We start from the raw sequence: 144,179 nt of genomic DNA on the forward strand, positions 1-144,179 counted from the left end.
GATCATCATTCGAAGAACAACCGCAGCGGTAACAACAAGTGCTCCAGTGATCTCTCATTACACACGCCCAAGTGCACATACCATCATCAAACATGGCATTCAAGAATATCTGTCTACAAGCAACATGCTTGCTCGTCCTGTTGGCAGTACAGGACATTTCATCAGCAGCAACAAACGAGCCGTCTTATCAGAATGACCTGGAAGCTCCTCCTTCATACGCCCCTAAGGAAAACCCTGAAGCGTTCACCAAGAGATCCCTGGCTAGAGATTGCGAAGGCGCATACAGTCCCACCTGTTTGAAACTGGATATCGTCTCCTTCATCGAAAAGATGTCTGATACTAAGGACTTTTCAATCTTACCTGGATTATCCGTCGTTAAAGAGGCTGACTCCAACAAGACTAAGACCGCTGAAGTCGTCGCTGAACTGGCCAGGAGCTTCCCTAACGATCCTGAAAAGAGGCTCGACTCCTTCCTGATGTTCAAGTTGAACACATATCTCGACAGCCACGCTTTAAGGTTGAAGCTCATCGATGATAGTGCTCCAGAAAAGCTCGGAGAAGCCCGTAAAGGAGGCGGTTTTGGAGGCGGTGGTGGTGGTGGCGGTGGAAAGAAAGGAGGAATGGGAGGACTTTTGGCTGCTGCTATGATGATGAAAGGTATAATTTTAACTGAATATACTTAAAATTATATACACATGCACCAGTGGTGACTTTCTTGCTTATTATTCAACGATAACATCTTTATGGTGTGTGGAGAATGATGACAATAATTTAACGCTGCTTTGTTACAATCCCGTTGTCACAGCAGTCTTAATTGCAGTATTTTTCTTTTTAAATCTCGATATCAAAATTAAATTGTAAGTTATATCGGTAAATTGTAAATGGGTTTAGTTTTTAATACACCTTCTGAAACGTGTCGTATAATATTGGGTTAGCATCTAGATGAAATTGAAAGTACAATGATCGACAAAACTCATTGAAAATACGCTGACTTTCAATTGAACTTTCAGATATTGAACGGATGTTTAAAAAAAATGAAAGTTTGGACCATGCTGATTATATTCGAGATAGAATTTATTACTATTATTATTTTCGTCAAATTTTTATTATTTGATGTATCTATTAAGTTTACGGAACGTACGAAAATGAGCATGGCAAATATCGAATTTCTTTACTCCAAATAAGATGCTTAAATCGGTGCCTTATTTACATATAACATTTTAATTATTTTATACAAATTTAAATATCTTAGTATAAATTAAGAAGTTGCACTTGAAATTTTAAATTTTTTAAATTTTTTTATTGAAAAAATCAATGCCTAATTATAGTTTATAATATAGTTTATACATAATAAATGACTAATACTTCTTTAACAATATAATAGACTTGTAAGGCATTGAACGAACATGAATCAAATGAATATTTTTTCATTGATATACACACAATTGAACATGCTAAAAAGAAAGTAAATTTATTTAACGCGTTCACGCCCACTAACCTTAATGGTTTTCATGCAAAAAAAAGCGAAAAAATGTGACTTCGCCAAAACCACAACAAATGCGTTCTACCACAACTGGAGTGGAACAGTCAGTACCGTTTAAATTGCCATTGATTTATGATATATCAAAACAGAAGCCCTTTCACTACTTCACTTAACCCAGATCATTTCAATTCATAATCGTAATTCTATTTTCAGGAACACTCGGTGCTTTGGGTATGGGAGCTTTAGCCATGTTGGCCGGAAAAGCTCTGATGACCGCTCTCATGTCTCTGATGCTGTCTGCCATCATCGGTCTCAAGTCATTGACTTCCGGAGGACACAAATCCACCACATATGAGATCGTCTCCAAGCCTGTGTACTCTCAATCTCACTCTCACTCCTCGAGCCACGAGGATGTCCATGGTGGAGGAGGCGGAGGATACGGCCACTCTGGATATGGCAGATCACTCAACTTGGAGTTGCCTAAGCATATGCGAAACTAAGAAATGACATCTTTCATACAAAGGCTGTAGTATTTATTAACGCGACTAGAATTCGACATTATTTATATTTAATTTATTACCGATGAAGTATTTCAATGAGAGTTTTGTTCTACTTTCTTACAAAATGTTTTTATGTAGTCATTTTTTTTTCTGTAAATAATATTTTTAGTTTGCTTTTTGTGTTTAGTTCCTTTTTATTACGTTTAGTTAGACTTTTTTTGTTTTTGTTTTCTTTTTTTATATTTTTTTTTGTGATTAATTTTATTATTATTTGCAATTATTTTTCTGTGATTTCGTTTATAATTTTGTTTTTTTATTATTTATTATTTGGTTTATTATTTTGTTTTATACTTGCCTTTACTCTATTGCCAAATATTAAATGTAAGTATATTTATTGTCTTTTTAATAAATTATATTTGAAATTTGAAATGTTTATTTATGTATTTTTGAACATCCTTCAAAGCTATCAACAAACAACTTACAAATTCAAACCAAAAGCTACAATTTACATAAATCAGAGAATCGAGAAACTGGCTGTGATTTTTATGCAACCTTTAATAATAACCAATTATAATTTTATACATACATTCATGATTACAATCTCAGTCTTTGAAAGATTGAAATTTCATATACATATGTACATATTATATATTTACATGTAGTACATATCCATATAAGTACGTACATTCAAAATCTACACAGTATAATTTTTAAAATACGCTTTTATAAGATGAGAGCTCTGTACATGGAACATAAAAAAACATTGATGAGACCCAATAAAATACAATTCAATTTATATTACTTATCAATTGAAGACCTGATGGAAAAAGTTACTGAATTTCTAAAATTTTACTCGTGTACAGACCGACCGATGTTTGTACTTTGAAATGAACACTGACATAAATCATTCGTTTGAGATGTATCCACTGATTCCATGACAATTTACTTGTTTTGCTGAATGAATGGTTTTTAAATATTTTTATTAGATATTTTCCAGCAATAAAATTAATTTTATTACCCATAAACTTTATTCCTCTATTCCTCGTCATTCAATGGTGGAATCATATTGATCAACTTTTAATTTATTGATACACATACCAGGCATCGTAATATTGACTAAAAATTTAAATAATTCTCATTTAAAAGTATCTTTAACAATATCGAACTAACCATTAGACAATTCATACAATTATTGCTAGTATTATTCAACATTAAAATAATATTTTCCGTATAGCACTCGATTGTATACTTATTAAACCAAAAATTGTCATCAAAATGTAATGGACATTGTGTCTGTCAACTTTGATATGAAACTTTTTTAAAAGTTTCTTTTTCGCATTTTTTATTGTTTTTCTCTATCTATATGTATGCAAATATGATAACAGCTGATTTTTGTTAAAATTCAAATAAATTCCTCGGTAAACTAATGCATAATATATGCAATAAGGTCAATTCAGTATAATATCACATTTGACAAACTTTCTAACAATTTCATATTTTTCCAACATTGGACGATTATGATATTTTCTCACTTTTAAAATATTTCCGTTATTTTTCATATATGTATAAAATTTAGTATTGATAATCGAAATACACCGCAAAATAATCTAAGAATCATGTCCTCAATTTTGATTCACCTACAAAAGATGCTTCCAAATATGTACATATGTATATTGTAGTTAAAAAAATTTAGTAAGAATGATTCCAAACAACCATAATTATACTTCATTTTACATCAATACAATTATATTTATTTACACAGTCAGTGTAGAACTTTTATAAAGTAATGTAATAGAAAAATACTTTTTAAATCAAAAATAATATATATTTAAAAATAGTTTAATACAGAAAAACTCACTGAAATTCTTGGGAATTCCATCAGTTTCACTGGTATGGTTTTTTTAAGCTAAACACGATTAGTCAGAAGTAAGAGTGTTTCCGATAAAAAAACTCGTTCACAAGTTGATACATTAATGTTGTTTAGATTTATTCAAGGACTATCGATTTTTAATTAATACTATTATTGACGGATTCTTCATCGAGCAATCATTGTTTTGTACGTAAAATATAACATTATACATTACACTCATTGCTTGAAGTGGAAAGTCAACAGAAGCCGGAGCGCATTCGCTGAGGATTTTCTACCGAGCAATTAAAACGCTCAAGTATCAAAATGTACGAAAATTTCTAATGTCGAATTAGATATAATTGTACACAGTTGGCCTATTCGATTTGACATAAAAATATTCTTAATAATACGTGTCCAATTCCTAGCGGTAAATGTCATAAGCGGCATCGTACCTATAAAAATCCTGCTAGCCTCATATATGCATGATTATTATTCAGCATCCTACATTCAAATTTATTATCAGCTATTTAGTATAAAAGTGTAAGCGTTTTTTCCAACACGCATCATTGACAGTTGAGCAGCATAACGCACAAGTGTCACCTCTCAAACGTGCATGGTAGCTGCTGTGTAACACCAAAAATGTACTACATCAATACAAAAAGGGCTTTGGCCATCTGCCTTTTGCTAGTACAAATCAATGGACTACTGGGTGTATCACTGAGTAAAAACAGCGAAGATGTCACAACAGTCAACGACATCTTCAAGGAATCACCACTCGGAAGATCCCTCATGGAGAAATGCGAAGGAATCTTCAACCCCACCTGCATCAAATTGAAGTTTGTGTCTCTATTGGAAAAGTATTCCAAGGGTAGTGACTATGAGTTCTATCCCGGTGTGAAACTCGTCAAGGAGAACGAAGAGAATGAAGCTGAAACTACTGAAACACTACAGGAGATCTCCCGCAATTTCCCCGATGATGTGAACAAACGTGTCGACTCTTACCTCTTGTACAAAGTGGCTACTTTTTTGGATACTCATTCCTTGAACGTGAAAATCAGCGGTGACAACTCTGCTAGGAGCTTGATTGAATCCGAAACCGAAGAAGACGATGACGAATTCGAAGATGAAAACACCAATGATGTCGGAGAAGGACGCAGGCGCAGAAGGAGGAAGAAGAAGGTCAAGAAGATCTTCGGAATCATCGCCGCAGTACTCCTCGTCAAAAGTAACAGTTTTCACAATATTCTACCGTAAGTCCATTGTGTGTCCTTTAACTAATATATTTGTATTATTTGCAGAGGTCCTCAAGGCTTTGGCTATTGGACTGTTGTTCTTAATAGCCGGCAAGGCTTTGGTGACTTCATTAGTCGCTTTGGTCCTTTCTGGTGTCGTAGGGTTCAAGGCTCTGCTGGCTAAGAAGGAGATTCCGATCATCGGACTCGGACACACCCACGAACAGTTCGATCATGGACATGTTGCAGCTCATGGTCATGAAGCATGGGGTGGATACGCTCGTGCCATGGATATTGAGCTTCCCGAACACTTGAAACAAGAATAATCGAATTCGTCCTAGGCAATTTTAATTTTAGGTTCGTTTGAAACTGCAAACCAAAACTAAAATTATTTTAAATGTATATGTCGCAAATGAATGAATGGTAGTCTAATTGCTGTGCAAAATCAATTCCATTTTTTTATTTATTTTATTTTAATTACTTTTTGTTTTCATTATTGTTTTTATATTTTGATTTTGTTATTCTCTACGATTATTTTTTTGTTATTTTTTTTCTTTATACGTCTGCTTTTTATTTTTAATTCATTTTATTTTATGATTTTTTCTCAATTCTTCGATTATCCTATAATTTATTTAGGTTTTTTTTATTATTTGTGATACTTTTTATATTTTTAGTTTTAATTTTATTTTCTTAAAAGACTGGAATATATGATTTGTTAATAATATCTTAAAAATTTGCCTCTCAAATGTTGCGGCAATCTAGTTTTAGAATATTTATATTAATTTAAATTATTTATTGAATTGTAAAAAGATTTTTATTTGTTTAGTAAAAATGCATTACCAAATTAATTTTTCATATTTTATTTCCAATTCCTACTTACATACATACATAAACACATCTGAACATATGTACACCTACATATTTATCAAGTCTATATACAAATATCGCAGTTGATTCTGCATCTTCAAATAGCATTCAATTAAAATTTTCGTGCTCAATTCTAGCAAATTTTCAAGAAGTATCAGTGCTAATGTTCACAGTTGAAAAATCACTGTGGTTATTAGGATAGTCGTGATCTTAGTTAAATTGTCATACAACCGCTAGACCTTTTTACAAAAAGCACTATATAAAGAAGACGACTTCTAAGAATAATTTCAGTAACATCTTAAACTTACATAGCTCATAATAGTATATGTATAAAAATTAAGACGTTTATATTAGGCCTTCGAAATAAAAATGTTGTCAAAATATAATCAAAACATTTTCATCTTATTTTTATTGATCAGTGTCAGTGTTGTGCATTGTTATAGTCAAGTGAGAAAACAATCCGAAGCAGTTACAATTCAAAACGAAGTTGTATCGACAACTAAAAACAATCAATCGAAAGCAGAAGATGCATTTCTCGGAGTGTATTCAGATTGCATATGGAATTTATCATACACCTGTATACAAAAGAAAACACTTATGTACTTGAATAAGCTCAATAATCAACGAGAATTTCCAATCTTGGGAAATTTCCTATCATTTGGTAAACTATCTTAATTTTTTTGTTTTACACATTCACATACAATTTTCCCTGTAGTTTTCATGCGTATATGTTTCTTTAGTGAAAATGGAAAACACATCTTCTGATTATTCCCACGCTGTTGACCTAGAATCAGTGGGCGATCATATATTACCATCGACAAGACTCTCCCAAGAAATCGATAATGAAATAGAAAACTTTTTCAATGACCGCATACTCAGAGTGCAATATGGAAACGACTCGACTGAAGATATCGAAGTCAATAAAATGCTACAAATCGTAGAAGGAAGAAAAAGAAAAGGAGACGGTGGAGGTGGTGGTGGTGGAGGAGGCGATAGTGGAAAGAAAAAAATGATGATGATGGCAATGATGTGTATGAAAATGAAAATGATGATGGTACTACACAAAAAGTAAAATTAATTTTATTTAAATTGCAAAAAGTTACAACTTCGTGTAATTTTAGATGATACCAGCAATGATGGGTATGATGGGAATAATGTCTCTCAAAGGAATTCTACTCGGATCTATCTCCTTATTGATATCAAAAGTAATATATACATAAATTTAATCGGTAGTAAAAACTACGTGCTAAATATTAATTTGTGAAAACAATTTCAGATATTATTAATAATGAAATTAATGAGTGGCTCTGGAGGCGGAAAAGGTGGCCAGGGAGGTGGTCACGGTGGTGGAGGTCATGGAGGTTCAATGGGTGATTCGGTGAGTTAAACTTCGTCTGTTTTAACGACTAGATTTAATAGTCTATATATTATAATACGCTCGACATAACGATGAGAGATAGAACATGGAATACATGGGTGAAATATATGATAAGGGTAGTCGATATAATGAGTGAATAGATTGAAATGGCAATGGGCGTGTCATGTAGCCAGAAGAATAAACGAAAGGTGGGCAAAAAAGTGCTAGAATGGTACCCAAGAGGTGAATGGAATATGGGTGGATGAAATATTAAAAAAAATGTGTGGGGGAAGATGAGACGAATTGATGCGTACTGGAGAGATTTTCATCCAGCAGTGGACAGTAATTGGCCGTCATTGATGAAGATGATGATGTTGATATTGTAATATAATATGTTTATCTTATAGATGTGGATGCCGGCTGGAGGTGGTGGTGGTTGGAATGCAGGTAAAGAGAGCAAAAATGTAATTTAATTGTTTATTATTATGTTTTTGCATCTAATATCAGTTTCTATGTGAATTTATTATTTAGGAGGTCCTCAAGATTCCTATGGACCGCCAGGAGGAGGTGGAGGTGGTGGAGGTGGTGGTGGGTACAACTCTAATGGTGAATGGCAAAGCCGGTCAGGAAGAGAAATAGTAAGGATGTCCCCATTAACTTCATCTCGTGATGTGAAATCCATGTCGAATAGACGAAAAAGGGAAATATCACCGGTTGAAAAATTTGATTATTTTTTAAATTTCACTCAGCACAATTTATTAGACATGCTTCCTAAATTTAAAAGTAGTAATCATCAAATTAAAAATTCAAATGTAGAAAGTGTTGAATTCCCAATTCTGAAACGCCCGAAAAGATGGTTGTTTGACAGTGGTGACGATGATGAAACCGAAATGAAGAAACCCCATCGGAAACCTTCAATTTTGAAAAGAAAGAAAAAGAAGGCACATAAAAAACATAAGAAAACTGAAACTATGAGTTCGTATATGAAAGGAATGAAGGATGCTGTTGAGGATAATTTATGGGAATGACTATTCGTTGTGTATGGATTAGATAAAATGTCATCTTTGGTTGAAAACATTGTTCCTATATCTAATTTGTATTCCTTTTAATTTCGACTTTTTGATACATAAAATTTTTATAACCAATAAAAACAGTTATTTTTATTAAAATTTACAAATGTTTACAAATAAGATTAAATTAAATTTAAAAATCAAAGGTAATCTAGCATAATAAAGTAGAAGCTTTTTCTTACCGTGAATCAAACTTTTATATTGTAATACATTTTTATAAAGTCTCACAGATGGCGAATTAAACATATTTAATATATTTATTTTATAAACTTTTTTCCGTAAATTTAATTTGTTTTAAATTTTAAATCATTATTAAATTAATAATTATAATAAATAAGAAATATACGAACGAAACTAGCGATAAAATAATTTCCAATTTAATAAATAGACTTTAATGTTACATTCATACATATTGTAATATGAAAACACAATTATGTATATTTAAATTATTATTGTTAAAATGAATATAATTTTATTTATTGAAATATATTAATATATCTGTACAAAATAGGTATAAATTATATTAGCTAATTTCTACTCATCTATGAAAAGAAAACATTGTACTTATATATGAACATAATTTAAGAAATATTTTTAAGTACGCATATACAATATTATGTTAAGGTACTTTACGTTCAGTTTTTACAGAATTTTTCCTTGTAATGCACGTTTTCACTCAATTAAAAATCCTATCGGTAATCCGCTATTTTATTTTTGTAACACAGTAACACACTTCCTCTATGTTAATTTGACACATTTTCATTTCAATCCTATTTACTGGCATGTGCTGTCTTTACGGTGAATTATCGAAATAAATAGAAATAAGCACGATAATTCGTCGTTTATATGCGTTGAACGATCGCATTATATGTATATTTTATATTTTATCGCAATATAAATATCCGTAACCACATAAAATTGTTTTCCATTTTAAGAAATTTACAAAAAATATTAACTATTCCCACACATGACTCGTGATGACTTTATATATACATATAAATACGTAGATAACTTTTTATAGAAAATTAAAAAAATCAGCGAAACAAATCATTTTTAATCAAATTCAATATTGTCATCATGACTCTGATTAAATATGTATATATCAGAAGATAGGAATTATATCAAATATGAATATTTTAAATGAAATTAAATAAAAATTCTCTTATACAAACAAATGAAGTTTAATTCCAAATATTTTTGAATAGTTTTATATGTTCAAATGTTTTTATTTTGTTATTAAAATATACACATGGCCAATTTCATATAAATTTATATTTTATAATCACTGATTACATTAAATTACTATATTCTATTTATTTGTTATTTTCCTGTCAAGTCTTCAATGATATTTATTTTATTGCGGATAACATATTTATATATTATTGAACATTTTAGGATTTACTTGTAACGGTAAGTGTAACTGAAAATTTCATATAATTAACATACTCAATGTGGGCTAACGTGCTAATTATTTCACGCATATTTTTCATATGTTCGAAAACCTGTAATTACATCTTGTTTTTTTTTTTTTAAGTATAACTACCGTTTTCAATTATTATAATACAGAAGATTTTTAATTTAATATTAAATTAATTTTATTTCAGTATTTTAAAATCTTTTTGATACATTTTCCATAATATAGATAATCTATTTAGTTAAATTCACAGGCTAACAATATTTTTAGTTTATCTATGTACGTAGTAAAAATAGATGAAATTTTGTGATCATGCGAAAATTCGAACTGGAGATTTTGACTGATTCGAACTCAGAATCGATGACATTTTCATTTTTAGGTAGCGACCCATCTTCATACAAGTCGAGTGACCTCTGTAATCCCAATTCATTTGAGTAAGTCTTTTTTGATGTACTTGGATCACTTATTTTAAATAAAAATAATAAAAAAAATTCGGATGTGACCAACCCATGACTTTATCTATTTATTTGAGGAATATAAGAAAGTCACAAAACAAAATTCTATATTGAACCGTACAGACACATTCACACATACTGGCAGCATTATGAAATACTAATAGAAGATCACACATGTTTAAGGGGTGGAAAAAAATTGTGGAAGAAAAATCGAACAAGAGTAAACTGCCACTTCCGGTTGACGGAGTCTTACCAAATTTTATACATAACTTGGTATTAAGCTTAAACTTGTAGATATGAAATTTCAGTTCAATAAACCAAAACGTTTCTGAGAAAAACATAAAAAAACCTCGATTCTCTAGAGTAAAAGTACTACTTCCGGTTCAGATAAAAATATTTAAAAAACATCAGGTTATAAAGATTATTATTTCTATCACATGTAAAAAAAATTCAGTCCGATTTAGTTAGCGGTTTGGGAGATAATTGAATTCAAAAACTTAAAAAAAAAAAGAGGACACCTGTAAGGGGAGGTACCATTTCCGGTCAACTTAAAAATTTGAAAAAAATTTACGTTATATCGATAATAATTTCAGTTACCAATACTAAGTTTCAGTTCGATAGGACTAACGGTGTTCTTAAAATCCCCAAAATACACACACACACACACACACAGACACACATTTTTATAGATCATGAAAACGTGATCAGTGATCGATTCTGAGTTCGAATCAGTCAAAATCTCGAGTTCAAATTTCCGCATTATCACAAAACTTCATCTATTGATACTACGTACATAGATAAAGTAAATATATAAAATACTTTTCAAACGTTTATACGTGGATTCAAAATTTTTTCTTTTTCTTTCCTTATATTAATTTTTATGTACTATTTTTATTTTGTTTGTTTTCTTATGTAGGTCATTATGGGGCATAAGGTTCTTCCTGTAATGCCACAATGTTCCAAAAACAATAAATAAATAAATAAAATGAAAATTATATTACAATCAATATTTTTCTTTCATTCATTGATTCAGCTGATGACGCTGCTGAAACCCCTTAACTACCCATAGTTTGGGAGCCCGTGTCTTAAAAGCTATTTCTTTATGATAAATTCACAATCGTGACATTTTATACGGATCCAATACAAACGGATTTAAATTTTCCCAAAAAAATAGGGTTATTGGGCGATCAAAGACTAAAATTTTTCAACAAAAAAAATTTTCTTACGATTCCATGTACCATTCAATTCCGTTTTATTATGTTTTTTAAGCGGAATTCATACGCAGGCTATTTTAATATGTGTGTGAAAATATTCAGTGGCGTCGCGTTGTGTGAAACGAGTTTGTCACATATGCATGTTCCCGTATAACGGTACTAAATCGAACTTTGCTTTTACTCTCGAAATTTTCGGGGTCACGCCCATTTAAGATATCCTAGTTTAATTTTTTTTATTTGTATATTCATGTTGTTTTAATGCAGTTGACAAATAACTTTTATCAAACAATTGACTTAATCAATATATTCATAGTCGGAATGCGATTTTTTTTGTATGAAACCTGATAGCATAATATAATTTATTCAATCGTGAATAACAAAAAGGTTCCGAAATATTTTTTATTTATTTTCTTGAAACTTGTGAAGCTGAAAAGTGATCATAATACAAATTTAGGAATGCATAATATATAATTATAAGATGAACCTATGTATGGTTAAATCGTTGATTTTTATTTCCCACCGATCTTTAGACCTATAATTTTGAATACGGAACTAACTGTACAGAGTGCGCATTTCGTATTCAATAACTAGACAATTTTCCGATAATGAAATATGTATGCACATATCTTACAAGTTTTACAGCTATGTTTATTTTCACTTTCATAATCGTATTGATTTGATTTTCACGTGAGTAATTTAATTTTTCACGCTCGGGCTATCAATACAGATGTTAATCTATACATCTAAGCACACCATGTTGATATTATTCACAAAAAGCATTGAAAGTAATAAAAGTAATTATGTGTATTAAACTATATTGAATTAATCGTTTTCAGATAAGTCCATTCAGTTACTGTTCGAATGGAAGATATCAAAATAAGTTCAATCTGTATCTGCAAATAGTAAATCTGGACATTAGACTAAAATTTATTTACAGTTTTCGTATGTAGGTTTGAATAAACAATACTTTTCATTTAAAATTACCTTTATAAATTATGTACATATTATATTTAACCTTTTGAGGACGGAGCGTCGAGATCAAACGAGTGTCCCGAACCGAGGTCTAGTGAGAACCCAGTATTTTTTAATCAAAATACAGCTTTTCTCATTACAAATGGGTTCAATATATATCTTATTAATCATTTTATACATCAACATAAAAAATGTTTAGTCCTGTAGCATGTTTTTGACTATTTCATCGACATGCAAAAGCACATAGGTAAGCCCAACAGGCGACTGCATGACTCAATAGCACGCGCCAAAAGCGACGAAAACAATATTTTACGAAAATATAGCTGTATCTTTCTCTCGCATTGATTCATCGATCAACAAGAAAATGCAAGTGAACAGTTAAACACATGACTTATCGCTACCGCCTTTAAATCATACTTTGGAACGTAGAAATATATAAATGTATTTTTTTACGATGTACCCCTTTTCTAAATCATGCAAAATCTATTAAAATAAATTTCTTGTAGTTCATGCTAGGAATATAAGAAATATAGGGTGTATTGCTTTGAAAACCACATAGTTATTACGAAAAACGTAAAGATTGGGTCACTTGCATACCCCACTTCGGTGAGGAAGAGTTAAAAACAATATACGTATGTATATTAAAATATTTTTTATTATTTTTCCTTCTCTGACAATTAAGAATCAATATTTTATTTAGTTGCCATTGGTTTGCAATGATTTTCAGAAAACTTCGATCCATTTATCATCTTAAACAAAAGGAAAAGCTTGAAGTTTTAGTTTATGTATTATATTATATGTAGTGATGTCAAGTCATTGCCGAAGAAAGAAGTTTGTTCTAAATTCTTCTTTTTTGTATCATTTTTATTCATAATAAGCTATTATCATACACGGGTACTATGCGTTGCCCTTTATTTCAAAGTTTCTCCGTATTTATAAATTATCTTTTTGACATACAAAGTCAATGAAATACATTTTTCACTAGAAAAAAACAAAATGAGCAAAATCTAATAAGAAAGTAAAAACTTTTGTTTTTTAAATAAATTTAAATAATATTTAAAAAATTGCGAAAATTATACGCAAATGTCCTCTAAACTGTGCGTATCATAATGTAGCTAAAACGTTGTGAATTATTCATAATTTCCTTTTTTAAGAAATCGCAAAATTTTCCGTTTATTAATAATTTTAGTAGGACACATAACTTTTGCTCAATCTTTGATGTTAGTTGAGAAAATATGTATGTGCTAAATACTTTATTTTATTTATACGCTTGATTTTTTTCAGCTACGAAAACGCTTTCGTCTACATCTAAAATAATTTAATCATCAATTATTGTGCAAACGATGTGCATTTCGTCTGTTGACGTTAAATATATATGTATGCAGGTATGCCAAATGTGTTCTTAAATGATTCATTTACATATACATGTAGGTAATGATATAAATTTGTTGCTTTTTATTATAATATTATGTCGATCGAACGTACATAAATCAACTGCATTTAAATCGTATGCATGAAATTGTAATGATGATGCGCCGATTAAAAATCACAAAATTATGTTACGTTTAAGTTTATTGATTACCAAAAGTGCTTGTTATTATTCTTAGCGTAATGATGAGTGGGACAGATTATGACCCACTAAGATCGCTACGTGAACTGTTCGGGCACCCGTAGTCAGGGCTTTTAAACATATTGTATGTTTCCGACAATATTTGAGGTTATTATATTATTTAGCCGTCAAAATTTGACCAAAAATAGCCTCTTCTCCTTTTATTCTGCTACTCTTGCTATTTTACTTGAGAAGTGCTTAACACACATTCATGAAAGCTTGCATTTTGGAACGTATTTTTTCAGGTATTATTGTATATACATATACATATGCATGTGTGTATATTACTTTGCATATATTTATTGAGTTTGTTTCATTATATTATTAATATGTTGTTTGGTTGCTTATAAAAACTTTCTTGAAACTAATACAACTAATATATAATGCTAAATCCGTTATGCGCTTATTTATCGAATAAGCCATTTTTTTTTACAAAAAAACAATCTCATAAATTTGTACTGTGATTAAATATAAAATTAAAGCCATTTTAATTATTATTTAATTAATTTTTATCATAATGCCAGGTTGTTCCAAGTTGATATTCATGGCCAAATTTTACGTATTGTATGTGTGTATGAACTATATTATTATATAAATTTGGAGTTGTATTCAAACATACAGTGGAAACCAGAGGGCAGGTAGCAAATTTGTAAGGAACAGATTCAACAATTAAATCATCTGAATTTATATGAAACTGTGATATGAATCACAAATCTGACGGAATTGATGTAAGTCCAATTTTCAGTTCCTAAAACACTATTTCAATTTGACTTAATTTACAAATTGTTTTTACTAATTTTAATTCAACATGTCCCGAATCTTAGAAAAAGAGAATAAACTTATTACAAGCCACCAGTATTTTTAAATATTGTAAAACGCAAAATATTATTTTTAATATTTTGCAAGATGTTTCTCTAAATGAAGAAAAGTGAACATATGCCACTTACAAATATAACGGCTCATGTGTAATTCAATATAGTAATAGAATAAAATAGTATTATATCAAGTCATAATTCCACTCTTCCCTTTTAAAAGTAGCTACAAAGTTTTGAAAGCCTTCAAACGAAATATTAAAAAAATAATTTGTAATTTATAATGATGCCCAAATAATTGCCTAAAATACCAACTCAGTCAAGAGATATACATATTTTTATTTTATATACCAATTGTTTTTACGAACACGACATCTATTGTCAATATTGTACGTAATTATTATTCATCGCCAATTAAAAACATTGATCATCATAGGGAAAACTACGCACAAAATTTTTGCGGCATTTTTAAATATCAATAAATTAAGAAATGCTCTAAACTCAAATTTTGCAAGAAGTAAAACAAGATTTCCCATTTGTTGTAACTGTATTTCCAATGAAATCAGATAAATTGGCAAACTCTGAAAGGAAACGATCGACCCTGAAGTCACATATCCAAGGTCTGGCCAGCAACAAAGCCAGTGATAGATCTAGTGAGGACACAATCAAAAGCATTAAACGCTAACCACTGATCTACATATGTTACTGGTTAAAGAGATGATGAAAGTGTAAAGAATTATATACGTAATACAACTCAAAGAAAAAGGCAATTTACCAAGTAGCAGGTACATCTATGGATATTTATTATGGATACGAATCTATGGATATTTATTATCGTAATCTATTTTATACCTTTTTAATTCACTTATTTTATTTCATTTCTTTTATTTATTTATATTATGAAAGGTGAGATGTGCTGGAGACGTACATATTTTAGGAGTATCAAGGACAGCCAGGATAACTAACGAATTACTCCTGCAGGAAGCTAAGATCACCAATAGACTACCATCAAATAATCTTCGTTAGTTAGAAGAGAGCTTGATATCTTGGAAAGACTACTTGTGACTGGATATATTGAGGGTCAATGAGAAGGTTTCTTACTCGATAGACCAGACGGATTGAAGCCACTACTGGATCTTCTATGGCTGAAGCCATTAAGCTGACAGAAGAGACTACCAATGAGATGGCTGATAGACTTCAGAGAACAAGACCCTCGGCACAGAGAATGACGACTTGTGAAGAATATAATAGGTACCAATAGGTACGTATTTTAACTTTTTCCACTCTGGCTTTTTTTCCCAAAACCAACCAATCACTCTGGTTAAAATTTGTGTCGTATTATACGAAATAAAAAAAAAGTTTTGTTTCGTTCGCTCTGGGACAGTGTACCTTGATCATTCGTGTGACAAAAATCGATGGAATTTATTTTGGTACACTTCGCTCAAAAATATTTGCTATATTGCACTTACATAAATAAATAAATAGGAATACGTATGCTCTGAATGTGTTTTATATTCATCGGTTATGTCTATTTTATAAGAACAATTGTATGTAGATAAAAGAAACAATAAATTAAATATAAATCCTTTGAACAGTTCCTTTCGAATTATCTTGTACGTATCGCAAATATTTAAATATCCCGGTTAGTGAGTTTTCTTAAAGTAGAGTAGGTATATATCTTAAGAGGGCTGTACACCTGAAACCTTAATTTTGTTGCCGTTCCTTTCTTCGATATATATATTGAGTGAATGCGACAATATATATATATATATATATATATATATATATATATATATATATATATATATATATATATATATATATATATATATATATATATATATATATATATATATATCAATATATATATTGAGTGAATGCGACAGTTGCGCTTCGACCAGATAATACGTATTTTAAATCGACAAAATCGAGGTTTCGTATTCTCCTATGTTCTCCTCCAAAACTGGACTAATTTTTAAAAAAAATTCATCATCGGTATGAGAAAGATATTTTCTGTGCAACTATCCGCGTATTTTTTTTTAAATCGGCCGTTAAATAAGCACGCTGGACTCTTTTCGTTGGTGCAAAAAAGTGGCGATTTTATAGATGTTTGGCGGCTCCTAGCTCATATAAAAAATAACTAATCAAAAAAAATAAAACGATAGATGCATCCCAATTGTGGATATCCATAGCATATTAAAAAATAATTTCTCTAGTGCCATAATTGAGGAAGGGAGAAGTGTAATACGTTTGTATGGACAAGGCGCTGGTGTCCAGCTCTCTTAATATATAATTTCGAAAGAGACTTTTTTTTTCGATTCAAATAAATTTAATAAAAAAACAAATGAATATTTACTATTAGATTCGCCATGTTTACGCTGTTTATATTACGAATACTGAGCGAAGCCGGGTTAAACTAGTATGTTATAAATATAATTTCGAAAGAGACTTTGTATGTAAGTATCATTGGTTGGGAACTTCATAAACAATACAAAGTTTCTATGACGACAATTAAATAGGTTGAATATTATATTTTTTTCGATTCAAATAAATTTAATAAAAAAACAAATGAATATTTACTATTAGATTCGCCATGTTTACGCTGTTTATATTACAAATACTGAGCGAAGCCGGGTAAAACAACTAGGACTTCATATAATACAATTACTTAGTAGTAGTACATATATTTTTCAAATATAAAAAAAACAAATGAATCAAGAAAATAATTTTCATTCATGCTATAAATATTTTCAATGTGGAGTCATTACAAGTAAAAGTATGCGCATGATCACATTTATAATTGCTTAGATATGTTTATTGAAGTTCAATATTTAAATTAAGTAAATTACATAGAAACCGAATCCAATTGACAGATACCTACAATTTTTTTATTCTATTTATAGTAAATTTCCTCGATTGGTAACCTCTACCATTGGAGACGTCAGCAACTTAAAAAGCGATTCTCTCGGTCCGTTGCTCTCATTCGTAGTGAGTTAAGTGCCGGGTGAGCACGTGCGGTGTTTTTCGCTATACAGTGTCGATCACACGATTCACGAGTCACGTGGTGATTACGCTGATTACACCTGTGAGAAAACAACACACCTTATCAAACCAACCCCCTTCCCCCACCCGGCCGTTCATCCCCCGACCCTTCTTCGGCCAACCCTCGCACTGAATATAGGATTTAAAGTGGTGGTTCACAGATTCAGTGAAAAGTTCTCAGTGCTCAAAGTTGTGATTGTTTTTATTTTCATTTACCGCTATCGATTTATATTAGTCGGCGGACGAATCTATTGCGGTTAATTGCATGTAAACCACCGAATTCAGTGCGAAATATTTCAATTTCCATTTATTTACATTCAATTACATACAATACGTGCATATATTTTTCAAACGTCAAATTTTATCAACTGTCGGCAATCATTCTTAATACATTTATTTATATAAAGAACGATCTATTTGATCATTTCAAATTCACCCCCGCATGTAAATGTAACTTTGAATAATTTATTTTAATTAGATCACAAATCTATACTCATATTGTTATATGATTCAGTATGTATTTATGCACATTACATATTTATTATTTGATTAATTAGCCAAGAAATTAGTTATAATTGCATTCAAATATTGAAGATAAATTCATTATCAAAACAATTACCAGTTTTCTATTTTTTAATTACAACTTTCTTTTGAGCATATTATTCTTTTTATGTGACATACTTGATTCCTTCGTTTTTTATACGACAAGTTTTTGTTATCTATCAAAAGAAAATGTCTGGATAGGTTTCAGTTGTTTGCTCTTTGTTGCCTTTTGAAAGCAAAAATAAATTTGTTCGTTGTAAGAATACATTATTTCTATGCTATTAAAAGTCATAGTATCATCACCAAGTCAGATAAAATCTGTAAATTACAACCTTAACCAGTTGCTCTAGATTTCAATGTCATCCAAATATTGCCGGAAGCCATGTCTGAATGTACATATAGCTTATACTTAATCTTCTATACGTACTTAGAATGTTTTTCAACCGTACTAGAATTCCAATAAAAAAGCCCTTAGCTGATTGTAATGACCTATAGATATTGTAATTGCATTTGAAACGAGTCTATTTTTTTAATTGTAAAACCCACGTACCGTAAAGTCTTGATTTTCATTCGGCTTCAGCATATTATTAACCTAAAATTTTTATAATTTATTGCCTTCATTTTGTGTAGTAAATTATACGTATGTATACATATTTGTGGTGCATTTTCCGATGAAAGGTTGACCCGGATGCGGTCAAAGCTTGTCGAAGATATGTAAAATGAGTTTTATTTGCTCAAATGAAAGTTTATTATGATTTACCATAGAAACACATACTGATATATTGACGTCCATCGTTTTTGACATTCAATTAGCATAGCATTAACAAAACTGTTTACCGTATTGAGCTCTAGTGAATAGATATTCTAAGCCGCCTAATTTTGTACTAGAAATATTATCCGAGTTTTGTTCTTATTTTACCATCAACCGTTCTTTGAAAATGCAGTTCGAGCGATCTTAATTAAAAATTAATACATTTTCGGTTCGACCTGAACTTCCTTTCGCTGCTCGTTGAGATTATTCCGCTTTCATTTGTATTTTTCGATCGTCGAGATATTTTTTTCCCCCATTTTACTTCTCGTGATCCACTTTTAAGAAACGAGCTACAAGTAAGTCGCTTTCCGACATATTATGCTCAAATTTACCACCTGTCATAAATTGTATAATTGTGTTTGGAAATTGGGAGTTTCCCATTACAAAAATTAGTTCATCCATTAAATAATGATCTTCGGATCTAAATCGAAAAAGCAAGAATAAAATTTTAAAGTTTGAACAAAATATGAAGAACATGTTAGCATGTAGAACAAAACCGATTATCTATATTATATGACATGATGGCCGAGTAATATCTGTCGTAAGCTAATGATTCAATAAAATTTCATCAGATTATAATTGTGTATTTTCTATTTTATTTATTCAGACCTTCATTACATGCGAACATACACTCAGAGCTACGTATTTCTAATATTTGTTTTTCGAATGTTTGAGAAAGTCTGGTGTAGAATATAAGCTTAATGGGCCACTGTTCGAAGAAGAGTATCTTACGAAAAGTTTTCATATGTACTATATATTATATGTATGTATTCATAATAGATTGAGATCTTTGTATGTGATGAGTCAGGGTTTCTCAAATTAATCATTACTAATTTATTTGATACGTTATTTGTTAAATTCAAGTTTTCTCATCAGAGGACATGCAAGACTGAACGATTTTTAAATATTCGATTTTTCACGTACGGAAATATTGGATTTTTCACTAGAGGGAGCGCTAAGTTTCTGGATTTCACGAAAGGGAACGGCGTTCCTATGCGCTTCCGTCCATTTCAAGCCCCGGTTCACAAACTAAACTCAAATTTAGTATATATGTATATTGCATAAGTAAAAAAAGTTGGTTTCAAACATCACTCTTCCTTTTTGAATTGAAATAAATTGATCTTACGTGAAATTGTTTCATGCAAGTACTATCCAAAATGCCTTTACTAGTTTTAAAAGAAAATCAACGGTAACTTAAGTTTAATAGTGATTGTTTAAATGCAGATCATATTCAAGTTTTGGAACTTCAAAAATACTATCAACAAACAAATCTTCTAAAACTTCTTTGTACCCTTGTAAATCATTGTATAGAAAATTGGTAAATTTTTGCATTTTCTTGAACGCTAACTGTATTTAAAAATCGAATTAAATTCTTGTAACGTTGATAACATTTCGTTGTGGTTTTCGTTTTTTGCCGTGACAGATTCCTAGAAATAGCTTTCAAATATGAATGAATTTGTGAAATTCATTTTCCACGAATTGAAAGCGAAGCCTTTATTTGTATCGCTTATTTTCTCGCTGAATTCGTCGCAAAAAAAAAAAATAAAATCGCAAGTGCCACAAATAGCGTGTATGTATATATTTGAACGCATACCCACTCAGTCCACAATGCTCGGATTCTGCACCGATCCGATCAACTAAACCCAACGAAAGCGTGAAATTGTTCTAGCACAGCCAAATTGTTAATAATATATGAAGTTAAAATATATGTCGATTAGCTGAAATTGTCCAAATCCGCTCGAATTCGGCGGATATTCATATTGATCGTAAATATTTATCATTTATTTCAAATTGAGCGTGAAAAAAATCGTTGAACTTGTTTCGCATTTCATTAACCACCGGTCGTAATAAATAACGAAACATATTCACCCGGTTTTGGATTAAATATATAGGTACATACTTGTATGAGATGCGCTCGGAGTGCAAATGCATCGACTGCACCGTACGGGCCGCGGTGCATAACCTAAAAACACAAATAAGTCGAAGCTGTTATGTGCAAGTCCGAGTCGCAACACCTGTTTGATCACTTGGATGTTGAATAAACTTATGCATATATCCACGTCGCATTTGCATATTATACTTGGCCGAATATACTATGTAGCCGGAAAATTGACTCCGGACTATGGACCGTTTGGTCTAATATCGATTTTCATTCGTGTCATGCAAGTATCTCGCGCAGTTTCGCATTTTTGGTCGTAGAAATCAAATATTATGTGAATATAAAATCAATGTTGTTGTGTATTTATTTATACACTTTCCAATTTAACTGTTGTAGTGAAAAAATTTGGAAATCTTCGAGATGTATAGGTAGGTATATTTGTATGAACATAACTTGTCTTCAACGGTCGGTCACGCTGTTTATTAAATTTATGTTTTTATAAAGTTATAATATAAAAGCAATCTAACTATAAATCTACTAAATGTATTAATGTATTATATTTTAAACATATGTACATACATGAAAACTTACACGACAATTTTAGTACAAATTAATTAAAAGTGCATATTTTTTATTTTTGATCGAGACATTTTTTTAAACCAAGAAATTTTTTGCGTGGTATATATATATTTTTTGCGGAATAGAATTTCTATTTTTATTATATGCTTTAATATTAATTATGAATAAAAAACTTTTACACTTTATTATAAAATTCGTATCCCTAGTTCAGGTTATTTGAATTTTGAATTGATGTCTTCGAGGATTTAATTTCTAATTTCTGATGTTTCCAACTTGAACGATTTTAACAAGATCGACTTTTTCCAACGTATATAATTATTAATAATAAAAGTATATATATGAGAGATAATAAGAACCTATAATGCAAATTTTATAAGTTATAGTGTGAAAACGAAAAAGTTATAGGCGTTTAAGCAATTAAAGTCTGACAAAACGAGAGAGTGGTGGAAAGGCAAATACTATATAAGGCTATTTACCATAAGACGTCAAGATGGTCAAAATTGTAGCATTTTCAAACGTGTATATTACGATTATTTTCACCATCGTACTGGCGGAATTGATTTGAATATCAATTGTTGACCAAACTGCGCAAAATGGCAAAGTTTTAAAACGATCGGAAGAATGTTGGATATATGTAATATAATATGTTGTCAGACCAATGAGCGAAGTGAAATATAGAAGAGCTTTGTAATTGTAAAATTAATAGTGGTTTTCAAAATATGAAAAAATGAAGGAATTAAAAAAGTCCATTAATAATTGACGTATAACCCAATTTATTGAATTATTGTTAATGAAATAAGTATAAAAAAAGTAAGTACATTAATATTGTATGTGTATGAATTTAATATGCAAATAAATCAATGCGATGCGAAATAAGAGTAAAATGAGAATAAAAAAGTATGAGACAGAAGAAACAATCGGCTTTGGCCACAAAACATCAAAATACCTGCAATTTAACGATTATATTTATAATGTAATGTAAAATCATGATTTTTATAAAGATAATATTAAATTTAAATTTACTAGTGGATTTACTTCAGTAAAATTGGAGACTCAAGTTAACACATACGGTAATACTATCAATTAAAGAAAATAATAAAAAGGAGTCGGAGTTGGTTGATTTCGACTCCACAGCCCTGGTTATGAACTAAAATTTGAGTAAATATTATATTTATGAGAATCTATTCGTTAAATATATTTTTCGCTGTATCAAAATGTATTTTATACAACTTACATATATAACAAAATAGTAGTTAATAAAGTATAATAAAGTACGGTGAGATAGTATATCATATTTAGCAGTCTTTTGTTGAAAACTGTAGAATTGCACAGTAAACAAACTTGTTATGATATGTATATATGTATATTTAAAAGTATAGAACAGGGAACTGTGAATGGTTTGAATGTTATGTTAGTCTATCGTCGGAAATTTAACTCTTTTGTATGTTTGCAGTTGGTGAAATTCGACCGAAACATCAGCATGTCATCGGAGATTTTTTGCATCCGCAAAAATTCGATCGCAATAAAAGAAGCGTAAGGCGCAAGACCACAAGAAGAATTGGCGGAAATGGTGACGAATAATGTGCAAAACATAATAAAAATGGCCGTCAACCATAAAAAACTTAATCGGTTATCGTTCACGAGTGATCCGAACAAGAGTTCGGGCTTGAGCGACAGTAGTAAAATCAGTGATAACAGTGCACCATGCTCAAGTCGAACGACGAAAAAGAACAGAAGCATTCTCAGCAATATAAATTCAAACATGTTTGCAATGTTGTTGCAAAGGACTACATTCACTCTATTGCTAATCGTGTTGTGGAACTGTTCGGTCAGCGCCGCGGAACTAATGAACTCATCTTCCGATCCGACATTAGTCGAAACTGTGTCGAACAAAGTGTTTTCAGTGAATGCTGAGGATGTCACAGTTCGCTCTAGTCCAATTTACATACCGTTGACGGAGTCAGGACCGACCGAGAGGTCATTCGTCAACAACATAGTCAAAGAAATAAACTCGAAGCACTCCAACCGAACGTATAACACTGGCAATACGTTATGGGATGGTTTCCTGAACGAGTGTGGGCCAAATCCGTCTCTGAGCTGTATCCAGAAGAACGTATACACGTATCTAGATGAAAGCTTGAGATTTGACGGAGATGTCAATGTTACAGAAGGACTCCGATTTAAAAAGAACAAGGTAGCCCATTGGAAGTATACGGAAAAGGCAAATGAAAAGTCGAATGTTATGGATAACGAAGTAGATAGTGATGAAAAGGAGCAAGCTAGATTCTCAGGTATGTCTTGTACTACATAAGTATAGTAATTTAATAGTGGAATAAAAGGCACTTGAACACCTTAAGTACTATTGATATTTTAATTACATGCATACGTAAAATTGAATATATGTATATACAAAGTTATGAGATCATCAAATCAATATATGTAATAAAATGTAATAGATTTTTTTAACTGGTAAAGAATGTTATATATTTAAAATAATCATATATTTGAGATACTAATTTAAGATCAAACAATATTCAAATTTTTTGTGTTCAAATATATGTACGTGATTGATGCATTGAAACTTTTTTTTTTTTTTCGTATACAATTTTGTTAGGAAGAAATCATCGTGGTTATTTTTTATGGTGATTAACGGAAGTACAGGAACATCAATAACAATCATCATACGTTGGTTTTCAATAACGATCAATTGTTTTCAGGTCAGGGTCATTTTATCGAGCGTTGATCTTTCCGAGTCGTAAAAACGAACGAAATTGTTTAAGTAAACTTTTGTCGATAAATACCACTGTTTCGACTTTCACCAAACAATCTATGCACATTGAACTTATGCTGTTCAAATTTTTACCGTTACATTTATCACACCTCTCACATATCTACGATGATGATTTTTCCCATTCATGTCGTTTTCAATTTGAACACGTGAAATTATGATTTTTTTAATGTCAGTTTATGTTCTTATGCACATACGTATGTAATGAGGAAAAAGGATATTATTATACTCTAATGCAAACTGCGTATTTGTGTCAGTTAACGTTACACAGCCAAATAATTTAGCACTTTAAAAACCTCTCCTAAGCTTAACCTACGCCGAAACAAGGCTAACGATGCACGTACTAAAATATCTGTTTCTGAAATCGAATATCATTAGCACATTTTCCGTGGAAATCGACGATTTGAACCTACTTGTGACATGTCAAAGTATTTGTACCATAAAAATTTCTGCAGTTTCATTTATATTTTAATGATATTCTGTGAATGAAGAAATTCTTTCTAAGTAAACCACGGTGAGTGTTTAATCAAAGAAACTGGAATCTTTCTAATGAATTTATTACGGTTCACAGGCGACCGCACAATTAACTTGCCTTTCCAGGACTAGTGTTTTAATATTTTCATGATTACATACTTTTTACATCGCTCACGTACCAGAGTGTGTTACTAGGTTGTATATATCATAACTAATGAAATTTATCTCATCATTAAATCCAATGATGCAGAGCACGCGATTCGTATTAGTGTAAAGCTTTGATTAATGCGCAAACGGAAAAAAAAACAATTGATTTAATTTTTAACATACGTATGTATGTCTGTAAGTTGCAGAATTAAAAAGAAAAAATGATACAAAATCTAATTTATTTAAGCATCACTCATTTTTTCATCGTACATTGAAATGCCATCAAAATTTTTGAGCGCATGTATTTTTTCCTGTACCGCATTTGAATTCGCAAACAGGTATTTACACTTCTTTTTTTCAACACAGAATCCCCAATCGAAGAAGTCACGGACGCTCTGTACGACAAAGGTGTCGGTTTTATGATGACCCATGATGTAGAGCTGAAGTTACCCGATATGCTATTCGACGGAGCCGTTTTGAAGATATCTCCGAGATCTCTCGAGGGCAGTGGTGCACTGGTGCATTTGGATCTGCAACCTAGAACAGAAGTCAATGAAAACGGCCAGGGAAGAATATTTTTCAAAAAAATCAGTAAGTGCAACACATATGTACATTCATTCATACATACATATATCACACTACATACATATATCACAAGATAACTCATCAGCGCGGCGGCGTACAATTGAAAATAATGACAATGGTGTCTTACCTAATAAACTTTTTTCCATTTGTTGTTAGCAGTGTTTGCATTTCATCTGACGTAATTCACATTTCCCATAGGTGTACTTCCGAGATTCTCATTTTACGTGCATAAATTATATCACATCGTAAAACACTACATTCTCACAGCTTACTATTGCAAAACAATGCCTGAAATAGCACGCTAGATGTCGACTCTCATAGCTAGAGAAAATGGATCATCTTTCAATGAATAATTTTTTTATCGTTTATTTAAAATCTTAACCTGACGTAAAAAGATTTTCTGCGTGTAACATATAAGCTTGAATATAATATGTAAAATACACAAGGGAAAATAATAGTGTGCCATGGATTGCAAGTGCAATTTAACACGGTTCCGATGCATACCAGTGTAAATATCTGTTGAACCGATCTTATTTAGAAACATTGTAAATTAAATTTTAAAGAAAACTTTGGTCAGTTATTAATTATGGTTAGTTAGAAATTTTCAAATTAAATGATCAGTTACTATACGTATACGAATTTGGTGAGTTAATTTATCAGTGTGTTAAGTATTTAATTTACAGACTGATAAATTTGATTCATCAAAATGTCCGTTTTATAAAATTAGTAAATCAATTACGTGTTTTTGTCTTTAAAAGTTCATTGAATTTTGCGTAATTGTAAAAAAGAAATTTCATTATTCGAATCACTAATCAAGTTTCAAAATAAACTGAACATTTAATTAAATTGCTAACCGTTAAATATAAAATACTGAACGATCGATATATGTATGCAATTGAGTATTGTAACTATTTGATCCAATATGATCCAAATGTTCTGATTGTTTATTTTTTTTACTGACCATTTATTACAATAGCTAGCCAGTAAAATTTATTGTGACTAAATAAATAGAGAGCAAATTAAATAGCTTATAAAACAAACGATTGATTTTCCACAAGTTTTCATAAGTATAATTAAATGTTGACACACACTTGTCAGTTTATTAAGCATCTTACGATATTCACATCCTAGTATGCATCACGCTAACCTAAAAAAGATAAAGTAGTTCTAATCTTTTTATGTTGCACGTTGAAAAACAAAAAAATATGTATCTTTATAATCATCTCTGACCCCAAAATTTCACATTGAAATTCAAAGAATTACTTTGGGTCAACGTATCTCCATGTCTGACGTCCGAGTGCCAATCCATGATCTTTTTTTGCGATGATCATTATGCAGTTGACAATAGATCAATGGGTGTTTTTTTTTTCAACTTCGTTATCCTAGAGACCTAGAGAGTTGTTATGATATCGACGTTTAAAAACGAAGATCGACCAGTCTTCGTCGGGACTTCTTTTCGACTCGACTGCATCCGGCCGATTTACCCACTTACTGGCCGAATACTAATTGCCGTTAATAATTCAAGCAATGGCCCTTTTCAGCGACAGGACCAAGAACATGTCCTGTCGCTGTTTACCCACTACTGGTTGGGTGACCTTCCACAACAGGTTTGCTCACGTACGCCCACGCGATGATTCAGAAGAAGAAAGTCTAACGTTACCTTTACGTCTACAACATTGACTCTAACAAATTCATTACGTCAAAACCATGTCGTTGAACTCACGCCGGACACTTAGGTGGTTTGTTAGCTTAATGTCGAATTTGAAAAGTAAAATAATATGCTTCCTATCAATTCAACGTTCGTAATAACAGCTGATTGACTCATTGAGTAATTGTGTAGGTATCCAAATACAGATAAATTATGTGTCTCAGTTTACAAGTTTACAAATACTATAAAGTGATATGTGGGTAAGTACATATGTAACACATCGTATTTATTCAGACTTGACCCGATTATGTATGTACCAATGGATTAAGGTTTTCGTATTAAAAACAAGTTTAAATGAATACTTTCATCACATTTATAAAGTTTCACACTTTCACTGTCGTGAAAATTTATATGATACGCTCTTCAATGTATTATACGGTCCTGGAAATTATATTCGGCTAGTGTTTTTCTGTTATAAAAAAAGGACGGATTTCTTTTTAAGATGAATACAAAGTCGTATACATTTACAATTTGTGTGGAATCATTTCAACTGTTAAGTCAGACAAACTTGTATTATTATACATACATACATATGTATATAATATAATATTATACAATGCTTATCCAAAATTTATGATCCTATAAATGTAAAGTAATATAAAAAAACTTGTTTTATAATTAGTTAAAGTTTATACGTATTCATTATAGTTGTAATAGACGACTTTTCTTTTTCAAGATAAAGAATACCTACTATTTAAAGATAAAATATAGATATCAAAAATTTTAAAGCTGTTTTTTTTTAGTTAATTTGGGATGTATGTATGTACATATATTATGTATCTGTCGTTCGTTTTTCTTTTCAGTTCAGTCAATTCCAATAGTCAATTGATCTGTAATTTTGCATACTTATACATTTTTTCTTAAGAATTCGCTTGACATTGATACAATTAGATATTAAAAACGGTTCCAAACCGATCAAAATAAAAATTATAACACGCTATATTAATACTAAATTATGATCAGTTATGAATTTAAAGTTTTACCTGACAGATGTAATATATTTCTTCGACACGGATTAAAATATTTACCTGCGACATTTAGATGACTGTCTCTTTCCATAACATAAATTATTTTATTTAATATATTTGGCACGTCTTGAATAAAGGTCGTTTTTACGGTTAAGATGAGTTGATTACCCAGTCCGTATACCCATAAATTCCACCTTAAAACCAGTTTGACCTCGTTTTTGGCGAAATCGGGAACTTTGGACTATAATAGAAACTGAGACATTGTCGCCTACTAGTTTAAATTTTATAACTGGCCATTAACTATGTAAATTGAATTACGCATTGATACGTTGAAACAATGATAATTCACTTTCTAACCGATCCTACTTTCTTTAATTGCAGAAAAATACATAAAGAACAAACTTTTACTCGGACTACTGGCGATCGTCCTGGTGATCAAGTTGATAAAGCTCAAGTTGTTCTTCTTCCTTCCGCTAATTTTGGGGGTGCACAATGCGAAGAAACTGTTTTTGAAACTCGTACTGTTCGTATTTCCGGCTCTGAGTCACATATTCAAGCTGTGCTCGTGGTATCATGACAATTACCATCAGACTAAATACCACCACCATCATCATCAGATATCTCATTTACATCATTCGGTGAGTTTAATTCGTTTGAAATTGCATATGAACTCATTATATTTACAGTACGTATTCTGGATTATCCGATGTTTATATTTACCTCGATGAAGATGTAACATTTTAATCTATAATTCAGCCCAATTACGTGAGACACAATATATTAAATTAAATACAACAATGTATTTCTCTGTTTCTAGGCGCCCCCACATGCTGGCTATCCGCCAGCGCATAGTGTTGAGTTCCATGGCGGATATCCTCCATCATCAAACTCGTTCCAACATGAACAGCCTGCGTGGGAATTATCCGGACCTGGATTGGGTCCTGAGTAAGTTTATAAATATTTTTTTCTATTTTACTTTTGAATACAACTGGAAAAAGCTCAATTTTTCAATATTTGAATAATGTGATGAAAAACGTTGGGAAACTTCAACGAGTGGGTAATATCGCAACCCAAACTTATTGCTGTGAATGAGTAGCTGTAAACTAAAATTTGAAAACAACATTTGATATGTAACAATACGGTCTGCTTCATCTTGTATTTTAGTTCTTATAATTATAGCGTTTTATCACGAGATAACTTATTTTTAAGAGAGAGCACGAGCCACAACAAGGGACGCGTGTCTTCCTAAAGACATTTACGCTCGGTTGAATATCGTCGCATTTAAGTCACGTGAAAAGATTTAGTAGTTAAGTATACGGTGAAAGGCATTCCAAGAAGTGAAAAACGGTTTTTTAAGGCATTATACACATGTTAAAAATAAAAAATAATTAATTAAAGGCCAGTAGTAGTGGATCGAAGTTGATAAGACGAGACTGAAAACATATGGCGTTCATAAGCATTTATAAAACACGTTGAACATCATGATATGCCGTTAATAGCCTAGATTGTTTCTGTGACAGGATGACTCTATCGACGATAGTTCACAATCCAATGTATCAACGATCATAATTAAATCAACTGTCATTGTAAATCTTCCGCGCTGAAACCGACTGATCAGAATGCACATAAATTTGAAATATAATTACAGATTCCTCGGCGGAGACATTCACAGGAACGCCGTTGAATTTAGCCCGAAGCCCGAAGACGCAAATATGATAAATGCTTGGGGTCTAGGACCACCTGGACCCGGAACGGTTCAAGCGAATCAAGCTTTTACGAAACCGTACAGCGGCTATTACGATGACCAGAGACACGTTAGAGCGGCTGCTACTTCAGAAGCTCCAATAAGGTAAAACTTTACTGTAATTACTATTAATCATGTTGAATTTTAGTTAAATATGTATATTTTAATTTCAGAACTAAACCTATAACACCGCAAGGACCTCCGTTTGGTGGATTAATGACGCAAAAGCAAGTCAACGCTCAAATAGAAAAAGAAGTTTTGGTAATTTTTTTTAATAATCCAACGTAACCTAAATCCTTCATATCATTATGGACTTATATACAATACGTGTAGAAATTTTCTATGCTATTTTTTTCATATTTGTGAAGGTTTTGAAGATGTGTCGCTTAGTCTTGGCGGCGACATCATAATAAAATGCAACAAATTAAGTCTTATAATAGCACACGTCACGTATGCTGATATTTGAATGAACGTCACAAATGTCATTCTGAATATAAATGTCACCGTTTTATTGTAGTAAATATGCTCTATTTATCCCGAAATAACGAGAGTGTGCACATTGTTTCGGAGACGTGGTAAGACGTCTTGAAATGTGCTCGTGATTCGCTTCCACCTACATAATTCTACATGTATGTATGTACATATATACAGGTGTATAGAACGGAAGTAATTTTCGGAGATTGACAAAAATTTGTGCCAGCATTTCATGATCATGGCATACCTAATTTATCACAGCATAAATTTTCTCGTTTTGGTTATTTAATTTCTTGCGCAAGTAGAAGTATCAAACCGGATTCAAGATCGAGGCCTTTGCTGACTGACATGTTTGACTACTTGCACTTCACGACACGGAGCTTTGAAACCCGGAAATTCCACGCCACCTATATAGAATACTTCCTTTTATAGATTTTGACAAATTTACTCATTTTTCATTTTGCTGCGTGCTGAACTGGTTATTTTTCCGTGGAACGTATCCTCATTTTTCGTGCCCATATGCTGAAATATCGTTTGACCTAGTCGCGTGACTTGACATCACGAAACTGACAACAAGCGCATCAAACAATGCCGATGATAAAAAGCAGAAAATTCATAGTGATTTGAATTATTGCGAGAATCAGAAACTGCGTTGGCTTGTTCAACAGGTTTGATGACCGGGTCATCCGACTCAAGAATGCTTACACAATGCGGCTTATCCGTTCGTATTATTTTATCTAAATCAAATCAAACAATAATTTCGTATATGTACACACGTATGTATGTGTGTAAGTCTGTATTTGAAAACCTCTGCAGTTGAAAATTCGAATGACTTTTCAAATTGTTGTAAACTTTCTATGTATAATTACATATAATTTTAATTGCTCACACATGATAAACAGTAAAAGTGTATCTATGAAAATAATAATAAAAGTAAAATTATCGTGTGTATCAGTTAACAGAAATCGGCATAAAATTACCATTTCAACACTAACTGAGAGTTTGCTGGCGTATTTTCTGCGCTCTGGTTCCGTTGAAGAGATTCACTCATTTTTGATGCTATTAGTAAGTAGCATTATTTGTATATTTATATAGACACCGGTTTTCGAGATGCTGCGACACCCAAATACAATTCTATTTGAACGGCGAAAACCACCGTATAAGTGTGACACACTGTCTACATTTTTATTTATATTTTAGAAGCGATAGTAATTTTTATGCTAATCTTTTTCAGCTGAGAGCAGCTCAGAGACAAGAACAGCTGAGACAGGTACAAATTCAACAACAGCAGGCACAGGAAATCCTGAGACAACAAGCAGAACAAAAAATAGCACTTCAGCAACAATTAGTTCAGTCACAGGTACATGTAATGTCATTCTGTTACAATACAATACAGTGAATTTACATATATGCTACATATTCTACTTCTGCCTACTTTCTAAATGCAACTCTTCTTACAATCTAAAGTTTTCAAACGATATTTTTAAATCTAAGTGAATAGGATCGTTATTTGCAAATTTTAAAACTGAAATTAATCGCGCTAAAGCAAGTGATGCATTTAAAAAATGTTGCAGAATATTATTACATATAAGAGAAATTTCATATCGAGCTCGTTCAAGTAAAACTTGCATACATTAAACTTGTATTGTAATTACGTCCAACATCTCACGTTCGTCATTTCACGCTTATTAACACACATTTTTCCAATTTTTTTTTTACTTTTACCATTGGAAAAGATTTAAAAAAGTCACAATGTGGTTTCGCAGTATGCCAGATTTTATAATTTAATAAGTACCGTATGTAAATAATTGTCACATACGATTGAGACATACAGAGCATAAAATTACTTTTACAAAGTATGCATTATGTAAAGAGTAATCGTGATCAACGTTATTTAACTGCTCACAAATTAAAGTCGCTCACTTTTAAACGGTTTTTAACAGTTAAATTGTAATTAGTTTAACTTGAGTGCTCAACATAGGATTAATGTATGTGTCTTATGCTTTTTGTTGTTGACTAACGTGGGGCTACTTAAGAAGGTAAATACGTGTGAGAATTTTAGCTTTTTTCTTTTATGTTTTGACTTATTTTTAACAAAGATGAACAGAGGAAGTGTGCAGTACACATATATGTATGTACAAAACTATTAACAGTATTTGGTAAGTCGACCGTTACAGTCAACGATGATTGCTATCGCTTTAACGTTATGTTTCGCACAAATCAACTTTTTCTCCTCTTTTTTTTTCAGATACATAAGAATGAAATAATAACGCCTGTGTTCGATCCATTTTATACGCCAATACTTGGGAAAGTCGATCAAGTCTTTGCCGGATTGTCATTCAACGATGAACCATGTCGGGAGAGATTAATTTGTTCAATGTACAAAAATCCATTGAAGTTTTCGCCGCACAGCAATCTGATTTCAAACGAACTGAGCAGGTGTGTGTATTGTATTTATCAATAAGACCAAAGATTTCCATTTGTATATATTTTTTTCGATCAATGTGGCTTACGTGAATGTTAAATGAAAAACGCAAACATGACTAGAGAAATGAATATCTTGATTATGGAAATATTAATCACTTTCGTGTGCTCGGTAAACCGATACCAACGGAAATCGAATATCTCCGACACGTCACATTTGAAAATTCATTAGCGCGACGTTCATGAATGTGAAAATATCGGTCAGTAGAGTGGATTCCAAATCGGTGTGCATTTCACTTAGTCAGACTGTACTACCGAAATTCTAGGTTAAGTTTTGATGAAGAGTAGTAAAGGTTAAGACATTTGTAGTCCTTGAAACAGTGGAATTTCGTAGGTGTGAAAAAATGAAGCTCTCTTTGTCTGGTTAAGATATTGTAGATAACAATGAAAGATATTACATATACAATTAGTTTGTAATCTCAAACTTGTATTCAATTCAACACAATGCCCGTGATGCAATTGTTAAAATACTCTTTAGCAATACAACTCCTCCCATACATGTGAAAGACACGAGTTCAAACTACTATGTATGTACATACATATAATACATATAGCATTACTATTATAATGTATGTATTTTAAACAATAATATGCTTATTAAGTGATTAAAGTCAAGTGCCAGGTGTATGTACATATGTATGTATAATCAAGTGCAGATTACCTAAACACAATCTGCTGTAGATCGTCGACTTTAGAGAGTCTTTAATTAATATTATGTATTAGATATATAATGAGCATTTATAAGAATTGTAAATAGGTTTTTGAGCTCTTTTACCTATTATGCTGTAAATTAAAATTAGAATACTATTATATAATACTACGATTACTAAAAAAATTAAATTAAAATTATAAAATAGAAAATGATCAGTAGATCAGTAGCTATTAAAATAGACATAAGATGTATTGTGAACATAATTTAGTAATAAAACGCATTTAAAAATTAAAATCAAATAATCAAGTGAAAAGGTGATCGTTAGAGACGCGTATTTTGGGCATTTATTTTTGTCAATTTTAGCATTTTCATTTTTCATTTTAGCGTTTTACGGCATTAAAAATGTTCAATTTTAGCATCTATTTTTATGAAGAATTTAATTTTAAATAATAAAAAATTTCAATGAATTTTAATAAAATTTATATACAATTTAAAGACAAACACAACAATTAAAAAAATAATAGAAAAATTCAAAAATGTTTTGGAATTAAAATTTCAATGAAAAAAACATGAATATAAAAATATAATACCAATTAAAATGTATTAAAACTCAACATGGAGCATATTTTTACAGATTATTTTTTGAGATTTATGCGACGATCGGTAACAATTACATATATTGTATTTACTAAAATGCCTTTCAGCATCCACACTTTTGTCTACTATTTACAGTAGTAGACAAAAGCAGTTGCTTGGTTTCGACAGGAAAAACACCGTCTATGGTAAACTGCAAGCTCTGTTTTATCACCTAAATTTATTTACATAATAAATAGGCAAAGGGATAGGAAGACCCTTCTAAATTGTCTATTAATTTTATAAATTTTATGCAAATTTCACGCTTGTTTGTTATTTTAGCATCTATTCGCATATTTTACGAATTTCAAATTTCGTCTTTTGACCGATTCAAAACGACGTCAGTTAATCTTGTCAAGCTACATATTATTATGAAAATTTAGCATTTTGGTTCTCGAAACATTTTAGTTTATTTTCTAAATTATTTATTATGTTATCTATAATATATAGAGAGTAAAGATACACCGATGGTTAGTTCAAAATAAAATTCTTTGCTTGGAAAAAATATAATAGGAATTTCGTAATCGAGTTTGTTAGTATCAAAATTGGTTTTATATTTTCGTTTAATTTAATATTTATTTCTGTAATTTTCCAATGTCTTATATAATTAACACGAATCTTATAATGCTTATTTCAGAGATGCGAGTGAATTACAAAAACCAACGCCGGGAAGTCCGGCAGCCATAAGATTTTACAGATATGTTCAGGCCGCCAGAGACGGTCAAGATAAAAAAGACTGCTTAGCACTTTATTCTCAATGTTCAATCAATACAGAACTGAGAAAGAAGTAATTTAAATTACTGATTGTCATTAAACTGGACGATGACCATGCTGATTAAGCTGTAACTTCTCAACGCGTACTATTTATGTGTTAATTGTACTCAGATTTTGAATGTTGTCATTCGAGGATAAGCATACTCGTGTGTAATAATAATCCAATTTATTTATTTGAAAATATGGTGAAACAATATTATTACTTTGAAGTGTTGTTTAAAAATTAAATAGGGTTCTATTGTTTATTTATATTATTTCTTGTCATAAGTGCCAAGCACACAATAATAATATTAAACGTATGTTAGTTAACCTCAATTGCATTTACTAACTAAAATAATTATTTATTCCTCATTAATATATCTTTATGTTATTTATTTTTATTGTAAATAATTTTTCGTGTTTGATATGAGCAATTAAATAGTCAAGTATAATAACACAAAGCGCTTAATTTAAAAGACACATGTATGTATGTACTAACATATTTATTTTGAGCAATTATTATTAAATACTGTAGGGGGGTATTAGTTTATAAATGATTTATTTATTTTGTAAATGTTTATTTTTTTGTTTGTTTATGAAAACGTATATTAGCCCCAAGAATTATTTTATGTATGTGTGTATGACAATGACTGAATACGTTTTCTATATTTATTAAGTGGATTGTTTTCAGTACATTCTTATCAATTTTGGTGGATTTGGTATTTTGGGAAAATCTTTTGTAAATATTTTTATCTATTTTTGTTTCAAACTATGTATATGTACTTCAAACTTAAATTGTGTATATCACCGGTTAACGCGAAATCAATGTATAGTTGTAATGTAATATATAATATAATTATTTATTAATAATTTATGAAACTGTAATTTTGTTTAGCAGTAAAAAATACCAATGGTTTTTTGAGAAATTCCCATACTCTTATTTGATGATATTTTTTTTAATAATTCTTTATTTTATGTGTCAAATTTTGTTCTAAAAAATGTGATGTTGATTTTTTAGACAATAATTATTTATTTATTTATTATTTATGTGAATATTATTTGATAGTGATTCTAATAAAATAAAATTTATACAAAAACTAGAAAATTGTTGCTGTATTTTCTTCAGTATTCCGAATCCTAGTTTCCCCTGTTTTATTTAAAGAAAAATCTTCTTTGATTTTATAAATTTAATACTTAATTAAATGTTATATTTAAAAAAATCCGAAGATGTCGTTGTTACCATTCAAATAGTTTTCATTTTGAAGAAAACTATTTGAAAGGGATAAATTAATAATTAATCACACGAATACATTTTATTCCCAAATACTATTTGATAATTAATATTCTAATAATTAAATCTATAATTTAATAATCGAACGATAATTTCATTGATCACATTTAAAAATGAAAACCCACCAAGAAAGTTTTCCAAATAAATTTAAAAAATCATTTATTTTCTTATTTAACCTGACTTTAGAGTATGATAGTAGTCAGATTAATAAACTAAATTTGTCTCTATAGAATTTGTTTTCGGTTGACATTCGTAGCACATAGCTTCTCATTGTAATTCGCAATGAGAAGTAGAAAGTGAATCCGGTATGAAGAATGTTACCACCATGTGATAAACGTATTTTGAAAAATAAGTAGGTGTAAACTTTACAATTTAAAATGAATAGTATAAAAATGTAATTTTAAACAAACATTACAAAATTCTTAATTAATCAATGAGAAACCAGAATCACATTTTACAAACTATTGATAAAGCTTAAAAGCTTTTATATTATATCAAAATACTAGAACTTTCGGATATCGAAAACATGAATAAAATACTATTCAATTATGAATAATATCATATGTATATTTAATTGTAATTGATTAAATATACACATGTATATGCGTAAGGATCGCAAATTTTAGTTGGAAATTTTTCCATATTACAGATTCCTAAGTATGATTAGATGTCTATTATATATCTATAAAGTCCTAGTAAAAGTCCAAATGTGAATTGTATAATTAAATATTATATTTGATGAATACTTGATCATTGAATTGGTGATAAATATAATAAATATATAAATATATGATATATAATATTTATCATATTTTATATACATATATTTTTTTATTATCCGCTACTATTTTAATGCTTTATTGTGTTAAATGTATTTTTCTTTGTATATGTACATATATGTTTTGTTTTTGTCATCTCTTATTTCTATAGTTATTATTTTGTTTCTTCTCTGTTATATGTTTGACCATTTTGGCGCATTAGGAATTCATGTAATGCTTCAATGGTCCAAACTTTAAATAAAGAAAATAAATATATGTATATAAATATTATGAATATGATATGTAATATTTAAATTGAGTAATAATTTTTAATATCATTATCATAAGCTCGAAGTTTTTTTATCGAAATCATTTGATTGAAAATATCCTGTCAATGATTTGAATAGATATGTATGTATGCGACATATGTAAATCGGAATACATATCAAAATTTGATTTTATCAAAGGAGTTAGTACTATAATTCTGGGCACGTTTCTGAACCTAATTTCCCCTCTAGCCAGACCATCCGAGGAGCATGGTGGAAGTGTTATCGTCGACTTGGTGACGTGTTTTAAACGGTCATATAAAAACCAAGCCCTGACCTTAACTCAGACACATTCGTTTGACGGTCATTCGCCAGGACAGACACGTCCTCCTCGTTATCAATAGCACAGACTAACCTACCACTTGAATTAACATGGCCAAACTATTGGTCCTCCTCGTCGTAGCAGCCGTAGCTGTCAACGCATATGAAGACTCGGCATCCCAGCTCGCCTACGATGTGTACAAGGGTTGCTTAAGTCAATATTCAGTATCTTGCGTGAAGCCTAAGGCTCTCTCTTGGCTGAGCAGAGTTGCTGACAAAGATGAAATTAAACTGACAGAAGACTTAACTATTGTAAGGACCAGCTACGCCGAGGAAAGTATCTCTAGGGACATCAAGGATGACAAATACCAAATGTTCGAAAATATCGATGATTTCTTGGCGACGCATACGCTGAAAATCAAAGTACCTGAAGAACTTTCCTCGGGACCTGCTGGCGAATATGTACCAAGGTCTCTCCTCCAAGGACTTCCCAAAGAACTCGATGTACCCTTGTCCGAAGGAAATGTTGCTGAAGGTATTCAAAATCAACAATTCAATAACATAAAATGAATATCACTTTAAAACAACTTTTTTTTCCATTATTAGGTCGTGGATTTGTCAAGAAGGTGATGATACCCTTCCTCCTTGGTCTTAAGTTCAAAGCTTCAGTTTTGGTACCTATTGCCTTGGCTTTGATCGCTTTGAAGACATGGAAAGCTCTCACTCTCGGTTTGATCTCCCTCGTGCTCTCTGGTAATTTTTGCACTTGATGTTGTTTGTTTTATTTCTCAATGCAATGGAATTTATAACCATGTGCTTCGTTTTAATTTCTAGGTGCTATGGTTATCTTCAAATTCACCAAACCCAAGGTGGTCAACTATGAAGTCCTCCACTACCCGCACCACGATCATCACTTGGAGCATGTTGCAGCCCCAGGATGGGATCATCATCACGGACCTTATCAAAGATCCTTCGATGATGCCCAAAACATGGCCTATAACGCTTACTTGTAAATAGATTACGAATATTGTGCTATTATTTATTGACTCGTCTGTATTACTGTTAATATTTATTGAAATTATTTAAGAGGAAAAATAAAACATGATGGAAAAAATATATATTTTTTATTACTTTGTATTAAACCAAAACTGCATTAGCATAAAAGAAAATCAATATATGATAAATACACGTAAGAAGACTATCTTACACATTACTTACATACTTCTTATACATCTTACATACAATTTGGAATGATGAAGCTTTATATTATATAACAAATAGCACTGAATAAAATAATCATAAATACGTAATCCATTTACGTACATATTATATTATGCCCAGATAGTTATTGAAGTAATCCATTTACGTATATATTATGCCCATATATGTTAATTTAATTATATTACAGACATGTTAAATAATATTAATTGATTAAAATTACTATTAGAGCTTTGAAATTTAAATAAAATGCACTTTCATTCTTATTGACAAATATTGCACAATTCTTTAAAATAACGATAAGCTTTATAGCATTACCTCTCAATCTATGTAACTTTACATTTTCATTCATGATTTTTAGCACAATGAGAATTACACTAAACGTACAAATTATTATATCTTTAACTATTATTTTAGTATGTGATAATTTTACCGATCATGTTAATTTTCGATTTTAATAAATTTGCATTGTAATTTGATATGCTGGGTTTGTTTCATTTTTCTCTTTGCACGCGTCTTATTTACGAATTCTTAAACTTTCTATCCGTCATACCCTTTTTGAATTAATCAACGTTGTCATTAGCTTTTCTTGCAACGCACATTTAGAGATATCGGATTATAACCTGGCGAAAATGTTGTCACTCACGTACTAGTGAGAGCTTCCGATGCTATCAAATGATTAACTTTCCTTTGTATTTATTTATTCGCCCGTAATTAAATTAGTGTTGTTTGTTGACTGCTGATCATCAAGGATTGTTACTTTTGTTAACAAATAAATTACATTTAAAAAACAAGTGAAATTTTCACTTTAATTATATTAGTTTCTTGATCAATGCATATCGCTATTAAATATATTTTATACATATCAATGGGTGGGTCACACAACTAGAAGAACGGACGATAGATGGACGAAAGAAGTGCCCGAATGGTATCCGAGAGAATGTTAAAGTATCCGAGGAAGGCTACAGGGACGATGGGTGGATGAAATCAGAAAAATGTGTGGAATGAGATGGATGAGTGTCCCAAAACAGGGACGGTTGGAAGTACTTTAGAGAGGCCTTCATCTAGCAGTGGATAGCTAATAGCTGTGAATGATGATGATGATAAAAGCAACTAAACTTCAACTAAATAGTGAAGTTGTGACGTGATTTTGGCGATCTGCTGCAAATGATGATGATGAAAACATACTACATAAAACATACATACGTATAGCCAGAAAGGAAATTTTTCATAAAATGAATAATGCCGTGTGTGGACATTTCATTGCATGACCATTTCATCGCGGGGACAAATTATTCACAAATTTCATGCAAATGCTCTTTATCCAAAATATTAATCTTTCATTTTTATGCTGATCGTACTTTTTCAAATGTATATTGAAACCGTTATTAAAACATTTGGGCAATGATTTTTTGAATCATATGTACCTATGTTCATACATATGTAGTTACTCTTTTTGAATAAAATTAATTGAAAGCTTTCTAGTTCTCTTTTATCAACAAAACAATTATTTTTATATTTTGTTCGAAAATTTTATTGCCGTACAGTATAATTAAAAAATAGTTGCATGAAATCTGTCGGCAAATTGTTCCCGCGATGAAATGGTCGTGCGATGAAATGTCCTTAAATTAACCCGATCATCACTCCATGCTAAAGATCCAATGATCGTTAGAAAGATTCTGACACATTAGACATCAAGTAGTGAGCACAAAGCCTAGATGAATAAAAAAAATAGAATTATATTCAATTTTACTATCAATTACACTGAGCAACAAAAAAAATTACCAGAGCGGAAACTAATCAATCTTTACTAAGTTTGATTCACTAAATTCGAATATGATAATGATTTTTGTTGGGTCGCTCTCGTTTATGAGATATATGTGATTTAAAAAATGTAAAAAATCCATGTTAGAGAGAAGACCGATCCTTATAAACGTGGTGAAATAAAAAACTGGCCAAATAAACGCGTGATAGCATGAAAAAAATGTGTAAAAAAAATATTTTTGACTTTTAAAATTCGCTAGATAATTAATTATAAGTATTTTAAAGCAATGAAATATTGCAATCAATAGGAAAAATATCTGACTATTGATTCCAAAACTCATTTTTAACACAGCAATACTAGATTTTGAGTTAAAAACCGCAAAAGCCAAAAAACTGTAAAAATTGCACATTTTTTTAAACGCTCATATCTCGTAAACAAAAGCGAACCAACAAAAATCATTATCATTTTCGAATTTAGTGGGTCAAACTTAGTAAATATTGATTCGTTTCCGCTCTGGTAACTCAAAAACGAGATTTTTTGTTGCTCAGTGCTATCACAAACTATGTATATGTATATCTCAATTATTTTGTTTTATTTCAATTTTTTTATTGAAAAGTTTCAAAATGGCGTTCCTTAAATTTTGATTACTTAATCAACGTGTATATTATATATAAAACACTAAAGTTTGTTCGTATGTACATATGTATTTATATATTTATGTACCTACGTATTTTTCGTCAACAGTATATTGTTCTGACGACATCGAATAAATAATTGGCTTTTTTCCGATTCAAAGGATTCGAAGTTCCCGGGGGCGTAGGCGCCGAGGACAAAGCCCTAGAGCTTCGCCTCCTAGGGGGCTCAGACACCGAGGGCGGAGCCCTAGGGGGGGCAGACTCCGGGGGTGTACATATAATTTTTTATAAGAGACTTACTATATATGTTTGTTTGTTCGTGACAGTCTATTTAATAAAAAAATAAATGAGTATTCAAATAAATTTATATAAAATAAAACTATTCAAATAAATTTATATAAAATAAAACTATTCAAATAAATTTATATAAAATAAAACTATTCAAATAAATTTAATAAAATGTTTACTATTAGATTAGTCATGTTTAAGCGGTTTATATTACAAATACCGAGCGAAGCCGGGCAATAAAGTTAGTGTATATACAAAACAAAACTACAGACTGGTCGTATATGGTAAGCTGCAACCAAAAAAAAACTAAGTTTCAGATTTTGCATCTTATATATTTGCTCGCCTCTCGTTTCCTTTAATGGATGGTAACTGTCGGACATGAAAATTTCTATCCCAATTTTGACGTTTTTCAAGGATCCAATGCGACGCTAACGTTAACGATTCTACCAGCTGGAAGTGGGGAAAGTAGCGTAACGGTCGTTAAATAGTTGAAATGAAAAGCTATGTTCCTTTTGGACGCTTTTGTCGATAGTCCGTACAAGGAGGGCCAAGTTCCGTCCGCCGATCCTGGAGTAAGTAGGCTGATGCGAATTCTTCACTTAGATGACGAATTGAATTTTAAACAACGTGTCACCTAATGGCCTGAATGTTCACAGCCAACATTACTGACCAGCGATTCAAAGGCCTACCACATCCGATTATCTGAATCGGAAGCAAATATATTATAGCATAGTAATACTTACCGATGAAAATGTGAAATATTTCAGATACAACAAACTCAAAAAAAAAATCATTTTATTTAATATGCGCATGTAATGTACATATGTATACACATAAACTATTTCTGTGGCTATAATAAAAATTTTGTGATTTATTGAATGTATTTTTTAAAAAATCATACCACCGACACATATTATAAAAGGTCGTATTCGAAAGCTAACGTTTCATAATCAATGATTAAAAATATCAACCGGTGTTTATAAAGTTTATAAAAAGTGAAAAAAATGAATATCGTGGAGTTATTATCTAATAGCAATTAATATCCAATTTATACTTAATCTTTCAGTATATTCATTTAATAAAATTATATTTTAAATAACACACAACCTTATTATTTTAGCAATCTACATACAATATAAACTCTTGTAAAAACTGCAAACAAAATTTATGAAGCTACAAATATACATATATAAATGAATAATTACACTTAAATAAAATCTCTGAATAATTATATGTATGTATGAAATGTGGCTTTTTTTCAAACTTGTTGCGGATGATTTTTCTTAAATTTTCATAATCATTAATAAAAATTTACAATTACTGTTACTCTTTACTAGGAATTTAAATAAATTTGGGTGTAAATAAATATTTAAATATTGTATAATGCTACATAAATATAAAAGCTTTCAAAAGCTCCTAAGTTTAATTATTAGTTTATAAATGCAAGTCCAGTTGAATTTTTTTTCAACTGATCAATGTACATACATATAAGGTTACTGAAGCGTAGTGCTATAAAATATATGATATGCATATGTATACACTCATTTTGTCATATTACATAATTCAAGTTCAAGTTCAGCTGCAGTATTGCACAAAGAATGAATGAAAAAACTATTAAAAATGCTAATATGCCTTCAGTTTCATTGAATATTTACTCTAAATCACCATAATGTGCAATGAAATCGATTGAAATTCACACCTCGATCATTCTACGCACGCTTTAAATTTTAAAAGGACTCCATCCTCTACTCGACTCGTACATTCTTCTCACTCTATCAATCCACACCCGTGATATTCAGAAAGAGATGGAAAATAAACCGTTGTCTACGAATCAGGCTTCAAATTAGCATTGTATACGAACACATCCTGGCCAGAGACATACAGTCCTAAGTCTCTCTACGACTGTTCAAACCTACGACGTTCTGCAAACGCGAACACGGAACGCTTGCTGAAAAATGCTTTCCCTTACTAAGGAAAAGTGCGCGGAACCAGAACGTCACAAGTCACGTACTGTCCGAAGGAAAGTTACTCCGTTTTACAATCGATCCAATCGATATGAAAGAAATTGCGGTATAAATAAATGGGCCCGCACCCACTAATCAGTAGTTCAGTTCGATCAGTCCAACCGTCAACAGTACGGCTCTCATTAATTAAAGCTTCCAATTACCAAAGCTCCTTCAATCACCATGTCTGGAAAAGTGATGTGTATCTTGGCTCTAGCCATCTTCGGCTCGGCGATTGCCCAACCAGCCAAACCCGCTTTTTGGAAAGGCACCCCCATGGATGGGTTGGTCGAAGAGATGCGATCTGGATGCTCCGATGGAAACGATGCCATCGCTTGCATGAAATTCAAAGTCATGTCACTGTTGGACACCATCTTCAAAAAAGACTCTTACCAGGTTATATCTTCACACCTTCATACCTCTACCAATGAAGAATTAAAAGTCTAACTTTTATTTTTTTATTTTTTTTGTATAGGTATCCGAAACCGTTGAAGTGGTTCGCAACAATTACAACGGTAACGATTTGACAGGACGTGCTGCCTCTGGTGACTTCATCGACACCATCCAGAACTACTTGCAATCTCACGATGTCACTTTCAAACTGCCAATCGGTGGAACCAAAGTCACCGTCAGCCCCAGAAACCTCGACGACGAAGAATTGAACGTCAACATCCAGTTCGCCGATGAAGCTCGCAGCAATGGTGTCGAACCTCGCAAATCCAAGTTGAAGAAGATCATCATCCCTATCTTGGTGTTCGTCCTTTTGAAAGCCATGACTTTGGTACCTCTTGCCCTTGGAGTCCTCGGTCTCAAGGCCTGGAACGCCCTTCAACTGTCTTTCTTCTCATTCGTTGTATCAGTCGCGTTGGCCATCTTCCAACTTTGCAAAAAGGTACTGCTTATTTCTTACTAGTTTTAATATTCTCTTTAAAACAAAACTATAAATTGTATTTTTACTTTTGATAGATTGCTGCTGACCATTCTCATCCACAAATCTCTGCCCATGGATGGGAAGCTGCCAGCAACTACAGAGCTCGCCGATCCTTGGATGAACCTCAATTCAATGCTCAACGCATGGCCTACAATGCTTATGCCCAAGAATAATAAATAGACCTACATAGCTGAAAATGTTCTTAGGAATAACGTTGGCATACTCTTAATTTATTGTAAATTTACTATTTATTAAATTATATTTATTGAAATCAAATATATGTAGTATATTGTACTTCATCCTCCATATCCTTACCAATTCTCATACAAAAATGAACACTCAAATTTGAATTTGATACAATGAAGTTTTCTTTGAGCTATTCGAGCATTTTAATTTATTCATTTGTTTTAATATAAATAAATAAACGAAATAAAAGACAACTCAAAGATTAATCAAATCGTTAAAAAAATATATACCCTTCAAATGAATTAAATACTTTATAAAAATATGACACGAGTATTATAAATCTTTCTTGGATTATTTGATTACCACCAAATTATTACTTAAATCCTGTTTGGTGCGTTGATGATTTAATCTATCAAATGCATAAACTGATGCATATCGATTTTCTGTCATAATTACACACAAAAAAAATTACAGTTGAATTAAAAAATAAATATGAGATTAATTGAGACGAAAAGTCGAGTCTAAAGTTTATGTATAATTAACCACAATATTATATTCACAAATTCAAAATATAAAGCACATATTATTTGGTAGCATGCTTACGCACATCCGTCAATACTTCAATGTCAATTAGTATTCAATATACCTACAATTTTATTCGGTCCTGAGCGAACTGTACTACTTCCTATGTTCTGTTTGCACTGAAAGGAATTCGCCTTTAAAACCTATTAACCTAAATATTTTTAATTTAATGATTTATTGTGAGCATTGTTACACACATACATAATGTGCGTCGAAGCAAGGATTCATTGTTGAAAGCCCATTAAATTGTTATAATGCTATTTAATTTAAGCTATTATATTGATTAGGTTCTTATGAAAGTTCATGTTTTCAAACTCAAAATTTATGTTTTCAGATTGAAGATTCGTCGCTAGAAATGCGTCATTTATATTAGCACTATACATATGTATACCTATAAATATGTACCTATATTTAGAATAATTGCTAATTTCCATCAATATTCATATAATCTAGTCCTATCCAAACCTTATTCTCATTCAGCTAATAAATAAAGAAACATTTTGATAAATTTTAGCGACGATTGACATTTATTTCACCATAGAAGGAAGGTAGACTACATCTATAGTCGTTAACACTCTCTCACAAAGCTACAGTACAGGGGGCTCAACAAACATTTTCAATATATTAAAAACTAACAAACTAACCAGTAGATTCTATGACAGAATCACTAATAACCATACTAACACACTTGTGAATAGTCTCGGTGATTACAAAAAAATGTCTATACCCTTCAGGTATAAACACAGATTACCTAAACACAATCTGCTTTAGGTCATCGACTTTAGAGAGTCTTTAATTAATATTATGTATTAGATGTATTATGAACATTTATAAGGATTGTAAATAGGTTATTGAGCTCTTTTTCCTATTATGCTGTAGATTAACATTAGAATAATATAATACTATGATTACTAACCAAATTAAATTAAATTGTAAAATAGAAAATGATCAGTAGATCAGTAGCTATTAAAATCGATATAAGATGTATTGTGAACATAATTTCGTAATAATAAAAAGCATTTAAAAATCAATATATTAAATTCAAAGAAGTATGTTGAACGTTGTATGCTTGTCATAACGAGGAAAGACAGGAAACGGAATATGTGGATGAGAAGTATGACAGTGGATATAGTGCATAGAGTGAAGAGATTGAAATGGCAATAGTCCGGCCACGTGGCTAGAAGAATGAACAAAAGGTGGGCAAAAAAAGTGCTAGATTGGTACCCGAGAGAATGCAAAAGGGTAAAAGGAAGACCGCAGGGAAATGGGTAGACGAAATTAGGATAATGTATGGGGTGAGATGGACGAGAGTTGGGCAAAACAGAGACGAGTTAAAGCGTGTTGAAGAGGTTTTCATCCAGCATTGGATGTTGAATGGCTGTAGATGATGATGATGATGATGATAGTAAATTATTGTTTGTGAGGTGCAATCAAAACCTACTTGTCTCATACCTATTTATAACAACAAAAACAGGCTTAGTTCAGATATGTCATTCATGTTGATTCACAAATAAGATGGTCAATAAAATTACATACATATGTAGCTCTGATTTATTTGGTTAAAGTGAGTATGTATTTACATTATGTACATACATACTCACTTTCTTCGTGAAAATCTTCAGTTTCGTGATCTTCGTGAAAATCTTCTGTTTCAGAACTGTAACGAAAGGCGAAAAATTTTCAACATTAGGAGTAAATTACCATCTACAGAAAAATGGTATTGGTATAGTGAAAAATATTATATATTGTAAGTATGTACATATAGCTAGCAGCATAGCTCGGACGTTAAGCTTCTGCTTACCGTCAAGAAGGTGCCGGGTTCTATCCTTGAATGAAAATGAATTTTTCAGAGTATGCTGTTGGTCAGACCTGGATTTGTGACTCCAGGTTGATCGTTTCCTATCAGAGTTTGCCAATTTTCTCTGATTTCATTGTTGAAACGGTTCCCGGAAAAAAAATTGGCTAAAAATCCTTCCTACCTACTATGTCACCACTATTTGAAATTTGATGGATGTACAATAAAAAATTTATGTACAATTCATAGATGTCTCGTTAATTTGCGAGTTTTTTCAGTGTCTCGCAATTCAACGACTTATAATAAAAAAATGCTGTATTTGTATTTGTAATTAGCCAGGAAGGCGCATTGGGATTTACCTGTAAGGCCTTCCTGGTATATATGTAAAATAAAAAAATAAAATAAATATGAATATTAAAAAAAATCTAATCTAACAATTTTGGAGTTCTAACTCCAAAGAGCTTTCTTTAAATTTGTTACTTTTATTTAAGAATTCTATCAAATAAAATTAAATATTTGAAGCAAAAAATAAATTATATAGTATTATACTTTACAAAATGGTATATGTATGATATGTACTAAATTGAGGTGAAATTTGCAGAACTCCAAAATATTGCAAATCGCATCATAAATGTCGTACTGAATGACAAATAGGCATCTATGTATATTAATAAGACATATTAATTCCCTATATGCGTACACACTTTCGCTATGACACCTGTTTTGTTCGGTGCAAATGCTTAAGTATGTAGGTCTATCATAAATTAATTATTAAAATACAACATTAATAGATGTTATAATTAAATTTATATCAAAGACGATTTAAGACATTCAAATATATCAGTAACATATTTACATAGGTGTGATATATGAAGGTACATATACGAACTAAGCTATCTGAAGATTATATTGAAATTGATTTGGGCACATATGTACATATGCTCATATGTCTTACCTCAAGTTAGTAAACGTTGTCAAAGTATAAAAAAAATTGTTTTCAATAAACATATTTAATTAAAGTTATTAATAGCTTATTCTTTATTTCATTAATCGATTCGACATTGATCCGTGTTGGCTCCCTTTGGTTTCAGAACTCCATTCTTGAGCATGCCGCCCCGCTCTACATAGTTCTTATTGGGTGTTGGGGAACGCCACTGCCAAATATACAACCAATGGTACAACATGGACAAATCCTACTTCGATTAATTTCAAATCAATATTCAATACGCACTGTCACGATGCCAATGCCCCTCTATCGCGACACTTCCGAGTATAAATGCCAAGCCCACTTTAAAAGTGCAGCACATACAATTCATTCGTACGTCCAGTAGCACACATTATAATAAATAAAGTGACTGTCGTGATTTTATAATATAATAAAACACATATCAAAAATGAAGTGCCTACCGTTGTTCGCGGTCGCTCTCGCTTTTACCACCTGCCATGCTAACATTTACAGCAACGAGGTCGTCAGGGATACCCCAAGGATCAAAAGTGGAGACGAGCTGCTGTCTGCTATCGTAGACGACTGTTTCACTGCTGATTCAGCAACGGAATGTTTGAAATCCAAAGTGTTGACCTACCTGGACACGGTTCTCGGACTGGGAAGCGAAAGCTCCAGGGCTTTCAGTCCAGAGAACTTGGACAAAGTCATCTACAACAGGGTCGGAAGGATCTTGAACAAGAACGAATTCAAATTGACTCTTCCCGAATACTTCTTCCAAAGCGCAGAGCTGAGCTACAGGGCTGACCGAGGCCTCGACGTTGACTTTCCCAAGACCTCTGACGAAGATGACGAATCTGGATCCGGTGAAGGTGAGTGAAAAAATATATTTTTTTATTCTAATTCAGGTCGCACAAAAGTCTTTCAAGAAGTCGTGCGCTCTAATCGTCGTTATGCATTCGCTTAGAATCCAACGCCAATTTTACGTCCTGACATTTTTTGCACGCGCATTTCTTTTATTGCCCATTGTGTCATTGTTGAATATGTCCGACTTTAATATCTTCAAAAATATTACAAATAAAGAATTCCATTTCAAATTACAATCAAGTTAATCTATTTCGATAACTTTTCAGCGCGAGGAATCTTGAAGAAGAAGCTACTTCTACCTGTACTGTTGCTTCTGAAATTGAAAATGAAACTTTTGATGCCAATCTTCGTAGCTCTGATCGGAATCAAAGCATTGAAAGCTTTGGTACTCAGTAAGTTGGCGATCGTTCTCGTTGTCGGATTCCTCGTATCACAGCTTTTGAAGAAAGGAGGTATGATTTACAAAAGTTTTTTCACCTTAATTTCACACTAAATTTTCTAATTTTAATTTTTAATTAATTCCAATAATTTTCCATTATCAGGAATGCCAATGGCCATGTCGATGGCTCCAGCTCCAGAACCAATTCCTCCACCGACTGCTTACGGACCCGCTTCGTCTTCTTCTCCATCTGCAGCCACTCCTCCAGATTCTTACAGTCCACAATGGGAGCCATCATCTTCTGGACCTTATGCCCGCGTTTGGGACACGACTGCCGCTCAAGCCTCAGCGTACAGCGCATACTACCCAGGAAGCTCATCTTCGTCATCTTCCAGCTACAATAGCCCATCTTCATCATCGTCATCTTCTCCGTCAATTTCGAGTAGCACTTCAACCAATTAAAACGTATTTATGAAACTGAATGCACGTACAATGATAATTACAAAAAAGTATTTGTGCAAAATGTTGCCAAAGTTTAGTAATTATCCGTTGATTTAAACGTAAAAATCGAATTATTAAACAATACGATTTTTGCATATTATTTATTTTTTTATAATTCACATAAATTATAATTAGTGTAAATAAATTATTTATTAAACAGCAAAATTTCAATTAATTCACATTTGAATATTTAAAAAAAATAAAAAATGCATCATTTTCCTTCATTAATAATAAAAAGACAAACAAAATACAAGAAAAAAAAGAATTCGCAACTTGCCAAGGAATTGCATTAAATTTTTATGCGATTCTTAAATTTAAAGTAAGTAGCTATCAAAAGTACTCAAATATGTAAGTATCATTTGTGAATAGAAATTCAATAATTTCTCTGCTTATTACATATATTACTAATTGTTTTACCCGGCTTCGCTCGGTATTTGTAATATGAACAGCTTAAACATGGCAAAACAATCTAATAGTAAATATTAACGAGTCGTCATAGAAAATTTGATTTATTATCGATGCTCCTACCCAAACCATACATACATACATACATACAAAGTCTCTTTCGAAATTATATACATATTAGATTTATAAAGAATGGAATAATTACTACGTATTTCAACTAAAAAATATTTTACTCCCCTCTCCCTCCTTCCCTAAATTTCAACTCCATTGATACATTCTACAATACAAGTAAAAGTAAGTATGCATACATATGTACATTAATTCTTTCATGGAAGACGTCGACCCCTCCCCCTAAATTAGGCCAGGCATGCATGTCATTTAAAATACTATCCTATAAATCTTAATCAAATCAATTATTCGTTACCAAAAGTTAAACCAGCAGAAACTGAAATTATTTTAAGCATGTCGCTCTTCAGAAGCTTCTTTCAAAAAAATTGTTATAAACTAACCAACTTCTGCCCCCCCCTCCCCTTCCCCCTTTTTTCCGCTGCGCTGGAGGTGGGTAATCTTCGAAAGACACCCTACAGTCCGAACTGCAGGGTAGTGCCGGAACTATTATCTAAATATCATCAAATAATTTATTCAGACAACTTTTAGTCCCCCTTTATATGAGTAGGATGGATTAGACCGGCACCGTGCCTGTGCCGGTCACTAGGTGTCGTGTTGTATGAGTAGGTACGCAACGTTTCAGACGGGCCGGATGAATCCTAACGAGTGGATTCATACAGCCCGTCTGAAACATTGCATACCCACCCATACAATACAGCACCTAGTAACCGGTGTAGGCACGCTGCCGGTTTAATCCATCGTTGGATGTAAAGGGGTGCTTACCAGGGCCGCGCCTAAAAGTTCGGCCGCCTGTGTGCAAACTTAAATCGGCCACTCTTTAATTTTATCAGCATTTGTATTAATTACATATATTAATAAAAATTAAGTGCATCCGAGCAGTGCAGAAATCTTACCTTGTGATAAATATTGTGTGAGAAATGTATTGTTGAAAGTTTTAATCACAATAAAAATAACCAGGAAAAAACAGTCAGAAAACCAAAACGTTTATTTTTGAACAGGACCAAACGAAAAGAGAGACTAAATGTTTTCGAGTTCATTTATGAAAATAAGGTGTTTTACCCCAGAGAAATTTTATATTAATAGAAGTGGCTTTAGACGTCATATTGTTGTCAAGTGACGATTGTCCACAGACAATCCTAAATAATTTTAGCATCAGTCGTATTTGATACTTGGTGCTCGACGTACATATGTCCGATAAAAACTTCTCTGTTTGTTTATATTACTCGCAAGATGGGCAAGCATCGGTAAAAATTGCACAATGCATTCAAAAACACACAATAAATAACATGGGATACATTTTTATAAGTAAATTGATCCGATTGTATTCCGTGCGTTGTACCGTATTTATAGAGATGTACCGCGTAATATTGACAACAATTATTTATTCGTAAGGACCCCTCTATTATTATTACATTTCTCTGGTTTTACCCCCAATCCCACATCTAGGAAATTGTTCTTTCGATGACCAACCAATACCCAACATTCTTGAATAAATACATTTGGCAGTCGCAAAGATAATAGAACATAAAAGACTCTATGCGGATCGAAGTTATATGTACTTGCTATTCCGATATTTCCCCGAATTCTAGTTCGGGTGTGTTAAAAGTTGTGGCTTGCAACAACAATCCACAAGTATACAACAAGACAACTTAAATACATTTTAAAAAGTACGATGTCTTGTTTCGTATTTTTTAATGAATATAATTTCTCATTTATTTCGGCCGTCTTGATATTTCGGCTGCCTGTGTGCGTTGCACACATTTAAGGTATGTTCATACCATCCAGCACGACCCGAATCTTGCAAGTACGGACAGTATTCTTTAGTACTGTTGCGTAGGGGTGGGTGGAGGATCCAAGTAAAAGGCCAACAGTCGTTTCACAGCATTTATTGATGATTAAGGAGATACACACACTGACAGTGCTCAGTCCAGAATGACATGATATCGCCTACGTACCGCCTTATAAGGGGTCGATCTCTCAGGACGTCTAATCTGTTTACCTATTGTATAGTCACGTATTCGGATATGTATTCCCACGACATTTGGTCCCACGGTATGGGTCAGTTCTGAGAACTGCACGGGAATGCTATCGCCGCTAAGTGCATACGGGGGAGATAATCCTCGAACGGTCACACAGTCTCTGGGATTCTATTCGGTTTAATCCGATGGCACTTACGCGGTGTACGTAACAGTACATTCTATATGGACGCGCATGAATGCGTAAATGCGCATGCGCGAATGGAGTATGAATACGTCCATATAATGTACCAAAGAATACTATCCGCACTTGCAGGACACCTGCAGGATACGGGTCGTGCTGGATAGGTATGAATAGACCTTTAAGGTCTGTTCATACTTAACAGCACTGCACGGCTTCAGCACTGCACGATTACAGCAATTTGGCCGAGTGCAAGGCAAAATCGGCTTACTTATACATTAGAGGCCATGACGATACGGCGCAATATTGCTTACGTCGTATTGTCGAGTACTTGCAATATGAATGCATACACGTGCATTCGTAGCTACGCGTCAGAATACAAGTCAGCAAAAATGTTTCGACGTTTATCGAACGAAAAATTATGTATAATCGCGCTGTTGTTGGAAGAAGAAGCTCAAGAAGGCAATAAAAAAGCACGGAGGCGTTTTGATGTCCATCCCATGTTAAAAAATAGAAAAACCGAAGGAGAGTTTTGGACACTGTATATGGAGCTTGTGGATGATGGACAAATTTTTTTTAAATATTTTCGTAAAAAATTTTAAAAAATTTTAAATATTTTTTAAATATTTGCGCCGGAACCATGTCGAAAGATTGAACAGCTGTCAACTGTCACTATCGATAATTGGTCCAAAACAGCAAAGCGGCAGACTCATGGCACGTAATTCGCATGTATATTTCAACGATGGCCAAAAAAACGGATACGATACGTTGACGGATGTTGCTGTAAGGTATGAACAAGAAATGTCGGGTACTGCTGTAAGCCTGCCGTGGCGTAAACGAGACGGTTGGTATGAATATACCCATACAAAATGTACCAAAGAATACTTTTCGTACGGCCGGATACCTGCTGAAGTCGGTACGTGCTGACTAGGTACGAACAGACCTTTATACGTGTGGTAGGCGCAGCCCTAGGGCTTACAGTACTTTATCCGTAATCGGTACGAAAAGCCGATATTGTAATAATGCCGCCAGATACAGATTTATACATATTTATTGATTCAATCAATTCTCGATTCATTCAACCCGAGTCGCTAGCATTCCATATGAATGCCAAACTAAATTGTACAAGTTTGACACTTGCACATCGATCGAATGTGTTTTATTACGAGACGGGCGACAGTTGGTACCGCGGAGGAATGACGGAATGCGAAATCAGTCCGTATGCAGAATTGCGTTAAGGCCAAAATCGCATGCAGGGCGAAACCATACGCGAAATGTGCTCACGAGATAATGTCACTGGTCGACCGCCAGGCAGTGCAATGTGCGAGTGCACTCGGTGATGAGGGAGTGGATGCTGAGCTAAGTTTCGGCTGCCGGGTGACGAGTGACAGGTGACAGGTGACAGGTGGCAGGTGAGAGGTGACAAGCGGTCTGAAGACTGAAGAACGGCCGCCTGAAGACCAGCCCGCCTCGGAGCCGCCAGGATAGAGGAGAGCTGAGGCTTGGACGGCTGCGGCTGCGGTTTCGGAAGCGTCTGAAGCTGCATGAGCGGCCACCGCCGCCCCCGACATGACCTGCACCGGGCCCCATTCTCTGCCCAACTCCAACGCTCTGCCCAACAATGGTACCTCGACAACATCTCATTCAGAAACGCTTCCCTCATTCCCCCTCGCCCTTAACATTATTACATTTCATAACCTGCAAGTGTCTCGTCCAAAGTGCCATCTATCACTCTTTGGGTGAATCACTACTAAAACTATTGCACAACTATTTATATGTGTGTACATTCATTAATGACGCACACTCGATCAGTGTCATACTTTTCAATTGACCTATATGAGTGTGATTATAATTTGCTAACTGTGTTCTGAACTTCGCCCAATGCAATTCTATTGTACTTAAAGAACACGAGGTTTCAGATACTCTTATAATTTGATGAAATGTCTTCCTTCGACAGGTACACACTTTGACACGTTGCAACTGAATAAAACTAACTAACTTACTGAAAAAAAAAAACAAATGAACGAATTTAAATTTTCAAGGAAAAAATTAATATCTTTTGTTTCATTTTTTTGTTTTCAAATAAACTTTAATTCAATAATAAAAATAAATAAAATATTCAATTTTGTTATATATTATATCTATAATAAAATACAATACGAAAAAGTAAACTGTTCAAGCGAATAAAAATTTTGGTCAAACCTACCTTTTTTTTTTTTTAAATAATCACTTAATGAATCAACTAATAGATGCCGTATAAAACGATTCATTTCTGTATAACCTGTTTCCACATATGTGGGATTAACCTGTGATCTTTGGTATGATATATATATGTATGTATTTAAATGAAATTTGAAAATACAAACATTTAAAATAAACGGTTTCTTCAAATTCCAAATATGCACTATTCCAGTTAAGGCCAAATTTTATCTTATCTTAAAATTAAAGTATATACATACATTATGTACATATTCATTGTGAGGAATTCTGTAAAATTTGGTCACAATCAGGCCCAGCCTGAGGGTATATGGCGCCCCAAAAAAAGTAGTTTTCAGCCCCCCCCCCCCCCTTAATAAATTTTATAAAAGTTACATGTTGAAAAAAAATATATTAAGAAAAACCAAATTTTATTCAAAATAGCCACGTCCTATGTACAATATATAATAATATTAATAAAAATTAATATGTATATTAAATTTTACAAAAGGATGATGTTATTGTGGAACATATTTTTAAAAAATACATAAAATTAAATTTAGATACTTTATTTCATTCGATTTGATTGGTTTAATTTCGTGAATAAAATTCATTCATTTAATATTTCGTTTAACGTCACGTTTAAGCAGTATTTTATTAAAATACGATTCCAAGTAACCATTTGTACCAATGAGAGTTTATTGTTTCCATAGTTTTATTCGTGAGTCGTTGATATTTGACAGTCGACTTCCTGCGTTCCTCGTAATTTATAATATTTTATAGTTAGTATTGTTACTTTTAGTAGAAATATTAAGTTGAATATAAAATATTTTATAAATTCAAAGAAATACAATGTTTTATTTTCAATTTTATAATCAAAAAAAGAAAAAAAAAATAGCGTGTCTCCTGGCGCCCCTAGGCACGTGCCTAGTCTGCTGCACCTGTGAGCCGGCCCTGGTCACAATTAATCGACAAATACAAAGCAGACAAGACGAATATCAAATTTCATCTGCCAGTGCATTTTACAAATTAACGAATGTCCTCAATTTCTTAACTAGTGACTAGTTAAAAATAAAATTCATCTGATATGAGGCATCTCCATCTATCATTAACACAGATAAACAAATATGGCCTCTTTGTTTAATATAACACGCTATATCACGTCAAGTGGCCTTCCCTCGAATTGTTTACTTATAAATCCTCTGCGAGTGGCATAAAATATCAAATCAAATAAAAATAAAAAATTCAAACCAAAAATCTTTTGACACATACAGTAACGGGCGATGAAAGGTGTCCACCTCGAAAAAACTCATATTTTCTTGTTTTTCGGACTTATAAACGATTGTATTTATTTTTTTTGTTTATTAAAATTGCATTTATGAAGTTTGAAAGAAATTCAAGTAGTAATGCGAAGAAATTAAAACGAAACTACAATGTTATTCAAATTATTAGGAGTCGGTGATGTATGGAAAGATTTAGTAGTGTAATTAAAAATTTTTTTTTTCATAAAACTAATGTATTAATAAAAAAATCTAAAAATCACATTTCATTTATTATAATAATACTTATATATAAAATTTGTTTCAATATTTGATTGGCCCCCCCTTATTTTTTATATTAGCCTCAACTCTTCGAGGCATTGATTTAATTAAATTTTGAATATATTCATCTGTGATATCGTTATCCCATATATATTTTATTTTTTCAATTAATTCTAATTTAGAGGAAGGTTTCTTATTATTAATTTTAGAACCCATTATAGCCCACAGGTTCTCTATTGGGTTCAAATCCGGACTGTTACCCGGCCGTTCCAAGGGCGAAATGCCACTTTCCGCAATGAAGTTCTTGACCTAAAATTTTAGATAATAACTTAATGATATATTTTTATTTTTATTTGTTGATTAGGATACATAGCAATAAAAAAAAAAGATTACTTACAGTTTTGGCAAGATGACATGGTGCAGAATCGTCTTGAAAAATGCATTCAGATTCCCACGCATAGTGCATTTCTATTGCTGGTATCAAATGTTCTTTTAAAAATTTTTTATATGTTTCGGCGTTAACTGTCCCATCAATTATGGCCAATGGACCCACCCCATGGAAAGAAAAACATCCCCAGACCATCTGGCCCGCACGGTGTTTGACCGTAGGCTGAATACATTCGTCACTCAAACGTTCGCCCGATCTTCGTCGAATGTAGTGGATGCCATCGGACCCAAACAAATTAATTTTGCTTTCTTCCGAGAAGATAACACGCCTCCAGTCCATTTCCGTCCAATTAATAAATTTTTTGGCCCAATTCAGTCGTTGCATTCTCATTTTCTTGGTCAAAAATGATTTTTTCGCCGGTATCCTGGCAACTAAACTGTATTCTTTAAGGCGACGACGTACAACTTCGACGCTGATTTCTTTTCCCCCAGCTGCTATAAACTCCGATCTAATTTTCACAGCACTTTTGAACCGGTTTTTGTAGACACATTCTTTTTAAAAGTCTATCTTCGGCGGAGTTGGTCTTTCTGGGCTTTCCCGATCCTTTTTTCCTCTCTAGGGATGCTGAATTTTTATATTTTCTTATGCAATTAAGCACAGAGGTCTTACTGCATCCTACTTTCTGAGCGATGTAGCGAGAACTAAATTTTTCTTCAGCCAGAGTTAGAATTATCGCTTTATTCGCTTCGGTTAATTGTTTTACACCCGACATATCGTACACAAAATCACTTCAAAACGTGCTAATCCTTCGAAAAACAGTGGTCAACTGTTTGAATACCTAAAGATAAGGATCCTTTTCAACAAAAAAAGGTCTTTTACCTGAACATCTGACACGCAAAAAAAATGTACACAAGCTTTTGTCCCTTTTCTATGGGTGGACACCTTTCATCGCCCGCTACTGTATATACATACATAGTTTTCGTATTAAATAATAATAATACTCTATGCATTTTCAGATGATTATGAAATAATAGGAGAAGCCCATTGGCAAATACTAGAAAATGCCCAACAAGGAACGGACGAAGTGGTACTCAGGGTGTATGGCTACCGTGAAAATTTCATGAGGAAATTCGTCTTTCATCTGTGTAGCGTGCTCCTATGCTGTATTCCGTACTTTGTTGTTTGCTACTATCCCAAGTATGGGATGTTGAAATATTCAAAGTGCAGTCTGAATTCTGCCAAGATTGTTTTCAGTATGTTGTTTTAAAATATAAATATTTTTTACCCATTAAGAAAAATGTATATCATTATAATAAGTGTTATGACATTATAACATAATTTTATTTATTGGTAATATCGCATTGTATTATTGTTTCAGTATTATCTAGCGATGGTAGTTGTAAAAAAGAATATGTTCAAGAGACTGATGTAAGCTTACCAAATTTTTACGATAAAAATATTAGATATTTTTTATATCAATTAACTAGATATATATGGATGAAAGATTCTGCGTCGTTTATAAATGTTCAAAGTCTTAATGAGAAAGCTACCGTTGCTCAGCTCATGGAAAGTACAATTGGCATCAATAAAAAGCATCAGAATGAGCTGTAAGACTTTTTCACTATTTTTTTTTTTTATTCATATAATAATATTCAAGTTTTAATAAATTTGATTATATTTTCAGAATAAAACTTTACGGTCACAATGGAATTGAAGTAGAAGTAAAAAGTTATTGGGCTCTTTTTGTCACTGAAGTTTTCAATCCGTTTTATTTATTTCAAGTATTCTCGATTATTCTGTGGTCTTTAGACGACTATTATCATTATGCCGCTTGTATATTTATACTGTCATGTGTTTCAATCATTTCGTCACTATATCAGACGAAAAAGGTTTGTTCAAATTCCAAACATTTAATACGATCATTCATACATTTGTTAAAATAGAATATTCATTTCAGTTAAGCGTGGCTCTGCACGAATTGGTCGAAAGTTCCAATTGCAATTCGGTGACTGTTCAACGACCTGGCCATCAAGAATGCTTGATTGAAGCTCGCAGCCTTGTACCGGGTGATGTTTTAGTATTGCCTCCAGCCGGCTATCATATGCCTTGCGATGCCGTTCTTCTCACTGGGACTTGTATTGTGAATGAAAGCATGCTAACTGGTTAGATGAGATTTGCATACATTATGTAACATATTGTTTTAAAGAATTCCTCATTTTTTTTATTATAATTTTGTATGCTAAGGTGAGAGTGTTCCTGTTGTCAAGTCACCACCTAATATGAGTTCTGAATGCTATTCAACTGTTACACATAAACGGCACACAATCTTTGCTGGCACCAGCGTAATTCAAACTCGATTTTACGGCAATAATAAAGTAAGCATATTGTTGCCAAATTCCTTCTTTATATAAAAAAAAAACAATAAATTAGTTAATTCAGCATTTTTTACTAACGTTATACATACACGTCTGTTTATGTAATAATAAAATCTACGTACATTTGAATCTAAATGAATATCTAATAATTATCTATTCAAAATTTTATAGGTTCTGGCAAAAGTAGTAAGAACTGGTTTTTATACTTCCAAAGGAGAACTAGTCAAGAGTATTTTGTTTCCTAAATCAATGGCGTTTCAATTTTATAAGGATGCTGTGAAATTTGTTATTTTCCTATTCTGCATATCGGCTATGGGGATGGGATATTGTATTTGGTTATATGTTGAAAGAGGTGTAAGTATTTCAAAGTTAACTTCAATCCTGCTTGTTTATGGGTACAATTTAACTGTACATTGAAAAAAATACTTTGTAACTTAAAAAAAATGTTTGTGCATTATTTTCGTTGCATTAAACAATCTCGTATTGTACATTGAATAAAATATTTTGGTATTATAAAGTGACTATTAAAAAATATAAAACGACCATTCGAAAAAATAGATTTTAGCATTAAAATAGATACAAAAAGTGGCAACTGTCAACTGTCAAAAGTGTTTACTTTTGTTTACGTATTACGTATGAATATGAATGATGATGTCAGGTCGTAGAGTCAAAACCAAGGTCGTAGGTGTCGAAGGTCGCAAGCTGAAGACTAAAAATTAAGGAATCCAGTAGAGAGAAGCGTTGGTCGTTGTCGGTTCTTATTTTGGTATTCGCGATGTTTCCGATACAGTTCATCTGTCATTTTAATACACATTTCATCCGATTTTTAAGTAGCAAATACTTTTTTCAATGATCAAAACAAAGTTTCTAATGCAATCTGTATCCAAATTTTTTTAAATGCACATTTATTTTATAAAATGGACGTTTAAATTGTTACCCTTATTTATGCAACTTTGTACATTATTTTAATAGTTTTGAAATTTCAGAGTAATTTGAAGACTATCATATTTCGTACGTTAGATATTATAACTGTGGTAGTTGCACCGGCGTTGCCTGCTGCTATGACTGCTGGTACAGTATATAGCCAGCGACGGTTAAAAGGTCATGATATATTTTGTATAAGCCCGCTCCGCATCAATGTGTGTGGAAAACTTCAATTGATTTGCTTTGATAAGGTTCCAATTTATTACTAAATAATTTTCCACATCTTATTGCCTTTTATAAAATGAATGTTTTTAATTTTTTTTATTCTATAGACGGGTACACTCACTGAAGACGGATTAGATTTGTATGCTGTGTTGCCGAACGTCAATGAATCGTTTGGTGAACCGGTGCATAATATAGCAACGCTATCGGCAAAATCGCCTCTGATGCAAGCGCTTGCTTCTTGTCACTCCTTGACGAGCATTGACAATCAGCTAACGGGAGATCCTTTAGATTTGAAAATGTTCGAAGCTACCAGTTGGGTTAGTATCTTTCAACGTAATAAAACCAACTGCCAGTTTTGTAGGTCTGATCGTAGAACTGTAGAAGGAAAGCATATAATAAATTGGACTCAAGTTTATCTTATGATTACTATCAGGCCTGGTAAATGCAATTTTTTGCGTACGAATATAGACTGATTGGTATGAACATTTTAGATTTTAGAAGAACCCGGACCAGAAAACACTCGTTACGATAGTCTTGCTCCGACTGTTGTTAAACCTGCTTCTACTAGTGAAGCTTCACTTTTGCGTGAAGATATAGATCCTTTGACGTTGGATATTCCATATGAAATCGGTCTTCTGAGACGTTTCCACTTTTCTTCGACTCAACAATCTATGGGAGTGATAGCCAGAGTTCTTGGACAACCGCAAATGATTTATTTTGTTAAGGGAGCTCCGGAAAAGGTTAATTAATAACAGTTTAATTTAATCTTATGGTTACAAAATCGCTATCTTTAAATTTAAAATGTTTTTTATTCATTTTTAGATATCTGGAATGTGTTGCCAGTCGACTTTGCCAGAAAACTTTAGCATGGTGCTTAATGATTATGCATCGAGAGGGTTTCGGGTGATCGGTTTAGCATACAAAAAGCTCGATAGAAAAATGAAATGGATTGATGCTCAAAGAGTGAAAAGAGAACAGTTGGAGTGCAATATGACTTTTCTCGGCTTATTGGTCATGCAAAACAGTTTAAAACCACAGTCCGCTCCGATAATTAAAGATTTACATAATGCTAACATTCGTCTAGTGATGATAACCGGTACACACATATAATGCATATTGATATTTTATAATAATATGAATTTTTTATTTAAATTTAAAATAATAATATTGTTATGTATCAACTAGGTGATAATATTATGACAGCTGTGTCCGTGTCTCGCGATTGTGGAATGGTGCCTTCAGATGAAAAGATAATTTTGATCTCACATAAAGCACACCCAACCAGCAACATCGATAATGGAGCTAGACCTTCCATTCATTTTGAAGTCGTCGGTGAACCAAGAGATTTATGCCGTTCTCAAAATCATTCTCATATTTCTCTTACAATTTCATCGATGCTGGTAAATGAAAAGTACTGTTTTGCATTGGATGGTAAAACTTGGAACGTAGTGAGACAGCATTATCCAGATTTAATGCCACGTATATTAACTAAAGGTACAAATATAAAAATGATAAGGGTGAAATCACACAAAAAGGCACGCGGCATATGGTTGTTTTTTTTTAGATACTTTTAAACATGCGAAAAAGATGCAGCACGTATTCATGGCACACAGTCCTAAAAATCACCCCTTGGGGTGTTTTCGGTGATATTTTATCCTTATATTTATCCTTGCTTGACAGTGTTAGATAACGGTGAATCCCATATTTGAAGAAATATAAGAGAACTTGTCTAAATAATAATGATATTAAAGATTTCAAGCTTTTATTGTTTAATAATTTAGTTTTAAACTTAATTAGTAAACAATTAACAAAAATAGATAAACAAGTGTCCCGTTTCTAAATAACAATTGACTAATATTTCCGGGTAGCTTTAAGAATTAAATACTCATTTGAAACGACATATGCCATTCATAAATAAACGGACAAAGATGTTTTCTGCGAAAAGGGTTCTATGTTGAGCACTAATTATCGACTGTAACCAATTGATACTAAATATGTCTAAAATAGAATAAATAGAAACGGAAAAGTAGTATCCCATTTCTAAATGACAATTGACTTAAGTTTTTTGGTACAAGAACTGAATACCTACTTAAATCTCTAATACCATCAACAGATAAACGAATAAAGATTTATTTGCGTAAAGGACTATAGTGCACAATTGATACTGAATGCATTTATATGTCGATAAAATTTGATATTAAGAACAAAGTATCTTTTATTTATACTTTTTTATTCAAGAAAGTGGTGATTGCAATCGCCATTTTCTCGAATTTCGGTAGCATACGTGTGAGCTTACAAAAAAAATGCATTCTGCACCTGCATCGGATACCTGAATTCGGTTTGAGAAACCCCTACTGTGAACCGCCACAGCGGGAAGCCAAGCACATGACGTGCCGTTCTTCTCTATGTGATTTCGCCCTAAATATAGCTGATTTTGATAAAAATTAGATTGATTTTAAAAATATCTCTTAGGGACTGTATTTGGAAGATTTGGACCTGATCAAAAAACTCAGTTGGTTGTTGCTCTTCAACAATTGAACTACATCGTCGGTATGTGTGGTGATGGAGCTAACGATTGCGGAGCTTTGAAGGCTGCTCATATCGGAATATCTTTATCACAAGCTGAAGCGTCAGGTAATTACCCATATGCATGTACATATATAGTTAATTCAAATATATTTTTAACTATTATTAACTTGCAGTTGCTGCGCCATTTACATCGAGAGTCCAAGATATTACCTGCGTGAAAAATTTAGCACTCGAAGGGAGATGCGCTCTTAGTACTTCTTTCGCTATATTCAAATACATGGCGTTGTATTCTTTGATTCAATTTTTCTCAGTGCTGATTCTTTACAATGTAAACAGATGTTTCAAATTTGAATTTATAAAAAAATTTATTCAAGTATTTACAATTTAGTCTAATGTTCATTTCAGAAATACTCTATCTTGGGTAATATGCAGTTTTTGTACATTGACTTGGTTGTGACTACATCTTTAGCATTGTCGATGGGACGTGCTGGACCAGCTAAAGAATTATGTGCCCGTTCTCCTCCTGTATCTCTAGTTAGTCCTAGTAGTACTGTACCTCTGTTGATGCAAGTTGCCGCATGCCTTCTCACTCAATTGGGAGCACTACACGTTCTCAAATATCAAATTTGGTAATTAAATATTTAATTTTCTTTGTGCAATCATAAGTTTTATAGTGATTTTTTCAATTAATTTGTAATATTTTAGGTTTAAGCCTGTAGAAGGGGGTCCGGATGTCGAAGAGGTGTTGTGCTGGGAAAATACCGTAATATTTATAATAAGTAGTTACCAGTATGTGATACTTGCGTGTGTTTATTCTAAAGGTCAACCATTCCGAGAAGCTTTTTGTTCAAATGGTAATACTTTCATCTTGGATTTATACATATAATGTGATTTAATTTACCACACATGCTAAATTTATTCTGAAATTTTTTCAGTGTATATGGTGATAACATTACTTGTGCTGAGTACGTTCACCACTATTGTTTTCATGTCACCATGGGAAGCTCTGTCAGAATTTTTTGAAGTCGAGTCGTGGGATTTTGATGGAAATATGGAAAAAAATTATTTTCGAATATATTTGCTTCTTATACCTGGTATTCATTTAATGATGGCCATCGCAATCGAAGTATGAATGAAACATATCCATTTATATATTATAAAATTCATCAAAATAAGGTTTTGATTACTCTTTTTTTGTTTCAGGCGTGCTTGGCCGATACTATCTGGTTCAAAGCTTTTATACATAGAATTGTTCCTCAGTCGATAAAACGAAACAAACATTCATACAAAATGGTAATGAAACAAATGGAAGGTAACTTGTGGATGGAATCACTGAAAACGGAGGCAACTGTCTGCTGACAATTATTGTCAATTAATCTTTTTAAATTACAAGAATCCGTTTGCTTTAGGGATATTCTATTTTATTTCGATATGATCTGCTGACAACTGCTTTTTCGTTAACAGTATTCGCTGTATAACTTCCTTCCATTACTTATATATATATAGGAAAAGTGATATTTCATTTAAGTAGTAAAATTTCATAGTCTAGTGGTTTTCAACTCGCGGTCCTTACAGACTTCTTCCATGAACTCGGTAAAATGGGTGAAAATATGAAAAACACGTGTTCCTTTATACTGAATAGAAATAATACTTTCGGTTGATTTCTGTTAAGTTTTGCATATAAAATTTTGAATAGCTGTGATTTTGTAAATGTCATCGTATTGAAACAAGTTCACAGAATTCTATCTTCCGTGGTCCACGGACTACATTGAATTGAAAATCACAGACATAGTTAGATAGTTATGAAGTCAATTTTATCCTGTTGTAGCTGTACAGCTGTTTTATTTATATAAATATTGTACTTAGATACACTTATTTTTAAACATGAAATTACGGAATGTGCTTATGTGTTTCGCAAACTTTTGATTATTGAGATTTATAAATTTACAAGTTTATTTTTATTTAACACGTAGATGTATAACATGTTAATGTTTTTATTTAACAAAATAGTTTTTTGAATTTTTTTCTAGTCAGAATATTGCCGTTTTTCTTTTCTCTTGTTTTTATTAGTAATATTCTTTTTTTTTTTAATAGAACATTTACAAAATTATCATTATTTTCTCATAGAAAAGTGTTTTACTTCTTATAAATTATGTAACTTTTCTAATGAACTCTTATAAATGTGAATTTTACATTTCATGAAATAAATTTAATGTATCCCAAAACATAAGATGCGATACCTTAGTATTTAATAAACTTAACTAATAAATTTAACGAGTGATGTTCAGCTTAAAGATTTAGCAAATGTTTACTATTTTTTTTTTCTTTCTTTGATAATAAATGTATGTAGGTGCACATTCCATGTGTAGTACCGAGACCCGATTCCGAAAGAGTTAAAAATTAACAACTTTGGTTATAACTTGCTCAATGGATATTTAAAAACGTTTACTTAAAAGTATCTCGCTGCCTTCAATCAATGTTTCTCATTTCTAACTCCAGTCGTGATAGTCTCGGTATAAATGTTACTTAATTTTTATTACAACGTATATATATATTATTGTTGATTTTATTTGTTTTTGTTAATTTGCATTTTTCAAATAAATTAACTATAAAATATATAGGTAAGGCAATTAGACTATAAATTTAGAAAATTAATTCTCACAAAAAGGCAAATAAAGTGACTAAATTTAACCTGAACAATTAGTATATCCCCATTCATGTTGTTATTGTTTTCAATCTTAAAATTAAATATTAATCACACAAGTCGTAGGGTCAAGTTGAAAATTTTATTTCAAAAAATACTTGATCATAATGCAGATTTTCCTGCAACATAATTCTGATCTAAATTATACATCAATACATCAATTTGACTTGTTGATTTGCAGAAAACGCTGCATAATATACACATACATTACATATTAGGTTTAGCAAATCAATCAACATGTACATAATACAATTTTAGTGCAATTGAATTTTGATTAATATATTTAATTGTAGGATTTTTACAATAAATCATAATCACATAATTTGTATTTATTTTTTTGGATTTACAGACAATATCTTCCATATATATAGTATAAATCTCATACAATACATTCATTATACATGTTGTTTTACAATACATGTTTACAAATGTAAGATTTCATTAAAAATACACATCATTTCTGCAATATTTGATTAATTTTAACATTAAGTTTCATTAATTTAAAATAAATTACTCTATGATAAATGGGGGACACGAAGCAATTAAAAGTGTCAAATTGTTTCGGCACTACTTGGATTTAAAGTGTAGTTATTTGGTTCCGAGCACTGAATTAACGAACAAACAGCGAAACTATTACACAAAAGTTTTTCATTGTAGTTCTTCAATAAATGATCATATTTTATCATAAACATGCTGGACGCCGTCCACGCAAATACACTGTGACAGCCGCGCTCTTCGTATATATCAATTCCTGAGATTGGATAATCGACACACAACAGACGAGATGATATCGGCGATATTTTATCGAGAATCAACAGATCTTCAATGCTTTTCAACAAATACATGGAAATCTGCAAATATAAAAACGATTTTAAAACAACTTCAATACCCACTGACACACCAGCTTTTCAATTGCATTTAAATATCAAATATGCATGTGATACCAATCCAAAATATGTTCCGACGATTAAGATGTTGCCGTGGAGTAAAATGCAAGAGACAAATAATCCAGTGTACGTAATTTCTTTGTTATTTGCCAACGAAATGTGGAAATTTGAATAATCTGCAAACAATTCATCGTACGACTTAAAAAAGTTGCCACCCAAAGCAAAATTCAAAACGAATCAACAAATCAAAAACATATACAAACCACAGTAAAAAAATATGTTTCCCCTAAATAAATAATATTTCTTGTAAATTGATGTAGAATTGTACGGCCATTTTACATCGCGTATTTTCACTAAACGATTGCACTCGTATGTTAAAATCTTTCCCGAATTTGTGAGCAAATATATCTTATTTTTGTGACAATCAAGTGCTATTATCATATCTGAATTGTACCATTTCACCAATAATGCCCTTTTTCTAAAATTGTTCTGCCTTAAATTGTACATACATAATTCTTGCCTTAATGTTATATAATAGCATACGTCGCCGTTAACTCTGAAATAATTAAAACGAACATTTTAATAACATCATGACGCATTTTCAAAAACACTACGTACCAAAGTATATTTAAAATAAGGAAATTTACCTGAATAAATAAACATTGTCGATAGCGACAGATTCTCGAGGAACACCTGAATTGTTAGCAATCGATGGTTTTAAAAACAATGTATGGTTTTCGGAGTGAATCATTCTGACGAATTTATTTTCAAAATAGCAGAAATCTGTAAAGGTTTTCGGTTAAATTACATTCAAATTTTAAACTTTGCTATTATACAAATAAAAAATATGTATGTATATATACTAACATTGTCCAAATATTTCTTCCGTCGGTGTCAGTGTTTCTATATCATACAATTTCACTGAATGTCGCAATGTCACATTCAACGACCCCTCTGAAAGTTGTTCGGTAAAAAAATTATAATTTTAAATTATCAAACCTCACGAAGCAATAAGAACATGTGAAACGTACCTTTAGAAATATTCACGGTGATGATTTCTTTATCCATACTTGAGTACCTTTGCAATAATTCAATTTTAACCCAAGCCGAATTCAATTTTGTCCATAAACAGATGTTGACATATATGTCCGACCATGAAAGGTTGCCTTTTTCATAAATATTTCCCCAAGCGTCTGGATATTCCGTCAAGCAAAAACTCTTCCAGAGATCCATTTCCTGAGATGAAAAAAGTATTCAACATATCTGCTAGCTTAGATCAAATCTCATACAACTAACTACATACACATGACGAGTCATTAAGCTATGAAATCATAATAATTTATATTCAAAAGCAACAAAGGTTCCACATATGTTTAACACTTGCATAACTGTGCTAAAAAAAATCCGCTAATCACTGTGCTGGACTCCAAGCGTCCAGTTATGAATGTGTGTTTTAAGTTAAAATTATGCAAAATCTGCAAGGTTAATATAATTTTATCAAGTATTTAACTTTGAATAAATAATACATAATGCAAGAAATTTTACTTTATTTCATAAAACATGAACACTCTCCTTCACAGATCGCTCCAAAGCGACGAGTGCACTTAAACAGATACCTAGAATAAAATCAACATACATAAGCAATTTATACAATGCAAATTCATACAAACATCTATGGAGACATTTTTGCAGAATTTCATAATCAAATTGGTGAACCTCAAGACGTTGAATAACTTGAGATTAGGAAAGGAAATACCAATTTACAGGAACCGTTTCAATGAAAATCAGAAAAATTGGCAAACTGATCGACCTGGAGTCACAATCCAAGTTCTGGCCAGCAGTGGGACTCGAACCCGTGATCATCTGCTCGATAGCATAATAAGCAAACCACTAGTCCACGCCGCTGGTTTAAATGGGAAAAAAAATTACGGCTGAAGTAGAGCCGTCATTCCAAGGCGGATATCATTCTCACACTGACCATTGAGCGCGGATACTGAATTATCCCTCTCTCGCACCTGTCAGGAACGTGTACAAGGGGCTTCATGCGAAAATAATTATTTCTGTTGATATTGATCAATGTTTTTATTTCATAGCGGCATAATTCGAATCATAGAGGTTTTGATGAAGAGTACACAAAATATGAAGACTTTGCATTCAGTATATTTGGAGAAATAAAATATAAGTCCTGGTCACTCGCTATCCATCACAGTGCGGCAATTGTTAATATCTTTCTGAAGTATTGTCAAATCCATTTACATTAATTATTTTTACTTAGCCCTATGACTGCTACAACAACGATAAGATCGTTGTTGTCGTCATTAATTGTCGTATTTCAATACTTTCTGTGAGCCGCCAGCGCATCAGTGGCAAGAAACATTTTTTTTATATACGTATTTATATTTATTTTTCAATCAAGCTTTATAAATATTTATCAATTTTTTAAATAAAAGCTCTTCAATTTCGGGTTCATCGTCAAAGTCAATTTCGGGTTCATTATCAATGTCAATTTCGGGTTCGTTGTCAAAGTCATATAAGGAGTTATTACTTGGGAATTGATTAATGTCGATAAATTCATTTTCAGAATCAGTAGAGCTGCTGATTTGTCGAGTTCCTCGGCGAGGAGCTATTATTTCGCTTTCGTCACTTTCACTGTCCGTTATCATTTTGCAGAGTTAAAATAAATGGAATAGTAACAAAAAACAATAGAAATCCGCTCTCAATTATATAGGTCACGAGACGTCACGAATTCGTGCAATCAATCAAATGCAACTTAAATGCATACAAAATGTTTATGATACATGTTAAAAATTATTTGATTATTTGAAACTTCGCATCCTTGTGTGTCTCGCTCACACGTGCGCAATTAAAACCAAGAAATAAAGAGAGAAAGACCGCTACCTGTTTCAAATGTATCGCATGTTGTAAAGATACATCGATGTCTAAAAATAGATTATTGAAAAAAATAATGCGTCGGAAAACAATCGTCAAAACTTATTTAGTGTATATATGTAGGTATCTCTTTCGCACACACGCATGTAAAAGCAAGACAGAAAGAGAGAGCGCGAGTCCACAAGTGCTTCTTAAAAATGTATATAAAGTATTACAAAAATTACGCGCGTTCGGCGAAGTAAGTATGTAAAAAAATATATTATATTTTTTTTTTTCAAAATAATTACAAATGTTAGCATTTTTCGCTTGGACATTGAAAAACCTCGTAGCAGCCAAAGGGTTAAAAAATGCACAATAGATTAAACCAGAGGTCCAAACTACAGCTTGTAGCCCATGACCACTTTTAGTTTGGTTTGAAAATTAATCTCAAATCACACGACCAAAAATGGTAAACAAAAATTAAGTTCTAGAAAGAATTTCGAGTAATACTTTGAGTATCGTAGTAATCGAATTCAACTGTGTCCCATATCGAATCCTTGGAGTACAACAACATTGTCTACAAATATTACAATTACATTGTCTACAAACAAGAAAATTAATCAGTCCTTCAACTAACTATCTTTTCAATTTCAAGCTCCATTCGTTTTTATTTTCTACTATATTTTTTCCATTGACTGGTTTTCAGAGGGGATTTGAACACAATGTTCGAAGAAGCTAATAAGTTCTGTACATTATTCAAGGTGGCCCACGGGAGACGGATGGTAAAAAATAATACAATACTCTTTCAATTTTCTGTATAAACATTATTTATTGACATATAAGGGTAAAAGGTTGCAATTTAAAATGTCTATGTGTGGAAAATTATATCATTCAATGGATAACAAGGTTGGGTTTTTCCAGTGTGACTTTCTTTCGTACACGTGTTCTTTAGAATAAAAATTACACATGGAAATGTCAGGTAAACAGGCAGGCCAAGGGAGATCACCAAAGCATGAAAATAGCCGATTAGAGCCAGGCAGAGAAATGTTATATTAATAGAAGTGGCTTTAGGCGTCATAATGTTGTTAAGTGACGATTGTCCACAGACAATCCTAAATAATTTTAGCATCAGTCGTATCTGACGCTTGGTGCTCTACGTATGTCTGATAAAAACTTCTCTGTTTGTTTATATTCCTCGCAAGATGGGCAAGCATCGGTAAAAATTGCACAATGCATTCAAACACACACGATAAACAACATGGGATACATTTTTATAAGTAAATTGATCCGATTGTATTCCGTGCTTTGTAGCGTATTTATAGAGACGTACCGCGTAATATTGACAACAATTATTTAGTCGTAAGGGCCCTTCTATTATGTAACCAGCAGCGTGGTCTAGTGGTGAATGTTGAATTATTTCGTACTTGATGTTACGAGTTCGATTCCCCGCTAAGTCTCGTTGCTGGCCAGACCTTGATTTGTCTAGGTCGATCGTTTCTTATCAGAATTTGCCAATTTTTCTGATTTTCATTGAAACGATTCCTGTAAAATTGGCGTTTCCTTCCCAATTTTCGGTTGCGAACCTTTAGTTATTGTTATATCTTAGGTTTCGCCATATTGCTCACCATAGATGTCTCTGTGGTTGTTTATCGAATATAAAATTCGTATTGTTACATGAAAGTTATTCATCGTTATTGATCGTATTAATACGATGTTTGTAATATATGTATACTGACCATAGATGTCAGATATTTAGATTTACATGTATCTATGTAATAATTATGTGGACCAGGCAGGCGCATTTGGGGCTTACCTGTTAAGCCTTCCTGGTATATTTGTATATATGTATGTAAAAATAAAATAAATTATTATCACATTTCTCTGGAGCCAGGCCACACTGGGTGACTTGCGAGTGACTTTGTTACCCAAGCGTAGTAGCTCGTGGTCACTCTTGGTCACCCAACTCGGGCAACCAAAAGCGACTAAGAATCCGCTCACTAATACCTATTAACCCTTTGAATGCTGACCAACGCCGTTTGAAGTTTTGCCAACAAATCCATGGGCCTGAAAAACGCTGATAGGCGTTGTATTTTGAGCATGTACAAAGTAAACGAGAAGACTAACCGCTAAGCCTTTCCAGGTAGCATTGTGTAATCCGTGTCATTAATTTGTCAACGTTTATAAAGATTCGTTTACATCGGAATTTCTGAATTTATAACCATAGCAGAATTACCCGATGGAAACCCCTAACTGCTAAGTATTTTATATTATGGCTTGGCATTTAGATTGTGAGCATTACATTTTAACAACAATGAAGAAGATGGAACTAGTTTTGGAAAAATTCATTCATTAATAGACTTCTTTTGTTTATTTTATATTGTTGCAAGATATATTATAGAGTCTAAACACACCTTTACAAAACTCGAAATCCTCAGCGGTAATTATCTAGGGTTTGTTTGGATTAGCTATTAGCTATTTCTAAATAATTCTAGTTGGAAATGTTGGCGAAATTTTCAGCATGGCAGGCTTTCAACGGAAAAGACGTCAGTACTCAAAGGGTTATACTAATTTGCTTCCGTTTTTCCCAGTGTTTTTTCGTTGATTTATTTTTGTATTGTGGTCTTCAGTTCTTCCAGTGTGACTTTCTTTCGTATACGTGTGCTTTAGAATAAAAATTGCACGTGGAAATGTCAGGTAAACAGGCAGGCCAAGGGAGATCACCAAATCATGAAAATAGCCGATTAGAGCCAGGACACACTGGGTGACTTGCGAGTGACTCTGTTGCTCAAGCGTAATAGCTCGTGGTAACTCTTGGTCACCCAACTCGGGCAACCAGAAGCGACTAAGAATCCGCTCACTAATACCTATTAAGAGTCTTCAATGTGTAACGATACAGTCATACATGCTCATAGCTTTTTCACTATGTAGTCGCTGGCAACTATTGCAGCACGCCTAAATACATTTTAAGGAATCGCGACGATTGTTCAAGTGATAAAATCACCATGACTAGACCAAATGGGTGACTTTAAGACTTGGGCAACCGGTGAGTAGTCTGGTATGGCATGCTCCATACAACTGCATACATTTGATCTGGTCGCGCAACAAAGTCACCTGGTGCGACCAGGCGAAATAATGCTGGAACTGCAGGAATTGCATTTCCCCTGTTGATTGCTCGTCTTCGAAGTTCTGGTTCAAGAAAATTGTTTACTATGTTTACCTATAAATGACATGGAGTGAGGAGTTGAACAACCATTACATGTTCCTCCTCCCTTTAGACGTCAAATACTACAAATTACAAAAACGTACGTTTCCCGTGGACCATCTTGTATGTATTATCAACAAAAAAGTGACGCCATTTTAAAAATGACTGGGAGTACTAGAATAGAATATGAAAACAAGAAAAAAAAATGCATTAATAACTCAATACAACCAAAATCGGTACTCATCGCCAATGTGCTCTAAATGTGTAATATATATATAGTGTGCACACGATTCAATACAGAATTTAAAAAAATCGATTAAATTTTCAGGTCAATATGGTACGGAAAAATGGCAAGTAAACATCTTCAATGTCGAGATGTTAAAGTAGGAGGGGGTGTGGTGAGGTGAGGTGTGGTGTGATGTAGTCACCTTTTGAAGCCTCTGGACGATGTGCCTCCAGGAGCGGCAGACGAGCTTGCAGCGTGCCAGAGTGCGGCCGTCGGTGTAGCGCAGGATCACCTCGACCACCTCTGGCGGCAGACGTACCACCGCTGCTGCAGACATCGTCAATCCTCACCTGTCACCTGTCACCTGTTACTTGTCACTCGTCACCCCTCACCTGTCACTCGTCAAGTGACGAGCGAAGGCAGTCGCCAGCCACCGGTGACAGCTGGTTCGAAGACAACACCAGCCCACCACCCGCCGCCTACTGCCTACCGCCCACCGCCCACCACCCACCACCACCACACTGAAACTTGACACTCGACACTCGCACCCCACAGGCCTACACCCTACACCCAACACCCAACAACTAACACTCAGACACACTGACAGCCCACAGCTGACACCAATGCTCATACCTCTACGGCCATATCCAAACCGACAAATATTGACCGAAAAATATATACGTTTATACTTTGAGGTCAGGACACCCAAAATGGGCCACCAAATACATCAAAACTTAAGACGATCAACTCATACAAAACTTAAATCTCTAAGAGTGGAAACGGTTCGGTGATTATTCCGCAAAAAGCGATCTCACGCAAGTCACTAAAATCTCGGTCTCCGTGACGAGACAGAATGTTAAATTACAGAAATCGGTCACGATTGACCGATTTTAGGGTGTGACGGGTGATCACGTGTGACCGATCTAGAGCGACCGGTTGTCCTGTGACCGGTTCACATTTGACTAGTAATCACACATCCGTTTTTGGTTTCCAGATGTTCCGTGATCGAGATTTTAAGGGTCTACGTGACGAGACAGAATGTTAAATTACAGAAAACACAAATATCGGAAGGCAAAGATCGAAAATCGAAAGATCTTAATTAGAAAGATCAAAAAAAGGGTGCATGGTAAACGGTACATACTCACTTCATTTGCGCGAGCAGGGTACAACAGGAACAAGAGGAACAGGCTTTTCCTCCCGTATTAATGTGACATTTGACAAGTAATCACCGAACAAAATATTGACCATATATGTTTAAATACTGACCATTTAATATAGATATTGACCATTTTGTTAATAAAATACTGGCTGAAAACTGATTACCAAAATTGATTAAAACACTGTATATTCGAATATAAAAGAAATTTGAATTGAAATTGAAAATTTATAAGCAATTAATATTATGTATTTATATAACTTTTAAATATAACAGAGCTAAGTTTTGTAAGCGAGCCCATTTATTTTAATTACGCCATTGGATGCGATAGTCGTCAGCCATTTGAATTAAAATAAAACATTGACGAGCACCACGAAGACATGAAACATGGATTTTCCATATATTTAGCCTACGCTGATGAACGCCTATCGACATTCGACAGGCATCATAAATAAACTAAGATTGACGAATTCGCGTTGTCACCATAGGTGGTCGACTGGGTCGAATCGATCATAGTGCACGTGTGGTAAACGGACTACTAGTCATATGTAAATCAGTCACAAGACAACCGGTCGCTCTAGATCGGTCACACGTGATCACCCGTCACACTAAAACTGGTCACGAGAAAACTGGTCACACCCTAAAACTGGTCACACCCTAAAATCGGTCAACCAGTTTTCTCGTGACCGATTTAGGGTGTGACCAGTTTTCTCGTGGCGGGTGATCACGTGTGACCAATCTAGAGCGACCGGTTGTCCTGTGACCGGTTCACATTTGACTAGTAATCACCGAACCGCACGTGTATATGCAAATATGGGAAAATTATCTCGTCGGTTACCATCACTGTCATTTCCCTTTCAATACGATCGTAAAACATCACGAAACGATAGGGAGAAATCTAGTATAAGCAATTTTTTTTATTCGTTTGGTTTTTTACACTTGCAAACCTATTGAAAAACGCTACATCGACCGCTGTCTGTTTTTGCCCTTATTTTTATTGTTTTTAATTGTGTATATGTTCAATTTGTGTACAAATTTTATTTCTAGTATTATTTTTTGTACGTATCAATATTGGCTGTGTCACATTACCGGCAGACAGACAGCGCGGTGTACACGGATTGTTTACATTACATTACGAAAAGTACGTCAATCTTATACAAACGTATTCAAATGTACTATTTTTCTTAGTTTCTTAATACTCTAGTATTATCTTCTTATTTTAGAATGGAGCATGTGATTATAATACGTGAAACCACAGACCGTGCGGCCTATGAATTACTGAGGTCCACTGTAATGTCACATGTCAATTATGCATTTGTTACATTTCTATTCAAAGAGGTATACACACATCATATATATATTTTTTTTATTGTATTTTTATCTACAAAAGTAACCATTGCTGAATTAATACTATTTAATACATATTTTTAATCATTCTTATTAAAAACATGTACACGTTCAAAACTTATGTACAAAATATACTTCAGTATGTGAAAACAGTATTAATTTTATTTACAATTTTATTTTTCAACATTAGGTTATTATACAAACAATGGTGTTAATGTCAGCAATATTTTTCATATTCCTTGGACTACCAGTGGGATGGTGCTTAGCTACAATTCCCATAGTCGCCGTTCTTCTATATCTTTCCATATACTTTTATCATGGCATGAAAGTATCGGAATTATCCTGCGTAAGTAACGCATTATTATAAATAAATCAAATTGGTTTGATTCGTTAATTTATTAATTAATTTTTGATGTAGACGGAGCCGATGATTTGTTGGATTGCGGAAGCCTATGAGCCTTATTTCATGACGACTGACCCTTGTGATATAAAATATAAAATGTTTAACGCATCCGAAGACATAAAAGATATAACAGATGCTAAATTAAGAAAAAAGGTAAACCATCAATATCAATACACTTTATTTACAAATGTATATGTTAATCAATTGATGTTTATTAATATTTTTGTTAGGTTATTGGAGTAGTATTTGTCAGAGATTATTTTGGGCCGATGAATAATCTTTGGATGTATGGACTTGCAGTAGATTCAAAGTAATGTTTCATATGAGTTTTGTTTCATTGAGTTATAATTGGAAATTGTGTTATAATTATTTTGTTTGGCTTGGTTAGGTATCACCGTAAAGGTATTGCAAAAATTCTTGTGAGAAATGCTTGCGAATTTACACAACGTCGAGGATATGATAGCCTTGAATTAGTCATTACTGATCTCCAAAATGAAGCACGCTTAATGTTTTTAGAACTGGGGTAAGTAAGATGGTTTTATTGAATAATATTTTAAAACATTTGTGTATAAATATAACTTTGTTTATAGATTTAAATTGAAGCATATCTACCATAAAAAGTTTTTTGGGGTAATTCCTCTCGGAAAATATCAAATGGCCACTTCTACTACAAAATCTACAGATTGAATATGTACATTTTATTCAATATATATTTTTATACAAGTATTTTGCAATCTCATTTTTTTATAATATGTTTACTTTTATACTATGGTATTTTTTACCTAATGAATTAATAAAATTTTATAAATCCAATAAACATTTATTTATTTGTTTTATTATTATTTCCCATTAGTAATTTTAATTTTTTAGATATAAAAAGAAGTCTTTGTTAGTTGTAATGTGATGAACAATAATTTCCATACAATGAATTAATTAATTTATTAAACTGCATTTTATATAAATAGATATGAATAGGGGTTTTACCCGGCTTCGCTCGGTATTTGTAATATAAACCGCATAAAATCATGGCTAATCTAATAGTAAACATTTGATTATATTTATTTTATTTAAATAATAACTTTATTTTATTTAAATTTATTTGAATATTCATTTGGTTTTTATTAAATTTAACATCACAGATTCTACGAACCAAACATACATATGTACATACAAAGCCTCCTTCAAAATTATATATTAGATTTATTAAAATCTGGGACCCGAACCATTATTTATTTTAAAATTACAAAAACATCAAGATTAAAAAAAAAACAAAGTAAAAAAGAAAAAGAAAGACAATGAAGGTGAAGAAGCAAATCGACCATAGATTATTGTTCTAAAAGTTTCAAAAACATATTTTGAATATACATTCCTGTATGTTTGTCCATTAATTCCATCATTCACAAAGAATATATGTTAATTTTACCGAACCGAAAAAAAATATCAGTTTGGTTTCGGTTTTCGTTCCGGCAAAAATAATGGTTTTTCCAGTTTTCGGTTTTCGGTTCGGGTCCCTGATTAAAACCAGATTTTTAAAAGTACATGCATATGTTTTGTGCGCGTTAATATTGAAACACAATATAGCAATAGATAAGTAACATCTATTGCTATTTTATTAACACTCAAAAAAATTATAGGTTTGTTTATCAAGGTTCGGTGATTATTCCGCAAAAAGCTATCTCTCACAAGTCACTTAAATCTCGATCACAGAACATCTGGCACCTAAAACTCCCATGAATCGAAAGCTATCCACGTGAAATATTTTTCTAACGAGAACTCGAGTGCCAGATGTTCCATGATCAAGATTTTAGTGACTTGCGAGATCGCTTTTTGTGGAATAATCCGTTTACCGTTTATCAAATCATCGATGTCAGACGTAATTTTTATTAGTCTTATTATTAAAATATAAATATATTTATAATAAGAATAGATGCCCAGATTCATAATAAAGTTTCAAGATTGTTTAATTGTATTTTTTATGGTTCGGTGATTACTAGTCAAATGTGAACCGGTCACAAGACAACCGGTCGCTCTAGATCGGTCACACGTGATCACCCGTCACACTAAAACTGGTCACACCCTAAAATCGATCAATCAGTTTTCTCGTGACCAATTTTAGGGTGTGACCAGTTTTAGGGTGTGACCAGTTTTAGGGTGTGACCAGTTTTCTCGTGACCAGTTTTAGTGTGACGGGTGATCACGTGAGACCGATCTAACGCGACCGGTTGTCCTGTGACTGGTTTACATATGACTAGTAGTCCGTTTACCATTTTTTATATCAGCTGGAATCTATTAGCCGAAGTTTTTAATAAAATTGCTAATGGTCATGAAAAATAGTTTGGGCCAACTAGTAGACGTCAGTTTGACGTTTGACGCACTGGTAGAGAAGAGTGTCATATTGTAAGATGGGTAGTGACAAAAGAAATTTTAGATCGAATTATTACGAAAAAGTTGGATGCAGAAGTATCGAAGAAAAAAAATCGCTAGAAATTTTACTCAAGGAAAAACCATGGGATAAAGTGAAATTAAAACAATTCAGTTTGAGGTTTATGATTCCTACCTCATATAGATATTTAGTGTGGAAAGTTCAACTTGGTAAGCTATTTCACATACCAACTTCCATATATTATATTTTTATGATTTTTGAATAAACGAATAATGTGCAATTCAGTTATAAAGGTTAATCATTTTATAACACAACAGATCAATTCAATAAAAAATGTTAGAAATTCAAGAAAAAAAAAATTAAAGTGTAAGAACACTCGCTATTCTGTATCGTTAATTTTTTTTTTCATTTTCTTTGCTCTTACTTTTTTCCTTGTTTTCTTACTGAGTCAATATATCGTGTTATAAAAGCATTCCCTGTACCGAGGTCGATTCAGATTTTCCTCTTAAATATTTTCAGAAACTTATCAATGTAATGTTCTTAATAATATGTACATTATTAAATGTTAGAAAAATTTGTCAATAATATATCGTTTATTTTTAGGCGTACTACCTACATATACGGACTTGCATTCGTTTGTTTCCACTCAAAGGCAAGCGCAATTTAATGATTTGCAACATGCATTAAAAGTAATGAGAATTGTAGACAATAATACTCCGAAACCTCAATTGTTCCTCGCTATGTTCATGCTAGAATCTGGAAGGTTGCATTATAATTTTAATTTACAGGTTAGATATTGTTTCATCATAAAATTCATTCGCAGAACAGAATTATAAAGTTTATTTCGAAATTATACTCTGTACTTTTAGATGGATTGTGGTATGGTGCCAATATCGAGAACTCTCCTTCAAATGTACGACGACGATGTTGACGTATATTGGTTAGCAAAAGGATTTTACAATTTCGTCGAACAATTCGAAAAAGATATACCAAAATTAATAGATAGTACAAAAAGTTTACTCGAAAAAGAAGATCAAGATTTATATAGGTATTTATCATACAAAATTTCATTTGAATGCACATTTTATTACATTTTCTGATCATGCCTTACATTCATTACAGGTTTCTTCAAGATAAAAACGTTTTAGATTGTTTGCCTTTAAACAAATGGTACACTAGTTGTTTTGCAGGAATACTCGACGAATCTGCCTTAGTGAAGTAATTTATTTATTTTTTGTACATTTTAAACTGCAAACACTTTAAATGTGTGATCATACTTAAGCAAATTGTATTCGTTATAGAATATGGGACAAAGTTTGTGGAGGATCATCAAAAGTATTAGTATATGTAGCAATTGTTTTATTAGTCACTTTACGAAGAGGAATATTGAGGTGTGAGGATGCTGAACAAGTTCTAAGATGTATTCACGATGTAAGTAAATACTTATATGTATATTGTATCACTATCCTAATTTTTAAACCCAGTCAATCAACTTGTGTAAAACTTTTAATATCATAACTGTTTAAAATGAGGGTTGTGATAAAAAGTAATACAAGGTATAGATTTATAAAACACTCTTTATTTTCTCCTAACAAAAAATTTGATTTCAACATACATAAGAGGTTTATAAATTAGGAAAACGTTATAATGAAACTGTATATATCTAGTGTTTATTACAATCTGCATATCTTTTTAATAAACAGGTCCCAGAAGAAGCAGAGGAAGTTATCGCCAATAAATCAATCGAATTGTGGCAACAATGTGGGTCAATGATTCCTGGTCAGGGTGAATCTATTATCAATAAAGCAAAACCAGAAATACATTTACGCTAATTTTATATGAATGTATTCAAAAATATTTTGACTTTATATACATATGTATATATTATACAATAATGTACATACATATATACAAAAACAATAAATTGAAACGCTTATTTAAATCTAATATATATTTTTTTTTAACTTTCTGTATGGCGGTTATCAATGCTTTTTAACATTACAAAATATGTAGATATTTTGTTGAATACATTTATGTATAATAGTTAAAAATTATCTAAAAATATAAATATAAATCATGCGATATAAATTAACAATATATTTTTTTAATTCAAATGAAATCATTTCATTCATTGCGATTTAATAAAGTTTGTGAAATGTTGGAGCCATTTTGTATGATGAGTGGTCAAAAAAACAAAATCGATCCTCGATTCTTCATGCAATTTGTGAAGTAACAATAAAATATGTTTATATAAATTTTCAGTATCTTTCACAGTGTCGGGGTCATTGCCCAATAGTAGTACAATATTATTCAAATGATATGGATATAAATTTATCAAATTGTGTGACTTTAATTTGACTTGCTCTAAAATATAATGAATCATTTTTTCAATTGCTGGCTCATAGTTTGATTTCACAAATATATCTGCTAAAAGTTTAAAAACACTATTAAAAAGTATGGGAGAGTTCGCACACCGATCTAACAAGATAGATAAGTTTGTAAAATTACTTTTTAAAAGGGAAGGTAGATTATTTTCAATTATAAGATCACCGCTCTTCTCTTCGATCAAATTTGCAGCGATGTTTAAAAATCTTATTTCTATTAAAAAAAAGTATTTCATAGTTAATAGATCATAGATATCCGGAGATACAACAATTTCACTACTTTCCAATATCTTCATTAAAAATTCATCTATTTCATCAGATATTTCAGATATGTCTAGACATCGTTTGACGATATCGTTTAAAACTTTTTTCGATATTATACTATTTAAATTTATTAGTGCAACGCCGAGTGCAATATCTGACGAATTAATTAAATTGCCATTTTTGCAACTATTAAAATTTCTATATCTATATATATTTAGCTTAGTGTAAGTTGTAGATTTATTTGTACTGTTCCGATAGCGTTTCGTGCAATTATGGTTTACAATGTATAAATGCTTAATCAGTATATCTATTCGATTTTTGTTCACTAATGATTTATTCAGTTTATTTTTTTGACACAGTTTTTTTATTAAGTCTACAATCTGTATTCTTATTATATTTTTAAGTTTAGACGTCTTGTCGGATGTAAATACGAACGCTTTACATAAACTTTTTGATACAAGGTCTGCGTTATGTACATTTAACAAAGGATTAAATAGTGATTGATTCAGAGTTTCATCAGAATAGCTCATTAATTTTTCCAAAACTTTTTGGCTGCACATTTTCGGAAATATATTTCTGAAAATAATAAAAATTAATTAGATATAAAATTTTAAATTTACATCCAAAATGAAAGTTTTTTTCATGGTTATAATTTAATTTTTTTAAAGATATTTAAGTAAGTGAAAAAACTTCAATAAATAACATATAGTAAATTAATCTAAAATTACCGTTTCACAAGATTTATTATATTTTGAAATGTTATGTTTGCATTTTAAATGCTGTGAATTTGATACAATAGACATGCCCACACGACTATTGAAAACGTCAAACTTTTTCAGTGTTGTCATAGAAAATAAATATACTGTTATATGAATGGCCTCTAGGTGTCGCAAGCAGTTTTAGTGAAGTGACAATACACAACCAGTGATTGACGTTACATCGAACAATATCGATAAAAATCAAAACCTCATTTCCAAAATACACTTATTGTGCATACCTACAAGATCCGTTTGAAGAGATTCTCTCTGCAATAAGGCAATACTGGCCTCCACCAGAACAAATGTATGTTTGTGAAATTTATAGGTATACATATATGTAAGTACGTACGTATAATAAAATTATTTGGGAAATACGTTTTCGATTTTTATTGATATTGTTTGATGTAGCGTCAATGACTGGTTGCGTATTGTCACCTACTAAAACTGCTTGCAACATCCAGAGGATATTCTAGTAACTTTCGTGTATTTGTATGGGTTTGGTGATTATTCCGCACAAAGAAATCTTGGACATGTCACTAAAATCTCCACGACGGGATATCCAGCACCCGAAAATTCCGTCTATCTAACTAACGAAAACTCAAGTTCTAGATCAGTGGTCCTTAACCTGGATTCGATTGAACCCCAGGGGTTCGGTGAGTCAGTCTCAGGGGTTCGGCGGAAATTCAACAGAGCCAGGTTCAACGCCAACTCTTCAGAACAACAACGCTCTCAAAATTTTTGGTGTCAACAAATGGTAACGTACCCTGTTATTGTTGTGGCGGCTCGCTTATACGACATGGTCGAGTTTGGTTGCCTTCCTGCGAGTGGGGACCAACCCGGCTGGGTTCGGAGAGCTGCTACCCACTCTGTCTTCAGCTGTCATATAATAAACACGTGCATTAACATGCCAGTCGTCTCATTCGTTCATCCCCTATATTGTTAAGAAAGCTCTGGAGATTTTCATACCATTTGTTACTACATATCTTTGCGAGCAATCCTTTTCGATGATGCTGGACATAAAAACGAAGAAAAAGAATAGACTTTGTTGCGAAAATGACACGAGAGTGGCACTTGCCAAGGTGAAGCCGTGCATTTCTAAACTGGTCTCTAAAAGGCAACAGCAGAAGCCACACTGATTTGCAGTAAATATTCATTATTATGTTTTTGTTTTTGTGTGAAAATCATGTTTTAATGGTTTTGTTCTTTGAAAACAGTGATGTTGATGCACGGTTCATTTTGTGCACCAGTAAAATATATACCTCCATATGTTTTGAATTTGAAAAAAATCATATTTTATTTTTCCAATTAAGAAGGGTTCGAATGCGAATGCGCATATGAAACTGGTGGGGTTCAGTACCTCCAATAAGGTTAAGAACCACTGTTCTAGATATTCTGTATTCGTGATTGTCGTGTGTGCGATCACAATGTGCGAAATAATTCGTTTACCATCTGTAAGTGTGTATACTCGATGCTTGGATACGCCCTGTGGCGGCTCGCTTATACGACATGGTCGAGTTTGGTTGCCTTCCTGCGAGTAGGGACCAACCCGGCTGGGTTCGGAGAGCCACTACTCACTCTGTCTTCAGCTGTCATATAATAAACACGTGCATTAACATGCCAGTCGTCTCATTCGTTCATCCTCCATAGCCCATATAACTAACACGTACTCTTTATTTATTTCAAACAATATTTTATAATAAAAATATATATATTAAAGTTAATGAATGCTTTAAATTTCATGATGTTGTTGCGTATATGTGGTTTCAGGATCCAAATGAAAGGCCAAATTCACTTTACAGCATTTATTCAACGATTCCAGAGGTCCACACGGAATCATCGCTCACTTCAAAATCTACCATGATCTACCATGTGAACCTCTTTATAAATGACAAGTTGCACAGCACAGCTTCCCCGATTCGTTCATGTATCTATTGTCTACGCACGCACTCGCCCAGGTCTGTGAGAACTCCCGCGTATCATTTGTACAGGCACTTACTGAGTTCTTAGTTAGCCTAATCCGGGGTCTCTATTGTTCACCCACGAATGCACTTAGACAGTAGATATTCTTTCTCATGTTCCCACATTACAACATAAACAACATTTGAGTTATTTATTTTTAGAACAGTAGTACCAATTTTTTAGAATGGCAGCATTGTTCTGCGTGACAGTTGTGCTGTCATTTTATCGTTTGTCAGTTGTGGGTGTTTAATATTTTATCAGCGAGTAGTATATGTGTGTATTCGGAATGGCACCAGAACCACCTGAAGATGCAGAAGAAACAGGAACAGTGCCAGGAGTTGGAGTTGGTGCGGGCGCAGGTGGAAATCCAGGAGCTCCGGTGCTCATTTTAGGGGGCGTTGACTCTGATGATTCAGAAGGCTATGATGAATACGAGAGGTATGAGGGCTACGAGCCACTTCCCTTGGCGCCACCTGATCATTCTGATCCGCGTCTTTGGAACAACAGTCTTGTCTCTCCGGACACCAGCGATGATGAACAAGTGAATATTTTGTCCTATTAACTTTCACGTACTTCGAATACATTATATTTATTCTTTTTATCATGTTTTAGAATGATGATGCTGAACAAGAAGAAGAAGAAGAACAATTAGAAGCTGTTCAGACAATTCGTAATATACCATTTATAGAAACTGTTGATAGTGAAATTACTAGAGAAGTTTGGACGTCGCCTAGGGAAGATGTAAATATTGAAATGGATCCCGACAAAGTGCAAGAAGTACGTTTATTTTTGTCCTCATATATTTGTATATTAATATTATTATGAATGTCAAAACTAATTGATAATTATGTATGTTTATAGGTAATGTCTGCTATGGCCAATTTTAGTTTGCCACCGTCATCGTTTCCAGAATGGGCACAGTGTATTAGCGAGGAGGAATGGAGACAGCAATTAGCTAAAAGAATCAACGTCAACCAATAATATACGTTCGTTACTATTTTGATGTATAAAATTGCGAATGATTTGCGTTGTTGAATTAATCAATTTTTATTTTCTATGAACGTATGCAAATATAAAATGTCAAGAAAAGATTCTAAAATACAAAATGATTATGCTTAATGTTTTTAAAGAAGGCCAAAAATGAAAAATTCCACCTTAAACTTTTATTCTTATATATTAGATTTATTAATGTAAAAAATTATAAATATTTGTATTGTTTTTTTTTTTTTGTAATCATTTGATGTTTTCAAATGTGTGCCTCTACTGTATGTTTGGGTTGTATATTGTAGAGGAAAACAGTGGAATTTTAGTTTCTTCATCCATTATTACGAAGAAAAATGGTTCATTTGCTCGAAAAACTGGACGTCTTCCATCACGAGATACAAACACAACCGTAGATGCTGCTGCTTCAGTACCCTTTTCTGTAAAATTAGGTATAATTATTTGTAATACTTTTTTTATATTACATACATATTATACTATCAAAAGTAAAATTTATGAAATACGTTCAATTGCAATACAAATACAAACCTGTAATGTCCATATCAACTTTATGCAAAACTTCGTCAACGTAAAGACCTGGATTCCACAAATTTGCCGTCATTTGCCGTCGACTTCTGTGAGTGTCTTTATTGTGCGATACTTCAGGCTTGATAATCTTTCTTCCGATCTGATTGCCGATTCTTTTATATACGACTTTAATATTTTCGCCGTTTATAGTATCCGACACGGTGCAGTTTGCAGTTATTGAATTTCTCGATTGAAACACTTGCTCACAATTTCTTTTATTGGGGTGATCTTCTCCGAATCTGCTGAATATGAATTTTTGATCTTCCGTATTTGTATATGTATTTCTATTGGGCGCGAATGCCATCGGAGATGCCGATAAGAGCGCTAGATTTGCTTCGGTTTGTGAAAATAGCGATTTAACCCCCATGACTTCAAGAATGGACTTGAGATGATGCGTAGATGACAGCTTCATCTTTGGAAATAGCACCAAAGTTGACTGTCTTCTCGCATTGTTGATGAGTGATTTAAATATATCGGCCGTCATATCATTGAGCAACTGTTTTAGATTTTTTTTAGTTGAATCCAATGGTTTGATGACGTAAAGTGTGGTTTTATTTCCTTTATACGGCAAACCAAGTAACATGCATTCTAAAAAAAGATTATTTTTATTTTAAATAGAACATAACATATGTATTGAGTTGTGTTTATTTAATTACCATGTTCTTCTGATTTGAGAAATGGAAATGTTCCTTCATTTGCCATCATATCAACGTTTATTGTTTGGTCTGGAAATAGCGGGTTTGGTGTGAAAGGTCCTCTGTGAGAGTGAAAATGGTTATTGTAATAGAAATTTATCGATTTGACTTGTATCTATCTAGTCATTCCAATTGCGTTCCATCATAAATATTTTATGAAAATTTCAAATAAATAAATATTTAATGTAATAAGATTACTTTTTAGTAAGGTCGTCGAAGAAGTGCTTCTCCCATTCGGCTCCGAAGTAAAGGGCGCTTGTAATAATGAGGCGAGTGTATGGAGACGGGACGTTTGATATGATATTTTGAATTTTACCTTTAGTTTGTTCGGTCACCCATCTTAAAATGTATTTAGAAATCATTTTTTTATATTAAAAAACTTCATAAAAACCTAAATAACTCACTTGTTGATTATTTCTTGGGCATATATAGCGTTATTTTGAAAATCGACATGTGTAATTTCGCTTTTATATATATTCTGAACGGCGTCTTCATATTGCTGTCGGATAGGATATTGATTTTGCAAAAACACAGCACTTCCATATGTCAAGTTTCTCATATCGTCTGTATACTTTCTCCCGTATGAATCTTGTCCGTTGATTTTTTCCAATAAAAGACCAAACTGTCTATGTTTATTTCTACTAGTACTTATATCTGTTCGATAGTTATATATATTATTTTCATATCAATGTATACACAAATTTATTAAATAAAATCATTAGTTTTTAATACATTTAATTTATTACCATCGAAAAACCCCAACACTTTGGCCAACTCGTCATATGTTTTACCGATACTTCCCAGTGTAACCAGCGAAAGGGCTCCTACATTTTAAAGTTGGACTGTTAATAGTACATACATGCATTTATAATGTGAGCTGTCATGAAAATCAATTAGATTACCGACAATACTGAGCGGCGACAATACAATGTTTCTTCCGAGGGGTTCGTTCATTAAGTTTAGCATAATTTTGTTTATATTAAATGCAAAATTATGAATCCCGTCAGAAATATCATTCTTTTCCTGTATGCCGTCAGTGTTTATTGTATTTGCATATTCGTTGGATTGGTCATAATCTTGTACAGCGTATCTGGCTTCGGTAACAGCTCTATTTTGTTCACTTTAATGAATTATATTGAAATTATAATAGGTAAAAAATTAATTAGATTTAATCATGGAAATATATAATTATACTTACTTGTTATTTGAAAAATATATTTTACTATCAGGAAATATCATTTGTGAATTGGTTGAATGATATATCAACGAAAATATTATAAGTTCTTTGATCATTTTCTTGTTTATTTTTTTAACTAAAGATTATCTGAAACTTTAAGAATTTAAAAAACTGAAATGTGTATAATATGTTTAAAGTATGTTTATGTTTATTTTTAAGCATTTAAATGTTTTGCCGAATATACGTGTATGGACGACTTTGTCATCGATTAGCCGTGACCTAATTTTGAACTGATTATGACACTGATATTGAACTTAGTTACATATCCCACGCACAAAACATAAACACGCATATACACACATAAACACGCATACGTATCCATTTAGTTTCTACCACACGTACTCGTCGAGACCAGATTAAATCGGAATAAAATTCTGCAGCACTTTTTCCTCTGATCAAAATCATATCTGCCGCTTGTTTTACACGACCCTGGATGAAGTATTGAAGATAGAGCACTGCTTTTGTTTTTAAAGTTGCATTATGGAAATTCGGTGACACATTCTATTATCTTTCATGCTACATTCTGCATCACGGTCATTTGTTAGTGGTTTTCCATTGTCAAACGTGCCGATATTTCTGGCCTTCAGACGATTTTGACACACAAAACACGCGAACATAAATCGGAAATGGATTAGCTTTGACCTTTTTACACCCTTTTACACTTGCTTATTTGAATTAAATTAATCGGCTACGGCCATAATATTCCGACTTATTTAATGGTCCTCAACGACACGGCTTATTATTTGATTTTTTTTATTGCAATTTTGGACCATTGTGACATTACAGGAATTCGTAATGTGGCACAATGGTAGAAATAGCAGAGAACAAATATAACAATAGCAGCAGAAGTTGAAACAATAATAGAACTAGACACAAAACATATAAAAATGGTTAAACATAAGGAGAAAAATTGAAAATGTATGTACAAGAATCAGCCGTGAATGTAAGAGAAAATATCAAAATTCGCTCATACATCACATCCAATTATGAAAATAATGATGAGCGCAGGCTAACAGACAAAAAGGTTAAAATAGTATGATAAACAGAGCCGGCTCAAAGGGGCAGCAGACTAGGCACGCGCATAGCCAAGAGGCGCCGAAAAACGCCCCAATTTTTTAGTTTTTATTTGATTTAACTTAATTTTTCTACTCGAAGTAATAATACTGAATATAAAATATAATAATTCACGAGGAACGCAGGAAGTCAACTGTCAAATATCAACGAATCACGAATAAAACTTGCCAAACAATATGCTGTCGTCGGTACAAATGGTTACTTGGAATTGCATTTGAATAAAATACTGCTGAAACGTGACGTTAAATGAAATTTTGGAAGTATTGAACATTGAAAATTTGTAATCAATTCTTCCATATCGATTGAAAGATAGTTTCTAAATAATGTATTTTTTAAAATATGCTCCATAGTAACATGTTTCTTCTGCAAATTTAATTTTATCCATTTTTATTAATGTTATACATACATATGTACATATATTGAACATAAATGTTTTTTTTAAATATATTTTTCTTCAACAGGTACCTTTTATAAAATTTATTTATTTATTTTTATTTAATGTATACCAGGAAGGCCTAACAGGTAGATATACTATGTAAAATATGTTTAAAAAATACTAAGGGGGGAGGGGCACTGAAAACCAATGTGCCTAGGGCACCATATACCCTCGGGCCGGACCTGATGATAGCCCACGCTTACTAAGGTGGAAAATATCACATTTAGGCATTAGAAGTCGGATAGCTCTTCGAATAGGAGCCATCCGATAAAGTACTATGCGGGCAAAAAGTACAACGATCAAATTATTATATAGATTATATTATATTTTATTTAAATTCAGCATTTCCGTTGTAATTTTAAATAATCCTATGTAACATAATTGATGTTTTATATGTATATATATATACCTAGAATTTTTTACATATATTTGGGAAGTTAAAATATTAAAGTATAATATACAAAATTATTAACTTTTACAATGTGCAAAATTATATAGGAATAAAGTGAAGTAATTCAACGGATGTATAGCATTTGTTTAATGTGCAATATTTGCGGTTGGCGAAAATTGTTTAAGTCCACAAATATACGGAATTTCCTGTTGTTAAATCATCGGTGATTTTTAACATACATAAACTGAGTTGTCAAACAATGTTGGAAATTTTATTATTATGTTTACCTCAAAATATCAGTTACGTTTACACTATTTTACGTCAGGTATGTTCAAACGACAGTGTGTCAATTATTATTACGCGTTTGTTGATACAATACAAAGTCAAGGAAAATTATGTGAAAACTTATCTCAACGGTGGTTTGTCGATTTGCTGAATTTTCACATAAGCACGTTGGTTGAAAATTTCATTTGTCACACACATACATACATTGTAACGATGCAAATGCAATATTATAATATAATAATGTTAAAATTTATATTATAAAAAAAATTAAATATGTCGACTGTGTACTTTGAATTTTCATTCACTTTGTTCACTTGATTTTCAATTAAAAAAAATAATTAATCGACCAAATATTGGAGTTCAGGTAAATGCTTTAATAAATTACGGTTTATAAAAGATGATAGTAAATAATCATACGATGCAACAAGTACGATTGTCACTGTGTCAATGCCACTTTCACTACGTCGCAATGTCGACATACCAAGCGTCGAACAAACACTGGTCGATGGAGCATCGTGTTGATGTATTTAAGCATATAATTATGGTGCTTTTAACCTTTTTACTCCCATGCATTTTTTACGACAGCTTTACTATACATATGATTTAAAAATTGAATGGCTTCACCGTTATATTAAACCTCTATAAATAGTTGCACAAATTAATTTGTACCATTCGATATTTGGTATTTTCATAACGAAATCATTTCAATGTTTGATTTGTTGTACAATTTTAATAATGTAAATTCATTTGCAAATTATACATCATAATCAGAATTAACTTCTACGTCGTGAGTGGATCTAATCATAAAATTAATATGATATACTTATGCTATTGTAGTACGTATTATGCTTAATTCGCAAACACATTAACCTAAGCGGGTCTAATTTTTTGCCGGCAAATTTTCAACAGAGTGATAAAAAAAGTCTTAATAAAGTTTTCAGGAAAAAATGCAAATGATTTGTAATTGTATAACGCAAATAAGATCTTAAAAAAGAATCGCATTGAAAAGTGTGGTTTTTCCGTAATTGAATTGCCATGTCTAAAGCCGAACACTTGGCAGTAATTAGCATTTTCTATTGTGACACATTTAAACATCCATCCGCAAACAACATATATATATAATATAATAGGTTTGAATTCAAAGTGTCCATCGTGAGTTGTCAATGAGTTTTTATGGCATTTCTTCGTTAACCCCAATTTGAAAGTTCACTATGCATCAGTTGAAATGTTGTACAGACCTATTGAATATTAAATGTTCAAACATAGGGCTTCAACGCCGGATTTTTGACCTTTTTTATTCAAAGCACCGAAAACCGGCTATTTTGGCTTGATCAACAGGCTTTTTAAGGATTTCTTTAATTAATGATTTTTTCCTCAAAACTAACAATAATGAATTTCAAATTTCTATGAAAGATCAAAAAAAAAAAGTGTAAATCCAAACTTTAGGCGTATATTTCTTTGAACAACGAAAAAAGGTACAGCACTTAGCGGTAGCTTTTTGATTTAGTAATGGACGAAGACCAGGTCATAAACCAATAAAATAGTATTGAAAGTAGTTTCAATAACCCACACACGGCCTTTCAGAATGTTGGCAAATTGGGTTTTCCATAATTTATAGTTTTTGAGCGTTCAGGTATAAAAGTATAGAAAACGTTATCGTAAGTTATTATAAATTCGTTGCTGTTTTAAGCAAAAAGAGATGTGTAAAAATAACTTTGAAAGATGGAAATATTTCATAGTTCATTACGTTTTCGAATACAAAATCATCTCAGCAGTGTTTTTATTCACGATTCCACGATTATAGTTTTTCTACGAGGTAAGAGATTGTTTTTTTTATTAAGTATATTCTTGATAGTAGTTTATTTAGGATCTGCCATTTTACGGCTGTGATATATAATACAAATTTTATTATTTGCAATAATAATATATAATAATAATCTTATGAAAGTTCATGATGTTTATAACTCAATTTAATTTATGTATTATATAAACAATTATTTTTTTACATAATATAATATGTATATTTACAATTTTTTTTCCGATATAAAAATTTAAAACTTACTAAAACTGGTGAAAGCCAGTCATCCGGCTTTTTATTTATAAAAAAAACTGAAAACCGGCTTTTTCTTTCGGGTGGTTTTTTGGAAACCGTAATTCAAACATATCAGCAGTTACTTTAAACATAGTAATTTTATACAATTTAAAAGCTAAAGGTAAGAAAACATGTTCAATTATACGTACGTACATGTCTGACTCATTTAATTCAAGGAAAATTCTTTTACAATAAAACGTAAACACAGGTCAGCAGTTGTAAACTATTTTACTTTATTATGCTTTCGTTCTCCACAAAGATCTGAGAACTTTTTACTGCTGAGTAGAGCGTGAATAGTACATGCAAAGATTGAATCTTGTCATTTAAATCTGATCCTGGTTGAATTGGAATGTCGAAGAGATTGCAGATGATATCGACATATTGACTCAACGGACAGTCTATAGTCGACGGTGGAAATCCAACTTCATTCAATTTGGATTCCATCTTCTCAGGCCACTCTTGCATTATCGTATCAATATCTGGCATCGATCTAAACATATAATGTTGAAAATAAATAAAGATTTCCTTTTCGAAATGCCTTGTTTTTCATTTAAATGAAATACCAACTTTGTATAATGCACATTAGGAAGTGGTTTTGATTGGTGTAAATCGCTTACATCTTTAATCCACTTCTCAACTGCTTTGACATTTTTTTCAGCATTGTCTAATTTTTTCACCACCTGAAAAAATTCGTTAAGTGACATCTGTATACAATATTCTAAAACATTTTGTATTGAAATCTACATATTTTATGTATTATAATTTGTAGTTTCATAGGAATGTGGTTTAACATTTCAATAACCATTGTTTGTTTTGCGGAATTGGACTTGGATGCAGCTCTTAATTGCAGATGGAGTAAAGCTGGATCACTTTGATTAGGCGATGGTTCGTCCAATACAATTAAGCCTGAAGAATTGTTTTGAAATCTGTACTTGAATGTAGGATTTTATAATAATATAAAATGAATACATCAAAATCATATCTCACCCAGTTCTGCAATTTTATCTATGGTCTTTTCGGGAAGTTTTTCACCTTTTAAATTATATTCAGGTGTGACTACCTTTATAAAAGCATCAATATCTCCAACTGCCGGTATATAATCAGGTAGAAAAGGTTTCAATTTATAGTCAATATCAATTTTCTGCGGAGCATACCTACAATTAAGACATAATAGTAAGTATAAATTCATAAACCAAATAAATTAGTATTTTAAATGATAAATTATACCTCAATATATGCTGAAATAATTCAGTCATTTCAGGACTGACTTGTAAATTTGTAAATTGTTGGGGATCGTACGCTCCTTCTATAGGTATTACAAGGTTTCCTTGATTTCTGATTCTTTTTCTGTTTCTGCCCCCTTCAATATTGTCTATATCGTTGGAATCCGATTCTAAAACGGAATAGTTTAATATAAGAAACATTAAACACAAAATTCATATGACAAGTAAAACAAAATGTAAACCTGAATTATCAGAAGAGTCGGTCAAATCTTTGAGTTTCTTCACATGATCAGATTTTGACTCTCTAGAAGTCTGTTGAGACATAAGTGCTCGCCTTTCAGTCATCTTTGTAATGTTTTGCGACTCATCTGGAGACTGAATTGCACAAACATTTAACAAAAACAAATAAAAGTGTCATCTGAATTGTACGAATGAATCTTACCGTCCGTTGGGGCAAATCATTTATGAATCTCTCTGGTTCCGGTGTATCCGAATCACTCAAATCATAGGCATTCACCAATTTACTGCGAAGACCTTGGGGTTTTTTCGATCCACTCATTGTTTCTTTGATCGGGAGGCTGTCCGAGTCTGAATCCTGTGGACTTTTCACTTCGGTAGCGTTCACAACATCTATCGTTTCGTCGTACATTGCAGAAAAGTCAATTTAATGGATGTTTTAAAATTAGATTAACATGTTTAATTGTACTTTGCGTTATATTAATGCAATCTCGTTCTATTTAAGGTATACGTATTTTATTGTAAAACCTCAATCCATTAGTTGATGTTGGCAAGTCTAAGTAATGAAATATATATATTTATTGTACGTATGATTTTAATATATTCATATGTTTAAATATCTTTAGTATAATTATACGCAAAATATAGAGATAATAACGTTTTGTATACATACCGAATTACTAATATTTTAACAGCATATCTGACAACTCAAATTATTTGTATACCATTCACGTTACTATAGTTACACTATGACACAGTGATTATCACTATTCGATACGGCTTTATTTTTCTTTCCCTAATACATAATATGCAAATTAATAATCTCAAATCTAAAATTAAAATTCTTTAAAGTTTTATATAAATAAATGTTTGAATATAAACCTTATAAAAATAATTCGTCTAAATTCTGGCTGGAAATTTATGAGTAGCCTTTTTATCTTATAATTGGAAACGGGTTAAAAATAGACGCCCTTTACTAATCCATTGACATTTGAAATGAAATATCACCTGCTTGAAATACTCTGGTACGATAATTTTTATACCTTTTGTTATTTTCCTACCTAATCAAAATTCCAATATATGTATGTATATATTTTTTATTTCTATAAAATTTCTTTATACACACGATAATTTTTGAGAATTGATAATTGTATCAACTTTTTTGAGATTTTATTTGATCTCATCATATATAATACATATATAATACCGCTATTCTGTGTGTCTGTATATGTATCCGAGATAACGCTCGCCGTACTATAATAGTCGTTTCGATTCGACATACATATGTACGCAGAGAAATGTAATAATAATAGAAGGGCCCTTACGAATAAATAATTGTTGGCAATATTACGCGGTACGTCTCTATAAATACGCTACATCGCACGGAATACAATCAGATCAATTAACCTATTAAAATGTATCCCATGTTGTTTATTGTGTGCTTTTGAATGCATCGTGCAATTTTTGCCGATGCTTGCCCATCTTGCGAGTAATATAAACAAACAGAGAAGTTTTTATCCGACATACGTCGAGCACCAAGCATCAAATACGACTGATGTTAAAATTATTTAGGATTGTCTGTGGACAATCGTCACTTGACAACAATATGACGTCTAAGGCTACTTCTATTAATACAAAATTTCTCTGTATGTACGTCACAGCTAAACCAATACCAACAAAACGTACAATATATACATATACTAACAAAAGAAAAAACGTCTTTATATACTGTTTGCTACCAATGTCTCCTCTAGGCTAATAGACGGCGCTAAGTCTCTGAGCATTTACTACCATCTATTGAAAATTTAATTAATTAATTTATCTATTGGTGCTTTATATTGTTTATATGTAGGTAGGTACATAGGTAGCTTTTACCATTTTTTTTCATATTAAACAATTAAATATAAATATTAAATTTGATATATTTAAAAGGTATTTGAAAAAAATTCGACCGCTTGCAGATCGAACACAGGACCAACAAATTTTTTTTTATTTAATAACTTAATATTCCAACACCCATGCGATGATATTTCATCGGGTACAACACTAGTTTAATATACATATACATATGTAGGTACACACATGTGTACATACAAATACTCTACAAAATTATATTGCAACGAAATATTTCATTTAATTCATCTTATAAAAAGCTACTGCTACATTTTGAACATTGAAGTGCATTTTAAATTAAATCTTAATTTGTAATCTCAATGTAAAATGTAGTGCCGTGTATGCTTGAGGCATTTCTGACTTATTTATAATTATATTATGAAAGGAATATTGTATGCAATGCGCCGTATTTATTGTTAAGCAAGAACTTGGAATGTGTTTTCTTTGTACACTAATTAGACTAAAATTTTCTGTTACATTGAAAATAATTTTATACAGTTTGAATTAATTTTTTTTAATATACTAGCCGAGCCCTGCATGCGTTACAATGCCACAATAACGCATGCAATTCCCGTTCCCGTTCCCTTTCCCGTTCTCGTTCCCGTTCCCTTTCCCGTTCTCGTTCCCGTTCCCGTTCCCGTTCTCATTTTTCGGAATAACGCAGGCAGCGAACAACCTGGTCGCGACGCGATAACATTTGAAATTATAGCGAATGACACTCATTCCCGTTTTTCCCGTTTCCGTTCCCGTTTTTTTTTCACAGTAATCTTTCCGGACATGCACACAACAAATCCTGAAAGTTTCATCGTAATCGGTTCAGTGGTTTAGCAGCCTATTCGACCACCCACCACCCAACCCTTACATACATATAAAGTCTCTTTCGAAATTATATATTAGATGTACATATTATTATTATTTTTATTTTACATATTAGTGAAAGTGACATTACAGAATACTCTAAGCCCGTCTTTACACGGGAAGGATGGATTAGGCCGGCACCGCGCCTGCGCCGGGTACTAGACTCAGTGTTGTATGGGTGGGTATGCACTGTTTCACACATCCCGGATGAATCCGCAACCGATGGATTCATCCGGACGTGTGAAACAATGCATACCCACCCGTACAATACTTAGCCTAGTACCCGGCGCAGGCGCGGTGCCGGTCTAATCCATCTTGCACGTGTAAAGGCGGGCCAACGCATCACTGTGACCAGACATATAAGCATAATACAAATACTACATATACATACATTGTAACGTTGAGATTAGGTGGGTGGCGCTCGTGGACCGATGGTTTACGAGCGCTAATCCCCTGATCTCTCGTTCGCGCCAAAAAAAGGCCTCGACGAATAGAGGGGTTGTATATGACGGCCGATAGGATCACGCGACTCATCCACCAATAGGATCTCGAGAATATATGTATGTATGTATGTGTATTGCGCCCAATGAGTATAAATATTGGGCGCTCTGGAACTCGAAAGCATTCCGACTGGGAGCGCCGACGGGTGCAGACGAATAAACGTCTTCTACAACACTAGCTGCGTCTTTCTCTCCACCCAACAATATTTATTAGGAATTTAGCGAGACAACTATGTTATAGATAATACATTTTTGAAATCATATTCAAATAGTGGTGACATAGTAGGTAGGATGGTTTTTGCCAATTTAATGGAGGAACCGCGTCAACGACGATATCAAATATATTGGAAAAATCTGATAGGAAACGATCAACCTGGAGTCACATATATACAAGTCTGACGAGCAGCATTAAGAGGGCTGGACACCAGCGCCTTGTCCATACAAACGTATTACACTTCTCCCTTCCTCAAATATGACACTTGAGAAATTATTTTTTTAATATTCTATGGATATCCACCATAGGCATGTTTCTGTGGTTTATTTTTTTGATTAGTTATTTTTTATAGGAGCTAGGAGCCGCCAAACATCTATAAAATCGCCTCTTTTTTACACCCACGAAAAGATTCCAGCGTGCTTATTTAACGGTTGATTTTTAAAAAAATACGAGCACACAAACATAGAAAATATTTTTTTTAAATTAGTCCAATTTCGGAGGAGAAAACTGGAGAATACGAAACCTCGATTTTGTCGATTTAAAATACGTATTATCTGGTCGAACCGCAACTGTCGCATTCACTCAATATATATATATATATATATATATATATATATATATATATATATATATATATATATATATATATATATATATATATATATATATATATATATATATATATATATATATATATATATATATAATAATAATAATAATAGCTTTTATTCCAGACGATGAGGAGAATAGTGCAATCCCCAACGCCCATATAAATAATATATAGATAATAAAAAAAAAAAGTATTGAAAAATAGTAAACAAAAAATAAATAAATAAATACATAAGTAAACATATAAATATTACTGATAATAAATAATAATAATAATAAATAATAATAATAATAAATAATAATAATAATAATTATAATAAATAAATAATAATAAATAAGTCTAATAATAATAAATAATAATAATTTTATGTCTATTCAAGGCGGTCGGTGTAGCAGTTCCATCCATCGAACATACAATGAAGAATGCAAATGAGAAGATGCAGCAGCAAGAAGACAATTAGGCGACAAAAATATACGAAGACGTAGAGAGGCCGCTCTCATCCTGAGAATGGCTTCAAAATGAGGCACATGCCCTTCTACAAACATTTGCGACGCGCTACAGCTCCTAGGTAACCCGAAAAGAGCACGGTAACAGTTGTTGTATTGTACCTTTATCTTCCTCATCGTCTCCCGCTTGTATCTGGTCCATAATTCACCAGTATAGAGGCTAGTACAAAAGGACATAAATAATTGTCTCTTAACCTCTACACTGGAGTGGAAAAATCGTCTAGCCAGCATATTTGCCCTTACACAAATGGCTCTTCTTTGTCTTTCGATGTCACGGTCATCAGATAGATCCTCCGTCAGCAAGTGTCCCAGATACTTGACTTCCCTAACAGTTTCAAGATTACGCCCATCTAAAATAATGTTGGGGACGAAATGAGGACCTCGACCGTATCGGAAAATCAATACCATGGATTTACTCGTATTATACCGCATATTATGTTCTGCAGCATAACTCGAGCAAACTTCCAGGAGGCGATTCAGAGCTGACGGAGAAGGCGCCAAGATCACCATGTCATCCGCATAGCTGATGTGGTTACTGCATATTCCTCCTATGTGGCAACCAACTCCAGTCTGTCGAAGGCGATGTGAAAGTTCATCCATGTAAAGGTTGAATAAGCCAGGAGACATTGACCCACCCTGTCTAACCCCGCACTTCAAAGAAGCGGGATCAGAGTATGAATTCCCCCAGCGTACATGGCTGAACTGATTCCGGTGCCAGGATGCTAAAAACCTCACGATTTGACTTGGAGCTCCCCTTTTTAACAGTTTGGACCAAAGTAGATCATGATCCACTCGATCGAAGGCCTTGGATAAGTCTAGAAAACAGGCGTATACGGAAGTTTTTCGCGATGTAATATATATATATATATATATATATATATATATATTACATCGCGATATATATATATATATATATATATATATATATATATATATATATATATATATATATATATATATATATATATATATATATATATATATATATTGATATATATTGTCGCATTCACTCAATATATGTATATATCGAAGAAAGGAACGGCAACAAAATTAAGGTATCGGGTATACGGTCCTCTTAAAGATTATACTCGGAATAAATTATTTTCAATCGCGGTCAGCGGGATCGAACCCGGTTACCTCTCGGTGCTTAGTATCAACGCAACCACCGAGCCATGCTGCTGGCTAATTATAATACAATATTAATTTGAGAGTCAAAAATTTACATGAATGGAGATCTATGTAGGTCATATATCCCTGAGACGCGAAAATCCGATTAAACAAACATAACGTAAGCGTTAGCCATTAAAAGATTATTCAACTTTAGTGTTCATACGAGTATACATATGTATGAGTGTATATTCAGTGTTGAATTTAACACATGACTTATTTTAGTATGCTCTTAGAAGTTGGCGAGTTTGTTTCGCAAACTAGTCATCCGATATGTTTCTTATTGGTTTATGAGTTCGACCGTCAAAACAGATAAAGTAGGTAATTGTTCTTAAGCCTTATACGGAGAACATTATTGCTCATTCACTACCGCCAAAACTATGATAGAAAACTCGTTAATATTTAATTGTAATGCCAAATAATATGTGCCATGCCTAGTTCAATTCTAACGGTCGCACAGTTTGGTAGCGCGTTGCCATTGTATCGCATCCAAAAGAAATGTAAGATGAATAAAGTTATATCTTATAGGTATTAGAGCTTGCAATTTACCGTCAAATTGCAATAACCGGTAAACGGTAAATAATTTTTCCCATTACCGGTTTACCGGTTATTTACCGGTAAATGGAAAACAAATTAATAATAAAAAAAATTTACAATTTATTGGTTTTGTTGAGTTGAGTTAGGTACAATAAATTTTCAGAATTAAAATATGCTCTCAGGAAACAAATCATATCAATACTTTCGTCTTTTAGACTTGACTTGAATTTCGTGCATATTTGCCCCACAGATGAAAATGCTCGTTCTACAGAACGAATAAAAGTCATAAAAATGCAATGTTTAAATATTTGCCACGAATTTTTTCGAGTCCCAAATATGACATTTCTCTCTGAATAAAATTGTTTACATCTTTTTTCGGTCTGTCCACTTTATTTTTGTCGTTTAATTTTTTATTTATTGCTAATTTAAGATTTTCTTCCAGTGTCAATATTTCGACTATTTCTATTTCGTTTCCATTTCTTTCTTTTTGTTCAGAAATTTTATAGTTCTCATCCCTCAAAAATTCATACTTACATAGTTATAAATATCTATGCTCTTTTTTAAGTTTGATGACAGTTGACACGTAACACACCGTCTATCCGAGTCGAAAAACAAAACTCCCCATTCCACAAGCATATCTACATTAAATTTTCGTTAAAGTATTCCTGTAGCTGTCCTTAATTCGCCAAAAAATCGTTTCCGGTAATTACCGGTAATTTTCCGATTTACCGGTAATTACCAAAGGTGCTTTTATTTGGGCGATTTACCGGTTTACCGGTAAACCGATTAACCGGTAATGCAACCTCTAGTATGTATATATGTATGTACATAACTCAAAATCTATTAGTTCGATTTCCACCAAAGTTTCTAAAAATATTGTGGCAATCTTTATTCAAGATTTTTATCAATCAAACAAGAAAATTGATAATTGACATTGTTGAAAATTTAATATAGAAAATTTGACAATTTATTGCAATACAAAAGTACATATATTTGTAATTATGAGGTAGCTTAATATGAGTTTGAATATTTGTCATGCGAGATTTTCGAGTCCACTGGGGCTATTTTCATTAAACTTTCACTGAAGTTTCAACGGAATTCAACTCTGCCTTTTACATAAGCTATATATAACTATTATATCGATTTATTATCATACATTTATACATCTAACTGTCACATGAAACCGTCAGAGCTCTTTCGTTAGAAATTTCGTTTCATTTAAATTTGATTTGCCATGATCACTTTTATGTAGTAGCATAGATAGATTTTTTTTTTATAAATAACTGGTGGTTTTACCTGGCTTCGCTCGGTATTTGTAATATAAACCGCTTAAACATGGCCAATTTAATAGTAAACATTTTATTAAATTTATTTGAATAGTTTTATTTTATTTGAATATTCATTTGTTTTTTGTTTTTTTAAATTGGACGTCACAGATTTTACGAACCAAACATACATACATACAAAGTCTCTTTCGAAATTATATGTATATTAGATAATGCGTCTTATTTAATTCCAATTAGGTATTGCTTTACCGGTTTACCGATTTACCGGTAAATCGCAAAAATTTCGCAATCGGTAGTTGCGAAAATTATAATTCAAGTGAAAATATACATATTTTCATTGACGTTACAGTGAAATTGTAACTAGTTACATTTTCAGGGTTGGTTTTATCCATTTAAGATTAGATTGTTAGGGTTGATATTATTTAAGGGTTAGGATAGGTTAGGTTAAGTATGGGTTAGCCCTATTTATTTAAGATTGGGTTTTTAGGGTTAAATTTATAGAATTCAACGTTGTAAATTCATTTTTTTGATACATTTTCACTGCTTGAATTGGTGAATATATATTTTCACTAGTGAAAATGTATTTTCACTTGAAATATGCTTTCACTGTAACACATATATATTATACAGGAGTATTATTGCATTAAAATCGATGTTAATGGCTTATTTTGGATTAGGTAGTTTGGAATTAGTTTATTTCCAGTATAAAATTTTCGTAATTACTGAAATGATGAATAGGAGATATGCAAAGTAGTAAACTCATCATATTTCTGTTTTTTTTTTTATATGTCTTGAAGTTTTGTACAGTGGTAACATGCAATAGTTGCTCATTATAAAGGTCTATTCATACCTACCCGAATCCTGCAAGTATCCTGCAAGTACGGACAGTATTCTTTAGTACATTCTATATGGACGCGCACGAATGCGTAAATGCGCATGCGCGAATGGAGTATGAATACGTCCATATAATGTACCAAAGAATACTATCCGCACTTGTAGGACACCTGCAGGATACGGGTCGTGCTGGATAGGTATGAACAGACCTTAATAAGTTGTAGTAAGTAGAGAGCTTTCTGTCAGTTTGACATATCTCTTGTATAGAGACCGGAATCTGAAGGGGCTATTTATTGTTCAAAGATTGTAAATGCATTGTTAAAGGTTTGCCGAACCTTTTTTACAAAGGATTTACAACAATGGAACAATAGGCGGCGCGTTTCCGGCCCCTTCAGATTCCGACCTCTACTCTTGTAGCACCACTGACGCATTCGTAAGAGTGGCTACACTGACGCATGCTTAACAGTGGCAACACAGACCAACCAAGTCGTAATAAATGCATTTCATTTCATTTCATTTCAACCACACAGCTATTTAAATAATGATTATCAATTATTACGAATGGACTTTATGTACATATTTATATCACAGTATTCACCAGAGATTTATTTTTAATTATTTACGGTTTAATCGAGGTTGCCGTTTTTAGGAAGAAACCACAGAGTTATTTAATTCACGTTAATAGTTTTCATTTCATTAATCAGTAAAAAATATTTAATTAGTAATTGGAGAAATTATTTACCGTTACCGATAAATGAAATTTGAACATTATAAATTTTATTATATTATAGTATAATTGTTTTTACAATGGATTTACAACGAAGCCATCCTACAGACACTATTAAACTTGTCTTTTTGATCTCGGAAACGGGCTCAAGGCTTCTGATGAAATCTTACCCTTTTCGGACCCAAAAAAGCGATTAAGCGACGTGTCAACTTTGGGAGAATTCATTTAGGGGGTTGATTTCTACGAACTAATAACAAAATAAAGCAATAAAACTTTATTTATTTATTAAAATTTTTAAAAATGAATAAAATTTTATTTATTTATTAAATTTTACTTATTCCAGTAAATCAGCCCATATGTACATATTTATTTAAAAGTAAAGCTTATAAATAGATTCAATAATGTATTACTGCTTCGCAAAAACCTTTTTCCTATCGAGCTATGCTGGATCTACACTACAAGCACTACACATAATAGGATAAATAAACCCATTCCACTTATAATTTAATGTATTATGAATAAAATTGTAATATTCCAGGAAAAGTAATCTTTTGCGGTACATATTACTTTCAGATACGATTACCTATCCAAACAGCATTTTTATTCGCAACGAGGTTAGGAACGAATTACCTAACAGGTTTAAAAACGGATTATCGTTACGTACATAATATTTTGAAGTGTTTCATAAACGAATTAGATGACTTCGTTATCATTCATTTTCGAATTGAAATATCCGAACAAAACTTCATACGGACTGCGACTTTTCGTTTCATTTGCACGGAATGTGTTCGCAGGTACATACGATGATTTATCGATTTACAACATTTGAGAGACGCTGCCGTTTCACAGCGCTGTATTCCGATGGAGTTGGAGCAAAGCTTTCGGAATGGTTGCCAATATGTCTTCGGGTAATCCATCCATCACGACCCCGACGGCGGTTATTGTGTTTTCATCCCATTTGTCAGCAGGACCGAAAGCTTTTTCGTCCACGGCCAGACGACCCAGGGCTTCCAAAACAGGCCGGGGACACTTCCGAAGATGGCCCAACGCAGACGCAGCATCCCTATAAGACTCTGGATGTATACGATCTATAGTCGTCGTATTGAAAGCGCACAGTATTTGTTTCAGCGCTGTCAGATCATACGAGGTGTAATCTTCTGGGTCTTTGTTAGACCAGTCCTCCTGCACGCGGTCTGCTACAGCTTTCAACTGCTCCTCTGACAGGTCGTAGAACAGGCCGAAGTTCTCCACTACGTCTATATTGGAAAGTGTCAGGTTTTCGTACTGAGACGGCTCTATTCCCGCAGACACCCAGTGCAGAATCATAAGTTTGTCCTCTGGAATTTTGGACGCATCCTCGTAATAGTCCAAAAGCGATGACCAAATCACTTTGGCATTCTCCACTGGCATTATTCCCTTTCCCAGAGCGAGCAGGCACTCGTTTACTTCTTCTTTCGGTATTGCTTTCAGCTCTTCTATGGTGAAAGATTTATCGTCGGGATATTGTAAGATATCGTTGCAAATTATGGTGAAATTTTCAGCTAGGATTTCACGCGATATCAGCAGTGCTAAAAACACAAACATTGTGGGTGAACTATAAACTTGCACTAGAGATGCACGAAATGCAACGATCACCTTATTTCAAATACCTGGGTACATATATGTACATACGAGTATGTATATACAATGTGACGTGATATGTCAAGTTTACAATTACCCGTACTATAAATATTAAATCTAAATTGTTTCTTTACTCTCTTTTGCACAATAAGGTTTATTTAGATACAAATACAAATTTATTTAAGAGATAAAATAAATTAGAAATGACATTTTTTTATTAAATAGAAATTTAATATTGCATAGTACGCATAAACATATGTTACAGTTGAAGTGTATTTTGAGTGTAATGCAGGCTTGGGCAAGCTTTTTTACTGAAGGGCCAAATTCGATATTTTAAATGAGTCGGCGGGCCGCATATATACATACATATATATATATATATATATATATATATATATATATATATATATATATATATATATATATATATATATATATATAATATATATATATATATATATATATATATATATATATATATATATATATATATATATATATATATATATATATATCTATATATACATGTGTGTGTGTGTGTGTGCGTTAAATAACTACAATAAAACAAATTAATAAGATTAAAATTTTAATGAGAATGATTAAGTTGTTTAATTTCTTTCGACATTTTCTGTATATCAGGTTTAAATTTGGTAGTAGAAATTTTTAAAACTGTCTGTAAGTGTCGATCTGTAATGCTTGATCTTAAGGAGCTTTTATTTAAATTCATTACGGAAAATGTCTGCTCACATATATGTATATGTCGATCCGAAAATAACATTTTTCTCGCAGTCTTTAATTTTTCCGAATCTTTCAGAATTCAGGGAATTATAAAAATTGCAGATTTCTTCACGGCGGTATAAATCTTTCAGATCTGTATCGCACTGTAAATCTAAAATTTCCAGTTATAGTTCACTCGGAATGTTGTCAACATTTGCTAAAAACGGATCACGGATTATTGCTAGGCTGTTTTCAATTACTCGGAAGTCACTTAAAGCTTGATGGTGTCTCCGTATTTTTTTATATTTATTATATACTTTCATCAATATTTAATTATTTCAGTGTCGGGAAGTGATCCAGTTTCTTAATTAATATTTGACGTTGAAACAGTTGGAGTTTTAAATTAAATGCATTCAAGCTTTTTATCGAATCGTGAGCATATATATTTTTACCCTGTAAAATGCAGTTGAAAGTGTTCAGATGTGTTATGATGTCCAAAGTAAAAGCAAAATCACAAAGCCAGTCATTGTTAGTGAATTCAGGAAAATCAGTTATATGTTTCATTTCTAAAAATAAAATGATATCATCCTTTAATTTCCACACTTTTTGAAGTACTTTCCCTAAACTTAACCATCGAATATGGCTGTGAAAAGGAATATCTGTGTACTCTGCATCAAGATCTTCAAGAAAGCTGATAAATTGTCTGTGTTTCAGTCCACTTGATCGGATTAAATTGACAAGCTTAATAACACGTGATGTTACGTGATCAACTTTTAATACGTTTTTGCACAAGACTTGCTGATGTATAATACAATGAAGTGCAATTAAATTATAATCAGGATCGATTTCTCGAATTCTATCCTGGATTTTCTTTACTGCACCAACATTTTTTCCGGTCAAATTTCGTGCACCATCAGTCGTAATGCTGACCCATTTGTTCCATTGCAAATTATATGCAGCTATGCAGTCTTCAATTTTTTTAAATATATCATTTCCCGTGGTTTGATATTTCGATTCCATTGAAAGAAGCTCTTCAATAATTTCAAATTCAATAATTAATAACTGTGCAGTATCCTTTTGATCGTTGCTTTCGTCGATTGCTATCGAGTACCAGTTGAATGATTTTGATACTGATAATAATTGCTCTTTTAAATTGGTAGCGATACATTCAATCCTTCTAACTACAGTTCGCCGAGATAAACTCAAGTTCTCAAATTTATGTTTAATATCCGGGCATATATGTAATTGCACTTACTTCAGTCATACAGTTTTTAATGTATTCTCCACCTGAGAACGGTTTGCTACTTTTCGCGATTATATTAGACACAACAAAGCTTGTTTCTACATATGCTTCTTGTTCCCTGGTATGTCGCATTTTGTTGTGAAGATAATTTTTTAATCAACTCGTCTGCTGTTTTTTTTCTTCAATCTTCGGCTAGATTTGCAACAAATTCACAATGTTTAGTAGTAAAATGTATTTTTATGTTGTATTCTTTTAAAACAGAAACGCTTTCCTGGCAAATAAGACAAATAGCCTTATTTTTCACTTGAACGTAAAAATGTGATTGCATTATAATAAATTATACTCACGGATACATTATAATACATGGGATTGTATTATAATCACTTCACGGATATATTAAAAAAAATGAATAAACACTATTTTAAAAAAAAATTAAGGAAAATAAGTAATTTGGAAATAATCACGCGGGCCGCAGTTTTCCCAGGCCTGGTGTAATGTATTCCAACTAGCGTTTTAGGTCGTTCATATTCGAATACAATTCAACTAGTAAATACACTTTCAACAATGTACGCCAGTTGTGATATTTTTTTGCCAGTTGTCATATTACAGAATCTTGACAGCTGTGATGTCTTTACGAATGCTTTAGAATTCAATAATGCGTTAATATTTTCTAGGTATTACGAATAAAGTATCGTATTATAATGAGTATTATAAATATCGTTATATAATGAGTATCGTACTACGATAATTCTAAGAATGTGTTCAAAACAAAAATGTGACTTTCCAACTCAATTTACTAGTCGAGTGACGTTTTCGCGAAAACCAAACCTCTCCATCTAACCTGAAACCAACTTATATGTAGTTGAAGTATATTTTGAGTTGTAATATACATATTTTGACCAGTTGGAATATAATTCACCATATGAATCAAGTTAAGTGGGTTAGACGGAATATATTCCAACTAGTCAAAATATATTACAACTGAAATTACACTTCAACTATAACAGTAGTTGGTACCAAGTTAGATATGAATATATTCCAACTAGTCAAAATATATGACAACTGAAATTACACTTCAACTATAACAGTAGTTGGTACCAAATTAGATATGAATATATTCCAACTAGTCAAAATATATTACAACTGAAATTACACTTCAACTATAACAGTAGTTGGTACCAAGTTAGATATGAATATATTCCAACTAGTCAAAATATATTACAACTGAAAGATTCACTACATAAATATGTATGTATGTTACAGTCAAAGTGTTCACTCCAGTTCGTTCATGAAAATACTATGTAGTTTGTTCATACACGAACAAACTAGTATTTTCATGATTAGTTTTAGCTTAAGTATTAACAGTCGTCTTCAGCCATAGCCAGCAGTATAGCTCGGAGCTTGCATTAATGCTAACCACCGAGAGCTCTCGGATTCAAGTCCTGGTTTGACCTCGACCCTGGCACAGAGAGATCATGACCCTGGCACAGAGAGAGATGATTGGTCGATGGGTCGCGAGACCTTATTGGTTATTGTATACGGCTTGTTTACACGCTGATCAGTACTAGAAAATACTATGTAGTTTGTTCATACACGCACAAACTAGTATTTTCATGATTAGTTTTAGCTTAAGTATTAACAGTCATCTTCAGTTATAGCCATCAGTATAGCTCGGTGCTTGCATTAATGCTAACCACCGAGAGCTCTCGGGTTCAAGTCCTGGTTTGACCTCGACCCTGGCACAGAGAGAGATGATTTGTGGATGGGTCGCGAGACCTAATTGGTTGTTGTATACGGCTTGTTTACACGCTGATCAGTACTAGAAAATATTATTTAGTTTGTTCATACACGCACAAACTAGTATCTTCATGATTAGTTTTAGCTTAAGTAATAACAGTCGTCTTCAGCCATAGCTCGGAGCTTGCATTAATGCTAACCACCGAAAGCTCTAGGATTCAAGTCCTGGTTTGACCTCGACCCTGGCACAGAGAGATCATGACCCTGGCACAGAGAGAGAGATGATTGGTCGATGGGTCGCGAGACCTTATTGGTTATTGTATACGGCTTGTTTACACGCTGATCAGTACTAGAAAATACTATTTAGTTTGTTCATACACGCACAAACTACAACAGTATCTTCATGATTAGTTTTAGCTTAAATATTAACAGTCATCTTCAGTTATAGCCATCAGTATAGCTCGGTGCTTGCATTAATGCTAACCACCGAGAGCTCTCGGGTTCAAGTCCTGGTTTGACCTCGACCCTGGCACAGAGAGATCATGACCCTGGCACAGAGAGAGATGATTGGTCGATGGGTCGCGAGACCTAATTGGTTGTTGTATACGGCTTGTTTATGCGAACAAACTACATAGTATTTTACAAGTGGTCTACGAGCACACATCAATACGTTTATTTAATTGTCGTCTTATACATTTTATTTGTGAACATTGAAATTAGCAATTGTTTCGGCCATACATTTTCAGCATAACTTTGACGCTGTATTGCGGAATTACTGTTAGTCACTAGTTCGTTTAATTCTCAGTAAAACAAAGTGTCATTTTTGCTCCATTTAACAATATAAGTTGAAATATTAATCTGGATGACACATTTTCTTGTCGCCATTCTTCGCGAATAGACGTAAAAGTGAAATATTTAAATATGAAGGCATGATTATAAGCCACGTGCGATATTAGGTATACACTGTGTCAAAATTTATCACAATAATGTCATATCATATATGTAGCCTTCCTGTTCACTGATCCAAATATCTGTTTCGTAAATATAATATGCGTATTTACTTACGTATATCGGAGCGTGTTTGTATCTATAGGTACATACATATGTATGTATGTATGTACATACGTACCTATAGTTTCGCGAAGAGTGAGCCCTTTAAATATTTGTGATTTTGTTGGAATTTTGGAATATTTTATTGTAATTGAACTGGTCGATTTTATGGTGGATATAAACAATGGTCCCCATGCGAACGTACGTGTTCCTACTTGTGTGCTTAACGTGGGTTTCTCCGAATTTCGAAAAGCCCCTCGAAACTTTAGGGACATGGAAGTTTGTCACTTTCGACCAAGTTCTTTGTAAATCTAAATTGAATCTACTTTGCGCTAAGTCGAAACTTGTAATAATACGTCCTAATTTTGATCTCGTTTCCGCCGTACAATCGTCAGATAAGCCGATTTGGTATTTATCAATATTATATGTATTTCTGTTTTTCTTCGACGGATTTGATACCAATACCAATTAAGTACGTCCAATTTGGGATTATTTTCTATTTTTATTATTTTTATATATCCCCACACAATTGTACATTACCCATCGAGAAACCGCAAATAGAGTGCGCGTTCGATATTATGCTTGTTAATATAATATAATATTGTAAAGGTGCATAAAATAAAATTAGGAATTGCTGAAATCTGTGTATGTACATACATACATATATGTATCTATAATATGTAAATACTAAAGGGGAATATTTGCATATTTTTGAAAATTGTTTGTGCTAAAATTGATGTAATATATTCATAGCCTTGACGCTGTACTACAAATTTTATCCATAATACGTAAGGCATTTCAAAATATTATGTTATATAAAAAAATCAAAACAAGCTTTACTTCGATCAATTTTTATATAATCTCACTTTTCAGATAAACCTTCTTATTTGTCGCTTTAATTCACTTGAGTTACTTTTTATCAAATTTTTAATATTAAACATTATTGACCAATTTTCCGTTCCAAAAACACTATTTCTGTTAAAAATGATTAAATAACTACACACAGACATACAAATGATTCTGATATACACATATCTTTTAAATAAAATTTATAAGCAAATTTCAGTATTTAAAATTCAATTTTTGACAATTTTGATATTGTATGTCCATTTTTTTATGTATTACAAATTACATTGAAAAGAAAAACCTCAATAATTCCAGCACCTACAAACTAAAAATTCGATACAAATTCAAAAATGGACTTACAATATCTGTGCACCAAGCCATTGATATGTACATTTGAGCCGCTATATTTGATAGTGGCGGTAGTCCAATTTTCAGTTCTAAAAACACTACTTCTGTTTGACTTAATTCACTAACTGTTATCACTTATTTTAATTCGATATATCCAGAATATCGGAAAAGCAGAATAAACGTATTACAGGCCACCACTATTTTTAAATATTGTTAAAGGCAAAAAACTATACTTAATGTTATGCGAAATATATCTCGAAGTGAAGAAAAGTGGACTTATGCTACTTTAAAATATAACGGCTCATATGAAGCTTTTATTGATGCTTTATATTAGCCGTCGATACTATTTTTTATTAATAATATTTATATGTATGTATGTATTTATTGAAGTGTACTTTTTCTCCGGAGTTTCATCTTGAAAATCGAGGGTAAACGGAACTACATATAAGACTTTGAAACACCATTAATCAACCCCTTGACCTTTTGGATAGACTAAATACAAAACTAAGCGAACAACATTCCGAATGCGAAAATTCCGTTTTCCGAGAAAAATCCCAGAAAGCAGGTTGATTAATTTATTTGTATTTTCCAAGTGTAAAATAAAATTACGACAATTTGCTTCTTAAATCGAAAGCACTTGGAACGTACGCTTTCAAGCGGCTTTTGTGTCCAAAAATCGATTTGCAATTCTGATAACAGGAAATCAAATTTACTAATGTAGACTGTGTGCTTATATTTTAATGGAAGTTTGCTAAAATTTAGCGTAAACACCTTTGCTTTTGGGTGCAATTAATGCGTAGGGGTATGTTTATTTTTCAAGTAGAATGAAAAAAGCCAGCGGGAACGCTAAAATTTTCGTCGGGTCTATGTACATACATACCTATAGAATATGCTTCGGGGAGAAATACGGAAAGGTTTCAAATTATTTTCCAGGCAAACTGCCCCAAAAATGCCTCCCCAGAGGTTCGATGCATGTAAATAATGTCGAAATGTGATGAGCCAAAAAGAAAATAAAGTCCATCTCTACTACCATTTTTTTTTATTTTCACTTATTTACCTTCTACATCGACAATTTTTAGTTAAAAGACCCGGCGAGGAAATGGTTATGTGACTTGTGTTTCCATTATTTGAATTTCAATTAAGGTTGATAAGACCGGACACGAGGCAAGACCGAATACATATAAGAAGACATACAACAGATAGTATTGGCTTTACTGATGCGAGACATTTATCATTAATCAATAATTCCTCTACTGCAAATATCTCGAATATTGGAATGCTAATTTTTTTTCGCAAATCTCGTCTTTCTGAGCATCTGAAGTTTTCTACCGTTTAATTTAGATAATGAAATTTCAATAAAAGACCATGAATGAGATGTTCGGTATAAGTAAGGATATTATGATACTTTCAGAATTATTTATTTTTTAATTGTGAGAAGTTACACAAGTACATATGTATCAGCAAACAAACCAATTGTATAGGATACAATTTCAATATGTGTCACGAAAGAATTTAAATATTTCAAAATCATCCCTTTTCTCTAATTATTTTTCAAAGTCAACCCCTTTGTGAGGAATTCGGAGCATTGGAATTCGAATTAAACACAGAAATCAACGCTTAATACGATATTTCAAATAGTTCGAAATAGTCCTAAACCACCGTTGCAAGATCGGTTTTTCTTTTTGTTGTGTTGGCGTAGAACTAAATACATAAATACATACATAGTATGTATGTCTTTTAGTAAATACAATATAGATGATGCTTTTAATTGCTCTATCGTACGTATCATATATATAATAGCGCTATTCTGTCTGTGTGTGTACCTGGATGCGATAATAATGCTCGCTCACTGCCAAAAAAATGTAAGAATATAATACGAACATAATTACAGCTCAAGAAAAAACTTCTATCGGTCTCCGTGACGAGCCAGAATGTTAAATTTCAGAAAACGCAAATATCGGAAGGCAAAGATTGAAAATCGAAAGATCTTAAGTCGAAAGATCAAAAAAAAAAAATGGCGCATGGTAAACGGTACATACTCACTTAATTTGCGCGAGCAGGATACAACAGGAACAAGAGGAACAGGCTTTTCCTCCCGTATTAATGTGCGTGGGCAGAATACGGCAGGAAAAGCCTGTTCCTCTTGTTGATGTTGTATCCTGCTCGCGCAAATTAAGTGAGTATGTACGTGAGTATGTACCGTTTACCATGCACCCTTTTTTTGATCTTTCGACTTAAGATCTTTCGATTTTCGATCTTTGCCTTCCGATATTTGCGTTTTCTGTAATTTCTGTAATTTGATTTATCCATATCGCCTAAGTGGTGTTGAATTAAAGTTTGTGGATGAATATTGTGATTTGGGGGTCTTGTTCTCGAATAATTTTCAATTTAAACGACACATAGACAATATTTGTTTGCGAGCCACAAAAATGCTGGGATTCTTACTAAGAGTTAGCAAACCTTTCCAGAGTACGTTGGTGCTTAAAATTCTTTATGAATCTTTAGTACGTAGTATTCTAGAATTTTCTTCTATTATATGGAATCCTACCCATATAACTCATTCATTGAAGATTGAGAGAATCCAAAAACGGTTTCTCAGATATCTTTATTTGAAACAGTATGGTTATTATCCTTGGCTATATCCTAGTGCATTCCTATTAGGGGCGTTAGGTTTCAACTCATTGGAGTCTCGTCGGAATATGTTACTGGGAAGGCACTTTTTTAAGCTGTTGAATGGGATAATTCACAATCCTCAGGTTCTAAATGAATTTAGGTTTAATGCACCTAGCAAATTCAGGGACTTGAGATATCGTGATTTGTTTGTTCCTCCTGTGGCTCGCACAAACATGTTGACAACGGCTCCTATATCTAGGGCTATATATCTGCTCAACCGGATTTCTGGTGAAATTGACCTCTTCAATATAAAATATACTAATCTGGTTGAGTGGTTGTTGAGGAATGCCAGTGGTTGATTTTGCCTATTAAATATGAATGATTGTTATTACTTTATCTATGTTTTTTTTTTTTATGATTTTATGATTTTATGATTTTAATGATGTTGTGTCAATATTGTTATTTTTATAAGTTATTATTACTGTTATGATGTTATTTTTACTGAATGACCGGCCACAGTGACGCGTTGGAGATCTCTGTAATGTCACTTTGGCTAATATGTTAAATAAATAAATAACATTCTGGCTCGTCACGTAGACCCAACTTCTATATATACTGTTTTATGAAAAATTGGTACCAAACAGTATATATAGGAAATATTGGACAATAAGTCTAGGACAATAAGTCTGTGAGCATTTAGCACTATCTATTAAAAAATTATTTAATTAATTAATTAATTATTTTTTCTATTGGTGTTTTATATTTTTTATATGTGGGTAGGTAGGTATTTTACCATCTTTTCATATAAACAATTAAATATATTTAAGAGGTATTCGAAAAAAATACGACTGTACACAGGACCGACAAATTTCTTTTAATTTTGTTTTATTTAATAACTTGATATGCCATAACCGATGCGATGATATTTCATCGGGCACAACACTATATAATCGGGTATACATCGGGTAATATATAAAATCGCTTTAAATCCGAGTTGATCTCCCGCAATAATTTTTATATTGTTGAATAAGGCAAACACTACCTAGTCAGTTCGCAATCTAACATTGCAATTTTGTATGAAGCCCTATAATAAATGAGATTTTTATCAATTCCAATTATGTATATCCACAAAACTAATGTATGTATGTATAAGATGATGATATAATTGAATCTTTAATACGCTAGTGAGTCATTTAATATAATGATATTAATAATGTATGTACATACATATATTCATATAAAAATAATATTAAAGAATAAATAATAAATGGTAATAATAATAATACGAATGTCAATATATGGCGGTCGGTGAAGTAGCTTTATCCACCGGACATACAGAGAAGAGCGGAAATGAGAAGGCGCGGCAGCAAGCAAACAATTTGACGATACAAATACACAACGACGTAAGGAGGCAGCTCTCATCCTGAGAATGTCCTCAAAATGGAAAGGCACGTGCCCTTCTACAAACATCTGCGACGCGTTTGCAACCCCTCGGAAGCTTGAAGAGATTTGAGATATATTGTTTTAAAACAAAGTGAGCACGTATCTAGGCGGTACTCCAACTTTTGCGCGACAGACAAAAACGCCCCGACATAACCGCCCCAGCAAAAAAACGCCTGGTGACAGAATTAATGAAAAAATTAAAATATCAATTTCGACTTTGAATTTCGTGGGAATGTTCAAAGTAAAATCTTTCTTCGAAGAAATAGTTCGACCCCAATGAACATTTTTTCGTTAAATTAAAACTGTGATCTCAATAAAAATAAATATTTTTGTATTACACATTTTAAAATTCATGGGATTATTCATATTATAGGATTAAGTGTATGTATATACGTATTTATTATATTTCCACAATACCATTTTAATGTGAGAGTTTGAGAAATAAAAACAAATATGGTTTTGGTAAATGTACATATGTATCAGTGGCGTGCGGTGAAAGTTTTTTTCTGTCGCACAGCTTGTGGATACAAGAGCATGCGACCCGATTAAGGGTTACCAAATATTCGAATATTGAATATCAAATAGTGGATTTAAATTATTTAGATCAAGTTTTGGAAGTTAAAAGATATATTATTAGATTTTAAAAGCAACCTAATCTGTAACATCGGATAGAATCAAATATGCTGTAGATTGAAAATAAAAAAAATAAGTTCGTATAAAAAGTATTCGAATACACCGTTATGAGATCCCTACAGCTGATGCGTTGCTTAAGGTCTGAACGCACTATGCGTCAACCGAACGATCCGACACTTCACAACAGTACGCGACCAAATATTGTTTGTATGAAATTGTATGAGACATAACGCACTGCGCGACAGTCGCATGACGTAGAACGACAAAGTTGACATTCCAACCAACTTTGACGCAAGAGTGGGGGTTGCTTTGCGACAATTATTCTCCTTCTTCATATCGTGACTTTGAAATAGCATGTAGCCATAATCTTTTGGTTATTCTCGACTGTTCTTCTTCCTCGCATATCAGAGATACTATAATAGCATCCGTTTCGTTCATCTTGCTCCGAGGTACCGAACGAATGATTGATATAATTTACTGCGTAGTATCGCATTGCTGTCGTTCAAGTGCGGTTTACCTAATATTGTCGCACACTGTTGTGAAGTGTCGGATCGTTCGGTTGACGCATAGTGCGTACAGACCTTTAAGTTAACTTTGAAAGTGGGAAATCACTAATGGATTATTCTTTAGTTATATTTATCAAATCGAAATTGATATTTTAATTTTTTCATATATTCTGGCGCGGTTTTGTCGCCGAGCACTTTTTGCTGGTGTGGTTTTGTCAGTGCGCAGTTTTGTCGGGGCGGTTATGTTGGGACGCTTATGTACCGAGCGGTTTTGACTAAACACCATCTTGTCATATTTACAAACGGCCACACTGCGGTATATTAATTTCTGTAGAAATAATTCTAAGCTACGTACGTTTTAATACAGCTGTCGTATTTTTTTTTATTCCACTAGGTATATATTTAATACTTTACTACGAGCATACATAAGTAAATATCCGGAGCTTTTTTTTCTTTTCATGGTATCATTGCTGGCAGGTACATCGTTTGGAAATGCACTCTCTTTATTGACAATTTCCCGAGTTTTCCATCCGTGTAAACAAGCCGCTGCAGGTTTATTCGCATCTCTTCCGTACACCGAACTCATACGAGTCAGAAGTTGGCAAACAAAATGGCACAAGTATTCTACTATCAGTAGGAAAGGAACACAATTCGTTAGACGAGAGTAAGAGATGCGAATGTGCGTGTGTAACGGAACACTGTGTCTATTTGGCTGGTTTACAGCACTTGCGGTTCGGATTAAGGGTGTGTTCTGTGTCTGGAGCTCGTACTCGCATCTATGTACTACTGAAAATATATATATATATATACATATATGTATATGTATGTATGTAATGTATACAACAACACTACATTATCTGCGGCCGCATAAATTTGTCATAATTTAACGACCATCCATCTACGCAAACGGGCGTTATAATGCGATTATACGCGAAACTGAGAAAAACGTCTACGTTTTGCCGTTTTTCAATAATTCACTGCGTGCTGTGTGTGTAGCGTTGGTAGTATTATTAGACCGATGATTAATTATGTGTGTTTTATTTTATTTATGTATGTACATATATTGAGCGTGTTGGAATGTACATTTGAAGGTATTTGAATGAAATGAAATATTTTACTGCGTATTCTACAGCCTTTACATTTACGTTGTCGGCGAGAATTTTATGATTTTCTTTTGTTTTTCAATAAGTAAAAGCCTCTCGATGAAAACCGTAGTCTAATAAAAGTCGTAATCTAAGCATAAAAAATCTAAATTGTACTTCGACCTTAAAACAGTATTTTTTTATGTTTTAAGGAGACAAATAAAGAGTTAAGAATTTAATTATATATATTTTTTACTGCATATTCTTTACGTTGCAGAAAATTTTATGATTTTCTTTGGTTTTTCAATAAGTAAAAACCTCTAAATGAAAGCCATAATATAATACAGGTCGTAATCTAAGCATAAAATATCTAAATTGTACTTCAACCTTAAAACAGTATTATTTTTTTTGTATTTTAAGGAGATAGATAAAGAGTTAAGAATTTGTTTATACAAATATTTTTTACTGCATATTCTACAGCCTTTACGTTGCAGAAAATTTTATGATTTTACTTGGTTTTTCAATAAGTAAAAGCCTTTCAATGAAAATCGTAATCTAATAAAGGTCGTAATCTAAGCATAAAAAAAATATAAATTGTACTTTTGTTTTAAGGAGACAAATAAATATTTGAGAATTTATTTATATATTTTTTATTGCCTCTTCTATATCTTAAAAAGGAATAAAATATATGTACTTTGAGACGTTCACTGAGAGACTTATTGGAAAATCGAAAAAATCGAAAAATTTTCGTCGCCATAGTCACGTATTGCCGAAATATTGAAAAAAAGTGACAAAGGCATTCTATTCTCATTTTATGGAAGAATCTAAGAAAAAACGACTTGTTGTGCCGTTTTGAAATACGGAATTACTTACGTATCATGTGAATATGATTTTCTTTGTATGCAAATAAAATGAAATAATCATACTAATGTACGTGTATATTTTACGAATTTATTGATGTATTTATTCGTGAAAAGCTACTCTCAATAGTACATTTTTTTTATTTGAAGAATTTATGCATATTTAACAGCCGAGAATTTTCTGCTAATGGTAGCATAAATCATAACCATTAAATTTTATATGAGCGATACCTAAGCTTGCGTTGCATCAAAATTGAAATGTATTACATTCCGTATAATGTAATATCAATAACACGTGTCTACGCGGTATCAATGCATTCGCCAAAATATTTCGCCAATTTAATTGAATTACATATTTCACATCGTCGGAATAATAGCAGACTATGCTACTATTCACTTGTATGGTTATGAAATATTTTTCGACTACAATATGATTCGATTCAAAACTACACCATTCGTTAGTGGCAAATTTTAATTGGTATATTTTTTTTATATGAAATGTATATCATAAAACGTTCTATCGTATGGTTTCGAAATTTCTTTTATATCAAACACATTTACAACACAGAAAGGCGAGAGTGTTTGTACGACGAGTGCTAAAAATTAATGAAAACATAAAAGCGTCACGTTTGCACTTTAATTGACGATGGAATTTTTTCCAACGAGCTTAATCTGCATACAAAGAAATCGGTACTTATGTATGTATATATATACGTTGCGACGAAGCATAAGTAATTCTGAATTTGAAAAGAGCAAAAATGATGGTACTTTTAGACATAACATTAGAGCATAGCAATATTTTGGCAAAGAAAACGTTCACTTTAAACTTTAAGATACTCTGTTTTGGTTTGTAAAATATGACCAATCTTAAATTTGTATTGCTGAGAAACCATTCTCTGAGCAGCTGATGGAGACTAATTAAATACCATAATATATGTATGTTGTACCACAGTATCTGTGGTGAGGCATCTGCATTGCATAGGAATGGTTTCTAGGTCGATACTACACTTGGGTTCAAAAGCATAATATTATATGTATAATATATCTATCAGTGGCGTGCCGTCATTGGATTAGAGAGACTAGGTTAGTCCTCTAAAATCTTCTATAATTTAAAAATATCAATGATTCAATTACAATAAATTCAAATCGTTGTCCATATTGATATTGTTCACTTGGATTAGCGAAGTTCGGAAACTGGAATCGGTCCTATCTGAGGTAGTGGTAGTGGGGGTGGATTGGTATGGTATGGTCCGTCGCGTCGTTCGCTTGCACGGACTCAATTTAATTCCCTTCGCGGTACTTGCGAATTTTTACAATTGCATCAAGATTTTATTTTACAAAGGAAAATTTTCAATGATTCATGCGAAATTCTTACATTCTTCCGATCGGTTTACCATTTTTAATATACATATATATGCATAGGTGTGCTGTAGAAGACAAATTTTTTTTTGATTTACTCGTATCTAAGCATTTATGGAATTTTCACTAAGAATATTTTGATTTGAATAAAATTGGGTTGTTAGGGCTAAATTTATAAAGTTAAACGTTGTGAATTAATTGTTTGATACATTTTCACTGCTTGAATTGGTGAAAATATATTTTCACTTGAAGTATGCTTGTCTGTCTGTCTCGAATAGGCTCCTAAACCACTGAACCGATTACGATGGAACTTTCAGGATTTGTTTTATGCATGTCCGGGAAAATTACTGTGAATAAAAACGAGATAAAACCTCTTAATAATAATATTCGTAATTATGATTTTATCGACGCGAAAGTATGAAGCGCCAGTGTGTAGTTAAGGAAATGTTTACGTTGGTAACCGACTTGCGCGCACGCATGCCAACGTACAAATACATTACGTCCCACTCATACCAACCTGACATTACGTACCACTTTTAACAATCCTACGTATGCATATAAATCAATGTTTGTCTATCTGTCACGTATGCGTTCCTATACTTTACTATAATTTAATTTGATTATTAAGTATTAATTTGAATCTGAAACATTCACATATCGAAACACATCGAGAAACGGGAACGGGAACGGGAATTGCATGCGTTATTGTACGATGGAACTTTCAGGATTTATTGTATGCATGTTCGGGAAGCTTACTGTGAAAAAAATCGGCCAAAAACAGGAACAGAAACGGGAATGAGTGGCATTGCAACGCAATAATTTCAAATGTTTTCGCGTCGCGACATGCGTTGTTAGGGTAAAATAAATAAATAATGGAAATTTTCAAACGAGTTCGCTGCCTGCGTTTTTCCGACAAATGGGAACGGGAACGAGAACAGGAACGGGAACGGGAACGAGAACGGGAACGGGAACGGGAATTGCATGCGCTATTTTGGTATTGCAACGCATGCCGGGTTCAGCTAGTATATTATATTTTTGTCCATACTTAGTCCGCCGTTTTAAAAGTCACGGTACGCCACTGATATGTACGTATAAGATTTTAAAGTAAATAATATATATTCAAGTCTTTTTAATGCTTTTGAAAAGGAAATAGTTTTTTTTTGCATTTTGTTAAAAAAATTACATAATTATTCATGTGTGGATCTAATTTCATAACATATGTACATATATCGAAATTTGGTTCGGTTCATAATCGATTGGAGGAGATTTTCAATGAGATGTGTGTGAGATGTATTTGCGTCATACTTAATTCATCACACGAACGCAATTCCTTGTTTCATTTTATTTTTGCGTCTGTTGAATTATCTCCGCTCGGTTTGCATATAAAGCAGTTTTCCCTGTAAGGGTGTCTCGTTTTTTTTCGGTTGGTCAAACAAAAAAAAGGGGACTTTCAAACCCGCCCTTTTTGTCGTAGCGGAATAGCGAACTTTAACAAGGCGGTTTCTCGATGTCAAAAACTGACACTAGACGAAATGTAATTGGAAAAATTTTACTACATATATCAACTTTTTCCGTACGCCGTGTATCGATTCGCACACTTTTTATGTGTGCGAGTTTCGTGCGCGTGTTATAATATGTGTATGCGTTTGGAAAATTCGAATGTTAATTTATTTGTGTAAATAAGGATACGAGGAATTATCGATAAATTAGAATTGAACTCACATCCAATTGTACGAAGGCGATATAAAACGGTTGACCCTCGTCACAGGCAATCGAACCTTGCACTACATTGCCGTCAAGTGTATTGTACGTATTGTATTATATTATCTCATTCAACGAAATATATCAAAATGATCAAACTTTACAAATTATGAATTAAAAATATACACATACATATGTGTATGTGTATATTTTTAATGTATGACATATAAATGATGTATAAAATAAACGAAATTATCAAACATACGATTACTTAATATTTGTTATGATTGTAATATCCATTATGAATAGTTTTATTTATTAAGATGACATACATTTTATTTCGTTTATTTTTCGCAATTAATTAGGCCCTTGCGGGAAAATTTGCTTGAAGACAAATTGACAGTCATTAGAAATTTGGCTTTTGTTCACGGTACAATACGATCTGTCTTTCAATAACTGACCCGACATTATAATCACAATGCTTTTTTTTAACAATGAATTTTACTATTTGAATATGATTTCAAATTTATAATCTATAAATTCATATACATATGTACAAGTTTAATACAATATGTGTCACCTAGGAGCAACTATTTATATCATCATGGAGAAATATAAATTAATAAATAAAAAATATTTTTTCAATGTGATTTTTTCAATCTGGTCAAACTTGTATATGATATATTTTCATACGATCTTGTCTACGAGTAACTTGTCTGTTGACAAATCTAAGTATCATCTTCAAAAATAAATCTCTCCATCATCCTAGTTCAACTTTGCCGCAATTTTGCGGTATGTCTGTAAGACAGGAGATCAACTAGTTATATTATTTATTATTTACCTATAGATAAACGTTTCTTAACCGAAGTCCAACTGTCCTCTTAGAGTCACAAAAAATTCCTATAGAGGCACAAGTCAAAACTTTTCCGGAGGAAAATTAAACTCTAAGGGTCCTTTGGTAAGAGAGTCACGACCAGAATAAAATAATAAAGAGATCTATAAACAATTTCTGGATAAGTACCAAAATGGTGGGTAAATTTCCACAGCTGTGGAAGAGGGCAAGTTTACATTTCATTGCATTTCCCACATCTTATCTCATTGAATCTGAATTTAGTCGAGTTGTTTATCTACTCTTAAAAGCTCGTAAACGTAATGATATTGTCAATAAAGGCGATTTTCGTTTGTCATCAGTTTGACAACATTACAACGGGACATTAATAAAAATTTTTTTAAACAGTTTTTGGGGAAGGGGGAGGGGATTGACTTCAAATATGACATTTTTCGTGTGGCATTTACTACTAATATGTATGTACATATATAAAATAGCTATACTCTTACGAATACAACAAGTTGTACGTCAAAAATGATTTTTCTAGACAAAACTGAATTTCAAATTTGCTTATAAATTTTATTTAAAACGATGTCATATGTATGTATATCAGAGGTATTTATATTTGTGTAGTTATTTAATATTTTTCATAAGAAGTGATACGAGTCACTTATGAGTTGATAAATTCAAACGTGAAAAGCTTTTTTTTCCTGAATTTGGAGCAAGGTTGAAAGTAGAGGAAAAAAATTAATTTGTCGATATAATAAACGTCGAGTCAATTTGTCAACACTGTGGGTGTGATCCGTCAGATTCTGTGAATTAAAAGAGATGCGGTAACCGTGAGGAGGAAACGAGGAGGTAGGTGAAGTATACGTACATAATCTGAGATAGTAAATCACTTTGATTTATACACGAAGCCGTTCGAATATTAAATTTCAAACATAGCCCCGTAACAAGTGAGCCAATCTCGGTTCGAAGTGGGTGAAATTTGGAACATTGACGCTATAAATCAGGGGGTCGCAGGGAAACTTTTTCAGGGATGTGCCGACGATGGCTCGATACATATACTTGGGCGAGAGATGAAATTCTGAAAAATCGAATTCTCCCAACCCTATTATTCAATTTTCCCAAATCCCCCGTGTCGGTGCTGCCCTACAAAAACGCATCTCTGACGTTCAAATTGATTTTACACGTTATCACCGATAGAAATTGTGTAGCCGCGATTGCAATCTCGATAGAATCAGCACACTGTTTCCATCTTTATTATTGGGCTTTGAATTTGAAATATATTCTACTTTTTATTAACTGTTTTTTATTCGAATACATGCCATAGTAAATATGTGTGAACATTTTCTATGTATTATATGCACACCATCCAAAAAAGTTTCGATTCATCCAATTTTGTAAATATATCTGTATTACTTTCAATATATTTTTTAGAAAATTTAGTATTTTATTCCATGTGTATCGAATTTTTGTTGATTTTTACAAGGTTTTTGTTAGTTACACTTGACCAATCGGTATGCCGAACTTCTTACTTCTTTGAAACTTTGCCATTTTGCGAGGTTTGGCCGCCGATAGAGATGTCAATTGCTGAAATGGTGAAATATAATCATAACAAACTCGTTTAAGAATCCAAAAATTTTGGAGACGGTGACAGCTAATCCTTTGCCATTAGCCTGTAGCTTTATATGTTTGACTTTCCACCCCCCACTGATTTTGTCAGATTTTAATTGTTTAAACGCCTATAACTTTATCTTTTTCACACTATATCTTATACAATTTTCATTATAGGCTCTCATTATCTCTCATATATATTTTTTTTACTTCACTAATAGGTTATTAATATATATTTCAGTACTTTCTAAGGTGTATTTACTGTGAGTTCCCTACAAAATGGAAGTTAACCTATGTTGATAGATATCTTTTTAAATATTCTTTTTTTTTGTGTGTCCCTTTTAAACACGTACTACTATAAATGCAATTAAAAATTCATAGCTTATTTATGAACGAAGTTCTGATCTTATCATTAAAAGTTTTACTTTAAAACTTTACAAACCCAAATTCTTAGATATATAATATGAAATTTGTATACGTACATATAATGAGGCCTTGTTTGGGAAATTATGTAGAAACTGAAGAGGGTAGAGTTTATGTGCAATATTTACAATCAATTATATAATATGATGAAACACATATAAGATAGATACATTACAATAATACATATATGTATGTACGTATATTGTATGTAGTTACGAAAATGAATTAAATTTTATATAATTTTTTAATATATCAAATTGAAAAAGAACACGTCTAAATTATCTCTTAATAAGTAAGAAGATGATATAATACTCGGGGAATTTCTTGTATTTGTATTTTACCGTGCGGCAAAATGTCTATAAAGCCTATGGTATTTTATTGCCGCCCATTTCGGTGAAATATTAGTTCATTATTCCGTTACATTGTTACAAAATAAAGTGAACCACTCTTCTGGCTTGAAGAACTGCTGAAAGATATAAAAGTTTCAAGTCCTTGAATGAACGTCGAATGCAGAATTAAACTTTTGTCCTGTCAGGTCTTCGTATCCCTCCCCCACCCCATTTCATACAAATCACTCTCCACGAGATATCAATAGATATTACAAACAAAAAAAAATTCAATACTAATGATAATTTTTCTTCTGGCTATAAAAATGACGCAAGAAGTTAAATAAAACCAAATATTTTTGCAAATTTTCATATCTCATTTTGCCTTTGTTCTATTAAAAAAAAAATATATATATATATACATATGATGTTTATTTTATTTTATAATTATTTTAAATATATACATATTATATTTAAAAAAATCAATGAACGGCTTTGAATTTCAATCTTTTGTGTTCTAAAGAACACAAATAATGAGCTTGATAAAAAACGCACGAGATTTATCAATTTTTCATATAAGTGACAGTGTATTTTTATTATGTAAAAAAATATATATTAAATTATACATTTATTTATCAATCCGTGTTCATTTTTAGGATTTGTAAAAAATTAATTAAATTTAGATCTAGATAAACTTATTTGCGCCAATTGACAAAGTTTTATCGACGTGGTAGAAACGTGCAGTATTTTCTTTCTCACTATATATGTACATATGTATATATACACGTCTGAGTATTGTATAATATGTACCAGTATTCAACGAATAGCGGGAAACTTTTGCGATTTTCAAGGAATCTCTTCCTTTATTCCGTATTGAAGACGTTGTAAACAATGAGCGCATTTAGCTTGTGAATTCGCTTCGAAAGAAAATGTGTATGTATAGTGAACCTTTCGTATTCAAATTGTCAATTACTTTATTAGATGCCCTTTTAAAGTATAATATATATAAATATATATTTGTACTTATATATATTTTTTTTTTCGAAGTCTGTCTGTGCATTTTTACAATTCAAAAGGCTGAAATTATATTATTTGAATTCAGATATTTTATATTGAAATTATCGCATCTTTAGAGAGTAAAAGTATCGTTGCAAGGCTTAATATTGTAGGGGTTTTTAAATATAGCAATAAAACAAAGTCTGCCTATTAAAATGAAAATTTTTCATAATCAACTTCAGTTGACTGTTTCAATTGTCAGTTTATTTATCTATTATTTTGTAAGTATTTTGTCCGTTGACATTTCAACAGGTGGCTTTGAAAAGGAATCAATACGTGATATGAAATTAAAGTTAACTCCTACATACATACATATATATTTTGTATATTTTAAACACGAATGTGTACTGATATTTATTTATTTGTAAATATTTGATCGAGACGATATAGCCGATAAGCCCAAGGGGTTTGTCAATTATTATAACATAAATAAAATAAGATCTCATCCATAAAAAAATCCTATCAAAATGATAGTAAAAATTAATGATGTTATAAATCAAGAGAAATGATTGACAGACTATTGGCCGACGGATACTGAGCCGACGGACATTTGCCTGAACGGACATTAGGCTGACGGAAATTTAGCCGGATTAAATTTTTAATTGTTTAAATTTATCAAAACTATAAAATTTTAATGATTTCGAGGTACTTTCTGAATAATGTATCTGTTTTAAGTTTTGAGTAATTTCGATACACAATCGTCCAAATGTATTTTCGGGTAAACGTCCGTCGGCCTAATGCCCGTCAGCCAAGTGTCTATTCAGCCAAAAGACCGCACACGGGTGAGAAGTATGACAAGGGCAGTTGATATAATGGAGATAATAAAAACATTGAAATGGTAATGGTGGGTCACGTAGGAAGCAGAACGGACGATATATGGACGAAATAAGTGCTCGAATGGTTCCCAAGAGAATGTAAAAGGGTGCAAGGAAGGCCATAGAAGAGATGGGTGGATGAAAATAGAAAAATGTGTCGAATGAGAAATGGGATGCATGAGAGCTACCCAAAACAGATGTGAATGGAGGCTTTCATTTAGCAGTGGGTGGCGAATGGCTGTAAATGAAGTCAAGTTTATTTCTAAAGAGGTTTGTGTTACTAGAAGTTGCTAATTCATTTCGTAGACTATTCCAGATTCACTTTATATATTTGAAAAAAAGGAATTTGTAATTTTTTTGTTAGAAATATATTTTGTTGTAGTCTGAAAGTACATATGACCTCTAAGATGAGTTTTTTTGTTAAAAGATAGGAGACTAATCGTAGGACAACTGTAGTGATGAACTTTAGTATTGTAAAACAGGAACAATACCCCAAATTACCCAAATCGTGTACTTATCCCCATTACACTCTAAGGATGTTTTATACAAATACATACACATGCTGTCAATCCTTTCTAAAACAACCATCCGTTGATTTAAAAGACAGAAAATAAATTAAAAACAATACTTAATTATAAATTGGACTCGTATAAATGTCGTTGAAAAAAATAAGATTGGAAAAATTGAGTGATTTCTCGGAAGCAAGTTTCCAAGTGGCAAATTTCCAAGTGGCTAAGGTTTAGCTCGTTATAGAATAGACATAAAGGAGACAAATTTCCACGTTTGCTTTGCACCTTGGGTGCGAACGTTTGTTCATAAATCGCTTGTGTAAACTGAAGTGTCGTCTCACCTTATCGCACTTAAGGGTTGATAAAAGGGCGCACGCCCGCTTTTTATTATTATTTCTTATAACGGGCCATGATTTATTATATAGCTGTGATGATTTTTTTGCTCGCTCTCCTCCCCAAATATTGATTTATCGAGAAAGTAGTGTAATATTTTCGGCGCCACCTTACGACATCAACGTGTGTTATCTTCAACTTGTGTGAAATTCAATTTTTTTTTGCATCGCAACCTCAAAAATTTGTAGTTCGCAATTGTTAACATCGATATTTTTATGCCGTCATAAATGTATGATTCGCTTTATGTTTTTAACAATCGATTTATTGATATCATATACATATGTATGTATGTATACATATTTGCTTTTTATTTGTTTATCGTATTTACTGTATTATAAGGCTATCTATTCGGTTTTTCTTTATGAGGTAATAAAATTGGCAAACGGAAATGCTGAGCGCTAGTACGGAAGAGCTTTTATATATTTATGCTTACTTTTTTATTCTCCAAAACTATTAAATTAATTAAGCTATCACATTTACATGATCGGAAATGGCTTTTTATATTAAAAGCAATTTTTGCCTAATTTTATCGCGTTCATACTTACATACATATATTTTTTAATTAAAAATGTTTTATCGTCATACACACTCGTACAAAATTTTTTATTAAAAATATTTACATTCATCTATTTTCTTATTTTTAATGTAAATATATTTCGGAGAAATTTTAAATTTACATACATACATATTCTAAAGAAAAAATCAAATACTTATAGCCTTGACATTTTAAATATATCTTCTTACAAATGTATTTTATAACTAAAAAAACATATTTTCAACGCATTTACCTTTTTTAAGACACACATATGTAGATATCATCATCATTATCATCTACAGCCATTCACCATCCACTGCTAGATGAAGGCCTCTGTTTTGTGCAACTCTCATCCATCTCACCCCACACATTTTCCTAATTGCGTTTACCCATTTTCCCTGCGGTCTTTCTTTTTAGACCCTTTTGCATTCTCTCGGGTACCATTCTAGCACTTGTTTTGTCCACATTTTGTCCACTCTTTTAGCCACATTACCCGCCCATTGCCATTTCAATCTCTTCACTCTATCCACTATATCCACTACCCTTGTCACGCTTCTTACTCACGTATTCCGTTTTCTGTATTTTCTAGTTATGCCAAAGACTTTGTATTATATTATACATAAAGGTTTAGAATATACGTAATACTAGTACATAAATGAAATAAAATCGGCTTAAAATAAATTAAAATTTTCGACCATTTTTCTAGGCCCGCCCATTGTTTTTCAATCTCTTCACTCTATCCACTATATCCACAACTCTTGTCATACTTCTTTGATATATATATGTAGATATATGTACATATATATGTATACATTGGTATACATACATTGATACATACATACATGTATGTATACATATATTCATAATTTTTAACCACAATACAAATACTGAAACCGAAAGCGAACAATGGAATTAGATATGTATGTATGTACATATATATGTATGTTCAGACAAGGAAAGTTCACTGACTGTAATTTTCATATTAATTTACATACATAGTTTTAGAATGCTTCTTTACGACACAATATTTATTATACATAAGCAATACTATACTACCCTCGGTATAAGAAAACTCACGTTGAGGAAAAACTTTTGTAACTTTCATTATCTTTTTTTGTGATTTCATATATTTGAAATGTTGAATAATCAAGACAACCGAAAATAAGTTTTAATGAAACCGAAAGAGAATCGACTTCAACATAAATGAATTGGAAATAAGCTTTCGTTTCTATTGGATACTGTGAAGCAGTGGCTAGGTTTCCTTTTTTCCGGTGTCAATCTTTAGAATTCATTAAAACTTTGCGACGTTCAAAACGCTTCGTGATTTGCATAATAATTTGATTTTGTTTTTAAATAATTTGAAAACCGTATTAACTACTTAACCATCAAAACAAATTTACATACTTTTAACAATTAATTAAAATTTTATCATATAATAAAAGCAGCTTAACTTTCTCGACTAGACAATAGAATTTCGACCATTTCAGTCATTCAAAACAAACATATATTATTATAAAATAGTGGAGAAATTAATTAGTTTTTCAATAATAAAATGGTGAAGAAATTCATTTGTTTTTAAAAAATAAAACACTAATCAGTTCTTGGGCATTCGAAATAATATATATCTCATCAAATTCAATTATCTTACCGTAAGAATCTCTGGCAAAGTTTGATCCTGATTAGTCGTCCAATCATATAGCACAAAATTGACTTTTACACTTGTATGAAATATGACATTATTACGTGGAACAATACGGTGAAAGATCAAGTCGATTTACAATAATGGTTTGTATAAAGTCTTCAGTCAAAACAAGCGGAATCCTTTCGAAGGACGATTGGCGAACGAGTGGTTCTCTCGCACGTGTATTGATTAATGATGGTGGCGACTACAGCCCTAGGTCATTAATCAACTTGAGACTCTCCCTAATTTCAGGGTTACCTACAGACAATTCCGCATTCCGTCTGATTTTCATCACTTTCAAAGTTTCGAACAAAAGCCGGCACAGGCCATTAGCACCGAACAGATTCGAAATATCTCCCGTGCACGTTGCATTTATTTTAAATTTTCGAGTGGCAAATAGTTTTGTGCGTTTTCGGTTCGTCGGAAAATGTTCGGAAGGCTTATGTTGGAAATTTACTGTCGGAAAATTCACCATCTCTCCTCTGGGTGTGTGTGTGTGTGTGTATGTGTGTGTGTGTTCAGTATTTACGTGTGCGCGCGAATTCTCGTCAGCATTCAGGAATCGGGTTCAGTCCCGTCGGGAACGTCGTGTTCTTCTGACGTTTGTTGATTTTCCCGGGAAATCCAATCCGAAGTGTTACTTTACATTTGGATATTAAGTATCAACAGTGAAGACTGCTAAGTTACATCATCAGTTCGCGCCAGAAAAATATATTTATGCAAACAGATAGTGACACTTTAAGTGAAAATATGTGTGCCGAATTCATCTTTTCAGTTTTAATTTCAAATATTTTATTTACGTACTTTTATCAAGATAGCATATAAAAGACAAACATATATCTGAATCTGTATCTGTTGTAAGTATAAAACATTCTACAACTATAGTTAAATGAAAAAACTATTAATTTACTTTTCAGCAAATCCTTACTATGTATCTGTGTGTTTAAAAAACACACACACACACACACATTTTCTAAAAATCATTGAAACATGATCAGGATTCAGTAATGAGTACATTTGTACATATATAAATACAAACATACATACATATCTGTTATTTTGTGAAATTATTGATGAAATAAAACTTAAAATGAAAAGATATCTTAGCAGCCAATATCTATTTATTTAAGGGTCAGGATAAGTTAGGTTAAGTTAAGGTTAGCCCTTTAACAAGCAAAAATTACATTTTTAGCGAAACAATGATTACAAATTAAACTATATTTGAACATTAACGACGATACATATCTCTTAACCAAATCTTAAATGAAAAAATCAAATATTATATATAGTCTTGACATTTTAAATATATCTTCTTACAAATGTATTATATAACTAAAAAAACATATTTTCAACGCACTCTCAAATAAATAGGTGTTGGCTGCTAAGATATGTTTTTTTTTTGTGAAAATATTGATGAAATAAAACTTAAAAAAAAAACATATCTTAGGAGCCTATTTATTTAAGGGTAAGGATATGTTAGGTTAAGTTAAGGTTGGCCCTATTTATTAAAGATTTGGTTAGGAGATATGTATCGTCGTTAATGTACAAATAAAGTTACAAATAAAATTTAAAAAAAGAGGACACCTATAAGGGGAGGTACCATTTCCGGTCAACTTAAAAATTTGAAAAAAAATTACGTCGTGTCGATAAGAATTTCAGTAACCGATACTAAGTTTCGGTTCGATAGGACTAACGGTGTTGAGAAAATCCCCAAAATACACAGCACACACACACACACACACACACATTTTTTCTATATCATGAAAACGTGATCAGTAATCGATTCTGAGTTCGAATCAGTCAAAATCTCGAGTTCGAATTTTCACAAATGATTACAAAACTTCATCTATTGTTACTACGTACATAGATAAAGTAAAAATAGTCGACAGATCGCATGCTAAGGTAGACCGCATACTAAACTAGCACCAAATATTCTAATTACACTACATTTAAATAAAAAAATAGAATTCCTTACATATATAATAGATCATTTTACTTTATAAAAATGTTGAGATTTGTGTATATGTTCGTGTGTTTGTAATATCTTCATATGTGTTTTGTAAAATTGCAGGCGGTTTAAAAGTTGGCTGAATGTTTTTTGAAGTCATTTCTTTATTTGATATTTTCGAGTTTAATTTTAGAGTAGTGTGTTTGTGTGTGTGTGTGTGTGTGTGTGTGTGTGTGTGTGTGTGTGTGTGTTGGTTTTAAAACCAGATTTATGTGTGTGTATTATATCTGAAATTAATTTAAAGCTGCAAAAATGAATTAGAGCTGTACATTAAAACAACCCGTGTAGGAAGCTATTTGTAAAGGAATATCCGGGAAAAGCCGGATGTTGCGGAAAAATCCTGTTACAAAATTCGACAAAGCACGAGATCTATTCGTCAGATAAAGGTTTTAACGTCGCTCCAATAAAAAATTTAATTAATGACAAGGTAGAAAATTAGCGCGCGTTTAATACTTATAAAATATATAGCGTGTATTTACTTTCGTCTTTTAAAATAAATTAATATTTGCTTTTAATGTTTGTGCTTCGGCTTGTGGTAGTCATTTGAACGTAAAAGTTGAACTTCGTCATTGAACTTCGTTCGACGAAATATTGGATTAGAATATTTTGAACATGACGTTTTCCATATCTCAAAATATCACTATTGATCGAAATTTTGACGAGAATACTCCAGATAATTCACGGTTTGCGTGCATTGAAAATAAAAGCCCAAACGAAATTGAAATTTTTGGTACATTTAAATTAAAATTATATGTGGAAAATACATACATATGATGATGAAATTGTTTAGTAATTAAATACGAAAAATATTCTACATATTGATTGCAAGACTATAATTTTTTGCAATTCGTCGAACATAAATTTACTTATATGTAATTAGGCCTTCACATAGGAAGCAATTTGTCACTCGATTTATCTGTTTTAGAGATCTCTATATACGGTTTTTGCATCAAAATTATTACACAAGATCGTTTAATTTATTATTTTAGACGATATAAAATAAAATTAGACTGTATTTTGCAAAATAAATATACATATTTTATTTTTATTAAAGGTATACCCCAATGCGCCTTCATAGCCAATTACAAACATCAATATACAATTTTTATAATAATTTTAACAGAGCCACATAGAGATATTTATGAATATATTTATGATAAATTTACATTTTTGGAGCATTTGTTTTAATATACATACATATATCATCAAATTTCGAGATTCAGAATAGCTCGAAATTTGTGGACAAATTTGCAGTATTTTTATACGAATTAGCGAAATTTAATTTCATTATTATTTTATACATTAATCTTTTTTTTATTGACAAAAGATTATCAGAAACCATGTCGAGTAATCTCTTTATATTCCAAAGATTACGAGATCTCATCCGCTAAATAATCCTTCCATGTGTAAGCATTTTAAAGCATTTTGTACGTATTTTATATTTTGAATCCGTGAAAGACCCATTTAATCACTATCACAAGTGCGATAAATTGTACTACTTATATACATATATCCTTCACGATCGTCTATAGACAATAATATATGAAGGAGAGCTCCAATTACCAATACTTTAATTTATGTTACAGGTAGTAATTTTGATGTGATATCCAATATTTTAAATAAATAATTAAATTATATAAGTGATTTGTTGTGTAAAATAAATTAAAACTGAATGTGTTGTATGGAGTAAGGATTAATGATCATATAAAATATTTGGGAATTCATATAAAACTTTAAGGTACATGCTGGAGATATAATTAAAATCATAGATAGAAGATTTGGTGTTTTATGTAGGTTAAGAAATATTCTAAGTAGAAAAAGTAAGGTTTTAGTCTATTATACAATTGTATTCGCATCAAGTCTACATATGTATAGTTATAAAACAGACGCATTTTTGTGAGATGCGAGGAGACACTTCTGTGAGAAATAATAGATATAGTGTAATAGATTTATGTAGTGAATACAACTTTAATTAGCTAATGTATTTAAAATATATAAATAAAATTGGACACATTACATTGATTTTTAAAGGTATGTAATTCCATTTTTTTATTCTATGCAAGCTCAATTAATTTCAAAAACAAATATTATTTCCAGCCGGAAATTTCTTCTTGTAATAATTAACATTTTAAGGCATCTGATCTATATTTTAATAATATTTCGAATTTTTGAAAGAATCAATCAATGCGAAAATTTGTATAATAGTTTTGCGTAGGGGTGGGTTCAGGATCCAAACGAAAGGCCAAAGTCACTTCATAGCATTTATTCATCGATTCAGGAGGTCCACACGTAACCACCGCTCACTCCAGAATAATCTGATCTACCGTGTGTACCTCTTTATAAAGGACAAGTTGCACAGCATAGCTTCCCCGATTCATTAATGTGTTTATTGTTTAAGCAATTAGTCAACTCTAATAGGCGAATACCTACCTACCCTGGCGAGCAACTATGTATGTACCTACACTGACCCGGATCTATGAGAACTCCAGCGTATCATTTGTTCGGACAGTTACTGAATCCCGTTAGCCTAATCCGCGGGTCTCTATTGTTCACCCACGAATTCAATTTAGACAGCCGATACTCTCTCTCATGTACATTGAAAACAATGCATTTTGGAAGTTGGAAATCTGAATGTACTATGGGAAATCCGTAAAAAATGATATAAAATTCTAAAAAAACTATTCACACTAGCGCCAGCCCATTTAAGTTTGTGAAAATATTTAAGGTTTTTTTAATGTTTAAGCTCGGTTTTAGCAGTATATTTTTTTCAATTCACCTCATCATATATGTAAATGATACAATTTTACATAAAACAAATCTCATATGGGATGTGTCGTCACATTACTAAGGTGCAAAATAAAATCTGAAACTTTTTCCAGTATTAGCGCTTCTCCAATCCATTGTCGATGTTCCGTATACATCGTTTCTTAAAAATATATTATTATTTTTTAATTTAGGGGGGCTAGCGCCTCCATAGTACATACATACATCAGACTCCATACATACATATGTACATTAGACATTAGTCTATTAATGGAAGACATCCAATTGGACACCATCCATTTATCACTTCGACAAGTCGCAGTAGCTACGACAAATTGTACAATTTACAGACTCCTTTATGATCGTCCATAGACATTTATCTATACACGACAGTTCCAATGGGACATCTTCCATTTAGCTTTGAAAGATTTCACCAATATTTTCATTCAATGAAAGCTCAAATTTTTCAAACAATTCATTAATTACAAAAACAAATATTTTTCCTTTGAATTATTATTTAAAAAAAAAAAACAAAACAAAAGCTTAAATATTTTTGAATAAAAACTCCCAGCTAATTAGACTTTTTATTTAAGCCTCTTGAGTGATGAAAGTATCACGACTCGAATCATTTCAAGGGTACTACATTTTCTGCGTTGGTAGGTCCTCTACAGGTGTTCATTGTTCAACGCAATACCATACATACCCATGGGTACATATGTATACGCGTATACAGTTTCGTTCGGGCGAAATAAATTAAGTATCATGGTGAAGTAAACGCGAGATGTTCAAGTGTGTATGTAATGGCGTCATTATAGTATGTACTTAATTCGAGGGGGGTGGGAAAGATGTTCCAAATGTTCAAATGTTCTCCTATTAACGTTAATGTGTTGCAGATAACGGCGCGACTTTATACGCGTACGTGTACGTGTCTCATTGATGAAATATTACATTGCTGAACACCACACTATTTCATGATTCGATTCATTACATTATAAGTACCTGTGATATATGTATAATGGCGTATAACTAATACCCATTTGATAAATGGTTTCATACTTTTGATGATATGTGTGTGTGTTACCTGAATGTACGTACATATGTATGAAACGTTTTGATTATCTTAATTTCTTCAGACCTACTAAAGGAAACGGTTGAGTCTTCTCAGACCCTCGTTATGTCAGTTTATCTGACATTTGGGAAATCGCATTAATCCACACATACACACACACACACACACGCACGCATTGTAATTTTTGTAATGGTACATATATCTATATTGTTTTAAATTGTACGTTTTATAACTAAGAATGGGAATTGAATTCGTAAAGAATGTATATGTACCAGCAGCGTGGATTAATGGTTAGTATATTATGCTTTCGAGCGGAGTGGTCACGGTTAGATTCCCACTATGTAGTAGCTGTTGGCTAGACCTTGGTTTGTGACTACAGGTCGATTGCTTCCTTTCAAAGTTTGCCAATTCGGTGCCACTTTAGTATGGGGTCTGCCTTCATATATTTTTATTATATTTTATTTTATTTTTACATAGAAGGCTTGACATGAAGACCCCAATGCGCTTTCCTGGACATTTAATTACAAATCCAGAAGCTGAAGAACACGTAATAACAATTAATTAATAAATTGCAGCATTAATCCATTGAGACATCTATGGATTTTATATTTGTACTAATTGTACATACAATAAATACAGTTGTGTTGTGACAAAAGGAAAGATGATTTTTTTCCAATTTTGAGGAACCGTTTTAACAATGATCAGATAAAATTGGCAAACTCTGATAAGAAAGGATTGATTTGGAGTCACAAATACCGCCAAATCTAACCAGCAGTATAGCGGATCGAACCCACTGATTACTTGGTGCTAAACATACACGCTACCATTAAGCCAAACTGCTGGCATATCTACTTTAGTATGCGATCTACCTCCACGTTTTTACTTTAATATGCGGTCTCACTGTCTCAGTTCTCACGTGTGACAGTGAGACTGAATAATACCGACCCTAACAACCTAATCTTAAATGAATAGGGCCAAACCTAACTTAACCTAACCTAACCTGACCCTTAAAGACAACATTAAAGGGCGGCAGGAAAAAATAAAAATTATAATAAACAGGTCGTTGCTACGATACGAATAAAAAAACTAAGGTAGACCGCATACTAAAGTCGTACCCCCAATTCTTCTGATTTTCATTGAAACGGTTCCTGTAAATTGGCATTTCCTTTCAAATCTCTCTTGCAAATCTCAAGTTATTCAGCGTCTTGCGGTTCGCCAATTTCTATAATAAAATGCTGCAAACAAAATATCCTCAGATGTCATTGTGGATGATGTTTGTATGAATTCGCATTGTCTAAAAATACTCGTATTAATTGTATTATTGTATAGTATCTGTATTAGTACACTCGTCACTTTGGAGCCATCTGTAAACCTTTACAGAGTGTATATATTCGATTGGAATAAAAAAATGTAACCAAAAAGTATAAAAGTATTGGATAATTGTATAAACGTTTTTGCACGGTAGTGCAAGTATTGTTTTCTATATTGCATGCTCTGATTAGATATCAGTATCATAAATTCATATGTATATCAATTTGAAGACAAACACCATTCAGATAAGTCGGTATATTTGCCTTTCTAGCCAATTACAAATATCGATATACAATTTTTAGAATAATTTTAACAAAGCATCATAGAGACATCTATGGATAAAGTTTTTGACTAATTTTTGATAAAATTACATTTTCGGAGCATTTTTATACAAATATGTAAATCGTCAATTTTCGAGATGCTGAAAAACGCGTTATTTTCGAGACATGTATGGACAAATTTGCAGCATTTTTACATACCTCCTTTACGTTTTTATACGAATCAGCGAAATTCGAGATGCTAAAAACTTGAAAATTGCAAGAAATGGGTAAAGGTTGCCAATTAGTTGAAACTGTTTTATTTAAAATCAGATAAAATGGCAAACTCTGATAGGAAAAGATCGACCTGGAGTCTCAAACTAAGGTCTGGCCAGCAGCAACCGGTGGGATTTGAACCTATGACCACTATGTTTGAAAACATATATACTAACCACTAGTCCATGTTATACGAGTTGAAAAAAAATAACGAGACTTGGAACTGCATAAAAAACATCCAAGACTTTTATTTAGACGTATCTTGACGTCGAAAAGCATTAAAAAAAAAACTAAAAATGTTTTTTTTTTCGGTTCATCTTTTACTAGTATAAACATTACCGAGCAATTTGGCTGATTTTAATGATTTTTAATTTTAAACGAAAATTTGTTGATTTTTTTTATTCCATTAAAAGGCTTATTAGTTCGTAGAAATAAATCTCATAATTATTTTATTATATTTTCAACCTTCAAATTATCTCCAATAACAAGTCAATAGATGAAATTTTGTGATTTCATGTATTAAAGCAACATTTATAGGATTAGTTACGTACGAATTGTATGATAAAAATTGAAAATAGCGATTTTCCATCTCATATTGATAGCATTTTCATTACATTTGCAAGGTTAGTTGCCTAAACAGTAGCATTTGGGTTGATAGAGGGTTAAATGTGGTAATTCAACCCTCTAAATGAGTTTTACTGAAGTCGAGAACCATTTCAATTACATTTTTAGGTCACAAATAAGTGTGATGAGAAATTTCATTAAAATTGTTTATAGATACATATATAAATAAACTTATACATAAATAGATACGAAATTAATCACTTTTATTATATGAAACCCGTATATCAAATAATAAATGAGCTACGCCTGAATAGCAACATGAACTTTCAGGATATACTCCATAATAAAAAAGTTCTTAATTGTATAAATGATTAAAGTGAATTCACTCAGGGGTGTAACTCGTAAACTCACAAGACGTAATTTTATATTGCATCATTTTTTATTATACTATGTACTTTGTTACGAGATGCGGAAATTCTAAATTTTGCTGAATGTTTTCATGGCCCCTTGGAGTTCCGGCTGAGAGTTTTTCTTTGCGCTGGAAAAATCGTACTGTTATTTTAGGCCAAAACATTTTTATAAGGATCGCAATGAAAACATTAAGAACACAATAGATATTGCACTATAAAAGGTTGACTGATCTAATTTAAAAAATAAATTTCTACACAATTTGTAGCATATCCTGAAGGTGTCCAGACAAATCCGCGCGGTTAATAAGTCCCCGACATAATAGCGCCAACATTGCCGCGCCGCGACAAAACCGCGAGAGCCAAAACCGCGACAGACATAACCGCGCGGTGACATACCGCGCGCCGACAAAAACGCGCCAGCAAAACCACTGGGCGGCAAAACCGCGCCAGAATCCGCTATTAGATGCAAAGTTGCGCTCGCTCGTTATCTCGATACGGAGTAGTATCTGTTTCGATTTGGCTTTATTTGATATCGTATGGATGGGACTGGATGTGGAATCGAACTCGTCCTTATCATCATACGATGGAATCGAACTCGTCCTAGATCATCAACAATCACATACAGGTAATCCTCGACTTAATTAGTTTTGACTTACGAAGATACGCACTCAGATCGAAAAAAAATCAAAGAATTATTATTTTTACTTCCCCGTAATGCACAGCTACTGAGAATATATCATGTATTAGTATGGGTGATCCTGAAATCGTCGCAATCCATTGCGTTGTCGGTACATCAATCGAAATTTTTTTAGTCTTCAATTGTTTCTCTCGTCGAAATAAATCAAATAATTAAATCCATCTCAGAGGTAAAATTTATCCGATAATGTTTGATTATTAATTTTATTTCGACGAAAGATAAAAAAACCCTTTGACAAATCACCGACAGTTTTTTTGTTAAATGTATCATCGACGGCCGAAACACAGTAGTATATCGTGACGACTTTTAAGAAATAATAACAAGTTTTTTTTTCGCTCGTAATCAGAGAAATTATAATATTTCTCTGGTTATAAATGCGTATCGTCGTAATTCAAAACATTGTTGTAATTCAAAACATCAACGATGATCTAATTTTAGCTCGCTCTTAAGCTTAATTTTGATATTTAATTTAATTTTTATTTCGATATTTTTTACGCTACTGGTTTTAAAAGTTGGCCTAAAATCGTCGTTGGTTTGGTCCATACGCAGCATTAGAGGTCACACTCTCAGACTCCAAAAAGAAAAATCGAATAAATTGATCAGAGATTCCTTTTTTTCAAACAGTGGTCTTTTTTAAACTTGTGATTCTTCTTGTCCAATATCTTTTCTATATTTTTGTTTTCTTTTAGTTATTATTATAAAGTTTTTAGAAGATATAAAAAACATCATAACTTCAACAAGAATATTTGTTAATTAGCATTTGATTTTTTTTATAAATATTTGAACTATCAATATTAGGATACATATTTTTTAAGTGATGAAAAAAGAGTGGGGGGGGGGGGGGTTATAAAAATTAAACACCGCCCTGGTTCTTTTTTATTTAGCACTACACCACTGCCTATAAGTTATACTAATATAAGAAAAAAATGTGATACCTCTTGTTGTAGTAAATCGATCTTGATCAATTTATCAGTATTGGATCTATTTCGGAATTTTCTATTAATGGAACACAATAGAAACACACCGCAGTCGCGGTGATATCAGTTTCAGATGTGACGCAATCTTCAGAACACTTCCTGATGTGGGTGAGGAGCGATAGGTACATACAATTTCTTCTTCTACAGAGTCTTCGATTCTGATTGCACTTTTCTTTCTTTAAATTCAATTTTACGCCAAATTCGAAAGCTAGTTTCGCTCCAATAACCCTCGTCATATACATACATATTCCATTTCCGTCGGAGAGACGTACGCCACTCTTTTCAGACGTGTATCTCTAAAACTTCTTCAATTTCCTCTTCCGAGGTGTTTTGCACCTCTGGATTTAATAATATGTATTTCATAAGTGGCATCCGTAGGTGGGTGCATGTTGCAGACGATATGTCAAAAGCAGCTACGATGAATTCAAAAGCTTCCAAGGATATACATATTTCATAGCAAATTTTGATGCACCGGGAATAGAAGTTCAATCTCGTTGCAACTTGATTAAATTGAATGCACATATATCATTTTATATGTATTTCAAATGATTTATGTATTTATGTATGTACGTAATAGCAACACCTTAAGTTTTGTGATCATGTCAAAATTCGACCTCGAGATTTTGACTGATTGGTCCAGACTTTGACTGTTTATCGTTACAATGATAATTTTTAGGTTGAATTTTTACACATAAATAACAGTTACAATCATGAAGTCGAATTGTTTTCTTTTAAAGAAAAATATGACATAAAGCTCGCTGTATTATTTTATCAAAATTGTAAGATAATATCAAATATGTGAAATTAAAATGCGAAAAGCATCATTGGAACAACATGTGGACCCACGAGATGAAATAAATTTTATGTAAAGAGAAAAAGGGTTTTTAAAAGCAAGGTTTGTTTCGTTTCACTGAAGGTTGTTTTCGTATAACTTTTTAAACATTCAGTAGTAGTTAAAGATAATAAATAGAATGTAAATTATTATAAATTTCTATTTAATTCCGTGTAAAATTTTCATCGATTTTTTAATATGAAAAATATAATAAAGACATTTCATGATTTATTCGCATGATAAGTTCGTTTTTTCAATTGCAACTATAATATTTATACATATACATATGTATATAAATCTTCTGTGCCTCTAACCAATTGATTTTTCCCAACAATTTTTTTAAAAAAGTATGTTTTTTTTACGTTTATCTCTTTTTACAGTTTAGATTTTAAAAGAATTAAAAATAAATAAATGCTTAGCCGTCATCTGTTGCAGCTTAATTGTGTTGATTATGATATATTTTGACTGATTAACGAGAATTCAGTCGCCGTTTCACTCGAAATCCCCTTATTGAGCGCACTGCGTTCATAATTTCTGTGGGGGAAGCGTTCTTTTCAGAAAATCGTCATTTTTTATGTTCCCGTGAATATTTTAAAACTAAAAGTAAAAGTGGTTTGAACTCAAAAAATACAAATGTATTAAATAAAAGAAGGCCAAAATAACCCATTTTGACGCAAGATGTCATGTTTTTCACGAAATGTATGGGGACTTTAAAGCGAATCGATGACTTTGAATTCTCATTAATCAGTCAATACTTATTAAAATCCACTCAAATAAACTCCAATTTGTGAACACAGAGCGTTCATTTTTTTTCAAAACTATTTTAAAAATTTATACTATTTTTGAAAAAGAGATATATGTACATACATAGTATGTAGTATGTGAATTTTTACTTTATCTATGTACATAATAACAATAGATGAAGTTTTGTGATCATGCGAAAATTCGAACTCGAGATTTTGCCTGATTCGAACTCAGAATCGATTACTGATCACGTTTTCATGATCTAGAAAAAATGTGTGTGTTTGTGTCTGTGTATTTTAGGGATTTTTTCAACACCATTAGTCCTATCGAACCAAAATTTAGTATCGGTTACTGAAATTCTTATCGACACTACGTTTTTTTAGTATTTTAAATTCAATTTATTGAAAAAAAATTATTTCGATTCAATTTATTAAATACTAGCTGAACCCGGCATGCGTTGCAATGCCACAATAACGCATGCCATTCCCGTTCCCGTTCCCATTTGTCGGAAAAACGCAGGCAGCTAGCACATTTGAAATTATTGCGTTGCAATGACTCTTATTCCCGTTTTTCCCGTTTCCGTTCCCATTTTTTTTCACAGTAATCGTCCCGGACATACATATGTAAAACAAATCCTGAAAGTTCCATCGTAATCGATTCAGTGGTTTAGGAGCCTATACGAGACACACAGACAGACAGACAGACATTCATTTTTATATATATAGATATAGATATGTAGTACAGTTTTTTTATATATAATATTTTTCTAATATGTAAGTATAACATTTTAAAATTTTAAAACAATACTTGTAGCTGATAATGCACATGAATGTATACATATAATATATGTATGACTTTCCATTTTAATGAAGGGGCCGTTGAATTTGGTATTTTAATTTTATTATACCGAGTTTCAGAGGTAGACTCTTCAGCCGGAAGTTTTTTTTAATAAATTCCATACAAAATTCAAAATCTGTTAGTAACAATGTAGAAGGTACTACACTCCTGAACATTGCTTGAAAAAAATGTACATTTGTATGTACCTAAGTGTACAAGTAGCATGTTTTAGTATTAAAATCGCAATAAAATGAAGACGAGTGGTTTTATATTATTTTTTATTCTTCGATCTTCAATATTGGATCTATGGAAATTCATAACTAATGACAATGGTTCAATTGCAGGGCAATATCCTTACAGCTTAGAGTTATTTATGTATGGCGTCTTTCACCGTTAATCTTTTCGAGGGCACTCAATATATGAATATTAAAAGCGCAGCAAACCATAAAAGCAAATTAATACCTACGTACATATGTATGTATTCTATAATATGTATGTATATACATCGTCATACTGTATATGCATTTAGATTGATTTATACATTAACTTGAGTTACATCATTATACATGAACATTATCATCTTTATTAACATTACATTAACATTAACATTATCATCATTATTATCATTTTATCATTTTTTTTATTATCATTTTCTTCATTAACATTATCATCTTTCCTTCCGTCTAAAATAAATGTTATTTTTATTATCAAACAAACAGTTTCATAAATAGAAATTAATCAGCAATCATATATATACATACATATTTTAAATAGATGTCTACTTTTATGTTCTTATTCATAACAATCATCACCGATGATTTTAAATGTATATTATATGTATACTCGTATGTAATCATTCCATACATTGAGAAAATTATCGTTTTAACATTACGCTTTATTTTGTGGTTATTTCACTTTTGCATGATCGTATTACATTCTTAATTATGTATGTGTGTATGTATGTAGTTAGTTGACACATTATACAAACGTGTTATTGTAATATTTGGGAAAATACAAAGCTTTCACGACTCGAAAAATGATTAATGATTTTTCATTCTTGTTGTTTTGCAATGTGAACAAACTTTTACACTTAGACTTTCAGGTCACTTAGCGCTGATACTCATTTTTATAAGTAGTATATAAAAATGTACGCTGGAAACAATACAAACAACAATTTTACAATACATGCAATTCATGTTTCCATTTAATAAGTTTGAAAGGCTTTTTATAATCACAATCCACATCTAAAAAAATCCGTGTGACCAACCCACGACTTTATCTATGTATTTGAAGAATATAAGAAGGATAAAAAACAAAATTCGATGGTCAAACATACCTACATACACGTTCACACATACTGGCTATGAGAGCATTTCCGAAATAAATTAATTGCAAATGTAGGGAAAATTACACAAGACAAAAAATCTTCTTCCGGGTGTTGGATTTTTTTCAATTTTTTTATTACTTAACAGCACTATAAATATTATAAATATAAAATATTAAGAAGATAGAAATAATTTGAAAGGTCAAAATAAAATAATGAAAAATCGTTTTAAATAAATTGCTACTTCTTGTTTACGTATTCTAATCAAATTTTTATCATATACGTATATAATTTGGAAAGAGAATTTGTATATGTATGTATGTACGTATTTATGCTTCGTTCGTTGGTTCGTAGTTTATTTTTCGATTCATAGGTGCCGATTCGATTTTTTTCGATTCAAATGATTCGAAGTCCCCGGGGGCGAAGGCGCCGAGAGCGAAGCATCTGGGGGCGAAGGATCCGGGGGCGCAAGCGCCGGATTCTGGTATATATAATATATAAATTCGAAAGAGACAGTATATATGTATGTATGTTTGTTTGTTCGGGGCAATCAATTTAATAAAAAAAAAACAAATGAGTATTCAAATAAATTTATATAAAATAAAACTATTCAAATAAATTTAATAAAATGTTTACTATTAGATTAGTCATGTTTAAATGGTTTATATTACAAATACCGAGCAAAGCCGAGTAAAACCACTAGTCAACTCTAAGCTAGTACATAAATAATACAAACATAAATATTCAGCTTGATACATTCAGTGGTGTGGAAAAAATCGTGTGGTCACAACATTGTTTTACTTTTCTAAGAGGAAAAAATCCCAATTACGGTTTATTAAATTTTATGGTTTTTTTTTTTATTTTCATCACATTGATACAAGAATTACACTTGAATTTTCGCGTGAAGAGCACTCATATTTAAAGAGTCGAAAAATATAATAGAAGAAAAAACGAACAAGAGTAAATTGCCACTTCCGGGTAACGGGTGCTCACCAATTTTTTTTTATTTATAACGTGTATGTTAAAACTTCTAGATATGAAATTTCAGTTCATTACAATAAAAGGTTTCTGATAAAAACATAAAAACACCTTGATTCTCTAGAGTAAATGTACTACTTTTCGGTTGAGGTAAAAATATTTAAAAAAATAATGGTGTGTTTGCAATTTATAATTTCTATTAATTGAAAAAAAATTTCAATCTGGTCCGTTCACTGGTTTGGGAAATAATTGAATCGTATTGATAAGCATTTTAGTAAGCGATATTAAATTTCAGTTCGATAGGACTAACGGTAAAAATATACTAAAATACAGACACACACACATACACTTTTTTCTAGTTCATGAATATGTGATCAGTTCTCGATTCCAAGATCGAATCATTAAAAATTTCGAGTTCGGATTTTCGCACGATCACAAAACTTCATCTATTGTTACTACGTACGTATATGTATGTACATATGTACATAAAGTAAAAATGTCAATAATATAAGTACATAGTACATATATCTATCCAATACTATTAAAATTAATAAAATTGTAAAAAATTAAATACATATATATTCTTCCTGACGCGTTGTTGTGCAATGAGACGTTTAATTACGAAAAATAAATATTAATTGTGGGGGCAGGTATTTTTTTCATTAATAATTGTCCAACGAATTTCTGAAGTGGCAGGTATTTTGTGGCCAGTTTTAATTAATTCAGTGAATGGTGTGCTGATGCTGTAAAATGACTATCGTAAATCAAAGTTAGTATCGCGATTGTTCATCTCGTAATTACATTGGGTTTGCGAACAACGATTATTGTTTGCCATTGCGAGCCATTCCCCAAAATATTGCAAAAAACACTGAAATATTCGATTAAGCTGTGAATTTCGTAATTAAGTAATAGGCGAATTCTTCATTTTCGAGACGATTTGATGATATTTCACGCTTTGGTATATTATACGTATATGTTTGGCAATCTTTGAAATAAAACGTGCTCGTATTTCTACCTCATTATCTCAATTTGGAGAAAATTTTTAGTCTTTCATTACACGCAAAGTACGTCGAATATATCATTAGGCTTTCCTTTTCATTACTCAATTTTCAATATGTATTTTTGTTAATCTGTCTTCTTCGTTGGTTTTATTTTGAAGCATATCACAGTGTCACATCATTACGTGTCTTATACAGATATTAAAATACTGAAGGTTTTTAATTTTTTTTATATATATTAAAAGTATATATATGTAGGTACATATATTTTAAATTAAATACTATTTTGAAGTTTTAATCAATGTGGCGTGTATTGAATGTTTCATTCAACATTTAAGTATTATTCAACATACTTACAATAGTTTTTCAATATATGAAGGTATCCCTTGAGACGTAAATGCTTACATTGAACTTAAGCCGTTTAAATATAAAAAGAAAAATTATAGAATATTGTTTTCAAAATCGTACATAATAGATTTTTTGATATAAACTTTTTCCCACACTTTATAACTTTCCTTCTCAAAGCTTATTGATGCCGTCTTTTTCACGATAGCAATATTTTTCCATTAGTGGGCACCAGAATT

General features: G+C 32.2%; 13 protein-coding genes across 18 annotated transcripts; 10 read left to right on the forward strand and 3 right to left on the reverse strand.

The window, feature by feature from the left end:
• The first annotated feature begins 92 nt into the window (after positions 1–92).
• Positions 93–1,983, forward strand: Osi16 (DUF1676 domain-containing protein Osi16). Its single transcript, XM_077431579.1, has 2 exons — positions 93–657; positions 1,697–1,983. The coding sequence occupies exons 1-2, from the start codon at positions 93–95 to the stop codon at positions 1,981–1,983; spliced, it is 852 nt and encodes a 283-aa protein (XP_077287705.1).
• A 2,488-nt stretch (positions 1,984–4,471) lies between these two features.
• On the forward strand, positions 4,472–5,390 carry LOC143912298 (uncharacterized). The gene is made up of 2 exons (XM_077431581.1): positions 4,472–5,057; positions 5,131–5,390. Exons 1-2 carry the CDS (start codon positions 4,472–4,474, stop codon positions 5,388–5,390), a joined length of 846 nt encoding a protein of 281 aa, XP_077287707.1.
• Positions 5,391–17,815: 12,425 nt separating this feature from the next.
• Osi17 (DUF1676 domain-containing protein Osi17) lies at positions 17,816–35,136 on the forward strand. The gene is made up of 10 exons (XM_077431582.1): positions 17,816–17,919; positions 23,142–23,979; positions 25,464–25,688; positions 28,740–28,996; positions 29,176–29,303; positions 30,007–30,207; positions 30,276–30,363; positions 31,811–31,936; positions 32,825–33,015; positions 34,983–35,136. Exons 2-10 carry the CDS (start codon positions 23,256–23,258, stop codon positions 35,134–35,136), a joined length of 2,094 nt encoding a protein of 697 aa, XP_077287708.1. The 5' UTR covers positions 17,816–17,919; positions 23,142–23,255.
• A 2,709-nt stretch (positions 35,137–37,845) lies between these two features.
• Positions 37,846–38,747, forward strand: Osi18 (DUF1676 domain-containing protein Osi18). Its single transcript, XM_077431040.1, has 3 exons — positions 37,846–38,269; positions 38,341–38,487; positions 38,569–38,747. Exons 1-3 carry the CDS (start codon positions 37,846–37,848, stop codon positions 38,745–38,747), a joined length of 750 nt encoding a protein of 249 aa, XP_077287166.1.
• Positions 38,748–43,826: 5,079 nt separating this feature from the next.
• Positions 43,827–44,747, forward strand: Osi19 (DUF1676 domain-containing protein Osi19). Its single transcript, XM_077431583.1, has 3 exons — positions 43,827–44,039; positions 44,119–44,535; positions 44,610–44,747. Exons 1-3 carry the CDS (start codon positions 43,827–43,829, stop codon positions 44,745–44,747), a joined length of 768 nt encoding a protein of 255 aa, XP_077287709.1.
• Positions 44,748–48,531: 3,784 nt separating this feature from the next.
• Positions 48,532–49,788, forward strand: Osi20 (DUF1676 domain-containing protein Osi20). Its single transcript, XM_077431584.1, has 3 exons — positions 48,532–48,952; positions 49,214–49,399; positions 49,490–49,788. Exons 1-3 carry the CDS (start codon positions 48,532–48,534, stop codon positions 49,786–49,788), a joined length of 906 nt encoding a protein of 301 aa, XP_077287710.1.
• Positions 49,789–53,827: 4,039 nt separating this feature from the next.
• LOC143911475 (polyamine-transporting ATPase 13A3-like) lies at positions 53,828–65,373 on the forward strand. Its single transcript, XM_077430350.1, has 18 exons — positions 53,828–54,142; positions 57,660–57,896; positions 58,022–58,250; positions 58,328–58,532; positions 58,601–58,805; positions 58,888–59,018; positions 59,190–59,372; positions 60,005–60,193; positions 60,275–60,484; positions 60,659–60,907; positions 60,990–61,263; positions 61,353–61,661; positions 62,640–62,801; positions 62,870–63,024; positions 63,102–63,325; positions 63,402–63,550; positions 63,632–63,822; positions 63,900–65,373. The coding sequence occupies exons 1-18, from the start codon at positions 54,088–54,090 to the stop codon at positions 64,053–64,055; spliced, it is 3,513 nt and encodes a 1,170-aa protein (XP_077286476.1). The 5' UTR covers positions 53,828–54,087; the 3' UTR covers positions 64,056–65,373.
• LOC143911476 (uncharacterized) lies at positions 65,278–73,220 on the reverse strand. Its single transcript, XM_077430351.1, has 7 exons — positions 72,786–73,220; positions 67,319–67,523; positions 67,155–67,241; positions 66,935–67,070; positions 66,551–66,843; positions 66,345–66,463; positions 65,278–66,251 (listed from the first exon to the last, which is right to left on the reverse strand). Exons 1-7 carry the CDS (start codon positions 72,918–72,920, stop codon positions 65,952–65,954), a joined length of 1,275 nt encoding a protein of 424 aa, XP_077286477.1. The 5' UTR covers positions 72,921–73,220; the 3' UTR covers positions 65,278–65,951.
• A 1,419-nt stretch (positions 73,221–74,639) lies between these two features.
• LOC143911477 (N-acetyltransferase 8F1-like) lies at positions 74,640–76,318 on the forward strand. Of its 2 annotated transcripts, XM_077430352.1 has the most exons (7): positions 74,640–74,880; positions 74,963–75,077; positions 75,277–75,432; positions 75,505–75,642; positions 75,720–75,799; positions 75,878–76,012; positions 76,080–76,318. In XM_077430352.1, exons 2-7 carry the CDS (start codon positions 74,964–74,966, stop codon positions 76,174–76,176), a joined length of 720 nt encoding a protein of 239 aa, XP_077286478.1. In that variant the 5' UTR covers positions 74,640–74,880; position 74,963; the 3' UTR covers positions 76,177–76,318. The 2 variants fall into 2 exon arrangements, with proteins under 2 accessions (XP_077286478.1, XP_077286479.1); XM_077430353.1 differs by lacking the exon at positions 74,640–74,880 and having other exon boundaries at positions 75,338–75,432; positions 76,080–76,300.
• Positions 76,319–77,831: 1,513 nt separating this feature from the next.
• Positions 77,832–79,814, forward strand: TBC1d7 (TBC1 domain family member 7). Its single transcript, XM_077430365.1, has 6 exons — positions 77,832–78,081; positions 78,476–78,660; positions 78,742–78,920; positions 78,995–79,090; positions 79,174–79,303; positions 79,576–79,814. Exons 1-6 carry the CDS (start codon positions 77,892–77,894, stop codon positions 79,702–79,704), a joined length of 909 nt encoding a protein of 302 aa, XP_077286491.1. The 5' UTR covers positions 77,832–77,891; the 3' UTR covers positions 79,705–79,814.
• A 3,604-nt stretch (positions 79,815–83,418) lies between these two features.
• LOC143912271 (uncharacterized) lies at positions 83,419–84,412 on the forward strand. The gene is made up of 3 exons (XM_077431552.1): positions 83,419–83,778; positions 83,850–84,014; positions 84,099–84,412. The coding sequence occupies exons 1-3, from the start codon at positions 83,509–83,511 to the stop codon at positions 84,216–84,218; spliced, it is 555 nt and encodes a 184-aa protein (XP_077287678.1). The 5' UTR covers positions 83,419–83,508; the 3' UTR covers positions 84,219–84,412.
• On the reverse strand, positions 84,388–89,436 carry Spn28Dc (Serpin 28Dc). Of its 4 annotated transcripts, none has more exons than XM_077431549.1 (9): positions 89,342–89,436; positions 86,700–86,825; positions 86,404–86,621; positions 86,248–86,325; positions 85,906–86,155; positions 85,700–85,840; positions 85,463–85,563; positions 84,768–85,394; positions 84,388–84,658 (listed from the first exon to the last, which is right to left on the reverse strand). In XM_077431549.1, exons 2-9 carry the CDS (start codon positions 86,792–86,794, stop codon positions 84,498–84,500), a joined length of 1,671 nt encoding a protein of 556 aa, XP_077287675.1. In that variant the 5' UTR covers positions 86,795–86,825; positions 89,342–89,436; the 3' UTR covers positions 84,388–84,497. The 4 variants fall into 4 exon arrangements, with proteins under 4 accessions (XP_077287675.1, XP_077287674.1, XP_077287676.1 ...); XM_077431548.1 differs by having other exon boundaries at positions 86,700–86,831; XM_077431550.1 differs by having other exon boundaries at positions 84,419–84,658; positions 86,700–86,831; positions 89,310–89,425.
• Positions 89,437–91,157: 1,721 nt separating this feature from the next.
• IFT46 (intraflagellar transport 46) lies at positions 91,158–93,227 on the reverse strand. 2 transcript variants are annotated; one of them, XM_077430363.1, is made up of 8 exons: positions 93,150–93,227; positions 92,682–93,032; positions 92,482–92,614; positions 92,244–92,409; positions 92,004–92,170; positions 91,819–91,922; positions 91,584–91,696; positions 91,158–91,506 (listed from the first exon to the last, which is right to left on the reverse strand). In XM_077430363.1, exons 2-8 carry the CDS (start codon positions 92,886–92,888, stop codon positions 91,245–91,247), a joined length of 1,152 nt encoding a protein of 383 aa, XP_077286489.1. In that variant the 5' UTR covers positions 92,889–93,032; positions 93,150–93,227; the 3' UTR covers positions 91,158–91,244. The 2 variants fall into 2 exon arrangements, with proteins under 2 accessions (XP_077286489.1, XP_077286490.1); XM_077430364.1 differs by having other exon boundaries at positions 92,682–92,869; positions 93,150–93,214.
• Positions 93,228–144,179: the final 50,952 nt, after the last annotated feature.

The sequence above is a fragment of the Arctopsyche grandis genome, chromosome 5, assembly GCF_051622035.1.
Source record: "Arctopsyche grandis isolate Sample6627 chromosome 5, ASM5162203v2, whole genome shotgun sequence".
In the NCBI taxonomy this organism is placed as follows: domain Eukaryota; kingdom Metazoa; phylum Arthropoda; class Insecta; order Trichoptera; family Hydropsychidae; genus Arctopsyche; species Arctopsyche grandis.

Bases quoted from the DNA above. Each gene is read 5' to 3' on its own strand.
- Osi16 (XM_077431579.1), top strand. From the start codon at position 93: ATGGCATTCAAGAATATCTGTCTACAAGCAACATGCTTGCTCGTCCTG. The intron at 658-1,696 runs GTATAATTTTAA...TTCTATTTTCAG, and splicing joins TGCTGCTATGATGATGAAAG to GAACACTCGGTGCTTTGGGT.
- TBC1d7 (XM_077430365.1), top strand. From the start codon at position 77,892: ATGGGTAGTGACAAAAGAAATTTTAGATCGAATTATTACGAAAAAGTT. The intron at 78,661-78,741 runs GTTAGATATTGT...CTGTACTTTTAG, and splicing joins ATTATAATTTTAATTTACAG to ATGGATTGTGGTATGGTGCC. The intron at 79,304-79,575 runs GTAAGTAAATAC...TTTAATAAACAG, and splicing joins TTCTAAGATGTATTCACGAT to GTCCCAGAAGAAGCAGAGGA.
- LOC143912271 (XM_077431552.1), top strand. From the start codon at position 83,509: ATGTGTGTATTCGGAATGGCACCAGAACCACCTGAAGATGCAGAAGAA. The intron at 83,779-83,849 runs GTGAATATTTTG...ATCATGTTTTAG, and splicing joins ACACCAGCGATGATGAACAA to AATGATGATGCTGAACAAGA. The intron at 84,015-84,098 runs GTACGTTTATTT...GTATGTTTATAG, and splicing joins ATCCCGACAAAGTGCAAGAA to GTAATGTCTGCTATGGCCAA.
- IFT46 (XM_077430363.1), bottom strand. From the start codon at position 92,888: ATGTACGACGAAACGATAGATGTTGTGAACGCTACCGAAGTGAAAAGT. The intron at 92,615-92,681 runs GTAAGATTCATT...TGTGCAATTCAG, and splicing joins ATGATTTGCCCCAACGGACG to TCTCCAGATGAGTCGCAAAA. The intron at 91,923-92,003 runs GTGAGATATGAT...ACAATTCTTCAG, and splicing joins AGATAAAATTGCAGAACTGG to GCTTAATTGTATTGGACGAA.
- Osi20 (XM_077431584.1), top strand. From the start codon at position 48,532: ATGAAGTGCCTACCGTTGTTCGCGGTCGCTCTCGCTTTTACCACCTGC. The intron at 48,953-49,213 runs GTGAGTGAAAAA...ATAACTTTTCAG, and splicing joins CGAATCTGGATCCGGTGAAG to CGCGAGGAATCTTGAAGAAG. The intron at 49,400-49,489 runs GTATGATTTACA...TTCCATTATCAG, and splicing joins ACAGCTTTTGAAGAAAGGAG to GAATGCCAATGGCCATGTCG.
- LOC143911475 (XM_077430350.1), top strand. From the start codon at position 54,088: ATGACCTGCACCGGGCCCCATTCTCTGCCCAACTCCAACGCTCTGCCC. The intron at 59,373-60,004 runs GTAAGTATTTCA...TTGAAATTTCAG, and splicing joins GGTTATATGTTGAAAGAGGT to AGTAATTTGAAGACTATCAT. The intron at 63,025-63,101 runs GTAAACAGATGT...TGTTCATTTCAG, and splicing joins CAGTGCTGATTCTTTACAAT to AAATACTCTATCTTGGGTAA.
- Osi19 (XM_077431583.1), top strand. From the start codon at position 43,827: ATGTCTGGAAAAGTGATGTGTATCTTGGCTCTAGCCATCTTCGGCTCG. The intron at 44,040-44,118 runs GTTATATCTTCA...TTTTTTGTATAG, and splicing joins TCAAAAAAGACTCTTACCAG to GTATCCGAAACCGTTGAAGT. The intron at 44,536-44,609 runs GTACTGCTTATT...TACTTTTGATAG, and splicing joins TCTTCCAACTTTGCAAAAAG to ATTGCTGCTGACCATTCTCA.
- LOC143911476 (XM_077430351.1), bottom strand. From the start codon at position 72,920: ATGTCTGCAGCAGCGGTGGTACGTCTGCCGCCAGAGGTGGTCGAGGTG. The intron at 67,071-67,154 runs GTTAGTATATAT...AAACCTTTACAG, and splicing joins GGAAGAAATATTTGGACAAT to ATTTCTGCTATTTTGAAAAT. The intron at 66,844-66,934 runs GTAAATTTCCTT...TAATTATTTCAG, and splicing joins GACAATGTTTATTTATTCAG to AGTTAACGGCGACGTATGCT.
- LOC143912298 (XM_077431581.1), top strand. From the start codon at position 4,472: ATGTACTACATCAATACAAAAAGGGCTTTGGCCATCTGCCTTTTGCTA. The intron at 5,058-5,130 runs GTAACAGTTTTC...TATTATTTGCAG, and splicing joins CGCAGTACTCCTCGTCAAAA to AGGTCCTCAAGGCTTTGGCT.
- Osi17 (XM_077431582.1), top strand. From the start codon at position 23,256: ATGGTGACGAATAATGTGCAAAACATAATAAAAATGGCCGTCAACCAT. The intron at 29,304-30,006 runs GTAAGTTTATAA...ATATAATTACAG, and splicing joins GGACCTGGATTGGGTCCTGA to ATTCCTCGGCGGAGACATTC. The intron at 30,208-30,275 runs GTAAAACTTTAC...TTTTAATTTCAG, and splicing joins ACTTCAGAAGCTCCAATAAG to AACTAAACCTATAACACCGC.
- LOC143911477 (XM_077430352.1), top strand. From the start codon at position 74,964: ATGGAGCATGTGATTATAATACGTGAAACCACAGACCGTGCGGCCTAT. The intron at 75,800-75,877 runs GTAATGTTTCAT...TGGCTTGGTTAG, and splicing joins GGACTTGCAGTAGATTCAAA to GTATCACCGTAAAGGTATTG. The intron at 76,013-76,079 runs GTAAGTAAGATG...CTTTGTTTATAG, and splicing joins TTAATGTTTTTAGAACTGGG to ATTTAAATTGAAGCATATCT.
- Osi18 (XM_077431040.1), top strand. From the start codon at position 37,846: ATGGCCAAACTATTGGTCCTCCTCGTCGTAGCAGCCGTAGCTGTCAAC. The intron at 38,270-38,340 runs GTATTCAAAATC...TTCCATTATTAG, and splicing joins CGAAGGAAATGTTGCTGAAG to GTCGTGGATTTGTCAAGAAG. The intron at 38,488-38,568 runs GTAATTTTTGCA...TTTAATTTCTAG, and splicing joins GATCTCCCTCGTGCTCTCTG to GTGCTATGGTTATCTTCAAA.
- Spn28Dc (XM_077431549.1), bottom strand. From the start codon at position 86,794: ATGATCAAAGAACTTATAATATTTTCGTTGATATATCATTCAACCAAT. The intron at 86,622-86,699 runs GTAAGTATAATT...AATTCATTAAAG, and splicing joins ATATATTTTTCAAATAACAA to TGAACAAAATAGAGCTGTTA. The intron at 85,841-85,905 runs GTGAGTTATTTA...ATACATTTTAAG, and splicing joins GCCCAAGAAATAATCAACAA to ATGGGTGACCGAACAAACTA.